We start from the raw sequence: 123,339 nt of genomic DNA on the forward strand, positions 1-123,339 counted from the left end.
GGCTCAGGAAGAACAAGTAAATCCTGGACCACCCTAGTTCAAACGATTCAGGAACATCTACTTCAGTCCAGACCAGTGACCTAGGAGAACAAGACCCTGCAGGTGCATGTTGGGAAACATTCCCAGGAATGCTGGGGCTACATGATCTATCTATCCATGAGACTTGTGAAAGGTCATATTCTACTCCTGGCACTGTACTCATCTCTCAGAACAGATGTTGCAGGCTGTATCCAGCCCCTGGCCAGATCGCCCTCCCCCCACCTAGCACCAGGACAACCAGAGTGTTTTTAGCACAGGGTAGGCAGAGGAGCTGTCCCCAAATAAGTCATATGGTTGCAGAATCCCTATTCTGGGACCCCCAATTCTAGCCACAGAGGCCCTGCAGGAGCTTTTGGAAAAGAATCAAAAGAAAGAGTTCAGCTAAAGCAGCTTCCTCCTTTGCCAGAGATCTAGTATTATTTGTTTTATTTTTGTCTTTTGTCATTTATCAAGAATGATTAATTTAGACTGCCACAACCATAGAACCCTGAATACCATCAACATCCAGGATTAATGAACCAGTTGGCAATAGGGGAGATATTCACCAAATTAGACCAGGGTGGAGGGGAGAGGCAGACATAGTCTGGCATAGTTCTAGCAGTACAGAGAATAGATATTAGCCTCTCTGACCTGGTATGACATGGGTGATGCCTTGCGGTTTGTACAACGCTGTTTGAGAGCTGACATTTTAGCAATAGGGGTAGTAGTCTATCTCATTGTTGACTGCAATCTCAATCAACTTCTTGAACCTGGCCAGAATGTCAAATTGGTCCAAAGCATCCCCCAGCACCAATGTCAGAATAAATTAAAGAAACATCCATTTGAGGAGAAGGAAATGGAATTCTTGGTGCACTTTAACAGGTCACCAGGGAATTTGGCTGGATACACAGAAAGTAGAGGTCAGGGAGGTCTGACTCAGCAAAGGACCTACTGAGATTCCTCACCACCATGAGGTACTATCACTTAATGATTTTGTAGTCTGTTACCAGGCATTTATTAAATACCTACTACATGCCCCTCACCATGCTAAGTGCTAGGTACGCAAAGAAAGGCAAAAATAATCCCTTCCCTCCAGCAACTCTATTAAGGGATGACAACATGAACTAGCCACATATAAGATGTACAGAGCAAATGCAACTAGGTGGTGCAGTGAATAGAGTGCTAGACCTGCCGTCAGGAGGACTTGAGTTCAAATCAGGCCTCAGACCCTGAGCAAGTCACTTAACTTCTGTCTTCCTCAGTTTCCTTAACTGTGAAATGAGGGTAATAATAGCACCTACCTCCTAGAGTTATTGTGAGGATCAAACGAGTTAATATTTGTAAAGCACTTTGCAAATTTTATTATAAATGCTTTTGTAGTTCGGCCATTTAAGTCATGCCGGACACTTTGGGATTTTGTTGGCAAAGATACTGGGGTGGTTTGCCATTTCCTTCTCCAGCTTGTTTTACAGATGAGGAAACTGAGGCAAACATGCTTAAGTGACTTGCTGAGGGTCACATTGGGGCCTCTGAGGTCCCTTCCACCTCTATGTTCGCTATAATGATTTTACCCCAGCCCTCAGTTTGTCTCTTAATGTACCCAGATCCTCCGGAACATTTCATCATGGAGAAGGATGTACCCAGAATAACCATGGAGGCTGCCCTCTAGTGAGTCAAACCTTCCTTCTCTACCTTGTGTCCTATATGTACTTCTCCCACAAGTTAACCTGTTGGGGTTGAGAAAAATGATTATTAATAACCAATGATTTGGGGAGATCCAGAGTCCTCCCCCTTTTTCTAAAGTTCTCATTTCAAAGCTCAGTCTCTGAAGGACATTGCTGATAATGAGACTGAATTAACTTTCTCCTCCATCTTGGTCAGACCCCAGCCAATGGGGAAGTCCATTGTGCTCTACACAGGTTTGGGTATATATAAATTCTTTGACTAGATTATCCAAGGCTGGGTAATTTAGAAGTAAATGACATAAAGTTATATTCCCCAACCCTTTATTAGAATAGGTTCACCACTCATTGTAATATTCATTCTCTCTCATTCATTGTTTACCAATCAGAGTTGATTGCCACCCTCAGGAACACCCACTTTTCCAAGGACTTCCACTGCCATGACTGGTCTTTGGTATTTGAGAGTGTCATTGACCCTCTTATTAATAAAATGCTAGCATTAGTAATAAAATAATTAATTACCCAGAAACTATGTCTCTCAAACTTTTCAAATATCACAGGGTGGGGGGGATGATGTATTTGGGCCTGGATATAGGCATCAGAAAATAATATCATATAGAAGGATTTCACCACCACCTACACTCCTGGATATCAGACATCCTGACAGTCCCCCTCCTCTGACTATCAACCTTGAATACACACCCTCAATCAGATCTACTAGCACTCACAAGCCCAGCAATCTGCTCCTTAAGCTGCACTCAGACAGTCAACCAATCAGTCCACAAGCATTTATTAATCGATTATTATGGGTGGGTCAGGCACTCTGCTAAGTACTGGGGATAAAAGCAAAAGCAAAATCAAGCACCTTCCCTCAAGGACCCATGATGGATGATTAATTAGAACCCTATTTTATTCCAATCACATCAATCAATTTAGTGTGATCCCCTAGGAGTAGTGATTATTGGTGTTATGCTTGTCTGTTAATGTATTTAGTCAATATAATCAACTAGTATTAATACATATCTCATGTATCTTATATTTAGGGATAATTAGATAAAGTAAATAGATTCTTTCTTATATTAGGCCCCTAAACTTTAAACTACAGTCTATAAAGGTCACTTGCGTAAACCATGAAGTGCTGGCTAGAGGACCTCCACCTTTTTGGCTTGATGAGTACATGACCAAAACCAAAGTAGGTGAGAGGAACCTCTGCCTTCTTTTACCTAATTATGTGACCAAGCCCAGTGGGGGTAGGATGGCCTAATGACTTGTAAAGTCCCCCAACTTATTTTTGTATTTCTGGACCACCCTCTCTTGCCCAGCATGAGGAGGTGCCCATCCTATGACCATTTAGCACAGATGACCCCTGCCATGCCCATCCTGTGACCACCTGTGTTGATGCATCATTTCTGGCCTTCCTGGAGGGTCAAAATCAAGGTCTATCAACCAGTGAGACTCTGTATTTTACTTTGCCTCTTCTGTATCATCTGGGCATCAAGCACTATAAAACTAAAGCCAAGGAGACAGGGGGGACCTCAGTGAGGAAGAACTGAAGTCCCTTTCATTAAAGTGGGCCATGTCCCTTTTGGCTCAGAGTTCTGCCTCAGTTTCTTTTATTGTAGATTGGGCATTTTTGCTGCCCACAAAGTTTATATTCTAATGGAAGGGACAATACATACATTCACATCTGTGTGTTATGTATGCATGCATATACATACATACATACACATATACATATATACAGAGTAGATGTGTGTGTGGGAGAGAGAGAGAGAGAGAGAGAGAGAGAGAGAGAGAGAGAGAGCACACAGAGTAGTTGGAGGGAAACTTTAGTGGGAAAGACAATAGTAGCTGTTGGGGGTGGGGGGCAGTGGAACTGGAAATGGGTTCCTGAAGGAAGAGGTGCTTGAGCAGACTCCTGAAGGAAGCAAGGGACTCTGAAAAGCAGAGGTCACAAAGAAGACCATGTACAATGGCAAGGAGTTGGGAAATGGACCTTCTTTTGTGAGGAACGAGTAGGCCAGCACAACTAAACCACAAGAATATGCAGAGGACAATAAGAAGACTGTTTTCAGCTAAGAAAGAATCAGTCCCAGATGGTCTCCTGCTTGTATATCCCTTCTGGAAAGGCTCAATTGGCCATGCTCCCATCTCTGCCACAGAAGCCCAGAAATAGGCCACAGGGACCTGCCAAGACCCTATACAGTAATCTAGGCCTTTGGAGACCTCAACTAGGACAGTGTCTGCTGGTATTGCCAGTCTTATGAAGTCTGTGAATGAAGCCAGGAGCCCATGTGGTAGTGGCCAGCAAATTTTTTTTGCAACCCTGGATTTTTTCATAGGCTTGTATCCATTTCAAGAAGATGATGGTATTTTGAAGGCAGGCACCCTGACCAAGATAGCTCACTTCCTCCTCTCTACCTTCTACTTTTAGTGAAGAAAATTTTCTGACTCTACAGTCTTCCTTCTTATATCATTTCCACTAAAGGCCTCTGTATCTGTAAGGCAAGTATCACAATATTGATGGTGACCATAAATATGCCTGTATAGCTCTGTATCACAGAATATAAGAGACTTTCCATATAGAAGGCAGAAAAAATAAAACATTTATTCAGACACCAGAGGAGCAAGTCTCAAAACCAATAACTCCAATTCAACATAGCAGCAATTGTATCTCAAAACCAGTAAGTCCACTTCATTATAACAGCAAGGAAGTTAAAACACAATATCACATCAGGGAGCCAAGCCATCCTGTAACCTTCCCCTCTGCTGGTGCTTTTCCCATGAACATTCACTCACAAATCCTAGTTGTCTGCTTGCCTTCAAGCACTCTTCCCACAGTTCTGAGAGCTTAAAGGCTACCCTCAGAGTATATACCACAAGGCCTTTACAACCCTTGTGACCTAATTAGCAAAAGGGTGTGGGCCCTCCTCCAAAGAAGCCTCTCCTAATCAAGCTTCCCTTAACTAGCTCTACCTGAGACCTGTTCATGGGATTAATGGGCGGGGAAGATCTTTAATCACATTAACACCACAGCCTCCAATCAATTTTATATTTCTAAACAGCACTATTCATGGCACTCCAGGTTAAGATTTACTTTTTTGATGACACATTATCTAATGGGAAGCCAGAGTGATCAACTTGGATCCAGGAACATTATCTCCCTATACCTCCAACCTGGTACTATAACAGGGTGACTGTCATGATGCTCTTTTTTCATGAACTATGTGGCTTTCACTGTCCCCTGGATTCAGCCTTCTACCATAGTTCCCATTTCAGTTAATAACATTTGGAAGCTTCCCTGGATGATGTGAAACATACACTACAAGCAGTCCATCACCATGCCACAGAGAAGTCCCTAAGCGTAGGAGGACAAGTCTGGCTACATGCCCATAACCTCCATTTCAAGAGACCTTCCTGGAAACTGGCAGATAGGACAATGGGGCTCCTTCCCAGGTGGTGACCCCTGTGGCCTACTGGCTAGGATTACCTGTGTCACTCTGAATCCACCTTATATTCCATCTGTCTTTACTACAGCTGGTTTACCTCAACACCAGACCACATCCCACCTCCAGCCCTTCCCCCAACAGGCTTTGCCAAATTGCTGCTGGTAGAATAGCAAGAGCTGGAGAAGGAAATGGCAAACCACTCCAGTATCTTTGCCAAGAAAATCCCAAATGGGGTCACAAAGAGTTGGACATGACTGAAAATGACTGAACAACAGAATAGCCAGAAGAAAAACTTTTATAAGAGATCCAAGACTCACAGAGATAACAGGCCTCCCCCAGTTCCCAGTGTACTAGAAGGAACATGGACCAGAGGAAAAGACATAGGAGTTAATACATGATGTATATGCCTTAGAGTTGGTAGCAGCCTTCCATGAATGCTTTCTCACTAAACCATGGCCTTGGGGTTCAGGGAGGCATTCTAGGGGAGGTTCTAATGGCATCCATTCCTAGAATTTCACCAACCATAAGCCAAGAAAGGAAGGGTCCTGGTATACCCAGCATGTACATGGGACTAAATGTCAGAACAAAGTAGATGGAAGAAAAAGCACAGGGGAGAAGGATGCTTACCACCATGATCAAAGGTCAGAGCTTTTAATAAGACAGATCATTAGGCAGTTTTTCGCCAATTTGTCAAGCACTATGCTTTCCAATCTCTATAGTTTGAAACTGTTGCTTTAGCTCCCCTTGGATCTGGCACTCCAGGAAACTGACTCCTGTGGTTTATGTTCCCACTTTATATCCCATTCTTCTCCCCAGGAGAACTATGGTTCTCCATAGCAGGATATTTTATATTTATATCCCTAACATTTAGCTCAGTGCTTGACACATTTTGTTGTTGCTGTTCAGTCATGTCTGACTCTTTGTGACCCCATTTGGGATTTTCTTGGTAAAGATACTGGAGTGATTTGCCATTTTACATATGAGGAAACTGAGGCAATGTTAATTGACTTGCCCAGGGTGACACAGCCAATAAGTATCCAAGGTCACATTTGAACTCAGATCTTTCTGACTCCAGGCCTGGCATTGTTATGTACCACCTAGCTACATAGTAAGTGCTTTTTAAAGTGCTTGCTTTTTAATTCTTTCATTCATAAGATTTAAAGCTGAAAAGGACCTTAAAGGTCATCTTCAGTGATTCTTAAGACTCCCAAAGTGTCTATAGATACATTTCAGGAAGCCTATGAACTTGGATAGGGAAAATAATTTTTATTTTACTAATCCTATGTGTTTAAGTTTATGCATTTAAAAACATTATCCTGAGAAGAGTTTGTAGACTTCACCAGACTTCCCAAGGGTCCATGATACAAAAAAAGGTTAAGAACTCCTGGCTTAATCCAACTCACTCATTTCATAGATGAGAAAATTTAGGATTAGAGAGTCAGTTGTGTGACTTGCCCAAGGTCGAACAAGTAGCACATAATAGAGCCAGGATTTGAATCGAGATCCTTTGAATCCAAACAGTAGCATCTTTTCTACTGTATCACACTGCCTCAGACAACCATTGGCACATTGTGTGGGTATAAAGGGAACGGGGTGCAAGTGGTCAGCAGTTCCTGCCACTCTAACTGAGGTCATCAGAGTAGTGTCATGTAAAATCCAGAATGCAAGTGGATGTGTATGGAGTAGCCATATGGATCATCTGAGACAGCCACGTTGACTTGAATAGAACAGTGCCATTGGAAATCTCTCCTGTAGAATTTATTGACATTAGTTTCCCACCTATACCTCCAGAAGACTCACCATTGGGCCATTGAATGAAAGAGGCAATAATCCTCTAGCCCATCCCTTTTCCTAAAATAGTCACCTAGTCTTTCTATCCCCTTTATTGGTGCTGTTCATTCTGAAGATCACCTGGCAGGAAAGATACCATACACTGAGGTCCTTTCTCAAACTAAACTGCCAAGCATTCAAACTCTACTGCAGAAAGTGCAACTCCAATGGACTGGCAATGTGGTTCAAATGCCAACCATACAGTTGCCAAAAAGACTGTTTTATAGAGAACTCACAGAGGGCAAGCGCTCACATAGTGGTCAGAAGAGGAGATATAAGGACATTCTAAAGGTCTCTCTTAAGAACTTTCGAATTGTTTGACATGGAAGACATTGGCACAAGACCACCCATCATGGCATGCCTTCATCAGAGAAGGTGCTATGTTCTATGAGCAAAGCAGAATTGAAGTAGCTCAAAAGAAATGTGAGATGTGCAAATTTAGAGAATCCATCCCAAATGTTCACATGGACTATTTGTGCCCGACCTGTGGTAGAACATTCCAAGCTCATACTGGTCTAACCAGCCACAGTTGGATACACTAGAACTTGACCCTAGTATAGTGATGTCATTTTGGTCCTCTTGGAGAATGAAGTACAACAATGAACCATCATTTGGTCATGTCTGACTCTTCAGGACCCCATGGATTTGTCCATGGGGTTTTCTTGGCAAAGATACTACTAGAGTGGTTTGCTATTTCTTTCTCCAGAGTGACCCCATGTTTACAGATGAGGGACTGAGGCAAATAGGGGTTAAGTGACTTGCCCAGGGTCACACAGTTAGTAAGTGTCTGAGGCCAGATTTGAACTCAGATATTCCTCACTTCCAGCCTGGCATTCTATCCACTTCGCCACCTAGTCACCCCTAGCATACCCTTTAGCATAATTTAAAGATAGCATTGCAAAAGGCTCACTGGTTAAAAGATTCTTCAGCTCAGGGGGACGGTATTGTGTATGTTGAGGGCACTAGAACACAAAATTGGTGAGGTTTTATTCCTTCGGATCTCGAAGTTTTGTTCTGAACTCAGGGCAAAGTTTGATCAGAGTTGTTTTTATAACAGTATGACTGTAGCAGAGAAGGCCTATTTGTCCCTTTTTTTGTTTTGTTTTTATTGATGGCTCCATAGTAGGCAAAGTGCTCCAACTTAATCCTCTCTCTTGACATTTCCACCCCAGCCCCAAAAGTGGAATGGCCAAGTATTCAGTCAAAACTCAGGGGTGTGCTGGTAAATATTTAACAACCAGGCCTTTTGTAGGCATTTAATAATAAATGCTTATTGGTTGATTAATTGAATGAATACCATGCTATTATGTTCAATTGCTTCTAGATCTTGTGATTTTCCACATATTGGACTAGAGGTAAACACCTGGGTTCTAGTCTTGATTCTGCCACTATACTTTAGCTTGGGTGACTTTGAGAAAGTCACTTGGCCTCAATTTTTCATCTGTTAAAAAAAAGGGCAGGAGATTGGATGAGAGGCAATGCGGTATTGGGAGGGGGAAGAGGGTGGAACAAACACTTTAGATTGGAATCAGAGGAATCTTGGTCTGTATCTGACCTTGGGCAAATTACTTAAGGCCTCAGTTTTCCCATCTGTAAAATGACAGGGTTAGACTAGATAACTTCTCAGGTCTCTTTGAGCTCTCAATCTGTGCTCTTAAGATCCTCCAGTGACACAATGCTAAACTCCCTTCCAGTTCTAATATTCTGTCTTTTGTAACCTCAATTTGAGGATCAAAAAGGGCAAAGATAGGAAGGGAAGCTTTTCTTCTCTCTGTGACTCTAAACAGGGCTTTTGTCAGGTGTTGATAACCACTGCTCACACCTGGGTTGCTGGTTGTGTTTTACTAGAAGGGGTGGGGTGGGGATGGGGGATGTAGGTTTTATTTTGTTTTGTTTTACTTTAATTTTTAAAAATTTTTATTTCCAGTTCCAATTTCTCTCCCTCACTTCTGCCCCTCCACCACCCAACGAAAAGGCAAGAAATTGCGATTATACCTTTAATATAGATGAAGTCAAACAAGACATATTTCCACATTAGCTGTGTTGAAAAAGAAAAAAAAAAAGGAAGAAAAAATTTAAAAATAAAGGAAAATATACTTCAATCTGTACTCAGAGTCTGTATTTCTCTCCAAAGGTGGATAGCATTTTTCATCATGAGTGCTTGGTGTTATCATGGATCCTTGTGTTGATCAGAGTGGCTAAGTCTTTCATAGTTGATTATCATTACAATATTGCTGTCACTGTGTACAGTGTTCTCCTGGTTCTGCTCACTTCCCTTTGCACCAGTTCATATAAGCCTTCTTAGGTTTTTCTGAAACCATGCCCTTTGTCATTTCTTATGGCATAATAGTATCCCATCACAGTCATATACCACAATTTGTTCAACTATTCCCCAATTGATGAGCATCCCCTCAGTTTCCAAATTTTTGCCAAGGGGTTGGGTCTTGGAAGGTCGATGGGAGAAGAAATGAAGGAAGCCAAAGATTCAGCCCTGGGCACAGGAAGAAGAAAAGTTTTGAGGATAAAGGGGCCTAAGGTTTAAAAGATGGTATCACCGTAAGTAGTGGTTTGGTTGAGTTTATTGGTGCTGGAACTTGTTAAAAAAAAATGAATAGGTGAGTAAAGGAATGAGCCACTGTGGGATAAAGCAAAGTATGACGAAGGACTCTGAGAGGAGGGATGGGGCAGAATTGAGAGAAGAGAGTTTGGGGGCAAGCCAAGAAATACACTAAGCCTGCTTTCCAGAAGGAGGGCAGAGGTTGAATGAAGGAATTATGCTTCTTCTTGTGTTCTCTGCCATTTTCTTTATAGCTCTCCTTCCCTTCCTCTTCACAGTAGAAATGGTTATATTAGCCATCACATTGTTGTCCTGTGATCACCACACGTTCCAAATTGTGAACTCCATTAAAATATGATTTTTTAAATCAATAAATGTTTATTAAGTATCTACAGCGTTCCAGTTACTGCATCAGACTTTAGGGTACAAGTCCTTAACCTGAGGTATATAAATTTGTCGGGGTTTTTTTTAATAAATATGTTGATAACTGTATTTCAGTCTTACCGATTTCCTTTGTAATATTATGTATTTTATTTCATGCACTTAAAAACATTACTCTAAAAAAAGCCAGCCTACCAAAGGGGTTCATGACACAAAGATTAAGAACCCTGGGTTTAGGGATTCCTAAGTAAGAAAAGAAAGAATCCCTGCCCTCAAGAAGCTTACATTCTATAAAGGAAGACAACCTGTGCTACAGGGGTATTCTGTAGCCAGCTCAAATTGGCTCCAGAGAGCCAATTGTTAAATTCTCAATGGGAGGATATACACCCCAAAAATCTGCAAACCATACAAAACAGAGTTTAATTTACTGTCTTGTTGGTTTTCTAGATTCAAGACAGTGAGGAAAAAAAATGTTAATAATGCAGATTAACCTTAAAAGTGTGCCATGCATGCACTCACCTTCCCCCATGCCAGAGCTGGTTGTTAAATATTTACTAGAACACCCCTGCCATAAAAATATGTACAAAATAAATACAAGATAAATTTGGGGGGAAGGAATCACCAGAATCTGGGGGAGGAATTAGATGGTGCTTGAGCATGTACTTAGAGTTGGGGGTTCTTTGTGGGGACATAAGGAGGGTCTACATTTCAGACATTGGCCAGAAGAAGGCAGGAGGGAGAAATGGGCCTATATAAAAGTATGATGACATTTGAAAATTTTCATCTTAAGGGTAATACTATTAGCAGCAAATGAAACGAAAATGAAATGTCTTTTCAACATTACCACTCACAGCAATTTGTTTGGCTTACTATATGTGTGCTGTGATTACCCAGGCAGAGATGTTGACTTCCTGAGAACAACCTTAAAGAGAGAACATATCGCTGATAAAATATATCTGGATCAGTCGTCTTGAAAGCTTTGGCATAAAATAATATTTATGAAATACTTAAGGCTTTTCTCAAGCAATACATGAGGGTCATAAGTATGTCATCTAACTCATTAGACTAGTCATGACTCTCTTGTCACATAAATGAGAACTACAGTGTAGAGTACCCTTCACTACATTATTTTACCATTTTCTCGAAATGAAAAATGAATACATTTTGTGGGAACTTGATTAAGGGTGGAACTGATAACTAGCAAATTAAAAGTCCATCTATACTTCTGGCCCTTGAGGAAATGTTGGGTGTGAAGATTTTTCAGAACTCTACTAGAAAATGAGAGAATATAGAAAAATGGAATCACAGGATTTAGGATGGGAGAACATCTTAGAGACATCTCTATTCCAGCCTCCTCAGTTGACCTCTAGATCAGAGTATGGATGAGGAAGTGGGAAGAGTTAGGTCTGCATCCACATATCCATAACTAAGGATATTTTGACCTGAGACAAAAAAAGGTTGATCAAGAGAAAGGGGTGGTAACTCACCCAGAGTCGTGTAGCTAATAAGTGGCAGAGCTAGGACTTTTTAACATACTACATAGATCTAACATACTACATGGTTCTAAAATGTTACAGGGATCTAACATGCTACGTGTCTAACATGCCATATTGATCTAACATGCTACGTAGTCTAATGTACTACATAGATGACTCCCAGATCAATCTATCCAACTCCAGTCTTTCTCCTTAGCTTCAGTCTTATATCTCCAGCTGCCTATTGGATATGGACAGATTGTCCTAGAAGTATCTCAACCTTAACAGATCCAGAGCAAAACTCATTATCATCTTCCCCCTTCACCCCCTACCAAACTCATCCCTGTTTCCACTGAGGTAAAGTTCAGGCTCATGTCACTTCTCACCTGTACTACTGAAAAAGATTCCTAATTGGGCTCCTTGCCTCAAATCTTTCCCCACACCAATCCATCTACCACAAAGTTGCCAAGGTGATATTCCTAAAGCACAGACTAACTATGTCACTTCCCTGCTCAATAAACTCCAGTGGCTCCCTCCTACCTTTGCAATCAAATTTAAGCTTCTCCCTTTGGCAGTTTAGCTTCTCACAATCTGGTTCCAACTTATCTTTTCCAACTTTATCGTACATTACTCCCTTTCGTTTGCTCTTTTGTCCAGGTGCTTTCTTATTGTTTTTCCCATGCAACATCTCCTGTGCTCATGCCTTTACACTGGATGTCACATTCCCTCCTTTGCCTGAGCCTTTTAGAATTCCTAGCTTCTTTCAAACCACAGACCAAAAGCCATCTCCCATATGGGCCATTTCCAGTTCCCACTACAACTACCACCAGTTTCTAGTGCCTTCCTTACAAAATTACTTTGTATTTATTTTGTACATCAATCAATCAGTAAACAGTTCCTGCCTTCAAGGAACTTAAAATCTAATGGGAGAGATGTGTAAAGATATGTATATATATATATGTGTGTGTGTGTGTGTGTGTGTGTGTGTGTGTGTATGTATATACACACACATGTATATATATACATATATACATAAAGAGAGGTATACATACATATGTCCACATATATACATATATTATATATAGCTATATACAGAGTAAATAGAAAGGATTAAAAGAGAGAAGGCACTGGAATTGAGAGGGGTTTGGAAAAGTTTCCTGTAGAAGGTGGGATTTTAGTTGGGACTTAAAGGAAGCCAGGAAGGTCAGTAGTCAGAGAGGAAGAGGGAAAGCGTTTCAGGCATGGGAGACAGCCAGAGAAAATGCCTGGATCATTGTGTATGTATATGTATACATGGCATCTCCCTTTGCAGAATAATCTGCTCAATCAGAGGGCAGGGATTTTGTCTCTGTATCTCCTTTGCCTTTGTATCTCCAATACCTAGCACAATGTGTGACACTTAGTAGGTATTTAATAATTCTTTATTTTTTGACTTATTTTGCAACTGTAGGAACTGAGGCTCAGTGAGTTTAAACGATCTGCCAAGGTTCATAGATTTAGAACTTCAAGGAACCTTAGCAGTAATCTAGTCATTTCCCTCATCTTACAGATGAGGAAACTGAGACCAAGAGATATTACATGACTTATGGAAAGTCATACAGGGAGGTAAGATGTGAGGACATCTTCTTCCAGGATAGGAAGGAAAGGAACAAGTATTTATTAAACCAGGTACTTGACTAAGCACTATTACCTCATTTGATCTTCATAACTACCCTGGGAGGTAGATGCTATTATTATCCCCCTTTTACAGTGGAGAAAACTGAGGCACACAGAGGTCAAGTGACTTGCCCACAGTTAGTAAGTGCCTGAGACCAGATTTGAACTCAGATCTTCCTAACTCCATGGCCAGCACTTTATTCACTGAACTACCTAACTTCCTTGGAAATACAACCGCTGGAGAAGAAGGTCCTCACCCCTCACCTCTAGATGTTGGTCCCCTGTTGACCTTCTTTAGCCCTGCGTTTAGCCTGCCCGTATGGTCATTGCCATTGAAAATAGGGTGGTCCTACTATCTTTTCAGTTATTCACCATAAGACTGAAGATTACAGGGCCATCAGGTTCAAAGTCAAGGACAAGACTACCCCATCTAAAGGAACTTTCAGTAGTCCACTCTGACACTTGCAAGCAGTACCAAGCTTACCCAATTTCCAAGGCAATGACTTTGTGGGTGGACATCTGAGAAGAACCAAGAGGGCAGTAGATAATTGGCTTAACCAGTTTCCATGGCAATGGCTCTGTGGATGGGGTAAGACTGGGTTAAACTAGAATGTATTCAGGCAGAGAATCTACCCAATCTGCCTATAACCTGAGGTATATTGTTGGTTACCTGGAGGAAATGCTCCCTTAAGCCTCAAGCACCTGGAAATCCAGGACCCAAAGGTAGAAATGGCTAACTGGGAGGTTATACTTCTCCCCACAATCCCAGCCTCTGCACCATATTTCCTAGTTTACCAACCCTGGGACCAAGAGAAACAAGCATAGAATGAACGTGGAAATAGGAGAACCATCCCCACCATGAGTCCCTAAATGAAGGCATTTAGACCACCTTCACTTTTGGTCTCAGTTGCCCTCACCCCATCACTCAGAAACATTCTTATCCCCTCAGCAGCTGAGTTGTTCTTGTAGTACAGCCGGGTATAAACCAAGACACTTCAGAGAAGCCAAAAGAGGGTGGCTTCTGCTCTGGGAACCAGTCTCACTTAGACGCATCCAGAATTTCAACACAACTTCACAAAATTTTGTTTTAAATGAATGAGTAAGAGGTAAAGCAACATCAGGCACTTGGTGAAAGTCTAAGGGAAAAAGTAAGACAGATTTTTTTCTTTTTTTAACAAACTGAACCAGATCTGGAACCCAAGGCTTGAAACAGCAGTTAAGAAGATTCACACCAACTCAAAAGCAGACATCGATTTCTTCCAAACTATAAAGTAATAAACTAAGGTCTGGGATTTTGGATTTTGAAATTATCACTCTGTGACTGGAAGAAAAAGCAATCAATTAGGTGAGAATAGCTGGATAAGAATTCAACTCAATTTTAAAGTCTTACATGCTACTCCTTTTTCTCTGGGTAATCCTAATTGAATATATCTTTGAAGTGTAAATTGCATTTTCAACAATGGAAGTGGGGTAAGAATAGTCTCCTCTAGAAGGAGGATTTCATTGATTAGACCTTTAGTTTGTAAGAACTGATAAAAAAATGATAGGGATGAAGATGGAGGACAGACTTTTCCTACCAATTTTTAGTTCTCAGACCTGGTGGGGGCAAGCTCATTTGACCATGACAACAGAGTTGTCTGCTTCCAATTATGCTGTCACTTATGAGTGACAGCCCTGTGGGACGCTCAGGAAAACACAATGAAGCCACTCCATATCAAGTCTTATTCAAGAATATAGTTCTTTTCTCAGGCACTCTGACAGGACAGAAATTGAAAAAATATGCCTTACTTCATTTACATGGCCCTTTTCATCTCCTATTTTTGTTTTTTTTGGTAAATAGGAGCTCATTCATTAAAGGTTTCAAGATCAGTATTTTATTAATGTCTAGCCTTGGGGCACCACTACTGGGTCACCACAGGGGCATTTGCCCCTCCCTGTCCTGTATCATTTTGTACCCAGGCATGTGGTTCAGTCCTGTGGAGCTTAGCCTCTAATTAGAAGGATTAAACTCAATTCTTTTATACACTTGGGCTCCTTAGACCCCTCCATCCCATCCCACTGGGACTGTTTTAGTATTGGCTTATTCTAGGGTCTTGCCAAAAAGTAGGAACTTAATGTACAAAATGAATCAGGTAAGGGAGAGGTAATTTTTTGTTTCTATTTACCTGAGAACTATTATACATAATAGACTCACAAACACACATTAACAGAACAGGATCCAGAAATTTAACTTAAAATCACTTACATAATCCGCTGAGAAGGTGATACTTAAATCCTATTAGTATATAAATCAGTTCATAAAACTGATCATTAAAAGCATTTTACATTTCATCTCTACTCTGCACTGTCCAACAATTCCCCATAATTCCTGTTAACGGTCTGCTAATAAATAAGCCAGTCCTCTCCAATGCCAACTTCCTCTGCTTCCAGCTACCTCTAACTACATGGGACCCAAAGTCTCCAGACCTCTTGAACTCAAAAGATCATTTCCAATCCCGAACATGTCTACCTTGGACATCTAAGAACAGAAAAGAACAAACACAAAAGAAATAAGGCAACCAGGGGCCTGGGTGTACCACATGGCTACAAATAGCCAGGAAATCTTTCATACCTGAAAGTCCAAGCAATGAATCACTATGTCTGTGGAAACTCTTGAAGTTTCCAGAGGAGATCTGGAAGCACACTCCTTGGAATGGCCCCTTTAGGACCATTGTAAGTATCTTAACCTTACTGAGCTTCACAAGAGCTATTTTGCCATTTGAAACAAAGATCTATTTCATCGTATTCCATAGATAAGGAATTGTCATAGATAAAGAAGCTGAGTTGTCCATGGAAATAATATGATAGTGCTAAAAGTTCCTCGAAAGCATCAAGATAAAACTGAGGCACAACTCCAACTATGCCCAAATAAATCAAGCAGCACTTTGATTATACTTCATCAGCATCAGTGTCCTTGAATGGATGTGAAACATTTACTCAGGACTTCTTCAGTAACTGCTAGTGAGGAAAAATGTTCCCATGATTGAAAAGCCTTGTTCCCAGAAAGAAACTCACCTAATACTATATATAATAATAGCATATATGACAGGTTCTTTAAGCCTGGAAGCATCAAACAGTCTCCTTATGAGATCCATAATCACTCAGAAGAGTTTAGGCTGACTATTCCCACAGCAAAAACCAAGTGAATGAAGAATCGCTTCTGTCCCTATTATTATGGGCAACTGGGGGGACAGCCTACAGAGATCACCTGTTAGCACATATATTGGATAAACAAATGCAAATAGGACAGACCTAAAATTGAATAGGAGGAAAATAGGCTAGCTTACCTTTGGGAAATTGTGCAGTGTTTTTGTGACTACAAGTTTCTTCCTAAAACAAAGACTTGTCTTTTTAATATCAGAGTTCTTCTGATCAGGTTGTATGTCTACAAAGCGTGAAATAACACGGTCTAGGACAAGGTGTGGGACTTGCAGCCTTGAGGTCACATGTGGCCCTCTAGGTCCTCAAGTGAGGCCCTTTAACTGAATCCAAATTTCACAGAACAATTTGTACTTGAGGACCTAGAGGGCCACATGTGGCCTTAAGGCTACAGGTTCCCCACCCCTGGCCTAGGAAAAATTAAAGTTGGTGGTCACTCAAAGAGCAATGGAAAGGTAAGTATAAACAGGCAGCAAAATATTTACAGTGAAGATTTTCACCAGATGAACAATTTAGTGCTTAGCACAGTGCCTGACATACAGTAGCTGCTATATAAATGCTTATTTCTTTCCCTTCCCTTATGGTTGGAGGTAATTGACAGCAGAAGCTGACCTTGGAAAGGTCAGCCACCAACAAATGGATTGATGCCTCCCCATAAAGGATATCATTTGGAGACCTGTGACCAAAAAGGAGGTGGGTTACTCATTTGGCAAGAATGAGAGAGAACCAAGCCCGCGAGCTCCATTAGTGTCCAAGGATTGTCAAGAGATCTGGAGAAAGGCACACTGGCTGGAGACCTGGGGTAGGGCAGTGGTCAGGAAGGGAGGATTTATGGGAAGCTATTGATAATAGTTGCAGCAGGATGGTAAGGTATAGATGGGTTGCTCTCTAAATCACTGGAGAAAGTATTTACATCAGTGAGATCAGAGAGCCATGAAAATATCGAGGTATTTTGTAGTCTAAACTATTTGGTCCTGGATTTATTCTAAATCTTCTAATCAGGTCAGTGTTTTTATAGTCACATGAACATACAGTGGCCATTTCCGCCATTGTGCCTCCATTCATGTTGCTCCATTCACTCAAAATTTCCTTAAACACTTTCTGTTCCCCTCTCCACCAATCTAAATCCCAATTAGACTCAAATTCTACCTCATCCATGAAGGCTTCTCTTCCTAGAAATAATATTTCATATTAATGTAGCAATTTACAGTTAATGAAGCATTTTCCTTGACTCGAACTGTTAGAGCTGGTTCCTCAAAATGACCACGGTAGATTGAATCATGAAAAGTATTATTCCCATTTTATGCATGAGGAAACTGAGGCTCAGAGTGGTCAAATGACTTGCTTATAGTCATAATTCTGGAGATGGAAGGGACATTAGACATCATCTAATCCAACCCCTTCATTTTATAAATGAGAAAACTCAGGCCCAGAGAGGCATGGTGACTTGCCCAAGGTTCATATAGGCAGCAAGTATCAGTGTCAGGATTTGAATCTCCCTCCTCTGTTTGGTGATGTCAGGATCCCCATGCCAAAAGTACTTCTCTCTTTTTACTATCAGAAGGCACTGTTTTCCAGAACTTAGACCCAGCAAGCAAGCTGTGCCCTGAGCTTGGCACAACAACAATCCTTTGCAGCCACAGCAAAATCCCGGAATTGTTTCACATCAGTACCAGGTGGTCCCTGAGCTTGGACAAGCACCCATAGGATCCATGTTCCAATCACGAAGCCCTGTTATGAGTCAAACTTGTCTCATTGTTGCTGTTACCCCTCACTGTCGGGGCTACAGCTCACTGCACAGCCATTGGTATAAGTATTGAGATTTCTCCACACTGAAGCGGATCTCCTACTAGACAAGGCCCTGGCACATGGGTCTAGTTTCCCTCCTCCAACAGAATAAAGAAAGCTTTTTGCTTATGACCACTGTTATCTCTTTGGTTTTATTTCGGAGTGGTGGGGCGCTATTTATTTTCTGAGTTAACTGTGGTTGTGATAACCTGTGTGAGCCCTTTGGTATTTTCAGAGTTAACAGCAGTTGCATAACGTCTTTGACTCTTTGGTCATTTGTTTTCAGAGTTGACAGTGAGTTCCTCCCATACTCTCCATTTTGAGGAAGTGCCCAAGCCAGTCATGCTCCCTCCATTATTCTTCTTCCAGTTCTGCCAGATCCTCTGATTCCAAGCTCAGTGCTCCCTTCCCTTCCCACAGCCATATAGCTAGCATACAGTGGCAGCAAGCCAGGACCTAAGTCCAGGTCTTCACACCTCAAGTCCAATGCTCTTTCTAACACCAGACAGCCTCTCCAATCTCAGTGGTCTCCTCCTCTTGATGCTACTTCTGACTCTCCAGATTTCTCCACTATAGCCCAACAGCTATAGTTTTTTACTCCTATAGCCCCCTCCTGTTTAATGGGTTCCTCCCAGATCCTCCATTCTGAGGAAGTACCCATGCCACCTACCCTCATTCTTTTATTCATCTTCCATTTCTGCTCCTGACACTTTAGGTTGCTTTCTTTGTCCATCCCCGCCCCTTTTTAACTTCCTTTTTGTGTGTTGTCTTTCCCCATTAAAATGTAAGGTCCTTGAGGTCATGAACTGTCCTTTTTGCTTATATTTGTATTCCCAGTGGTTAGCATATAGTAGGTGCTTAATAAATGCTTGTTGACTCCTCTAAAATGTTATAGTATTTATAGCAATCCAAAGCTCACAATTTAGCACTTAGTTGTATTATTCCATATTCTTCTTTTTTCTTTATTTTATTGCTAGTTTTGCTTCCCAAATTAAATTATATTCTAACATGTTATAGTGGAAAAAGAACTAGATGTGTAGTCAAATGATCTGAGTTCAAATCCTATCTCTGTTACTACCTGTATGACCATGGGCAAGTCATTCCACTTAGTTCTTTAATCTGCAAAACAAGGGGTTAACACTAGATGATCTGTAAGGACCTCTCCAATTCTAACTCTATGACCCTTTGGATCTTATACTTCTGTCTTATACTTCTCATATCCCATCATCCTTAGTGCTTACCATGGTAATTAATACATAGTAAGTAATCAATAGATAATCATTAGTAAAAAAAATGCAGACACCTAAGGTCCATGGGGAAGCTGGGGCTTTCTGCCCTATATCTTCCATTATCAATCAATGAACAAGCATTTGTCATGCACCTACTATGTGCCCAATTCTGGCAATAAAAAACAAGGGTGATAGTCTGTGACCTCAAGGAGCTTACATTCTATTGGGTGAAGACTAAATGTACATATAATTTTTACACCTCACCACACAGTGCCAGGGAACTCTAAGACATAGCCTACCTTGTCACTCTTGGGACTCTTCCTCTTGGGTCACTACCTCTCTTGGGACCACCTTCCCCTACCTCACCAAGAGGGGGACAGAAATAAAGAGAGAGACAGAGACAGAGAAACAGAGACAGAGAGAGAGAGAGAGGGTAGCCACAGTTGAATTATCATCTGCTCTGACCTCTCTTCAAATGAACTTGTCCCTAGTGCCCTGGTTCCTATTTATAGATCTGAGTATAAGATGATGTAAAATTAACTTCTAATAGAGGAAAGAAGAGAAAGGGTAGGAGTAGAGAGCTGGAGTAATGAGGGAAGGAGAATGAGAGACTATAACCAACTGGGCAACAACAACATACATTTGAGGTTTACAAAGCACTTTAGTGTCATTGAGCAGTATAAGAAATGAACCGATATAGTCAAGAGACCTGAGCACTCTTCTCTATATATTTAGAAAATTATGCTCTTATAAAATAAAAAGTTTATCAGGGAACACAAAAAAGGGCAATCTTGTTATTACCTTGTTAAATTTAACTTTTCAAAGACAAACTACATAATAGAAAATTATAGTTTCATGCATTATCTTTTTTGTTCTTTGTATGTTAAAATGTTTGTGTTTGTTGATGATTGTTTAGTTTATAATAAAAATGATCATTTTTTAATAGAAAAGAAAACTCCAATAATACATTTCCTCTGTGGTAAGAGGAACGAAATAGTGTAGCACAGCACTCACTCGAAGATTATCATTTGATCTGTGATTTCAGCTCCTTCTGACAAAGCCTGGTGCTACCAGTCACTACCTCTCTTGGAATCATTCTTTTGTCATTGCTTTTGTTCAAAAGGAGCCACCCTTTCCATTCAATTTTGCTGCTTCATTTGATTAATTTCATTCCAGTGATCAATAAACTCATGATTCCTTTTATGAAAGGGGGTCACTGGAAAGGTCTTGTGTTATTTTACCTGGCCTGCCTAATATTGATTTGCTAAATCGTCTCTTTTTCTTCATCCACGTCCAGTTAGAATGGCATAAATCTAGCAACCTGACATCAGTGGTGCCCAATATAATTTGCTGTTTTGTTTGTTGTTTTCCTTTATCTCATTTAACCCTGGTAACCTCCAATAGACAAATACTTCTTGCTTAAAGATTAGCTTTAAAGCTTCAAAACACTCTTTTAAAAAATAAAGGAAGATAAACATTTGGAGACATATGCATTCTTCATGGTTAGGCCATGACAATATCATTAAAATAATGACACTGACTGGATCAATTTACAAACAATGTTTATTTATAAAGCTATCCAAGAGTTACTCTGAGGACCTGGACAAAATAATAGCAAATTTCTTCTAGAAAAACAAAAGGTCAAGAATCTTAAGGAAAATAATGAGAAAGAGAAGGAATTGAAAGACTGGCAATGCCAGATTTCAAACTATGCTACAAAACAGTTATCATCAAAATTATTTGGTACTGATATAAAAATAGACAAGTAGCTCAGTGGAAGAGATAAGGTAAATGAAACCCAGCAATAATCAAACATAGTAACTTTGTCCAAGGATAAGTCCAAGGATACACATGACTGGGGTAAAGACAAAAACTGCTAGGAAGACTAGAAAGAAATCTGGCAGAAATGAGATTTAGGCCAATATTTACACCATACATGACAACAAATTCCAAATGGACACATGACCTCAGTGTAAAAGGTCATATCGTAAAAGATAGAGAAGGAAAGGAGATATATTCACAACTATGGTTAAGAGGAGAACTCCAACCTAAACAAAGCATAGAGGGAATCATAAAAGATAAAGTGGATAATTTCAATTACATAAAATAGAAAAGCTTTCGTTCAAGCAAAATGTATCAAAGGTGGGTCTTAAACTAGGTCTTCCTGACTCTAAAGTTGTCTTTCTATCCATTTCATCTACCTGTGGTAGAGACTTTTGAAGACACTGACTAACTGTGTCTCTCTTTCACCTTGTCAGACTCTAACACTGGTCATGAAAGTGAAAAGTACCATTCAAACCAAAATCCATTTTGATCTAATTGGCAATCATGACTCAAATATCTGAAATTTGAAATATATCCACAGTTTTAATCCAAAATCAGATTTTTAAAAATTTTGCTGCTAATATGATTTACCTTTTCCTGATCACCCTAATTGGAACACTACTAAAATTTTTCTGATTGAGGGGAAAGAGTACACATGGTTTCTATTTATTTCCAGCCCAGTTGACTTGTTTTCAATTCATATTTAATAGCATAGAGATAAATATTTCAGATCAAATATAAAATTTAGAACTTCCAGTTTTAAGCAATTACAAAACTATTTAAAATTTTAAGAACCATGGTTTTTAAAATGGAATTTATCTTGCATCTTCTAATTTCTGGAATTAGCTATTTATAAGAACTAAAATAGATGCACATAAGAAAATATTGTTTAAGCTTAATTTGCAATAAACTAGTTTGGAATTTATAATTCAGATAAAGGCTAAAGTTAACTTTTGTGCCATCTTTTTTTAATTAGGTTAATAACATTCTCAACAATTGCAAATAAATAATCTGAGAAAACATGGAATATCTCTAAATAAAACCTTAACAGGTAAATCTATTTACAAATTAGGGGGTGAGAGAGGAATATATTGGGAGAGGGAGAAAGAGAGACATAGAAAATTACCTCATATAACAGAGGCAAGAAAAAGCTGTTACAATGGAGGGGAAAGCGGGGGAGGTGAAAGTGAATGAGTCAACTTTACTCTCATCAGATTTGGCTTAAGAGGGGAATAACATACACTCAACTGGATATCTTACCCTACAGGAAAGTAGAAAGGAAGGGGATAAGGGGCGAGGGATGATAGAAGGGAGGGCAGAATGGGGGAGGGGGTAGTCAGACGCAAACACTTTTGAAAAGGGACAGGGTCAAAGGAGAAAATAGAATAAATGGGATGTGTGATAGGACAGAGGGAAATATAGTTAGTCTTTTACAATATGACTATGGTGGAAATGTTTTGCCTAGCTATGCATGTATATCCTATATTGAATTGCTTGCCTTCTCAGTGAGGGTGGCTGGGGAGGGAAGAAGGGAGAGAATCTGGAACTCAAAGTTTTAAAAAACAAATGTTAAAAAATTGTTTTTACATGCAACTGGGAAATAAGATATACAGGCAATGGGGCATAGAAATCTATCTTGCCCTACAAGAAAGTAAGGAGGAAGGGAAGCGGGGGGGGGGGTGGTAATAGAAGGGAGGGCAGACTGGGGGAAGGGGTAATCAGAATGCATGCCATCTTGGGGTGGGGAGGAGAGATGGGGAGAAAATTTGGAACTTAAAATCTTGTGGAAACGAATGTTGAAAACTAAAAATAAATTAATTAATTTTTTAAAAAAAAAACAAATAAACCTATTTACATTTTTACAAGGAAAATAATATATATTATTTTAGCCAAATAAGATACATTTTAGCTACATAAGAGCAATAACAATCTTTTTTATGTTTTATTTCCTAAATCTATTTACTTTAAATTTTTTTCAATTAACATTTATTTTCTTTCTCTCACCTCCCTAACTTAAAAGGAAAAGAAAGGAAGGAAGAAAGGAATGAAGGAAGGAAGGAAGGAAGGAAGGAAGGAAGGAAGGAAGGAAGGAAGGAAGGGAGGGAGGGAGGGAGGAAGGAAGGAAGGAAAGAAGGAAGAAAGAAAGGGAGGAAGGAAAGAAGGAAGGAAGGGAGGAAGGAAGGAAAAGAAAACCCTTATGATAAATGCAAAGATGAGCACGTCCAAAATTATGTCTCAGTCAGAATCCTGAATCCATCACCTCTATGTAGTATAGACTATCATCAGTCCTCTGGAATCATGGTTGGTCATTATATTGATCAGAGTTCTTACGTTTTTCAAAATTGTTTGTCTTTACAATGTTGTTATAGTATTCATTTTTCTCCTGGCTCTGTTCTCTTTACTATGCACCAGTTCATACAAGTCTTCTTAGGTTTCTTGTAATTCCTCCCTTTCATCCTTTCTTATGACACAATACTCTTCAATTACATTAATATGCTATATTATGTTCAGTCATTCTCTGTTTGATGGGCACCCCCTTAGTCCTTTGCTACTACAGAAAAGAGCTGCTATAAATATTTCTGTACATATGGTCCTTTTCCACTTTTCTTTTTAATATCTTTGAGGTATAGAACAGTACTGATATCTCCAGGTCAAGGGATATGTACAGTTCAGTGATTTTGAGGGCAAAGTCCTCAAATTGTTTTCCAGTATGATTGGGAAAAAGTCACAGTTCCATCCTCAGTCCTTCCAACATTTATCATTTTCCTTTTTTGTCAGCTTTGCTAATCTAATGGATATGAATCAAAATCTTAGTTTGCATTTCTTTAATTATAAGTGATTTGGAGCATTTTCCCCTACGGTTATTAATAGTTCAGATGCCTTCTCTTAAGAACTGCCTGTTCATATCCTTTGACCATTTATAAATAGGGAAATGGCTCCTATTTTTACAAATTTGAATCGATTTTTTATATCTTAGATATGAGACCTTGATCAGAGAAATATATTACAAAGACTCTTTCCCCAGCCAATAATTTCCCTTCTAATTTTATCTGTATTGGTTTTGTTTGTGAAAAAATTCCAGCTTTACATAATCAAAATTGCCTGTTTTAAGCTTCTATAATCCTCTTGAGAGCAGCTAGGTGGCATAGTGGATAGAGTGCTGGGCCTGGAATCAAGAAGATTTATCTTCCTGAGTTCAAATCTGGCCTTAGACACTTACTAGCTCTGTGACCCTGGGCAAGTCACTTAACCCTGTTTGCCTCAGTTTCCTCATCTGCAAAATGAGCTGGGGAAGAAAATGGCAAACCATTCTAGTACCTTTGCCAAGAAAGCCCCAAGTGGGGTCATGAAGAATTGGACCCAACTGAAATGACTGAACAACAACAAATTAATCCTCTTGATACCTGTATGGTCATGAACCCATCTCCTCTCCTAAAATATGAAAGGAAATCTCTTCCTCTAATTTGTTTTTATGTGATTTTTAAAAAATATCTAAGTCATGTATCTATTTGGACCCATGAGGTCAATTTGGAATTTGTCTTAGTATATAGTGTAAGATGCTGATCCAAACCTACTTTCTGCCATGCTTCTTTCCAGTTTTCCCAGCAGTTTTATCTAACAGTGATTCCTTCCAGCAGTAGCTAAAGTCTTTGGATTCATCCAACAATAGGCTACTAGGTTCATTGGCTCCTATAAGTTATCTTCTATTTACTTATAAAGCCATGTGGCCATTGCTTGTTGTCTCTGTCTTCTTAAGATCTACAATAGTAAGAGTAATAATAGCTGGCATTTATAGAGTGCTTTATGATTTGCAAAATGCTTTACAAATATTATCTTATTCGATCCTTACAACAACTCTTTGTGGCAGATAGTAGTATTATCATCACCATTTTATAAAAGAGTTAACTGAAGCAGGCAGAGGAAATAAATGGCTTTCCCAGGGTCACATGGCTAGTAAGTGTCTGAGGCTAGATTTGACCTCAAGTCTAAATGCCAATCTATGCTCTATCCACTGTACCACCCACCTTCCTTAGCAAGACAAAAAGCATCTTTTTTTTCACTATGTTGGGGTTGGAAGGGGAACAATTCCATTCAATTCAATAAATATTTATTAGGTGCCTACTATGTGTCAGGAACTGTGCTAAGGATGCAAAAAGAGGCAAAAGTAATAGTCCCCACCCTCAAGGAACTTACAATCTAGTCAGAGAGACAAGATGCAAGCTAATATATGCAAAGCAACTATATGCAGGATAAATAGGGAATAATTGAAAGAGATAGAAAGCATTGGAACTATGTGGGGTTAGGGAAGGCTTCTGAGAGAAGGTGAGATTTGGGTAGAGACATAAAGGAAGCCAGGGAGTTCAGCAGTCAGAACAGAGGAGAGTATTCCAGGCTTGGGAGATAGCCAGAGAAAATGGGTGAAGCTGAGGGATGGGGTGTCTTGTTTGTGAAACAGCCAGGAAGCCACTGTCACTGGATCAAAGAGGACAGGTTGGTGAGTCAGGTGTGTAAGACTGGAAAGGTAGAAGGGGGCTCAAGGAAGGGAGAATTCCAGGACTTTGAGTTGATGGGATAATAATTAATAATAATAATAGACTGAAGAGAGAAGAAAGAACTAAGTCATAGAACTACAGTGGAAAGAGACCTCAAAAGCCACCTAGTTCAACAGCCTCACTTTACAAGATGAGAAAAAAGACCTAGGGAGGTGAAATGACTTACCCAAAGTCTCACATGCAGAAACAATCACAGGTGAGATATGGACTCGGGTGTTCTCACTGCATTCTCTCTATTGTTTTGCTTAGAGGCAACATTCTTTCCCAGGGGAATACCTTTACCCAAAGTTTCTTCCTTTTACCAATGCCTTGTTTACCCACAGGCTTTGTAGTGACTCATCAAGCTCTCTAGAAGTCCAACCGGAAAAAAAAACAAGCCCAGTGTTTTGATTTCAAATATGGATAATGATTCTGCAAAGGTGATTATGAAGGACCAGTCAGACATGTCGTAGAGCATTATAGTGTCATACAACCTAGGGAGGAGAGAATGTACGAAGAAAGGAGTCATCAACAGTGTCAAACCTGCACAGAAATCAAGGATGGAGAAAAGGATTTTTGCTATACTTGTTAATTAGGCTCTGTTCCCTCAGAGAATGAGTTTGGACTGGGAAGGATAAATCAAAACTGGATCCTAGGGAGTTTAAATCCAACAAATGTGAGGAGGTGGGTAAGAGGTGACCTGACTATCCCAATGAGTTCAAATCACCAGGCCTAGACAAACTCTATCCCAGAATCTTGTGATTGCCAAACTTCTGTCCACGATCTTTGAAACATGTGGAAAATGGAGGTGTGGCACAGGACTAGAGAAAAGCAAATGCCCCAATTTTTTGAAAAAAAATGAAGAGTGTAGAGTCTTTAAATTATAGGCTAATGAGCTTGACTTCAATTCCTGGCAGAATTCTATAACAAATTATTCGAGAGATGGTTTGAGACCATTTAGAAAGGAAAACAATAATCACAATAAGCCAGTATGACTTTATCAAGAACAGGTCAAACAAAACTAACTTATTTTACTTTTTCGATAAGTTTAACAGTCTGGTAGATCAAAAGAATGTTACAGACGTAGGAAATAGGGACTTGATTTGTAATTTCATTGGCATACGGAATTCTTAAATAAGGAAACTCCTTCTACTAATGCAGGTTGGCACCTTCTTTGCAATCTATAGTTTTAGAGAGTTACCTAGAGCACTGAGAGTTTGTGATTTGTCCAGAGTCACACAGCCAGTAAATATCAGGAGTAGGCCTTGAACCCAGGTCTTCCTATCTTCAAGGCCAGCTCTCTACAGATTAGTCCATGCTGCCTCTCACTATCATACCTGAATTTCAACAAAGCATTCAATAGAGTATCTTATGCTATCCTACTAGGTAGATATGGCATAGATGATAATATAATCAAGTAGATCTGTAACTGATTGACTGGACTCAAAAAAATCATCATCAATGGGCCACTGTCACCATGGAGTGAAATGCCCCATCCATCCTTAGTCCTATGCTATTCAACTTAGTTCTATGCTATTCAACATTTTTATCAGTGACTTGGACAAAAGTATAGGTGGCATGCTCCCCAACTTCCAGAAGACATGAAATGAGGATAGGTAAAGACAAAAACACCATATAACAATGGGCCAACTCTACCATAGTACTTCAAAACTTTAAAGATCTATGATTGTATCAGTGTTGTCCACTGAAACAGTTTCATGACTTGATACAGTAGATGATCTTTGAAAATTACTGTGACTGACTAATTCATCCCCCGGGGATCAGGCTGGTGGTGAACCTTCTCAGACTTAGCTAGGCTGATCCTCAGGTAAAGGCACATAGTCAGTCAGTCCCCGGGGTCATACACAAAGTCTTTCCAGCCTGGTAGTGAGTAGAGGTAGGTAGTGTACAGTGGATAGAATGCTGGTCCTGGACCCGAGTTCAGATGTAGCCTGAGCAAGTCATTTAACCTCTGCATGCCTCAGTTTCCTCAACTGTAAAATGGGGATCATAGCACCTACTGCCCAGGGTTGTTGTGAGGATCAAATGAGATAATATTTATAAAGTGCTTATCACACTGCCTGGCACATAGTAGGAGCTTAATAAATGCTTGTTGCCCTCCCCAACATACTTGCCATCTTGAAGAGTGGTTCCATTGTCAGAGCTTTGAAGAAGCTGGAGGCATCTTGGTGCCACCATGGGGTATTAAAGGAGGACTTTGGTAGCAAGCAGCATATAGCTATTCCTTCCACACTGTGGGGGCTAAGGGCACGGCACCCTCACAATCTAGAAAATCCACATAAAATTTTTGGCCCTCCCTTCATACCAGAGAAGTCTGATTTTTTTCTTTTTCTTTGATGGTGTGTTTACAGTACCTTATTGTAAAATTTGGGTTAAATATTTGGTCATAGGTTCTGTGTTGTCTGCTGGTCTTCCCATGTCATCTGCAGCTTCCACAAAACTCCCCAAAAATTCCCACTTAATTTCTTATGCTAACCCACAATATATCAAAACTGTGATGAGGAAAGTCATGATGTGGAAGGGATAACTGTATAAGATGAAATTTAATAGTGATGAATGTTATAGCCTACATTTGGGTTCAAAAGATCAACTTCACAAATATAAGCCTAGGACAGGAGCAGTTTGTGCAAAAGAACTCTAGGGGTTTTAGTGGAGTAAGAGCTCTATACAAGTCAAGACATGACATGACATCCATAATTCTAAAACAATCATGGACTCCATCGAGGTGCACAGCATCCCAAACAAGAGATTGGCTAGCCACTTGTCTGCACTCTGCCCTGTTCAGATCCTATCTGCATTATTGAGTTCAGTTCTGGGTGCCAAACTTTACGAAGATTATTGACAAATTGGAATACATTCAGAGGCAACTAACCAGGATGGTGGAGAGATTGGAGACCAGAACTGGGTGTGTAGAGCCTGAAAAAGAGAAAATTCAGGCTGAAAGTGCTGGATGCTTTCAACTATTTGGAACATAGTTGTGTGCTGAGAGCCAGAGCACAGAGCCAGGAGCAATAGATGGAAAAGACAGACAGAAACAGACAGAGATGCAGAGGCCGAGACAGACAGAATGATAGAGCGACAGAGACTCGGGGACAGGCAGAGAAAGACAGAGACAGAGAGTGACCTAGGCTGGATGAAAACGTAATCCTTGTCTCAGAGGCTCTAATGGAACACAAAGGGCCTGGCTAGACTTTGAGGAACCCTTTTTTAACTTCTCTAGCCCCGTTCTCACCCAAACTAACTGGGAAGTCAAGGTAAAAAGCATTAATTAAGCACCACTATATGCCAGGTACTGTGCTGAGTCCCATGGATACAAAGAAAGGCAAAAACAGTCACTGAGCTAAAGAAGCTCATGTTCTAATGGGGAAGACAACATCCAAACAGCTACAGATATACAAGATAGGCACAGGGAAAACTGGATGCATTCTAAGGAAAGACTCTAGCATGGGAGGAGTTTTCATTATCAGGTGCTACCTATTATACTGTCACCAACTACCTTTTGCAAGCACATGGTTTATAAAGTTCAAAGAATTAATAGTTTTGGAGGGTTTTTTAACATAAGAAAATAAATAGGGCTCACATAGAGCTCATGGGAAACGAGTTCTGTCCAACTCAGTCCTATATACCCAGTCCTATAGAGAGCCCTCTCCCAGGGGTAGGTATAGACATAGTCACTTAGAGTTATGTGCTGGGTGGGTTTTGTAGTGGGTATGGCCTCTTATGTGACTGATTCCTCAGTATGTGTCTTTCTTTTCGAGGATATTTTCAGCCCTGGAGGACACTGGGACTACTCATTCATTGCTCCCGGTAGTGCAGGGGCTATAGCAATAGGCCTGGAATCAGGAAGAGTTCAAATCTGGTCTCAGATACTTACTAGCTGTGTGACCCTGAGCAAATTATTTAATCTTCAATTGCCTCAGTTTCCCCAAATGTAATACAGGAATAATCATAGCAGTTATCTCCCAAGGTTGTTGTGAGGATCAAATGAGATAATATTTGCACAAAGCACTTAGCACAGTGCCTGACACACAGTAGGTATTAGATAAAGGCGCATCCCTCGCCTCATCGGCAGCACTCCTATTCAGCATTGCTCTACTCGTAGCTCTCCAGTAGATGGAGGTGGTTCTCTTCTCCCATTTTGTAGATCCTCCATCTTCCTCTGCCTGCAGATTCCCAGCCTTCCAGCATGTGGTGGGGGTTGTTCTGTTTCGTTGGGACCCAGTTCTCCTTCATGGGCTCCAGAGGAGGAGATCCTGTTAGGGTCCCTGTCTCTGGTATTATTGCTCAGAATAAAGCTCCAGACAAGACTGCTTCCTCACTCACAGGATCTCAGATCGTCAGATCTGAAGGGTCTCAGTGGACCCTTGGAAGAGATCTCAGGGGTCATCTAGTCCAATCCTTACCTGACTAGGATTCCTTTCTGGAGATCCTCTCACGAATGGTCATCGAATTTTTCCTTGAAGGTTTCCAGTGAGGCTGAACTTACTCCCTGCTAAGGCAAGTGATTGCACTTCCCCGGGAGTGGGAGGACTAGCACCTTTGGCACCCTTTTCAGGTCTGCTTATCCCGCTTTGGTATCCATCTGTCGTCCAACTCTTACCTGCGGCTCCAAAAATCTGTAACATGCACAGCAGCCAGATCCAGAAAAAACCCTCCCCACAGACAAGCTAAACCAGGCTGAAGATAATTGATAGGCCTCAAACCCATCTGTCTACCCCAAGCAGGTAAAGACTTCCTCCAGGAGAATGGGCGGATGAGAATAATTTGTTCCGTATATAGCTGAGATAGGCATTGTGGAGTACTTAAATCTTGGTAAGATATCAAAGATGCCAAGGTCATCCATTGCATCCCAGGCCATCGCCAGTCATCTCGACTTTTGTCCTGCCATCTGACTTCGATGACTGGAAGAGAGAGTGAGGCTGATAACTTTGCACAGCTCTGCCTCACCTCAATTCAATTCACTTGCAAGTCAAGACATCACTGGTGATGTCATTGGTCTTCTTCAAAACTGAAGGGTGAATGACAATTATAAAGAACGTTTGCTTTATGTCAGCCCAAAAATCGTTTTCTTTGAAACTTCCATCCATTACTTCTAATTCTGTCTTCTGGGGTCAAGCAGAACAAGTCTAATACCTTTTCACCATGATTGCCCTAATCTGAAGGCAGTTGTGAGCCACTTCCTTAGGGGTTCTGAATCTTTTGTTGTATCATGGATCCCTTTGGCAGTCTGGTGAAGCCTAAGGACCTCTTCTCAGAATGATGTTTTTAACTGCATAAAATAAAATACATAGGATTACAAAGTCATGTCAACATGCATTTATTAAGTATCTATTAAGTATTTGGCACTAGAGAAACAGAGAATCTTCAAAGAAACTTCCCTGCTCTCAAGGAGCTACTGTCTAATGGCGGAAACAATTCAAATAACTATAGTCAATCAAGATGCATACAGGATAAGCTGGAGATAATCAAAGAGAAGAAAGATTGGGACAGGCTTCTTGCAGAAGGTGGGGTTTTAGCTGGGATTTGAAGGAAGCCAGGGAAGCAAGGAAGCAGAAATAATGAGGGAAGGAATTCTAGGCTTGAGGGGCAGTTAGTGAAAATTCACAGAGTTGGGGAGATGGAAAATCTTGTGCAAATAACAGAAAGGATACCAGTGTCACCAGATTGTAGGAAAGGAAAATAATTCATTTGAAATATAGTTATCAAAAATTTTAAAATAAAAGACCAAGTTAGTAAAACCCAAGTTAAGAAACTCTGGACTGGATAATATCTGAGGTTCCTTCCCACTCTGTAATTCTGGGGTATTGTTTTTATATGGTGGTAGTCACTATGCACGTTTCTCTTATTATATTGACGTTATTTTAGATTTGTGACTCACTCCTCAAAGCCCATTCACATGGGAATCTCATTGGTGGAGACCGATAATTCAATGATTCCTACTTTAGTGAGGAACAGCTCATGTATCTTTTCATATGTCTTTCTTTTGTATCTCTTTGTAGTCTTCATGTTTATCATTTTTATATTTGATTTTATAGCCATTACCTGACTCTATAATCCAATGGACATATTAACTCACCAATGTTGGCCTTCTCCCCATTGAAGAAGATTGAACTCTATCCATACTTGCTCATGGATGTCTCATCAGCAGAGCATACGCTCTAGTAGCTTCTACCATTTTGGAAAAGCTTTGTGTGTAGTTGTAGGAATCAACTCTGTATGCTTTTTGAGGATTAATGTAGCTCAATACAGAGAAATTATTGGTTATAAATCCTTTGACACTAACAACCCATAAAACAAAGAAAAATATGTGAGTAAACCAGAATTTATTCAGTTATTCCACAGTAGAAAGACAGGTATTTTTAATATTGAAATATTATTTTTTTTACTATTATGCACCTATGAATAGTTTTGTATTGTGAGGCCATAAAAATATGGCTTTTCCATTGTTATTAATATCCTTAGAGGAAGTATTGTGTAGTGGATAGAGGTCTGGTCTTGAGGAAGGAAAAAGGTTCAAGCTTTGCTTCTGACACATACTAGTTGTGTGAACTTGGGCAAGACACTTAACCTCTTAGAGCCTTAGCTAATTCTCTAAGACTATAAGTATTGAGTGAGTTACTGACCTGCATTTCCATACCAGGAGCTCCCTACATACATAAAGATGCTGTTCCATCCTTGGCCTATTGTCTTGGTAATGAGATCTTTAGACTAAAGGGTAAGAGCAGTTTTGTGAATCTGTTCTCTTTTACCACAATAGTATAAGCTTTTTGTGGAAAGCCATCCTACCAACAATGCAATAGTTGTGTATTTCCCTATAATACCTCTTTTATTCTCAGTTGGTCAATAGAGGATAGGCCTCTGACAGTGAGATTACACAGACATCATACAGGCCACATCCCTGACTTGGTGGGTGTACACCACACCTGATATTAAGGCTTCATCTGGCTACCACAAGGGCAGAGACCACTAGAGTGATAGCTATAGAGTAGCTGCAACTATAAGAAATGATTAGGGGAATAATGTAAAGAATGACACATGAACTTGGCAGCAGGGAACAAGCTCATGTTCATTAGATTCTCAGACCCTTCCTCTACCTGGATAATCCTGTACTTGCTGGGCACTAGAGCCCTAAATGATGGTCTTATCATCATCTCATTATTTTATTATCATCTCTCTCTGCTGATGATTCCCATATTCATATATCCAGCTCCAGTCTTTCCCCTGAGCTTCAATCCCCATCACCAATTGCCTAATGAACATTTCAGACTGAACATCTCAGAAACATTTCAACCTCTACACATACAAACAAGAGGTTATTATCTCTCCCCTGAGACCCTTCCCTCTTTGCAACTTCCCTATTTCTGTTAAAGACATAATCACTCTTTCAGTCTCCCAGGTTCATAATCCCAGCATCACCCTGTACTTCCCCTCTCCCTCCCCACCCCCGTATCCAATCTGCTGCCAAATCCTGCCATTTCTATCTCCACAAGATCTCTCTCACCCAATCCTTCCTCCCTACTCACACAGATACCACATTAATTTAGGCTCTCATCCATCAGCCCTAGCCTAGACCATTGTGAGGCTTCCTAATCGGTCTCCCTGCCTCTCTCCACTTTACTCCATTCTCCACACAGCTGCCAAAGTGATTTGTCTTAAGTGCAAATTTGACCACATCATTCCCCTACTCAGTTACCTCCAGGGGCTTCCTACTTCCTCTAGAATAAAATAGACTCCTCTGTTTAGCTTTTAAAGTCTTTTACAACTTGGCCCTGATTTATCTTTCTGTCCTCACTGTCTATTACTCTCCTTCCCACACTCTGATTCAATCCAAACTGACCTTCTCTCTGGTCCTCACACACTGTACTCTCTGTGCCTTTTTATAGGCTATGTCCTATACCTGGAATGCATTTTGTCCTCACCACTGTCTCCTAGAATCACTATATTCCTCTAACACGCAGATCAAGCACCATCTTCGGCATGAAGACTTCCCCAGTTTCCTCAATTCCTCACATTTCCCTTCTCACACTAACTTGTGTTATAATAATAATTAGCACTTATATAGTGCTTTAAGGTTTGCAAATGCTGTACGTACATACGTTATCTCATCTGATCCTCACAACAATCCTGTGAAGTAGGTGCTATTATTATGACATTTTACAGAAGAAACTGAAGCTGAAATAGGTTAAGTGACTTGCCCAGGGTCACATAACTAGGAAGTGTCTAAGACAGGATTTGAACTCAGATTTTCCTGACTCTAAGTTCAGTACTTTAATCTACTGAGCCCACCTAGCTATTACTTGTATTTTCCATGTGTATATGTATGTATGTATGTATGTATATATGTATGTTTATAAACATATACAAAATAAATATATATAAAGAGAATAAATAAAATAGCATGCAAATAAGTATATATAATAGGGATTTGTTCTGTCTCCACTCCCTGAGGGCTAGGTGTGTTACATTTTATCCCTTCCCTAGGATTTTCTGGTATCTTTAGAGAGTTCGGGAGTCTCTCTTCTCTGCAATTGTCTAGAGCCCATACCAGTTGTGTTCCTCCAATTTTAGAGACACAGTAACTAGCACCCTAGTTGGATTTAATCACTTAACTTTAGATCAGATTTCACAAAAATAAAATTATTTCAAAGATATAACAAGAATAAATATAGAAGCACTTCCCCCAGCACCTCTGGCCATAATCTCCCCATGCCACCTTAATATGTGAGGAGGAGAGAAGGATTAGTCTTATAGTTTAACTAAGCTCCTGCAGAGTATTAGTCCCAACAAATTCAAGTAGAAAGCACCCTTTAGCCCTGGCTTCTCAGAGCTTGTCTTCAGGGAATCCTAGGCTCTAAGATCCCCATGGCTCAAGTTCCCTCCCTGCACACAGCACTGAAAAGCATAAGTGAAACACACCAAAACCCCAAGCCCATTTCTTGAGTTCACATGGCCTAAGGAGCTGGGAGGAGGTGGCTCTCAGACTGTCCCATCCTTTATGGTGTTCCCTACTGTAAGAGAATGAGTCCTTTACTCCTGGGTTTGAATGCCAGAAAGAAAGCAGCTGTGTTTTGTTCTAGTTAGATTTAAAAAGGAAGAAAAGAAGGAGAGAGGGAAGGAAGGAAGGGAGGGAGGGAGGTGGGAAGGGAGGGAGGGAAGGAAGAAGCTGCTCCCAACCAGAGAGGCTGGCAGACCAATGCAGAGTATCCATCCTTGTGCACATCTGCACCAGTTCTCTTGTCTCTCATGAAGAGATCCCAAGCATCTCCCACATGGGTGACACCATTTTTTGTATTTTTAGTAGTTGGGAATATGTTAATCCCCTGTTACCTACACACATATGTATGCTAAACCTCTGTTACATACATACATACATACACATGTGTATAACCTTGTATATTCCCATTTAGAATATAAATTCTTTGAGACTAGGGATTGTTTCATTCATTGAATTCGTATGCCTACTTCCTAGCACACAGTAAGCACATAATAAATGCTTGTTGTTTGATAGCTATGACTATAGATGAAAGGAAGCTTCGTGTAGTGGAGAGAGGGACAGCTTTGGAGTAAGAAAAACATGGATTTAAGTCCTAGCTCTAATATATGGTTTCACCACCATAACTTGGCTGCCTTCTTTCTTTGTTCCCACAGCCCCCTTCTCCTATTTGTTGAGTTCCTCCCAGAACCTCCATTTTGAGGAAGGACCCTAATCAGCCATCCTTTATTCTTAGGACTTCATACCTGTGCTCCAGAGTGGCTACCTCCCCAGCCACCTTTTAGCTTCCTTTTATGTGTTGCTGCCCTCCAGGAGAATGTAAACTCCTTAAGGGCAGGGAGAGTCTTTTTTGGTTCATATTTGTATTCTAACACTTAGCACAGTGCCTGGCACATAGTAAATGTTTAATAAATGCCTGTTGACTTGTTTCCTTGACTTGTGCTACCCTGGTTAAGTCACTTAACCTCTTGGTGAGCCATACAACTCTCTGGGACTAGAAACTACTGTCTAGTCATTGGTGGAGACATGAGAAAGACCTTAGCTTAAAAAGGCCAAGGTCTCCCACTGCATCCTGGGCTATCTCCAGTTGTCCTGATCTATCTATATCTTGCCACTGGACCCGGATGGCTCTGGAGGAGAGAGTGAGGCTGGTCACCTTGCACAGCCCTGCCTCACTTAAATCAAATTTATTTGCAAATCATGACATCACTTCCCTGGTGTTATTGATCCCCTTCAAGAATGAAGGACAAACTACTCCTTCCTCCCCCACCCCCCAAAAAAGTCTGTTAATACTACTTTCAGATTCTATAGTGCTAATACATTAAAAATGGTTATTTCTAGTAATGGCCCTTTAAGGTAGGTGGGGCAACCATTATTTCCATTTTATAGATAAGCAAACTGTAGTTCGGTGGTATCCTAATTGTTCCAAAGACACACACACAGATAGTAGTAGAACCAAGACTCAAAATTTTGGCCCCAGTGTTCTTTGGAGTATGCTACACTGCCTTTCTAAGCTAGGAGCACCCTCCAGGATAGGTCTGGGCCAGGAAGCCAGGTGCTTAGTCTATTTATTTAGAAATAAAAAGCTGGGTCATGTAGGTGGGTGTTGACATTGAGAAATCAAGAGTGGAGGACTGGGCTAGGCAGGGCTTGGTCTGACAAGTAGGTGCAGAATCAGAGGAAGGCAGGCACTATTTTTTTAAAATATATTTCTTTTTAAGCAAGAACTCTGCATCAGGCATGCAAGGGAGGGAGAGGGTTCTGGGTGGCAAGCCAAGTTGATACAAATAACCAGAGAGGTGTGTAATTTATAGCCTGGGTCATAGCAGGAAACTCCAAAGAAGTAGGTGAGATGCTATCCAGGCTGAAATCAGAGATAACAACTTGGTTACTCCCAGAGGGTGTCTGGTCAGTCTGGTTCCTTTGGGGTGGTGGCTTCATCTCCTGATGTCTGGGAATCCTTCAACTCTATCTTAGGAAGAGGATATAGTAATATCCTCAGGGAGGTGAGCAGTCTCCCTTGGAAACTAGAAGGGCATGGGACCTCTAGAGTCCCCATGGTTGTCATTTTATGTTTCATCCCAGAGCCCAAATCTCCAGAATGAGACATTTCCCCATAGAACTAACAATATATTTATCACTGGATCAAGGTTTTGTTTGTTTTATTTGTTTTTCCCCCAAATTTTTTTCTTTTTCAGTTTTTTTCAGCTCTGAAAATATTCGTATCTTCTAAGAAAGAATATTAGGAGGCATATACCCCAAGGAGATCCCACAGACACCAATCATTCAGTCAATAAACATTTATTAAGTACCTATGGGAAGGCAACTAAGTGGCTCTTTAAGAGAGAGCTCTGTGCTTAGAATCTGGAATACTCATCTTCATGGGATCCAATCAAGCTTCACATACTTATTGATTGTGTGACCCTGGACAGGTCACTTGACCCTGTTTGTCTCAATTCCTTATCTGTAAAATGAGCTGGAGAAGAAAATGGCAAACCACTTGAGTATCTTTACCAAGAAAACCCCAAATGGGGTCACAGAGTGTTGGACAGATTGAAAAACCACAGAACTGAAAGTACCTACTATGTAACAAACACCATGCTAAGTGCTGGGGATACAAAAAGAGGTAAAAGACACTCCCTGCCCTCGAGGAGCCCACAGTCAAATGGAAGAGGCAACAAGCAAACAAAAGTGTACCAAAAAGGTACATACAGGATAAATAGGACGCAATTGAGAGACAGAAAGCATTAGAATTAAGAGAGGCTGGGAAGGGCTGTTAGTTCGCACTTGAAGAAAGCCAGGGAAGCCAGGAGGCAGAGATGAGGAAGAAAATCATTCCAGGCATAGGGAGCAGCCAGAGAGAATGCCCAGAGCCAAAATATTTATAGCAGTATTTTTTTTAATGACAGCAAGGAATTGAAAACAAAGTAGACGCCCATTCACTGGGGAACAGCTAAACAAACAGTGGTGCATGAACATAATGGAATATCATTCTTGCTGAAATGATACAGAGAAGCATGGAAAGACATAAGTTTATATAAATGGAATTATCAGAACCAGGAAAACAATATATATGACCACCACAATGTAAATGGAAAGAACAACAAATCAATTAAAAGAGAATATTGTAAAATGATAATGACCTACGTTGGTCCAAAAGCAGAGATGTGAGAAGGCACCTCCTTTCACTGTGCCTTCGAAATAAGAGTCTACCATTCCCCAATTGACAAATGGTCAAAGGATATAAGCAGGCAGTTTTCAGAAGAAGAAATCAAAGCTATCGATAGTCATATGAAGAAATGCTCTAAATCACTACTGATTAAAAGAAAGGCAGATTAAAATAACTCTGAGGTACCAACTCACACCTATCAAAAAATGACAAATGCTGGAGGAGATGGGGGAGGGGGGAATTGGGACAGTAATGAATGGAGGTCCAACCATTCTGGAGAACAATTTGGAACTAGGCTCAAAGGGCTATAAAACTGTGCATACCAGGGCGGGGGTCGGGGGGGCAGAGCCAAGATGGCAGCTAGAAAGCAGAGACCTGATTAAGCTCTCCCCCAAATCCCTCCAAACACCTGTAAAAAATGGCTCTGAATAAATTCTAGAGCTGCGGAACCCACGAAATAGCAGAGGGAAGCAGGGCTCCAGCCCGATGGCCTGGATGCTTGCTGAGAAGGGTCTATCTCACAGTGCTAGGAGTGAAGTGCAGCCCAGTGTGGGCCGTGCCAGGACATACCAGAACAGGAGTCAGCTGGAGCAGGCCTTAGGGCCATGAATCACTGAGCTGTAGTAGTTACCAGACTTCTCAACCCACAAATGCCAAAGACCATAGAGCATGTTAGTGGGAAAACTGTTGGACTGGGGTGAGAATGGTCCAGGCCCAGCCCTGGGGGCAGTGGAGGTGGCGCTGGTGGCGCAGCAGCAGGAAGCTCCTGTGGCTGCTTCCAGAACTCCAGTGTCAGCTACTTCCAGAGTTCCTGGCCCACACGGTAGGAGGAATTGAGCAGCAGATCAGAGCAGGAGTGCAGGGAGCACTTTGCTGGCACAGAGGCAGGGTTCTCTTGCTTTGCCCTGTTTGGATTTGGGTTGCTGTCCTGGTTGGCGGTTCTTGGAGGAGGAGGAGCACTGCTGTGGTAGAGTTTGCAGTGACCTTGGAGTAGAAGTAGCGCTGAAAACAGCAGCACAGCCCCTAAAGCTTAGGACAAAGTACTCTCTATTCTACAAGCAGTCATACCCTGATAAAAAGCTCAAAGGTCAAGTAGACCAGGAAGCACAGAAGGACTCAGACTCAGACTTCAGAATCTGTTTTTGGTGACAAAGAAGATCAAAATGCACAGCCAGAAGAAGTCAACAAAGTCATAATGCCTACATCAAAAGCCTCCAAGAAAAATGTGAATTGGTCTCAGGCCATGGAAGAGCTCAAAAAGGATTTGGAAAAGCAAGTAAGAGAAGTAGAGGAAAATTTGGGAAGAAAAATGAGAGTTATACAAGAAAATCATGAAAAACAAGCCAACAACTTGCTAAAGGAGACCCAAAAAATACTGAAGAAAATAACACCTTAAAAATAGACTAACCCAAATGGCAAAAGAGCTGCAAAAAGCTAATGAGGAGAAGGATGCCTTGAAAGGCAGAATTACCCAAATGGAAAAGGAGGTCCAAAAGACCACTGAAGAAAATACTACCTTAAAAATCAGATTGGAGCAAGTGGAGGATAGTGACTTTATGAGAAATCAAGATATTATAAAATAGAACCAAAGGAATGAAAAAATGGAAGACAATGTGAAATATCTCATTGGAAAAACCTGACCTGGAGAAAAACCATTCTCCTGGAGAATAGACTCAGGAGTGATGATTTAAAAATTATTGAACTACCTGAAAGTCATGATCAAAAAAAGAGCCTAGATATCATCTTTCAAGAAATTATCAAGGAAAACTTCCCTGATATTCTAGAACCAGAGGGTAAAATAGAAATTGAAAGAATCTACTGATCGCCTCCTGAAAAAGATCTCAAAAAGAAAACTCCTAGGAATATTGTCACCAAATTCCAGAGCTCCCAGGTCAAGGAGAAAATACTGCAAGCAGCCAGAAAGAAATGATTTGAGTATTATGAAAACACAATCAGGATAACACAAGATCTAGCAGCTTCTACATTAAGGGACCAAAGGGCTTGGAATATGATATTCCGGAGGTCAAAGGAGCTAGGATTAAAACCAAGAATCACCTACCCAGCAAAACTGGTATAATGCTCCAAGGCAAAATGTGGATTTTCAATAAAATAGAGAACTTTCAAGCTTTCTCGATGAAAAGACCAGAGGTGAATAGAAAATTTGATTTTCAAATACAAGAATCAAGAGAAGCATGAAAAGGTAAACAGGAAAGAGAAATCATAAGGAACTTACCAAAGTTGAACTGTTTTGTTTATATTCCTACAAGGAAAGATGATGTTTATAATTCATGAGACCTTTCTCAGTATTAAGGTAGTTGAAGAGAATATTTATATATAAAGACAGAGGGCACAGGGTGAGTTGAATATGAAGGGGTGATATCTAAAAAATTAAATTAAATTAAAGGTTGAGAGAAGAATATATTGAGAGAGGGAGAAAGGGAGAGATAGAATGGAGTAAATTGTCTCCCATAAAAGTGACAAGAAAAAGCAGTTCTGTTGGAAGAGAAGAGGGGACAGGTGAGGGGGAATGAATGAATCTTGATCTCATCGGATTTGACTTGAGGAGGGAATAACATACACACTCAATTGGGTATGGGGGAAGGGGATAAGACAAGGGGTATGATAGAAGGAAGGGCAGATCAGGGGAGGAGGTAATCAAAAGCAAACACTTTTGAAAAGGGACAGTGTCAAGGGAGAAAATTGAATAAAGGGGGACAGGGTAGGATGGAAGGAAATACAGTTAGTCTTTCACAACATGAATATTGTGGAAGTGTTTTGCATATTGAAACATGTGTGGCCTATGTTGAATTACTTGCCTTCTTAGGGTGGGTGGATGGGGAGGGAAGAAGGAAGAGAATTTGGAACTCAAAGTTCTAAAGGCAGATGCTCAAAAAAACAAGTTGCTTTTGCATGCAACTGGGAAATAAGACATACAGGCAATGGGGTATAGAAATCTATCTTGCCCTACAAGAAAGTAAGGGGAAAGGGGATTGGGGGGGGGGGTGACACAAGGGAAGACTGACTGGGGAACAGGGCAGTCAGAATATATGTCATCTTGGAGTGAGGGGGAGGGTAGAAATGGGGAGAAAATTTGTAACTCAAAATATTGTGGAAATCAATGTTGAAAACTAAAAATATTAAATAAATAAATAATTTCCTTTAAAAAGAAATACCATGCATACCCTTTGACCAAGCAATACCACTACTGAGGTCTATACCCAAAGAGATCAAAGGAAAAGGACCTGTATGTTAAAAAAATATTTATAGCAACTCTTTTTGGGGTGGCAAAAAATTGGAAATGAAGAGGATGTTCGTCAACTGCGCAATGGCTAAATTAGTTGTTGCATGTGACTGTGATGGAGTATCATTATGCTATGGGAAGTGACAAGGTGGATGGTTTCAGAAAAACATGGCAAGATGCAAAGTGAAGTAAGAAGAACCAGGAGATCATTATGTACAGTAATAGTAATGTAAGATGATCAATTAAAGATTTGGCTTCTCTCATCATACAATGATCCAAGACAATTCCAAAGGATTCATGATGAAAAAATGTATCCACCTCTAGAGAGAGAACTGATGAACTCTGAGTGAGGAAGGAAGGAAAGAAGGAAGGAAAGAAAAGAGAAAATAAAAGAAAAGAAATAGGGATCTACAATATGGAACACCACATATGACATATTTTTTGGATATAATGATTAGTTTTGCTGGATTTTTTTTCTCCTTTTTTATTCTTTATAAGAGATGGCTCTCTGGGAAATGTTAAGGGGAATGTTACAATGGGAAATGTAGTTGATACAAAAACAAAGATATTGATAAAAATCTTTGGGTTTTTTTTGAAGGACTATCATTGAGTCTGAGTCAAAGGAGATGGGTTCAAATCCTGACTCTGCCACTTACCACTGCACCCTTGAGCAATTCAATTAAATTCAACGAGCATTTTTTTAAAATGCCTGCTACATGCGGGAACTGTGCTAGGACTTGACGATTCCAAGAAAAAAGAACAGAGTGCTTCTCCTGACCTCGAGAAGCTTACATTCTACTGGAGATAGGATACAATAAACAGATCAATAAAAAGATAATTTGAGAAAGAAGAGAACACACACAATTGGGGAATTAGGAAATAATAATGTTGTTGTCTGACTCTGTGACCCCATTTGGGGTTTTCTTGGCAAAGATATTGGAGTGGTTTGCCATTTCCTTCTCCAGTTCATTTTACAGGTGAGGAAACTGAGGCAAACAGGATTAAGTGACTTGCCCAGGGTCGCACAGCTAGTAAGCGTCTGAGGCTCAATTTGACCTCAGGAAGATGAGTCTTCCTGACTCCAGGCCTGGCTCTCTATCTACAGCGCTGCCTAGCTGCCCTAGTCTTTCAGTTACCTTGATGTTAACCCTCCGGAAGGTTTGACTGTGAATGGAGCAGCTTGGGGTGGGGGGGATATTTACTAGCTTCTCATGGGAGTGGCTGAGGCTGAGGTTTAAATCTAAGCACTCAAATTTTGTATCTTTAAATTCTTAGGTTTAATTTGGTCTTTGCTTATGGACAAAAGGGAAGTCTGTCTCCAAATAGCTGAAATGTATTCTTGAATTCCTTGGTTTTCTTGCAAACCAAAAAGGGTCTGGAGTCCCAGGAGTGGGGAACCTGCGGCCTCAAGGCCATACATGGCCCTCTAGGTCCTCAAGTGCAGCCTTTTGACTGAATCCAAACTTCACAGAACCTGGCTCTGGACTGTATGGAACTAGAAGGAGCCATAGGCTACTGGCTCTTGCAATGGTTCTTTCAATACATTTGGTTTTTCTTCTTTTTTCCCTTTCTTTTTCTTCTTTCTATGGTGATGAGCATAGAACTATATGTAGTTATATCTTTTTTGTGGAATTTATATATAATATGTATTCTAAATTAATGAATGCCAAAAAAGACATTTCCTTATTAAAAATTAGAACAGAAAAAGAGGCTGGCATTGAACGCTGGGCCTGGAGTCAGGAAGACCTGAGTTCAAATCCGGCCTCAGACACTTACTAGTTGTGTGACAATGGGGAAGTCACTCGACTCTGTTTACCTTAGTCCCTCATCTGTAAAATGAGCTGGAGGAGGAAATGGCAAACCCCTCTAGGATCTCTGCCAAGAAAACCCCAAATGTGGTCACAAAGAATCAGATACAACTAAAAAAACTAAACAAAATTGAACAAATTGAGAGACTCTGGATTCTAGTCTTTTACAACATGAATATTGTGGAAGTGTTTTGCATATTGAAACATGTGTGGCCTATGTTGAATTACTTGCCTTCTTAGGGTGGGTGGATGGGGAGGGAAGAAGGAAGAGAATTTGGAACTCTAGGTATTTCTTTGCCTGCCACTTTTCCTCATACTTGTTACTGACAAGGACTTATGACCCTGCCCACTGAATGCCCCTGACTGCTTCCTGGCATGGCTGGCAAGTCCCTGTTTCTTTTTCAGACTCAAGGACAGGCCAAGGCAGAAAGGAGAAAGAGAGTGGGGGCAAGAAGCAGAAGGGGGAGAGAGAAGGTGGGGAAAGGGAGAGGGGGAGAGATTCCATATTCTATGCCTGTTCTTCCAAACTACCTTTGAGGAAGCTGTGAATGGATTGTGTTCTGGGTCACTTCTGCCCAGAGGCTCTTTGACTCTTTCCAAGATGGAGAGAAATTCACAAATAGTAATTATAATTTTGAATGTGAACAGGATGTTTGTAGAAGCTGTCTTTGTGGTAGCAAGGAACTGGAAATTGCAGGGATCCCTATCAATTGGAGGATGGCTAAATAAGTTGTGGTGTATGGTTGTGATGGAATGCTACTGTGCTGTAAGAAATGATGAGCTCACTGATCTTAGAAAGGCTTGGAAAGACACAAAATGGTCAAGAGTGAAGTGAGCAGAACCAAGAGAACATCATATACAGTAAAGGCAATATTGTTTTAAGAACAACTTTGAGTGACTAAGTCATTTTGACTAGTATAACTACCCAAATTAAAAATAAAATGCATATGAAGAAAGATGCTATCTGCATCCAGAGAAAGAACCGATAAATAGAAGTATACAGAGAATAATTTTACATGTATATACTTATTTGTGTCTAATGGTAGCCATCTCAAGAGTGGGGTGGGGAGAAAAGAGGGGAAAAAGAAATTTACGTAACTTTATTATATATTTAAAAGGAATAGCAAGTTGTACACAAAAGATTTGCAGTTTCACGTGCAAACATCTTTTTTATTGTCCTATGTTACGGAAATGCTTGTTTTATTCCATAAACTAAAGATAAAATAAATTTTTTTTAAAAAAACCTTTGTGGGCACATACTCCTTCAGAAGGGCCGACCCAGACACAGGGACAATGCCTTGTAAAGTATCCCCTACCATATCTATGTATCCAACTAAACTGTAAGTCCTCCAATGGCAAAAATTGTATCTTGTCTAAACTTTGAGTCTCTACTAGTACCTAGGAGAATGCTCTAAACCCAGCAGACACATAAGAAACATTGAACTGAATTTCTCTCATAATGTATTTTTATCCCTTGTATCAGAAGCTGAATTACATTTCTATATGTGTGCATTTATTTTTCTGGGGGAAGCAGTACTTGAAATTAAATGTTTAAAACTCAAGCTCACAGATGCACATTCCCAATTTAACTTTGCTACTGCAAATACTTGTACTGGTTAGTTCACAAATTATAATTTCACAGTATAAAACTTCCTCCCCTCCCCATCTTCATCTCCATAAACACACACTTTTATGTGGTATTTTCTACTGGGGAACTTTACTTTCCTCAGGGATTTCAATTCTTGTCTTTTAATTCTGTTCTTGTTCTATTCATGAATTGAAAAAAAAAGTCAAATCTGTAAATATTTGAGGAGAGTAAGATGCATTTCCTATTAACACAACCGTAACCCTACCACATGAATCTCACCTTGTATCGGTGTTTTACAAACCCCCAGTATAGCCTTTAAAGTTTTTGCTTTGTGATTCTCAATGTTTATAATGAAAAATATTGTTAGAGATTCCCCTCGTGAAACTTCTGCAGTGTGCTATGCTTCCATGGCAGACAAGTTCCATTTCAATCCACAAAGTAAATCCAGAATACTGAATAAAGACAAAAGTTGGCATTTTCTTCCCTGCTTCTGTTTGAGAAAGGAGATATAATGATTACTTGGCCTTTATTTGATTTGTATATTAGCTTTAATATAGTAGAATTGTTCCACATCTGAATGAACACGTAGAATATCTGAGCATAGTCCACAAACGCCACACTACTTCTGGGATTCCGGTTTCAAAAGGGCAGGTCCACACTGGCTTCATTCATTCTCATTTCTTCATTGGTATTCATTTATAAGGTGCACCTTTTTCTTCTCTCGCAAGCACTACACTAGTGCAGATAACTTGGAAACAATACTCTGTGTGGTGGCATTGAAGTTCCCGGGCAGCCGCTGGCTCCATAATCAATGAAAAGAAAAAACTAGTAGATAGATTGGGCCTCAGACACTTATTAGCTGTGTGACCCTGGGCAAGTCACTAATCTCTGTTTGCCTCAGTTTCTTCAACTGTAAAATGGAGGAGATAATAGCACCTACTTCTCAGGGGCATTGTGAGAATCAGATGGAATAATATCTGTAAAGGGCTTAGCACAATGTTTAACACATAGTAGGTGTCATGTAAATGCTAGTTATTACTATTAGCTGCTATAGGACAATTCAATAACAAATCCAACTCAACAAATATACTGAGCCCTTTATGTCCAAGGCACTGTGCTAGCATAACAAGGCTTCAGAATGCAACAAGGCTGCCTCAATTTATGGGGCTCAAAGGGAGGTAAGAATAGAAACAGATTCTCCCAATCCTTCTTCAAGGGCCCCAAGATACTCCAGAGCAGCGGGTCACTCTGCTTTCCTCAGGCAGAGGAGGTACCAAACTAAAATTATATTTATCTGCTTTCTTGATTATTATTGGTCTGGAGCAGGGGTGGCAGGAACATAGTTTTCAGGTTCAAGATAACCTTCTGATTACTGTTTCTTACCATGCAAAGAGGACCCCAAGCATTTAGATCCAAGGCTTGACTTCCTTCCCACCAAATGTTGGTTCCATGATGAACACACACATAGCAAGTAAAGCAAAAAACCAAACAAATATTTATCCAAGTCGATAGCAAAACAGGTGTCAGAGAAAGTATACAAAGGAGAATATATACCAGACAAAACAAAGTAAAGGAGCTCTCCCATTGGGAGTGAGGTAACTCAATTCAACCAAGAGAGTCTTGGATCTCACCCAACGGGAAAATTCCCCAAAGTCTCTCGTGTCTCACCTAAGGATAGAGATGATGAAGATTGCCAGCTTCTCTCATGTAGGCCTCTTCCCAGCATCCTTTTCTCTTTTCATGAAGTGAGGTTGGTATGGTCCAGCTTCTCTCTTGAAGCTAAAAGTCGGAAGTGCTAGAAGCTAGAAGATCCCAAAAAGACTCAACAACCCCCTAAGACTGAAGAGAACAGGTCTCTCCTCTTTTCTACTCTCCCTGACTCTGCCCTATTGTTGGACTCCTCACACAGGTGCAGGGCATTGATCTTCCACCAGTGAGGAGAAAGTCTCATACCACTGTCCTTTTGAGCCAAGGTTAGACTAGAAAAAACTTCTGCCCTCAAAGAGCTTGTGATCCAGTAAAGGAGAATTAGACTTACATGCAAATAAGTATTTGGAGACAAAATAGGGCTTCAAAAGATATGAGAGGTACTAGGGGCTAGGACAAAGAAGAGAAGGATTGTATCTGACTGAAAGAATTAAAGAAGAATCCTTGGAGGAGGGGGCTTCTGGGCTGGGCCTGGAAAGGTCTCAGCCTGGGGAGCTGTAGAATAGGACAGTGTGAGCAAAAAGGAATGAGGCACAGAACAGAGGCAGGACAAGGAATGTTCTGTAGGCCACAATACCCAGCTTAGAGGACAGGAGGAAGAATAGTGTGAGAAAAGACTAAAAATATAGGTCGGGGCCAGATTTCAAAAGGCACTGAATGAAAAACTAAGAGTTTTGACTTTATTCCTAAAGCAACAAGGAGCCATTGAAGATCTTTGAGCAGGGGAGTAATGCAACTAGATCAACAGATTAGGAACATTAAATAGGGAAGAGATCATTCTTTCTTAGCTCTAGCAGCTTTATGGATTAATCCAAGTAGGACAAAAGTCGTAGTTTGAGGAGTACGGCTTAATTTCCATGACCATGCAGAGATTCTTCCACAAAGCGCTACTTTAATAATAGCTAATAATAATAACAGCTAGCATTTATATAATCCATTAAAGTCTGCAAAAGGCTTTAGAAGTATTTTTCATTTGATCCTTACAAGAACCCTGGGAAGTAGGTGTAATTATTATCCCCATTTGACAGACAAGAAAAATGAGGCAAACAGAGGTTAAATGCCTTGCCCAGGGTCACATGGCTAGTAAATGTCTCAGACCAGATTTGAATTCCGGTCTTCCTCATTCCAGGTCCACTATACCACTATCCACCATACTACCTAGCTGCCTCATTTGATTTCTTATTATGATGTAGAAATGATAGGCTCTACCAAACTGGGAAAGCTTTGTCTATACTCCTGACAAAAGCCTATTTCTACTTTCTGAAGACCAACCTAGTTAAGTAAGCAGAGACATCAGTAAGGAGGCTGGTTACTTGGTGATAAAGTCCTTGGCCATGGGGAAGAAATAAACAAAGAAATAAAGAAAAATTTAAAAATGGCCCTGCGCCTTCAAAGGCTCCCTTATATTCCTGCGGTGACAAAGGCAGAGTAGTAGAAAGGAAGGAGAAGTAGCTAAGAACCTTATAGTTTATTTTTAAACTTTTTTTCAATTAACAAAAATCTATTTTCCCTTCCTCCCACCTACCATGTTAACAAATATTCATAGTCAAGCAAAACAAATTTCTACCTTGGCAAAATATGTTTCTTATTCTCTGTCAGAAGTCTACAGCATGGTTCATCATGAGTCCTCTGGAATCATGGCTGATCATTGCATTGATTAGAGTTCTTAAGTCTTTCAAAGTTTTTTTTTTCCCCAGATTTGTTTTTCTTTAGCATAAAACCATTTTCTCTTCCTCTCATAAATAGAATCCATAGTTTTAAAACCACCTATAAATATTAATTTAGCCAGTGGTATTCAAAATGTGAAATGTTTGTCCAGTGATCAAGGAGTAGACAGATTACTTATAGGAACTGAATCACATTCATTATGACAATCTCTCTACAAATGAAACCAGAAGACAAGAGGAAGTCACAATTAAATGAAGGAACAGTTCACAGGCTCTTTTTCTGGAGAGATGAATGAAGGAATAGGCAGAGTTGGTTTTTTCATGCCTCCAAGGGTAACAAGAAACACCATTTCACTGGACATTTGGTCCTCCCATATTTCAATGCTCCTAATACACATTTGCAAAAAATATCACCATAAAAATAATCATAGTTTATGCACCAACATCTGTTGCTGAAAATGAAACTATAAAAAAAATCTAGGGAGAACTCAACACAACTGCTCAAATAAAATCATCATATATGTCAAGGGGCAACATGGGATGTTTTGGTCAAATGCCCCATCAGTGAAAAAAAAATTAGCACACCCAAATAAGTATATATTTATTTATAAATTATATAGGTGAACTATTGTACTAATAATGATGTACATTATAAAACTTATATAAACAACAATTTCAAGGATGGAATATTTTGAAAATGTTTAATTTCTTAATGATACAAAAATTTTGCTTTTGCTATATTATGAATAATAATATTTTTAGTGAGATCTATGCAATTGCATATGCTTCACTATTTTTTAATATCTTGACTTAACACTTTGTGATACAGAAGGTCAGGTTCTAAGTTCTATTACTAAGTTCTGTTACTAACTATCATAGCTAAGTGAGAGACCTCACTAAGACTTGGAGATCCAAATGGAAGAAGTATATTGCTGGCTGCAGTTACTAAATCATGATACAAAGTTTTTTTCTTGAAATTCAACTAGTAAACCTCTATCATCCTGGTTGTCATTCACTGTTCTTACAAACTAATAGGCAGGTGCTATATTTTTATATTTTTTTTAAAAAATAGGTTGAAAAGCCATTGACAATTTCATTTGGAAGATTTTTAAATAGGTTAGAAAAGTCTGTTTCCAAGTTATTCAAGTTAATCCAACAGCAAGCATTTGTTAAGCACATTTATGATGTGCCAGGCACTGTGCTAAATGCTGAGGATACAAAGAAAAGGTAAAAACAGTCCTTGCCTTCTAGGGGCTTATATTCTTTTAAAGATCAACAGGAGGAGCACAGGATAGTCAGGCATGGATGGATTGCAATCTGTATCTTCAAAGGGAGTACCCACACATCAGTGAGGTCTTAGATCCATCTGAACACTGAAGCATGCAGATGACTTATTTTCACAAGTTCCATTTTAGACAGAAATCCACTTTTTTAAAATTTTATTTTTAATTTATGAAATAAAACAAGCTTTTCCATAACATAGTAGAATAATAAAAAAGATGATTGTGCATGAAACTGCAAATCTATCATATATAAGTTGCTATTCCTTTTGAATATATAATAAATCTATCATGTAAATTTCTTTTTTTCTTCCTTTACCCTCTCCCACCTTAGAGACAGCTACAAATATGTATATCCATGTAAAATCATTCTATGCATACTACTATTTGTCAGTTCTTTCTTTGGATGCAAATAGAATTTTCCTTCATATGTCCCTTGCAGTTAATTTGGGTATTTATAATAGTCAAGATGACTTAGTCACTCAAAGTTGTTTTTAAAACAGTATTGCTGTATACAATGTTCTACTCATTTTGCTCTTCATTAGAAATCTACTCTTAAAAGTGATTTGAATAAGTATGTTTGAAAGAAGCATCCTATTCACAGGAAAAGGAAGCTTTTAAACTAAAAAGTCAAATAAATCTTCCCCTTTACTATTTCTTTTTTCTTTCTTTTCTATTTTCCCTTTAAAGACAAGGGAAGGGAACAAATCTTTGGACTTAAAAATCCTGAAAGGAACACTGCTGTAAATTTCATTAGTTCAAATTCAAATCCCTAGGAACCAGAAAATGAACACTAAATCAAGAGGACTTAAAATGAAACAGATGGGGTTAAGAGGAAACAGAAACCAAGGCACTGCAGAGTTCGAAACTGGGTTAAAATGTTCAACAGGAGAAGCTATGGAGACACAATGCATCATACAGTATGCAAGGAAGATTTGTTCTTAAAGAATATTGGGCCTCTACTAGCAAAAAAGAGAAGAGGCATTAAACATTTATTGATACCGTCTACTTTCACTTTTAGGAAGCACTTGGCAAAGATCCACTTGGCCTGCCTCCTAGAACAGAGGCAAAGAACTCTGGCTGCCTAGAAAACTGGCGAAAGAGTAAAAGATGTTATCTAAATGGAACCTTTGTCAAATTGGCAAAAAGCTTTTAGCCCAGTATTGCAGGAATCTCCATTATAAACCAGATTCTTATTAAATCACATCAATATTGGAACTGAAAGAAAGAAAAAAAAACTTGAGTTCCAAGTTCTAAAAAAATACTAAAATATTTAGGCCTATCTTCAGTTAAATATGTGGATTTTTTGTGGTGTTCAGGGAAAGTGGGGAGAAGGAAAGCTTGAAAAAAAATGTATATAGCAACTTTAGAAAACTACAAAATTATAAATTATTTAAAATCTATTTTACTCTTCTTCATAGGACTAGTAATTATATTTATTCAATTTTAAGAATTAATATTCTTTAATCAACAAGCATTTATTCTGTATACACTTATTTGAAGGGATGAAAAAGCATTTACTGTATTTAGCACTTCCTCTGGGCCAGGCAAGAGGCAGCAGGGTATAATGGAGATATGAGCTTGAAGCCAAGAAGACCTGGGTTCAAGTCCTGCTGCTAACATACACTAACCTTGTGCTCTCTAGGCAACTAAATCTATAAAATACAGGGAAGTGATGACTTTCAGTGTAGAGGAATTTTCCTCACCCAGGAGTTCCCTATATTAATGAAATCAAAGGTCCAATACCTATTCCTATGTGATAGACATCAGGCTAAGTCCTGGAGATATAAAGACTAAAAGCAGCTCAAAAGGAGACAAGATGTCTGTGTGTTTTCTCTTTTGATATGGTGTCTCCCACCACCACCACCACCATCATTGGGCAGCTAGATGGTGCCATCGTGCATAGAGTGGTGGGCCTGGAGTCAGGAAGACTCATCTTCCCTAGTTCAAATTTGACCTCAGACACTTACTAGCTGTGTGACCCTGGGCAAGTCATGTAAGTGTTTGCCTCAGTTTCCTCATCTGTAAAATGAGCTGGAGAAGGAAATGGCAAACCACACCCAGTAGCTCTGCCAAGAAAACCCCAAATGGGGATAGGAAGAATCAGACCCAAGTGAACAACAACTCCCCCAATTAAGACTGTCAGCTCCTTCAGAGTAGTTGTCTCTCTTTTTCTATGTATATCATCCCTTAGAGTTTAGCACAGTACTTGGCACAGGGTAAGCAATTAACCATTGCTTTTGTATTCATTCATAGGTAGATACAGAATAAAATTAAATAAATACAAGGAAGTTTAGAGGTCACTAGCAATGGGGGAGGAGAAAGGCCAAATAGAAGGAGGTCAGGAAAGGTTTGGTGTAAAAGGCAATGTTTGATCAGGGTCTTGAAGGAAAGAAGGCCCTCCCTCTCTTAGTTCTGCCCTCTGGGGCTAACTAGAACAAATCTAACTCATTTCACCTGACAGTCTTTCATCTATTTCTTACTATTCTTCTAAACCCTAGTCTTCTAAAATCATCTTTAATTCTTTGAGATCCTGTAATTTTGTTAATGAAACTATGAGCGATGTCATGCAGGGTTACCAAAGATGGACAGGTCATAGTGGAGAGTTTTGACAAGAGGTGATCCACTGGAGAAGAAAATGACAAATCACTCCAATATCTCTGCCAAGAAAACCCCATGGACAGTACTAAAATGCTAAAAGATATTACATCAGAGATGAGTCCCTCAGGCTGGAAAGGGCATGGAGTGCTATGGTCCGTGGGGTCACAAAGAGTCAGACATGACTGAATGACAAATTTTTTTAAGCAGTAATTAATCTATAGATGAGCAAATAAGCTTCTCTCTTCTAGATATATCCTCAGGGTACAAAGAAATCTTGTCCTTTCTTGCTGTGACTTTTTTGGGAAAAAATTTATCCTGAACTTGGAGCACTACCACAAACATGAGTATAGAGAAATGAGTAGTAAAGGTCTAGGTTGTAGGCTAATGATAATTTTTGTAAAACAATATTGTGTTATGATGTTTGTGGTGCTGAAATAAGTTGAGTAACCATAAGGCTGACCCCATGAGGATCATGTTAATATTCATTCTTCTTTAGAGATCTTATTTCCATTAGATTATAAGCACCTTGGAGGATAAGGACTGTCTTTTGTACTTTTTATATACACAGAAACCGAAATGAAGCTTAGCTTGCGCCGTTTTGCATCTGCTGCTCTGCCTGGTTTTAACTACATGGGAACAAGATATTCGCATGCAGGGTACTCTGGTGTCCCATCTCTCACTGCCCCCACCCTCGCTTTCCTGCCTCTATTTGTGTTGTCTTTCCTCATTAGACTGTGAACTCCTTGAGGACAAGGATTTTCTTTATATTAATTATCCCCGACACTTAACACAGTGCCTGGCACATCATAGGAGCTTAATAAATGCTTACTGACTTGAATTGGAGATGGACAATGCAGGGGGAGGGTGGCCTGATTTGTCATTTGCTTGCTTCTTCCTGATCCACACCTACTGGAAAGCACACAAGGAGGCCAGAATGGAGCCTCCAATCCAGAGTACTTGTGCTCAAGAGGGACGATGAGTTTTTCTTGCATTTTGCTGGGAGCTAGGGCTGCAATCTACTTCTGCATTCTAATGACACTTGGATATATGATAGTGCCAGCAGACAGTATAGTATTGGCATACAGATTCTTATGTTACTTCATAACTGAGTTGAAGGCAGTTTCATAGTTGCTACAGGAGTCCATATCTAAAATAGCTAGTTGGAAGAGAGCTTACAGGCATATTAAGCTCTAGCTGCAAGTAGTGATAACCTGACTAGCTGCTCAAAGCCTAGGGTAACATTAATATGGCTTCTCCTTGCTGTCATGAGCTATTTCCCTCTAGATTATGGTAGTGGAGCTGTAGTTTATTAGTCAGGATCTTCATGTAGTCCGTATCAGAGCCAGCAAGATCCACGCAGAGGACAGAATGGGGAAGGGCCTAACTTTCGTGGATGAGCACAGTGGGGGTCACACCATTATTGGAGTGCATCATGATACCAGCTGTACAACCAGAGGCATACAAGGACAGCACAGTCTGGATATTCTGAAGGTCCCAAACAGGATGTCTTCTTTTCTCTGTTGGCTTTGTGGTTGGAGAAGAAGTTTCCATAAACAGCACACTGTGCTCCACAGGGACCAGATGGAGTTTATCGGTACCTAATCTTCATGTTGTCCTGGTTGTTGACAATGTCATGTTCAATGGAGGTACTTTATAGTCCAGAACACCTCTCTTAATCTGGGTCACATCCTCTACTTAGCTATATTTCTGGCCCATACCCACCACCACACCCTGATGTCTAGGGCACCCAACAACGGAGGTGATGACAGCCGGAGAACTTGTCTTCCATAAAACTACCTTTACATATTACAGAGCCATTTTATTTTCTCATTTAATTCAAATTTTCTATTTAGTTCTGAATTTTCTCCCTCCTCCTTGAGAAGGCAAGGAAAAAAAATCCATTACAAATATGTACAGTCATACAAAATAAATCAACAGGGTGGCAATAATATCATGGGACCAATTTGGGGGTGGTAAGTTTGGGGAGAGGGGGGTCTCCAGATGCATGGTGGAGCTCACAACTACCCTTAGATTCATCCTTAGCTCTTCCTTCTCCCTCACCTTCTTTATATCCAATCAGTTACCAAGTCTGATCAATTTCAATTCCATCAACATCTTCCATACCTGTCTCCTCTAGACAAACAGCCACCACCCAATCCTTCATTATTTTTTTTGCCTGGATTATTGCATTAACTCCTTAATGGACTCCTTGTTTCCAGTCTTCTCCCTTGCCAATACATCCTCACACAGTTGCCAAAGCAATTCTTAAAGCACAGATCCATCCATATCATTCCTCCACACTAGAAGCTTCAATGGCTCCCTATTGCCTGTAGGATAAATCCCATGCTCCTTTGTTTGACACTGTTAAAGCCTTTCCAAAGCTAGGTTCAGCCTGCCTTTCCAAACTTACTTCACATCACTTCCCTTCACATGCTGTGTTTCAATCAAATGAATCTACTTGCTGATCTCCCAGACTGACATGTCAACTTACTGCCCTACCCTTGCTAACTTTCCCTTATTTGTGGAATGCATACTCTCCTCACTTGTTTTTTGGAATCCCTAGCTTCAAGACTGAGCTCATGTGCCTGTCACCTTCAGCCTTTCCTGTTACCTCTAATTACTAGTACTCTCTCCTTCAAATTATATTGTATTTATATTTTTTTAATGAATACCCCACTGCCAAGTAAAATGAAAGCTCCTTGGGGACAGGGATTCCAACCCCCACCCCCTCCAATTTTGTCTGTATTGCCAGAACCTAGCATAGTGCTTTGAACATAAAAGGCAAGTTGAATTCAAAGATCTACTAAGTAATCACATCAAGTGAGGTATCTCTGTTCCCAGTGATAAGGTTCTCCAAATATTACTTGTCAATATTACTGGCATAAAGTCCTAGCACACTATAAAGCTTCTCCAGTAAAAGACAAACAATGCAAAAAGGGCTAACTAGCCACATTTAAAGAAAAAAAACTAAATGGATGAAAAATGTACAAATACGTTGTTAGGCAGCTAGCTGGCCAAAGTAATTTGTCTTTGTACGTGTACATATATACACCCACATATAATACATAATGAACGTAGCTGCAGGCAGTCAATGAGAAGGCAGAGGAGCTCTAATCATCTGGATGGAGTACCCACCCCAGTGAAATTGTAGATTCAGTGAAAAGTATGGTGATCCAATTTCAAGATGAAGCAATGTGCCTACAAATGAGATTCAAATGAACATGCCCCATAAAGATGATTGTATTTGAACAGATGGAGAAACAGGGGAATCAAATGAATGTGAACAAAATGAAAATGGCTTTAGTGTAGTCTGGTCCAGAGATCTGTCTGAAACAAAATCTATTTGAAGACCAGCAAACCTACATGGGGGCCCACATGCTATCTTGAAAGCAAGGAGCTGAGGTAGATTATAGTATGGCAGAAAACAAGACTTGACCAAAGGTAGTATGATCCTCTTTTGAGAAATCTTATAAGAAAGCCAAAGCCCTGGCTTTGACAGACTGATCCAGAAATCTCTAACTACTTGGGAATTTAACTTTATAGACACAGAAGCTTGTAGACAGGATATACTTATGTAAACAGAGAGAGACCTGGCGAGAAAGTACTTACTACTTTGGTTTGAATCTAGTGGTCTGAGAAATGGTGTCAAAGTGAGATTAAAAATTTTGAAGCACTAAAAGAAACCCCACTTTTTTTTCACAAATTCCCTTAATAGATGCCTCCTTGTCATCCTGAAGAAATCTTATAAGGCAACATAAAGGCAATATGAGTGGGTTTGGACAATTTGGGGGCAGGGGGAAGAGTGCTACATAAAAGCGTATTTATACAAAAACTACAGCTGAATCATATTAACTCTGTCCATAATATATAACAGCACTGAATGAAATCAAATCATTCAAGATATACTTATTTTTAAATGTCTATTAGAATATAAATTACAAACCAGCTCAGTATATAAACCAGCTCAGTATATAATACACAGCCCTGATTTATCAAGGATTATTCCAACCATTATAACAACCATTCAGTCACCTCAGGCAAGTTTAGAAATACACCGCTGAACAGAGAAGCCCTACTTGGTACATAATAATCTGCCTAAACTTCAGCAACTTCCTTTCAATCACCTCCCACTGAACTTCAGGGTTTAAGTTAGGAAGGTAGGGAGGAGAGAAGGGAAAACAAGACAAGGGAAAACTCAGTGTTTTGGTACCAAACATGCCATAGACTCCTGGGTTTTTTCCTTTCTTTCCCTTCCACCTTCCCCATCGTAAGTTTCTTAATAGCAGATATCTACCAATTATCTATTTTCCATCATCCTTTAGCCTCTACTTTGTCTATCCTCCTAGAGAACTGACCTTAACATCACTGATTATGATTCCCCACAATAATCCAATTACTATAAAATCCCCAGATTCCAAGCTTTGAGCTGCCCACATATAAGGGGCAATTTTAAATCTAAGACATGGTGAAAAAGGGACGTAAAAATTGTACCAGTATGAATGCTTTATTCAGGAAATGAATCGGCCAACTGTTTGAACTGAGAAATTTAGTGATCTCATCTCCACAGCTAAGGTGTTAGTAACCTGTATTACCTCAAATACTGCTATACTTTTATCTTATATTACTACCTTTATTACAGAATACTTTCACAGCTATTATTTTATTCTCATGCCCTACTTGTAAAGTTATTTCCTGTTGGGGAAACTGAGTACAAAAAAAGAGGTTAACTTGCCTGTCTTAGTGATTTAGTGGTGTTATCCAAACTTTAAGTTCTTTTCATTCTTTCTACTAACAGATAAATCCTCTCTCTTCATAACACATCTGATCTTGATGGTTTAGCTACAAACATGTAAAGGTAGAATTAAATAATTTCTTAAAAGTTGCTTCCAGCTACATATTATGGTCTTCAGAATGTCATTATCACAAATTTTGCAAGAACACGTGTAACTAGAAATAAGCAAGAGTAAAAGATGTCAGATGGGTATCCACAAATGTTTATGGGAAAAGATGGGTAAGAATCACATAGGATGGAGGGCAAGAAAAAATGTAGTCAGTACTACAGGGGGAGCACTCATGTCAACAAGCTCATAGGTGTATGTATGTAAAGTAGTTGACCAAAGGATAATTATTTACTTCCTTAAAAATATTTCTGAACTTGACCACAGTGACTCTGTACCAATGTAGAGGCCTGGTTGGGGATTTCTGATTTTCTTTTCCAAAGAAAAGGCAAATCTGAAGACAGTGATATAAGTCCCCTTCCACAAATATGCAGTTGGCATTTCGAATTACAGGTTGCCATCTACCTCAAGTAGATCACTAGCAACGTAATTTTCTATATGCACAGATTCTCTGTTTTATTTTATTTCACTAATCATGGTATATTAAAGCCAGCTGTCTTACAAAAGAGCAGAGTCAATTAAACAGCTAACAGAATGAGTAACAGAAAACCTGAATTTGGATGATCATTATCATTGATAAGAACCTGCCCTGCTTTACGCTACATGTATCTTGTTTAACCAGTAGGCTAAGAAGTCCTTTAGTTATCTGAAAGATTAAGCTACAAATCAACTTTATGGTCTATTTTCAGAACCTGTCAACTAAGAATGAACTCTTCATGTCCCCATGTCATTTCCTAAGCTACTGATATCTTCCCCATTTTGTATCCCCTCCCAAGATACCCCTCTTTAAATCTCCATAGACAAAGATGACAGATATTTTTCTCTACAGTTGATTCTCTTCTCATACATACTATCAGATCTCACACTGGATAAGAATAACTACATTCCTGGTTTCATGTAAACTTAATCTTCTCAAACTGAAAAGGATGAAGAATATAATGAAATTCTGTTTGCAACATCATAAAGTGACACGAACATCATGAAAAACAACCCAACAGCTTTTAGCAATTGTATCAGCCACAAACTACCTCCCTTCTTTTACCCAATATTTCTCTCCAATAAGGAATATTAATCTGCAGGCCTACTTTGGATATTTTTAAATGATTTTTTTTTGGTAACAAGTACATACTATTAAATGAAAAAATGAATAGTGTTAAAATCCATGTACACCATTACAATCAATAAAGGTGAAGAGAATTTAAACAGAGAACCAACTCTTCCTCATTCTTTAATTGGCTCCTTTTGTTTCTATGTTAACATACATGGGGAAAAGGGAATGGCGCAGACTGGCACTTTTATTAAAAAAGGAAAGATTTCAAAATAGAACTTATACATTTAATTAACTCTACATAATATATATGAAATAATATACATGTTATAATTTCCATACACATGGAATGCAAAGATAACTTTACAAGACATATACACAATCTCATTTTTACCAACATGTACTTTGTAGGACACTGTGAATGCTAAGTGATTTTTATGTATATACTGTCTCAGTTTAAAGATTAAAATAATGAACCAGCAAAATGAATACAAGAAATTTGCCATTAAAGATTTCAATATCCAAATCAGCAAGTAACAAGGCACCAAAGTTTCCCTTTGTTAACGGATACAAAAATGACTATGTTCCCTGACCTAATGTAACTTATAGTTGGAAGGGAGAGGAGACTGCTAACAAACTGAACATGCAGTATTTTTTGCTAGTGTTTATAAAGGAGTACTCTTTTTATTATGTAATGTTCTCTGGAAAGACATTTAGGGATTACATAATAAACTCTCCTATAAAATAAGGCTTTTTTTCCTTTTTAAAAACTTAGATGCTTCTGAAAGGTCAAAACTCATCAAACAGATTCAGGAACAGGAGAAAGCATGAGGTTTCCTATATAGCTTTCCCAACACCCTTCAATCTTAAATTATGCCACCCATGTAACTCCGATTTTGAGCATTTTAATTAGCTGAGATTGGCAATTGTATGTGACCGTGCTTCCTTGGAGGGGTGAAATAAATCTGTAATAATAGACAGATGATAATTCAAACTATTTTTTCCACATCCTGACAAGGTACACACTGTGAGAACCATAACCAGATCCCGATTTTTGTGCTTATACTACTATTCAAAATAAGGCATTCACCATTTGTTAGTAGTACAGTTTTGAAAACTGCTTTTCCCTTCTACTTGGGAAACATACAGTAATGATTATATGAAGCATGTAAAGGCTAGGAATAGGGGAGAATAAAGGAGAATTTTATTTTAGCTATGAATGAGCTCTTATAAAACTTACCAAAGAAACCTTTCAAAATTTGTTCTTATTAAAGTCTTTTCCTACTGTTTTCCCTCTTCTCATTAAAAAGAGAAGAAAATATATCCTATATACAAGTAAATTACTTTTTGAAAATCAAGCTTGTAAAGAAAAACCTAAGCTGCGTGTACCTCTTATTTTATTGTTAAAAGTTTTAGTTTTAACTTGAAGCTAGACAAACCAGCAAAACACTGAGGGATAAGGCCTTTCTTCAATGAAAGTCTATAATGTGCTTTTCATTATTTCTTTAAAGAAGAAAAATGTATTATAGGGCACACTTTTTATCATTTTGCTCTTTTTACCTCACACACTGTTACCAAAGGAAGAAAATTTACCACAGCAAGCTGATAATTCATGAAATGCAATAATTGATACATACAAGCCACAGTCTTAAATGTCCTGGCACATGCACTTGAAACCAATAATCTATAACATGTAAATGCTCTAAAGTGGTTATATATAAGAGAAATGGAAGAATTTTCAATTTTTACTAATTTTAGATTTAACACCTTTGTAATTCTTAAACTACTCAGACCATGAACTTATTACAATATTCTATGTTCACATGAAAGTTCTTAAGAACAAAACAAGGTTCCCATTGCCCCCCACTCCCCCAAAAAAGTAACATGTGTGTGTGTGTGTGTGTGTGTGTGTGTGTGTATGTTTTAGCTATAAAAATTAAAGGGGAAGACAAAGTTAAAAAATTGTATTAAGGCCCTGTTCAGAATATTTAACATGGTACTTCAGCATTAAACATTAGTAGTCGACAAATTCTGTACAAATCTATTTTTGTGAACAAGTACATGTGTCACTGTAGTTGCAGAGTAAATAAAAGATCATTTTGTTGATTTTTTTCCCCAATTAAAATTAAGGTTACTCATGTTCATGGGAACATAGGATCATCTAGCTATAATGAACATATACATCATAAACTAACATCAATTTTCAAGGCTACATTGCAAACTGCATCTTTATTAATATCCCCCAAATACTACTCGTTTTATCACAAACGTCATCCCTTCCTAAAAATAAAATCCACCTGACTTATTCCCCTCAAGAGAGTTATTTGCATGCTGTTCTACTCTAAAACCTAACATTAGATAAATTAGCTTTTGGTCATGCAGCACAGACCATCCTTACAATAATCCATCTCTTGTATTTCAGTCCGTCCAAAAAGAAATACTTTTCGCTGTGATAATTAACAGGTCATCCTAGCTACTCCATACTCCAAACTGACAACTGCAGGTTCAGTTTTGGAAAACTCTTCTGCATATTCACTATAGCGATTGTCTGCTGTGTTGCTGCCCTCTATAGTTCGAATAGCATCATTCACAGGTAACAGGGTCTGCTCCTTCTTAAAACACAGGGAAGGTTTGAGGGCTGAAGAGTCAGGATGGATAGAGAGCAAAGATTCCTTGGTGAGAACTGTATCAGGTTGCCTGTTTTTCTGGTGTTTGATTTTCTAAAACAAATACAAATTTTAAAAATTACTGTTACTGAGAGCCTTTTAGGTATTTGTATTTATTATTAAATTTAAAACCTTTGTTGACATTTTTAATAAAAACGAGTTCAAATAAATAAGATGTAGTTATAAATGCCAGTTGTTTAAACACATTTTCATCAAATTTTAAAGTTTTTTTTAATCAATTCAGCCGGACAGGAATGAAGGAAATCACTTAATTTTACCCTCACATATGATACAGATAGGCATCAATTACCCAGAAAAATGGGCCTCTCTACCTATACACTGTAGATTCTTGTATTTCTCGTACCTAATTTTTCATGGAAAAAAGTTTATAACAAAGAAATTAAGATACTTATTAAATAATAAAATATCCTCTATGAAATTTTTCCTGATTTCTTCAACTGCTAGTGCCCTCAACTACTTAAGTCTCTCTCTCCATATACGTGTATATGCATATACATATATACACACACATACATATATACACATACGCATACATAAGAGTGATTTAACTCAACAAACATGTACTAAGTGCCAAGCATTAGGAATACAAAGTCATAAAACAAAATAGTCCTTCCCCTCAAAGAGATTATGATCTACTGAGGAACATAACATATACACTGAGTAAGTCCATACAAACTAGTTTAAGAGCAAGAAAATAAGGATGAGAAAAAAGCCTAAGGTAGGAGCTGATATCCAAGCTGTACTTTGAAGGAAGTTGGACATGTTACAAGACAGAGGTGAGAATCTTCGTAAATATGCTTACCTAAATTATCCTTAATATACATTAAGATTCAATTATGGTCTTTCCTACTCCTGTTTGCTATGCTCATATGATGGACTTAAAAGTCTTCAAACTTGAGGCCAATGAACTTGACTGATTCCTGATAAAACTCTGACAGCAAGTCATTTGACAAAGAATATCATACTATTCTTATAAAAAACATGGAGAGAGATGGGCTAGACAATAATATAATTAGATAAATTTAGACTTGGCTGGATGTCTGGACTCAAAGAGTAGCCATTAAAGGTTCAATGTCACTTTGGGAAGAAGTCTCTAGTTGAGTCCACAAGACAGCAGAGCTCAACGTGTGCTGTACAACATTTTTATTTATAACTTAAAGAGATGACATGCTCATCAAATTTTCAGATGATATAAAGCTGTAAGGAAGAGTTAACACATTCTATTAGAGAGTCAGGATCTAAAAAGATCATGACAGGTTACAGCACTGGGCTGAATCTAATAAGATTAAATTCAATTGGAATAGACATAACTTCTTGTTCTCAGGTTAAAAAAAAATCACCTTCACAAATGCCAGGATGGGCAACATTAGACAGTAGTCTGTCTGAAAGAGACCTTAGGATTTTAATGCCCAAGTTCAATGATTCAACAGTGGAATGTGGCAGCCAAAAAAAGAAAAAAAAAAAGCTAACATGCTCCAGGGCTGCATTAAGAAAAGCCTAGTTTCCAGACATAAGGAGATAACGGCCCCTCTGAACTCTGCCATGGTCAGACCAAACTGGAACTATAGTCAGTGCTAGGTGATACAGTTTAAGAAGGAAATTGATAAGCTGAAGAATGTCCAGAGAAGAGAGGTCAGAATGGTAAAAAGCCTAGCATCTGTGTCATATAGGAAAAGGTGAAGGAACTAAGGATGTTTAGCCTGGAGAAAACTGATAGGGGACATAATAGTTACTTCCAAGTTATCTGCTGTCATGTGGACAAAGGCTTGGATTTTTTCTGTTTGGCACCACAAAGCAAAATGAGGAAAAATGAATGGAAGCTGCTGAAAGGCAAATTTTGGCTTGTTGTCATGAAAACGTTCCTGTAATACTTGCAACCAGTCAAAATTGGAATGACCTGGCTTTGGAGATAGTGGATTCTTCTTCATTAGAGGTCTTTAAACAGAGACAGTCTGAGTGGATGATTTCTTTAAGATATATATATATCTTCAGAGACACTAGAATAGTTGGCCAGTGGGATTCCTTCCAATTAAAATTCTATGATTCTATAAACTTTCCTTAGAGTGGAATGAGGGAAGAGAAAAAATATTTCTCAGACGATAAATTGTGCTTTTCAATGGCTTCAATTCCTCGCTAGACTCACCCTCTGTAATAATGATATCTTCCCTTCTGCTATCTTTTGATGCCCTCAGTCTGGGAATCATTAATTACCACTGTGGCATCATCCTCTAGGGAAAAATTTTAAAAGTGGTATACAGACTAATCTATGTGAGATGGTCTCCTAGGCAAACTGTCTGGGAAAAGTTCTCCTTCATGAGTGGTAGGTCAACCAGACTTTCTCCAAAAGTCCTATTTAGTTTTTTCTGATTTTAACTATCTACTTTTTCCTTTTGGATTACAGAAGGCACAAAAGACAAAATAACTATATAAATGACACAAACTACTTTCTTTAAAGAAAGGAAATGGAGGTTGGTTTGTAGTAATGTTACTGACTTAAAAGACTTATTGCAATGACTGATTTCAAGAATAAAGAACTGAACTTACTTAATAGTTCAAATAATATTATGTATTTCAGAATACTCACAGATTCTAGTTCTCGAATTTCTTTTTCTAGTTGTTTATTTTGATCATTCATGTTCATAATCAGCTTAAATACAGACTGCCTAGGATGCATTGTTCGATCAAACTGATGGTACATATTTCTCCAAAACCTCAAAGGAAAGAAAACACAACTATTTTAATAAATTATCCTCATAGGAGAAAAATATGTAAATGCTTAGGTATGTCTACTTACTTAAAGTTGAAAGGCACTGTATTAGGCTCTAGTACTGTAAATTTCTGAGAATTTGGACTGTAGAAAGGATTTAAGTACTTTTCTTGGTCATCTAAAAGAAAGGGCCACAAGGAGTAAGTCTTCTCTTTCAACCTTAACATAATCAGAATGAGAAAGAATGTAGATTTAAGATATACCATTCCAACTCTCATTTTAGTTCAACACTGTAATTTATGCCTTTTACTCTTCTTCTATGCTCATTACATATACAAAGCAAACCCTATATGTTTATGACTTAAAAGCACTGAGTGAAAATGAGAACCCTCTTAACTCTTGGCTGGGACTGAAATTTAACTAACTCGGTAGATTAGAAATCCTGGAGTTCAGATTCTGTCCTCTAGACCTCCATTATCCCATCTGTCATCAAGTAATATAAATTACCTCTTTTAAATATTTCAGTTTCTATTTAAACATTTAACTTTTGCCTTAATCTCCATTCCCACTGCCACAAACTTAAGAATAGACATTTGTCATTTCACACCTAGATTTACTGCAGGAGATTCCTTGCTAGCTAATGGCAACTCTCCTCTTTCCTTTCCTCCAATAATCCATTTAACAAATAATTACTCAACACTTTTTATATGTGAAGCACTGTGCTGAGCATAAAGGATGAGATGCTAGGATATTGCCGCCAGACTAATCTTCCTTAAACTCTGCTTTCATCACAGCACTTCTCCACTCAAGAACCTCTAATCATTCCCTGCTGCTTACATGGAGGTTAAAATGTTTCTGTATAATTTTCATGGTCCTCCATAGGCCCTATTTGTATAACTCAGGTTCTACCAACTTCATTAGTTAAGTTACTATACCTAAAGTATTGTTTAACAACAGGGGACTTACACTGGAGAAAAAACAAGTTCCCACAAGGCGACACATTAGTGTAGTGAGACAGAATTCCTCTAGGTTAGTGGAATAAGAAAAGTGAATTAAAAAAAAAGTTTCTAGTTCAAACTTCACCACTAAGTAGCAGTGCCAGTTTTCAAGTGAAAAATGTAGGAATCAAACTGGATCAACTGTGAGATCTAAAATTACCTATTTCTACACAGAGTGATCCTGAACCAATCTGTGACTATTATGTCTAAACATTCTCAAACACTTCTAATTTTATTTTTATTTTGCAAAATAATTTATTTGGAATTATGAGAATTGTACTTATTTCCTTATACTTCAAAATAACCAATAGTTCAATCTTGTATCACATTTTCTTTTTTTTCCCCCCAATCTAGTCCAGTGATTTCATCAATGTAGAGAACTTCCAGTAGAAAAACCCCATTGACTCATGAAGATCACCTACTCATCTGTATAAAGAAGATGCCTCAGGCAGGTGAGAAGTTAAGTCACTTGCCCTTGGTCACTCAGAGAAAGGATTTGGAACCAGATCTTCACACATCTAAATTCAGGGCTTGTTCTACTACCTCACAGTAAGTCTATAGCTATTAGTCTTCAGTTTATTAGAATTTTTCGTAAAAACCTATTTAAAATACATAATCTTACTTGAGATCTTCTCTTTCTTTTTGACAATTCCCAAGGAAGTTTCCAAACTGGCATGAATGGACATGCTCATGAATCTGAAGAAGAAATGCTTCATTGTATTCAAAAGCTTGTGGAAATTGTTCTGTCAAATGCCACACACATTCCAAGAACTGAGTAAACACTGGTGAAACTTCCTTCGGGTCACCATCCAAATGGCCACACCTATATATGCCCCCCCAGACGAAAAGTTTTTAAAATGTACATGAAAGAAATTCATCAATTAAGTTTGTATAAACTACATACATGAAAAATGTCCAAACATTTTTTGTTATATTGGCATATGAGAACTGGAATTAATTTACCTGTAATAAGGCTTATACATTTAATAGCCAGCCTTACAAATACATTTCAACCATAACAGACCAAATTGCTGCATTCAAATACTGAACACTAAAACTTGTATTTATTTACATATCATCCAACTAGCCATTAAAATAAATACATCTAGAGACCTGAGAGCAATTTATTCTAGTAGGAAAAATATTAGCTTTCAGGTAAATAATAATATAATTTATAATAGCACTGAAACTTTGAGATACTAGTGCTCTCTGCCATTAGACACAATTCAGTTCAAATAAACTGTACAATGCTATAAAAGACTAAGGTTGTCAATTATACAAAATTTACAACTATTCTGTACCTATCTGAAAATTTATGTCCAAAGGAGATCCAGTCCTTCTCTATCAAAACCTAGAAGAAAAATAAATTACCAAGTCATTTCAAAAAACTGCCTTTCAATCTACTTCTGAATGATCAAAACACAGCATCCAAAAGATAGCATTAAGCATTTATCCTTAACAGCTATAAAAAAATATCAAATTCTAGTATCTTCCTAACAGTGACATTATCTTTTCCCATATTATATTTTATAGATCTTGTTAGCCTTATCTGACACACAATAAAAAAGTACTGACATAGCTGTTTCCTGTTAATCTTTAATGATACAGCAGCTATCATTAGTACAACAAAAGCAGCTTAGAAAATAATGTTAAGAAATCATTTTAACAGTTAAACTGAAGTACAATTTGAAAATGAATCTAGATGTCACTGTCGACTAACTTACTGAGTTCCTATTATGTTGACTATAGACCTAAAAAGGCTATACAAAATAAAAATAAGTTGCAGTCTCTGCTCAAGGTATTTTTCAGGTTAAAAAATGAACACAAAGAAGCGCAAATCCAAGTTTATACTAAGTTGTATCAAAGTGGGTTTTTATAACTATTATGAGTAAGTGGTTTTTATCAGAGGATTCATTGAGCATGTGGGTTTGAAATAGCTTTAAAGGATATAAGGAATGAGGATAGTAAGAGGACAACTAGCTTCCCTTAAGGAATTTAACTCACTTGGCCAAGGTACACTACATCCTCTGGTTCTGAAAAAATTGGCTAAGGTCACTGATGAATTACTGTTAGTGATATCTAGAAGACCATGAAAAATGGGAGCAATACCACAAGACTGGCAACATGCACATATTATCCCAATTTTCAAAAAAGGTAAGAGAATAGAACCTGTACATTATAAACCAGTGAGCTTGACTTTTGACTTCCTGGGTGAGAGAAATGATTATTAATTACCAATATCTTGGGGAGATTTAGAGCTCTTCCTGCCTTCTTCCAAAGTCCTGACTTTAAGTTCGGTTTTCTTGAAGGACTTTACTGGTAATGTGATTGCATAGACTCTCTGATCTTGGTCAGACCGCACCCAACCTCAGAAATGAATTTAATCTAGGGTGGAGAAGTCCACTGTGTTCTATTCAAGCTTGAGTGGACTTAGTTCCTTTTGTCTAGCCCAAGGCTGCAGGTGATCCGAGTAGAGAAAATTTCTCTGTCCAAGCATCACTCCCAGCCCCTCACTGAACACCTAAGGACATATAAACTGTGAGCCCCACCACTATGGTCATCTTTGGCCTACTAGAAGCAGCCAATTGACCATCCTTTTATTAAAAATATGCCAGCCTTATTAATAAAATGATTAAATTACCCAGAAACTATGTCTCTATAACCTTTTTAATCTTCACATGGGAAAATTCTGGAACAGATTATTAAAGACACGGATAATTACAAAGAACCAATATGGCTTTATCAATAATAAACTCTGCCAGACTCAACACATCTCTTTTTTGGACAATATTACTGAATTGATAGATGAAGATAATGGTGTGGATACAGTTTATATAAATTTTAGCAAAGTTTTTGATAAAGTATGGCATATTTATGGAGAAGATGGAAAGATAATGATTAGATGATAACACAATCAGATTCAGAACTGTTTGTATGGCAGGGCTGTAAGAGTAAGTGGTAATGGTTCAATGTCAACATGGCAGGTCTTTAAGGAGTACCTTAGGCATCTGGGCTTGGCCCTGGGCTGTTCACCATTTTTATCAGTGACTTGGATAAAGGCATAGATAGCATGCTCATCTGATTTGTGGACAACAAGAAGTTTGGAGGGTGGAGGAAGAGATGGAATATGACAGGTGACAGAGTTAGGATTCAAAAGGATTTCAAAAGGCTAGCATTGGGCTGAATCTAGTAAGATGAAATTCAACAGGCTTTTATCCTTGGGTAGAAAAAAATCAACTTCCCAATGAATGGAAGAGAAATCATTAGAGAGTAATTGTTCTGAAAAATATCTGGGGGTTTTAGTGGACTGAAAACTCAGTATGCTAGCAGTGTGATGTATCAGTCAAAGAAGCTAATAAGATCTTGGCTACATTAAGAGTGGCAAGGCTTAAAATAATAGAGTCAATACTATCATTCTATTCTTCCCTCAGGAGACCACATCTGGACTTTCTGTGCTCAGATCTGGCCTCCGCACTTTAAGGACACCAATAAGCTGACAATACACAGAAAGGGTAACCATGACAGTGAAGGGCCTTGAACCTATGCCATATGAGGATCAGTTGATGGAAGGTGGGGTGTTGAGCCTAGATTAAAAAAAAAAGACTTGGGGGATATGGATATTGTTTTCAAGAATTTAAAGTGCTTTGGTCAAAGGACATGAACAGGCAGTTTTCAGACAAAGAAATCAAAGCTACCTACAGCCATATGAGAAGGTGCTCTAAATCCCTATTGATTGGAGGAATGCAAATTAAAACAGCTCTGAGGTACTGCATCATACCTATTTAGATTGACTTAAGAGGAAAGAAAAGGAGAATGACAAATGTTGGAGAGGATGTGGGAAAAATGAGACATTATCGCACTCTTGGTGCAGTTGTGAACTGATTCAACTATTCTGGTGAGCAATTTGGAACTATGTCCAAAAGACTATAAAACTGTGCACACCCAACAATACCACTGCTAGGTCTGTATCCCAAAGAGATTTTTAAAGGGGGGGGGGAGTGACAACGATGACAGGGATGGTGTGTGTGTGTGTGTGTGTGTGAAGGACCTGTAAAAATATTTATAGCAGCTCTTTCTGTTGTGGCGAAGAACTGGACATGAGGGGATGCCCATCAACTGGGGAATGGTTGAATAAATTATGGAATATGGTCATGCTATAAGAAATGATGAGTAGGATGCTTTCAGAAAAACCTGGAAAGGTTTACTTGACCTCATGCAAAGTGAACTGAGCAGAACCAGGAGAATACACTAACAGCAATATTGTATGATGATTGACTGAATGACTTAGCTATTCTTAGCAATACAATGATCTAAGAAGTTTCCAAAGGACTTGTGATGAAAAATACTATCCACCTCCAGATGGAATCTGAATGCAGATTGAAACATACCATTTTTTATTTTCAGGTTTGGTTTTTTTTGTTTGTGTTTTCTTTCACAACATGACTAATATGGAAATATGTTTTGCATGACTGCACATGTAAAACCTCTATCAAATTACTTGCCATCTCAGGGAGGGGGAAAGAAGAAAGAGAAGGAGAGAATTTAGAATTGAAAATTTAAAAAAAAAACAAATGTTAAAAAATTGTTTTTATATGTAATTGGAAAAAACAATTAAAAAAAATAATTTAAAGTGCTGTCATGTCAAGGAGGTATTTATTTGTTCTTTTTAGCCCCAGAAAACAGAAGCACAAGTAAATAGGTGGAAATTGCAAAGAGACTAATTTATCCTCAATGTCAAGAAAGAGTTCCTTAAAATTAGAATTCCTCTAAAGTGAAATAGGCTGCCTTGGGAATTGGTGAATTTCCCTCCTTGAAGGTCTTCAAGTAAACACTGTATCCCTTGTCAGATATGCCATAGTGGGGCTTGCTTTTGTTTGCCATATTGGTTCTTTGTAATTATCCGTGTCTTTAATAATCTGTTCCACACACATATTGGTTGGATTAGATTAGCTGCTGATGACTGGGCAGTGGGGTGGTACAGCGGATAAAATGCTGGGTAGGGAGCTAGAAAAGACACTGATAATCAGGGAAGTATCTAGAAAGTTGTTCTCAGACACTTCCTAGCTGTTAATCTCTGTCTGCCTCAGTATCCTCACCTGTAAAATGGGGATAATAATAGCACCCCTCTCACAGAGCTGCTGTTTATAAAGAATTTAGCACACTGTTTTGCACGTAGTAGGCACTTAATTAATGCTTATTCCCTTCCCTGCTGAGGTCCCCCTCCAACTCTCAGATTCTGTAATTCTATAATTATTTGTACAAGACAGACTGGCTAACTTTGAAAAATATAACTGTTGCAAATTGTGAGGCTGAGACATTAAGAGACTTATTCAACATTGCAAAGGAGGCAAGTAGCACAGCCAAGACTCAAACCCAAGTTCTCTACTACACAACTTTCTAAATAGAAGAACTTTCAGGTTAACCAGGCACAATCTCATCATGACAAGAAACTGGCTTCTGGAATTCTCAAGTACAAATGAGATCGGAAGGCTCACTCTGTATTTTAGAGAGAAATCTTTCAATGTCACATAATAATAACAGTTTGTATGTAAATAATTCAAGATCACAATCATATCTACAGAAGCACAAAATCTCAGAGATGTGAAAGACCCCATAAGCCTTCCACTCCATTTATACTTGAACAGGAATTGCCCTATGCCATACCCAACAGTTGGTCATATAGGTTCCCAACAAACTCCTCAAAAGAAAAGGAGTTCACTACCTCCTAGAGCAGCCCATTTTACTTTTGGATAGCTCTAATAATTAGGAAGCACCCCAAATCTACTTCTTTCCAGCTTCCACAATTTGCTCTAGTACTGCTCTCTAGGCCAACCACAAAGTCCAACCCCTCTTCCACAGGACAGTCCTTCCAATACAGTTTTCATCTCATCCCCTTCTAAGTCTTTTGTTTTTCTCCAGGATAAATATCCCCAGTTCCTTCAACCGATTTTCATATGGCATGATCTCAAGGTCCTTAACTATCCTATTGTCCTATGGATGTCTTCTAGCTTGTCAAATTTAAGTACTAAAATGTAGAACCTAAAATGGAACACAATACTTATGGTGTGATCTGACTGAGGCAAAGCATAGCAGGACTATTTCAATCTTATCTCACCTTCCTGACAGGAAGCAAAGTAAAGAAGATCGCTAGACAGAATAGTTTTCTTAATTCAGGTCAGTTATTGTCAGGTTTAATCATTTTTATTTGTTAAAAGATGGTAATGTGTAATCTTTTATAAGCAATTCTAACCTAGCCTGATATAATAAAAATAATTTTCAAAATACAGTACTTTTAAAAGATTCAAAAAGAAAATTACAGTACACTTTCGATTAATTTTACAAAGTCACCAAATAGCATTTTGTATAGATTACACTAACAATGGAAAACCTTCAAACTTAATGTCAAATAAATCCTCACCATGAATCCTTTGATTGTTCTGTAATAGGAATCCAATAAGAGAGCACCAAGGGAACAAACTTGAGAGGTCCTGTCCCAACCATCAGAGCAATGGACCAGCACACTTGCACTTTCAACCACTATTGCCTAAAAATAGAAAACACTTATGTATACAGGAGAAAACATTTTAGTTGAATCAGTAAGCTCTACTAATTATAAACCTACATAATCTCATATAACAAGGTCAACTGAAAAGGTAGTATTTGTCACAGTGTTCTATGTTGAATTCATTTAGAAAATATCACTTGCTGGGAAAATATAAATTAAAGTCCTAAGAAAAGGCAATCTCTAGGTAACATACTACAAATATAACCCGTGTTTCTAAAAATGGAATAAAAGTGAATTTCCCTTTAAAGATGGTGCTTATTAAAAGCTATGTTAGAAAGAAAAGGAAGTGCTGAAAAAGATTCAAAAATTATAGCAAAATTCAGAAGTAACAGAATAACCCCAGCTTCTAAAAATTTAAGTAATTTTGAAAACAAATATCTTCACTTTTTTTGTTTATGACTCTACCCCCACCAAAAGGCCAAAAGTATTCAGGAGGGCTGATGAGTCATTCAATCAATGAGTACTGATTAAATTGCTTATTATGTGGCATGAAATATGCTACATGCTAGAAATACAAAGACAAAAGTGAAACAGTTGCCTGACCTCAAGCAGCTTATAATCTAGCCAAGGAAGACAGTGTATACAGATATAGAGTGGTGGGGAAGGTAAAAGGATTCATGTGGAAGGTGGTACTTGAGCTATTCCCTGAAAGAAGTTAGAGATACTAAGAGTTGGAGATGAGTGCATTCTAGGTATGGAAGACAGCCACAACAGAGGCATGGAGATGGGAGGTGGAATACTTTGTATGAGGAAAAGTAAGTAAGCCCAACAGGAAGGCTGGGCGATAACATGCATGAAATAAGGCTGGAAAGGTACACTGAAAGCCAGACTATGATGAGTTTTAAATGCCAAAAAGGAGTTTTTATTTGATCCTACAGATATTAGGGAGCCAATGGACTTTATTAAAGTAGGGAATGATAAGGTCTTATCTCTTCTTGTTCAGTTGTTTCAGTCATGTCCAATTCTTCTTGACCCCAGTTAGGGTTTTCTCAGCAAAGATGCTGGAGTGGTTTGCCTTTTCCTTCTCCAGCTCATTTTACAGCTGAGGAAACCGAGGGTGAAGTGACTTGCCCAGGTACACATAGCTAGTAAGCGTCTGAGGTTAGATTTGAACTTGGGAAGATGAGTCTTCCTGATTCCAAGCCCAGTGTTCTTTCCACTGCACTACCTAAGCTGCCTAGGTCATATCTCTACTTAAGGAAACGCATTCACAGCTGTGTGGAAGATGGATTAGAATGGGGAGAAATGGGAGGCAGGGAGACCAATTAGGAGGCTATTAAAATAATCCAGAGAAGAGGTGATGAGGGCCTGAATGAGAGGAGCGGCTACATGAGTAAAGTTTTAGATACAAGCAATACTGCAGAAACAGAAACAAGATTGGAAACTGACTGGAAATAGGGGGTGAATAAAAATGAAGAATCAAGGTTGGCATTGAGGTTGGGAACCTGGGTAACTAGAAAGACAATACGATCAACAGAAATATGGAGTTTGGAAGAGGAGTGGGATTAAGATGGAAAATAATGAGTTACATTTTGCTTGAGATGTCTATGGGACATGCAGTTCAGAATTTCCAAAAGGTAATGCAGGACTAGAGCTCAGAAAGAGAGTAAGTCTGAATATATAGTGATCTCAGACTCATCAGCCTAGAGTTGATGATGAAACACTTGCCGGATGATGAGGTTATCAAGAAACTGTGGAGAGAGAAGAGGAGAGGACTCAGGACAATGCCTTGGGATATACCCATATATGGCTTTTATTGTTCGGGTGTTCCAGTTGTTTCTGATCCTTTGTGACCCAATTTGAGGTTTTCTTGGCAAAGATACTGGAGTGGTTTGCCATTTTCTTCTCCAGCTCACTTTACAGATGACAAAACTGAGGCAAATAGGGTTAAGTGACTTGCGCAGGGTCACAGAGTAGGAAGTGTCTGAGGCTACATTTGAACTCAGGTCTTCCTTACTCTAGGCCCAGTGCTCTGTCCAATGCACCACCCAGCTGCCCTTATATATGGTTAAAAGAGCATAAAATGGATGTTAATCCAGTAAAGGAAACTGAGACAGAATAGTAAAACCATGAAAGGGCAGTGTCACAAAAACGCAGAGAGAAGAGAGCATGCAGCAAAGGAAAAAAGCGGTCAACATATGCTACACAGAGGTCAAGAAGTATAATGATTAAGAAAAAGCCATCAGTTATGTTATTTAAGAGATTCTGGGGAACCATACAAAGAACAGTTTAGGTTGAATGACGGTGGACTTTGCTAAGGGACATTTCATGATAAGTGGGCTGTTCTAGGGTGAGGAGGCCCCAGGCACTGAGGGAAGTTCCAGGATGAGCCAGCCAATTGTAGAAGGGGAATAACTTCTAAAAGAAGTTATGATTAGGGCCAGGAGGAGAATGATTATATGTTAAACTAGTATTTGTACTACAGAGAGGAAAACAAGAAAGCCTGTGCTCAAAATTTATGTGCCCAAAAACATTTATTAGAGGATGTTTCCTACAGTAGCCTAGGCCTGGATGGAGACATAGGGTGCAGCAACCTTCCAAACTCGTGTTCATAATGGGGTGATGTGGTATGATAACTCTTCAAAGATGAATTTCTGACTTTTCTTTTTTGTACAGGAAAACTCCTAACTGGCGTGGTAGACTGGCTTTCTACTTTTTGAGAGGTAGCATGGTGGTAGGACATTGGACTTGGAGTCAAGAAGACTTAAGTTCAAATTCTGCCTCCGGAGCTGTGTGTTCCTGAGTTTAACTTTGTTGAGTCTCAGTTTTCTCCCATATAAAATTAGGGGGTTAGACGTCATGACTTCTAAGGTCCCTTCCAGGTTCTCCATTTTTTGTCATTTTAAGAACTGTAAAGAACATTGTACATATGGTAGGTAGCAAATGCACTTAAATATTGGCGATAATATTTCTAAAGCCTTTTCTTCCTAGGAGTCGACAATGTTAAACAGACCATTCTACATTCATTATCAAAATGTCAGGTAGGAAGGGAGAAGGTAAATAGTCATAGTTTCTCTATAGCCTGTAATGGTATGTCTGTCTGCCTTTCATTCCCACTGCAATAACTATGCCCAAGTACTAACGCATCAGTAAAACTTTTATTTAAAAAAAATAGCTGTAACTCTCAGAATCCTAAATCATCTTATCTACATGAAATGTTATTCAAAAGCAACTAGACTGATTTTCAAGCATGATTATGAAAAGAGAGGAAAAACTGTCACAGTAAGGTCAGAGACATGCTGCAAGGGATACTTTTACAACAGGCAACTCAGTCTGTCTTGCACAAATAATTATTTCAGGCCAGTATAAAAGCAATGAATTACTTTGAGGGAATAACATCAAATTCTGTGTGATAGAGAAAAAAAAACAATTAAATGTTAAACTTGGTATATTAAAAGGAAGCTTTCACACACAAATTAACTAGAAGACTGGAGGGTTTTTTTTTAACATGGAATACATAAAGCAGTTAAGGAGGATATCCATGATAACTACACAAACGGTTACCTAAATGGTTACTAGATTTACACAAATAGGTTAAAAGGGTCAGAGATTACTGTAGTGCTTGACAGTAGTAGGTGCTTAATAAATACATGATAGACTTATTCATTCATCTAACAGAATTACAGTGATAAAATTCTTTAGTTTCTGATTAAGTCCACACATCATATAAGGAGTGAACTTTAGTCCAATGAATCTTTTCTTTGAAATGCCAGTATTTAAGGTCACTGAACATTTACATTAGCTAGTCTCATAAACCATCTTACTGAGCAAACTTTGTTCTCTGGTCACTTTCAGCTATTCTAAAAGTGAAATTCACCCTCGTAACACAAAGATTTGATACCATCAAGGATATTTTTTTTAAAAGTGCCATCAGTTCTGAAGGCAATTAGCCATTATTGGAATAAGCAAATAACTTTACAAGGTAAATACTTTCTTAAGGACAACATTCATTTGGACATATAAATTCTGACATTTATTTTTAAAAATCAATCTCATTCTTTTAGAATAGTATCTCAGTCTTAATGAAGTTGGAAGGCAACTAAACTATCTATAGTTTGAAGTGTTTAGTACAATTTTGCTCCAAGCAAACTAAATGGTAATTAGATTATAAAAGGAAATTAGGTAGATATTGCAGTACCTTATTTTGTACCCACAAAAACACAAAGTAAGGTAACAGTTCTCCTCCTTGCTTTAACTACAAAAGTAAAAAGTTACTTTGGCTAAGAAGACAGCAGCATCCAAGACAGCTTTGATGTGGCGAAGCCATCCAGAGCTCTCCAAACCCGAAAAGAAATCGTTCACAGAAAGACCTTTTGTCCCATTGACTGGAAAAGATAAAACGTACTTTTATTAGAAAAATGATAGCATTTCCACTTCTCTTATTCAAGCCTGGTAAGAAAGCGAAACTACTGCTTTTATTTGTGCAGTGGAAAATGCAAGATTATAGAGGCACAACTACAATACCATACCATAGCAAATAAATAGATATGATTTTCTGTGGAAAAAAAATTGTCATTCCATTTTGCAGTTTTAAAAACAAGCAGAATCATTGAATCACAGGACTTGAAGCTAAAAGGCACCTAGAAATCATTGGATCTAATCCCTCAAGATATAGGTAAGGAAACTACTTTTAACTTTTTAAAAGTTTCTAACATTCTTTATTAACTGAAACATGCCTGACTTGATTTTCCTACCAATACATAATACCTATAAAAGTAGCCTTCAAAAAGAATAAATCATAATCACAGGTTTTTATGTCGTACTGATTATTTTTAGCATAACTTTATAGAAAAAACTGTAATAGAACATTACTGTAGAGCAGTAACGAATCATACCTTCTAACAATTTCTGCAAACTAGATCTCATTACGTGAATATTTTCAATTCCAACAAATTGGAATCTAATGTTGGAATAGTTGTCTTCATTTTCATAACCTTTTCCAGCTGCTCTGTTGGCCATAGCATTCAGCTAAAATATAAAAGAAAACAAAAAATTTTTGAACCAAACTTTATTTTTTAAAAGTTATTCTTGTCTGCTTTCTTTTTAAAATTTTCTTATTACAAATTTTCATGAAAAGATGTAAGCATAACATTTTAGCTAGCAGATACTTAAACTGTTCTATTGCTAAACTTAATTAATAAAATTGATCAACTAAAAAACATAACTATTTTAAACAAATGGAAATGTTACTAGTTTTTTTCTTAATAATGAAGAAAAATGCTAGAAAAACATAAATCTTTTTAACAGGAAATCCCAGATAAAAATCCCACATTAAGTAAATAGAGAGTAAACACCTCATGACTGAGGATGGAAGAGTTCAGATTTGAGTTGCCCTATTGCTTAATATACCAGTCAAGCTTTTACAATGTGTAATTTTCATATATAGAACAATTTTCATTTATCAGAGTCACAGTATTTAAATTGCTATACCTAAACATAAGGGCATAAGTATATTTTTAATTCTTCCAAGCCTTTTGGATATTCCTTGATACAATAGAAAAAAATACTATTAAATTTACTTATAATGTTCCTAGGATGCAGTTTAATGGGCCAAAAAAGAAGGTAGCCTAATCAATTATTGGATCTGGTCCACAGGCTAACAATCACTATTGTTATGTATGGCAGAGCTACTCATGCACTGATTCACTGCATGTCATAGCTAAGTTATTTTTTAAATGGAACCACATACAAAAAATGCTTCCAAAATTATCACTACCTGACTTCAAGCCTGGCTAGTACTACATTCAAAGGAAAGTGTACTTTCTCTCTAAAAACAAGTACACAAAGAAGAGAGCGTTGATAAAGAAATTTACATACATAGAGTAAATTATCCTCAAACCTGCTTTTCTAAATGTCTTACTTTATAATCAATTGCTATATCTACTAACTAAATGAGAACTAGTTCTAACCAATGACTCCACCCATTAAACTAAGCCAAAAATATAACACTAAAGACTTTCTTACTGGAAATGTCACCAATACTTTTGGTTCTAAAACAATAATTTTTTAAAAATCATTTTCACAAATTAGAAGCTTTATAAGTTTGTGTATTTTCTTCCCTTTGATACTTCACAATATTAAGTCATTAAGTTCAACTCATCTTCCTTTTCGCCACTTCTTTTTCATTTGCGACTACGAGATGAGGTAAATTATATCTACAACAACTATCATTCCTTTCAAAAGCTGCCTAAGAATAAATAGTCTTGGGCTCTAGATAGCTCACTCGCGCTTTCTCATCGCTTTCTCTTATTTTCTCATCTCTCCAGATTTTTGAAGAAATCCTCACTACAATTCTGCCAATGTCCTTTTTTGAAGCCCACCAGCTCTGCATGCGATGCTATAATAAAAATTAAAAGTAACGTTAGGTATAACAATCTAATTGGAAAGTTAAAATTAGTTCAATGTTCAGCACCCTATGTGAACTGATTGTAATTTTGCTTATTATAACCAAGAAAAAAGTTACTCAGGTGCCAAGTCTATGTATCAAAATTTAACCTTATAAGTCAGCCAAATGAGAATTTATTGTACAAAATTTTTATTCCACTGTCTCAGTGTTTCCTAAAATAACTCTCCATCTATTTTCCTAAATCTTTTATGCACACTTATTTCTCTCTAATTAAAGTTCACTATTTCATTAGTTATGGAACTTCTCCAATTAGCACTACCAAAAAGGAAGATATCTAGATGACCCCATCTTCTAAAATGTGCTTTATTCTCCTGTATAGCAATACATTGAAATTACAAATGCACATGTGGTTACTGTACCATTTTATAAGAATTACAAGTTAACCTAATCAAGCAACCAGACAGTACACTAAACTGACACTTTTGACTGAATTTTCAAAACTTTTATTTTGTCATGCAAACAATTTTATCTTAGCCCTCCATGTAAGTAAGACCTGAATCATAAAACCTTATGGTAAGCTCCATCGAAAGCATACTCTAATTTATGATGGATATATGTAAGTAATGTAGTATGTAACATAGTAAATGTAAGGTAGGTTTTACAAATTTTTTTAAACAAATAGAAAAATGGCTTTTATAGGTTTGGACACTCTATTTTTTTCAATATATGTCATAGTTTAGTAACCCTAAATTCATACTCTCTAGTGAGTTACTTAAGAAAGAGTTGGAAGTATTGAAAACTCCTGGAAATTTAAACAAGAATGCCTAATGGCAATTTTATTTCACAGAGAATCCCCAAAAGAAGAAAACAAGTTATCTTTGCCCACTATAATAAATCTTATCTAGCACTATGACAAACTACAATTAACATATTATCTAAATGATATTCCTTAAATATTATACTGTACTGTGTTTCTTATTTCAATTCCATAAAAAGCTTTCTCAAGACTGGTCTATTTATATTTTATCCCCTCCCCCCAATTATTTATATTTTAATCTGTCACCTGAAACTTAAGAAACTTTGAAGGTTATAGCCAATTTTGAATTTGATAAGGCTTCTTTCTCGGTTTAACATAGGTCTCCACATCAGAGACATATGCAATAAAGGAAGTGGCTTTGAATATTTCCCCACTAGGCCTGCTTCTATATTTTTTCCCATTTTCAGAAAAAAAAATCTTTAAAATAAGAGAAGGTAAATGTTCCCTATATATGTTAACTATGTAGTCCTGTCCTTTTGTAGCTAGTATCCACTCAAATGCCAAATATGGGACCATAACTAGTAACAAGGCCAAAAAGCAGGAACTCACATTCAAGTTAGATTAAAATACTTTATAACAACTTTACTCAAAGTTATACTAACTTTACTCAAGTTTGAGTTTTAAATTGAGATCTGAAGATAAAAATGTGTATCCTTTTCACAATTCATACTTAGCAGTTAGGAATATTTTATTTAAAAGATAAATACCACTCCACACTATTAGACATACATACTTTAGGTCTGGTATCCATGACATACATATACGGATTGCTTGGGTTGGCTCTACTGATGACTTGCAACATGTGTTCATCCTCCAGACACCTGGCACTGAAACCTGAGAGAGGTTGACTGCATCTGCAAATGGCAGCCTAATTTTTTTTAAAAAAGAAAGGAAGGGGGAAAAATACAAATTATCTAAATATCACCAAAATGTTTTAGAAATGCTAAAAAGGAAAAAGAAAAAAATATTTACTTAATTTAAAAATGAGTTTGTGATACCAACTGAAAGACAGTTTTATGATACTGTCTCTTTTTTTTTTTGGAGGGGGAACACAAGGCATTTGGGGTTAAGTGACTTGCCCAAGGTCACACAGCTAGTAAGTGTGTCAAGTGTCTGAGGCCGAATATGAACTCAGGTCCTCCTGACTGCAGGGCTGGTGCTCTACTCACTGTGCTACTTAGCTGCCCCTAAGATACTGTCTCAAAGATAATTTCCAATATTTTGGCTTTCCCAGAGTCACTTTCTTGGGTGACCAAAATATCCACTTCTCTATTTTTTATAAGACTATCTTAAGTCTGAAGAATATATAAAAATAATGTGTGCCCCAACCTAATGGACCTCTCTCATTTTAGAGATAATTCTAGGTTATACCATTTAACCAAATAAAATAATGCACATAAAGTACCATTATGAATCTTCAAGTCCTGTATAAATGTGAGCTGGTATCACTGTTCTTGTCATCACTGTTGTTATTACTATTATTCTCTAAGTGAAGTCTGCCATTTCAAGTATGAGTAAAGGGTTAACCAACTAATCCACAAACATTTATTAAGATTCTACTATGTATACTGACTACCACTCCTAGTGGATATCAATGCAAAAATTTTAAATAAAATATCAACAAGGAGACCACAGCAACATATCACAAAGATTATATGCTAGGAACAGCCTGGATTTGTACCAGGAACACATTTATACTAGGACTGGTCCAATATTAGGAAATTATAAGCATAAATGACAATATTAATAACAACAAAAATTATATGATCAATGGATGCATAAAAAACTTTTGACAAGATACAATACCCATTCCTGTTACAAACATAAGAAAGCATAGGAATAAGCAGATCTTCCCTTAATATGATTAGAAGTATCTATCTAAAACCAAGTACCAACATTAAGATCAGGGATTAAAAAAAGCAAGGCTGTCCATTTTCACCATTATGATTCAATAGCATATACTATATATAGATATGCTAGCTATAGCAATAAGACAAGAAAAAGAAATTGAAGCATAGAGAAAGAGGAAATGAAGATGATAGTTTTGCAGATGACAGTTTATTTAGAGAACCCTAGATAATTAACTAAAAAAACTAAATAAAACAATTAACTTCAGCAAAGTCACAGAATTTAAAATAAATCCACAAAAATCATAAGCATTTCTGTATATTACCAAAGAAATCCAGCAGGAAGAGATAGAAAGATAAGACCTATTTAAAATAATTACAGACAACATAAAATATTTGGTAGTCTACCTGCCAAGATTATACACAGTAACTATATGAACATGATAACAAAGCACTCTTTATTCAAATAGAGACAACTCTAAACAATTAGAGAAGTATTAAGTGCTCATGGATAGGCCAAACCAACATAATAAAAATGACAATTCTACCTAAATTAATATACTTATTCAGTGTCATACCAATCAAACTACCAAAAAATTATTTTACAGAGTTAGGAAAAAATCTGAACAAAATTCATCTGTTAGAACAAAAAGTCAAGAATATCAAGGGAATTAATGAAAAAAAAAGGGAAGAAAGGTCCTCTACCCATACTAGATCTCAAACTGTATTATAAAGTGTTAATCATCAAAACAATCTGGTACTGGCTAAGAAATAGAGTGGCTGGTCAATGGAATAGATTAGGTACACAAGACACAGTAGTAAATGACCACAGAAAGATAGTGTTTGATAAACCCAAAGACACAAACTTTTGGGATAAGAACTCACTACCTGACAAAAAATGCTGGAAAACTAGAACACAGTATGGCAAAAACTAGGTATAGACCAACATCTCATGTGGTATACCAAGATAAGGTCAAAATGTGTATATGATTTAAAGATGAAAGGGGATACGATAAGCAAATTAGGAGAGCAAGGAATAGTTTACCTGTCAGATCTATGGAGAAGGAAAGAATTTCTGACAAAGAAGAAATAGACAGCACTACCAGATGTATGGATAATTTTTATTATGTTAAATTAAAAAGGTTTTGCACAAGTAAAACCAATGCAACCAAGATTAGAAGGAAAGCAAAAAGCTAGGAAATAATTTTTACAGGAAGTGTCTCTGATAAAGGCTTCATTTCTCAAATAAAAAGAACCAGGTCAAATTTATATTGTTTTGCATGATTGTACCTGTATAACATATCAAAATGCCTACCACCTTAGGTAGGGGAAGTGGGGAAAAACACACACACACACACGTAATGTACACACACACACACATGCATATACACATACATGTATATGTATATATACACACACATGTATATGTATATACACACACGTATATGTATATATACACACACATAAATATGTGCATATGGATGTGTGCATGTATATATACACATACATATTTATATATAATGATGAGGATATCAGAGAAACACAAAGACTTGTATGAACTGATGGCAAGTGAAGTAAACAGAACCAGTAGAAAAACCTATAGTAACAATACTGTGAAGACAAATAACTATAAAAAATTTTGGAACTCTGATCAACACAATTCCAGAGGATTCATGAAGAAACATGTTACTCACTTTCTGATAAAGAGGTAACAGATTCAGAGCAGTATGAGATATATATATGTAAAATTTTTCTGTACATAGCCAATGCTAGAAATGTTTTGCCTGACTAGATGTATTTGTGAAAGGGGTTTGTCTTTCTTACTCTCTCAAGGAGGAAGAGAGAGGGAGAAAAAGTAAATGTTTGTGGAAAGGAAAAAACCTATTATATGTGTCACGCATTGTGCTAGGAGCTCGTGATAAAAGACAAAAATAAAAGTCCCTGTTCTCAAGGAGCTTACATTATATTAGGGGAGATAAATATGTATAAATGTAAGTAAATACAAAATAAACATAAAATAAACAGAAGACAGTTTAGAAAGAGATTACATTAGCAGCTGGGAAGAATAAGAAAGGCTTTTTGTAGGAGAAGTGCTTGAACAGGGAAAGCATTCCAGACGTGGAGAGTGGCCAGTATAAAGGTCTGGAGAGAGCAGATGAGAGTGCTGTGTTTCAGGAACAGCAAGAGGGACAGTTTGTGTGTACTGCAGAGTGGGATGAGTGGTAGTATAAAATTAGGCTGAAAAGGTAAGTTGGGGCCAAGTTGTGAAGGACTTTAGAAGCCAAGAAGAGGAGTTTATTTTTAATAGGAGTCATTGGAGCGTAGTGAGTTGGGGCATAGCCAGATCTACACTTAAGGAAAATCACTTTGGCAGCACTGAAAAGAACGAATTGAACTAGAGGAGAGACTTGAAGCAGAAAGCCCAGTTAAGAAGCCATTACAATATTCCAGGCAAGAAATGATTAAGGGCCTGAACTAATGTGGTAGCTTGTCTGAGTAGTGAGAAAAGATGAGAGATGTTGCAGGGGTAACAAGATTTAGCAACTGAAGAGATATCTGGGATGAGGGAGAGTGAGGAGTTAAATATGACAATGAGGATGTATATCTCAGTGTTTCCTACTTTGCCTCTTACCTATTTGACCTTGCCTGTTTGACCACTCCTCAGTCTCCTTTGCTGGATCATTATCAATATCATGATATGACTCCTAACTAACCATTGGTCCTCCTCAAGACTGAGCATTAGAGTTCTCCACTTTGCATCTGCTGCCCTACCTGGTTTCAACCCCAAGAAAAAAACTGCCCCTCTCAGAACAACCTCATCACTTCTAAACTCACCACCATGTTGCTAATGCAAACCCTGACACCCAATTCCCTGTCTCCTCTCCCTTCTATTTGGAGGGCAGAGTACCAAACTCCTCCCCAAGCCTTCCTTTATAGAAGCCAGAAACTGGACTCTCAGATCACTCCACTTTGCATCTGCTGACCTGCCTGGTTTCAATTCCAAGAACAAGATGCTCATGCACTGGGTACCCCCTGGTGTTCCACCCCATCTGCCCTTCCCTCAGCCCCCTTTCCTTCTCTCTTTTTGTGTGCTGTCTCCCCTCTTAGATTGTAAACTTGTTGAGGGCAAGGACTGTCTTTCTTTTTATTAACTGCATTCCCAATGCTTAGCACAGTGTCTCAAATGCCACAGGCACTTAATGTTTATTGGATTAAATGTATTTGTTGGAAAACCTCTTCTCCCTCTACAATCTCATTAACCTCATCAGTTCCCATGGATTTAACTATTATCTCTATGCAGATGACCCCTAGATCTATATATATATATATATATATATATATATATATATATATACATATATATATATATCCAGACTTTGTCTCCCCCTTGAGCTCCAGTCCTGCATTATCAATCATCTCCTGGACATTTTAAACTGCATGTCCCAGAGACATTAAACATTCAACATGTCCAAAGCTGAATTCATCATCTTTCCCCCTCTTATAAATTTCCCCTATTTCTGAAGAAGACATCATCACTTTCTAGTTATGGTCCCTAATCCCAACCCTTCTCTGTACTCACATAGCTACCATCTTAATTCAGGCTCTCATCACCTCTTACCTAGGTTATTGTAACAGCGTCCAAATTGGTCTCCCTCTTCTGTTTAGCTTCTATAACCCTATACAACCAGTACCTAACCTATCTTTTCAGGTTTGCTGGACATTATTTTCCCCTCTCATACTCCTCAATACAGCCAAATTGGCTTTCTCTCTGTTCCTCACTCACAACACTCTGTCTCTCATCTCTATTCCTTTACCATGGCCATCCTACATGCACTGTCTCCTTACCTTCCCTTCACCTCAGTTAAGTCCTCTTATTTTAAGAAGCAGCTCAAGCAACATCTTCTTCATAAAATAAGCCTGTCCTGAGCCCCCACAAAAGCTAGTGCCTTTCTTCCAAAACTGCCTTGCATTTACTACTTTGTATATGCTGTGTATATATTTTTATAAGTACCTATTATCTCCTATATTAAAATATAACTTCCTTGAGAGTGGGAATTTGTTGATTAACTGACTAACAGAAACAGAAAAGTCTGGAAGAGATGTAAGTTTGAGAGGAAAGATAATGAGTTCTAATGAGATGTCCCTGGGATAGTCAGTTAGAAATAAGCAACAGGCAGGTGGTATTGCAAAAGCATATGGATATTTCAAAATCTACAACTACTCAAAAGGGTATGTGAGCTCACTGCTCTGGAAGTCCCTCCAACGACGCAGATCAAAACCCAGAAAGTCCTGCCTATCCTGGACAGCTCTTGTCCATGTCCCCTCAGAAGTTTACCTGAGGGGGTCCTTAAATCTCCTCTGGAAGCCTAAATTTCCTCACCTGTAAAATAATAGGGTTAAACCACATGATCTCTGAGGTAACTCCCAGTTCTAAATTTATGATCTTAGACACTACAAATTACTAGGTATCTAATTTGTCTGTTTTACTTAAAAGTTTTAAAAATTTAATAAGGAAAATGAAACATGGTCTCTCTTGTCAGCAAAAGCATTAGAATACTAAGTTTTTAGACCTGGTTTCTGTCACTTTGGGTCACTGAAGTTTGAATACAGACTGTAATACAACCAAAAGAAAAGCAAAGAGTTTGTACCTCTTTATCCTGGTGATAATATGACAGTACTGGGAATCTTCCTTTGCTCCGGAACTTGGAACTACCAACAATTACTGGTTTACTTGCTATCGTAGGAACATAAAGGTCTCTGGGATAGGTTTCGCAAATCTGTAACAGAGCAACTAAATTTAAACATTTGATTCATGTTCCAAAAATAATCTACATAAAAGCTACCAAAAGAAAACTCTGCACATAGATTTTACTTTTAAAAGTTATCTGATCCCCACCCCAAAATGTCCCAAAACACTAATGATCAGGAAAAAAAAAACCACATCAAAATACCCCCAAGGCACCACTTCATATTTAAACTAGGAAAGTTCCTTAAAAGTAGAAAAACTTTTGGAGAAGCTGTGGAAAGAAAGGTGTGCTAATTTACTGCCAGCAGAGGTATAAATTGGTTCAACTTTTCTGAAAGACAATTTGGAATTATGTAAGACGTTACTAAATTGTCCACTCCTCTTATCCCAGAGATTCTACTATTGGAACTATACCACAAGAAGGTCATTCATGGAAAAAAAGACCCATCTGCACAAAAAAGTTCCCAGCATTACATATGCCCAAACAAAATATGTGCCCCACAACTAAGGGAAGGCTGAACAAATGATAAATATGAAGAATTCAGAGAGGCAAGGGAAAATTTCTATGAACTTATGAGAAGAGCCCAAAAAAATCTCAATTCATGTGAATACAGAAACATAAATAAATAAATTAATAATAAATAAATAAATGATACTCCAAACAAACAAAATGATTCATCTCTTACCATACTGTCAAAATCGGAGAATACTTTTCTCCTCTTCTATTACTTACTGATAAATTAATTTGGGGAGAGGGGGTAGGAGGGTGCCCTAGGAATGTACAATATTTTTAATTTTAAAAACAAAAGATGTTAGGTGAAATATTTTAAGAAGCAGTTAGTTCCATGATGATAATGTCAGGCTATAAATGGGTAACCAGCCAGACAACCTTACAGCAAGGCTTCTTGACTTTACAGTGGGGTTTTGGTTATAATACATTAAATAATATATTGCAAAATGTGACTAGTTGAAACAATTTTACATAGTGGATGGCAATACTTAAAACATAAATCTTATTGTACCATTATCTGATCCTTTCTCCTCTTCCTCCCTAATCTCTGTCCTTCTCTCCCAAACACAAGTGACTTTGGACTCTCTCAGGGTAAGTGCCAAACCCAGATTTACCTTGTAGTCTCGATTTGCATCAGATAACTGCCAGTTTACATTGGGAACTCCCATTCTTCCATATTCCTCAGCCAAGTCAATGAGTTGCCAACCCTGCACCCGTTCAGCCTCATTTTGCTTGGGATTATAAGAAAATGCATAGAGGTCTTCATATTTTGCTATTTAAAAAAAATAATATGTAAATGTTTACTAAAACAATCTTCAGAAAAATAAATAAATTTTACAATGAGTAAGAAGGTTTTGAGGAGGTTCTCATAGTTTAAAAAAATCTCCAAAGGGAGATCCATTGCCTGAAAACATTTAAACACAACCTTATTTTTTGGTTTGTTTTTTTTTGATTCAACTATATTGATATAGTTGACTAAGATATATGACAACTTATAAATTGTTTTAAAATATCATCTAACAATCCAGGATAAAATTTAGCAAGCTAAAATACTTTAGATAGATGAATAATGTAGTATACCATAAGTTCAATTTCTCTACTAAAACATTTTAAAATTAAAAAATATTTTAAGCAACTAAGAGTACTGGCAGCAACTTATCTGCCCATCCACCATCTCTCCCAAATGTGGTAAAATGTATTCATGCAACAGGGACAGTAGTATTGTAACCAAAACAAACAAACAAATGAACAAAAAAAGACTGAGAATAGCAGGTGGTCAAGAATGTATGTACCCTAAAGGAAGTGGGAGGAAAAAGGAAGAAAGATGCAGTGATGAGTCAGGGGCTCACAAACTAAGAACAGCAAAAGTTGCAGGAAGCTCAAAAGAGCCTACATACCCAGTTAGCAGCCACTCAGTGCCACCAGAACCAGATTTAATATGAAATAAGTGAGGTAATGTCATGGGTCCCATGACTTAAAGGGGAGAGGGAAAGGAAGGAAACAGAATCAGAGAAGAATACAGGCATATAAAACTGTTCCCAGTGCATCCTAAAAAGTTAGATCTGATCAGTTTAAGAAGAAAAAAAGTACCTAAATATCAAGTATTCAACTTTGGCTCTCAGAGATGTGTGTGTGTGTGTGTGTGTGTATGCACGCGTGCATATATGTGTGTGTATATACATACACACACACACACACATATATATATATATATATGATGAAACTCTCAGATCCAGTTAGAAGAGAAAGTCATTCAGATTCCCAAAGCTAAAACAGTGATTAAAGATCACTCCCCGCGCTCTGTGTTACTATAGACTATGGGACATCTTTCTCTGTTAAGTATATTATTACTTATAATAAGATTCCTCCTTTTCTCAATGTTCATCACATTTCAAAGAACCACTCCTTCTCTCTTTCCCCACACCGCTCCCCACACACACACATATATACACAGCTAGAACAGTCCATGCCCTTTGCCATCAGGAACTGTCCACAAAGCATGCTAACTAACCTATCTTGCCTTAAGTTTCATGCCTTCTAATGCCAATCATAATGCTATTCACCTTAGTCATATAATGCAAATTTAAAATTTGTTATTGCTCTACTAGGTCCCCATATCCTCCCAAAGCATTCAACTGAATCTGCAAAAAGGGTTATTTGTCTCTGTCTTGGTTATTTAGGTCATCTCTCTGGGCTTTATTCTAACAATTCAGATTAGTACTTATCTGACCATCCCTACATTATAATGATTTTCTAAGGCAGAATATTCAGTAACCTGCACTTCAAGTTTTTCATAAAGTCAAACTAATAATAAATATTGAGACGTTAAACACCCTATTCCAAAAGTGACTCAGTGATGTCTTGGATCTAAGTAAGAATCATACCTTGTCTTGAGAGTTGTAGCAAAGAGTTATAAATATCATGGCAATCTCTTTCTCGTGGAACAATGAAGTGCACCGTCCTGAAGTTCTTACACTGAATCACAAGGGGACATCCAGAAGTGGTCAAAGCAAGTTTCTCTACTGCAGCAATGTGATGATGCAATATCTACAGCATAAAAGAAACATTTAGATCACCAGTGTGAAAAGGTCCAAGCAATCTATCTTTACAGTCATGCATAAATTAATACTGCTAAAAATGTTATCTTAAAATAAAAGGGTAAAAATATAATATGATATACCAGAATTCAAAATTTTAAAAAATGAGTAATATTTTAATCATTCAAATGCCATTAAAAGTCAGTAACCATCAGAAGATGGTTAGTCCTCACATAGAAAAAAAGCCTTATAGACAAAAGATAAAAGATACAAATATGCATTAGACATATTCTGACTCATACTCAGCTCATTTTTAATAGTAATTTCAGAAGACTAAGTTTATTCATGCAGATCTATATATGGGACTTCACTCCTTAAAGGTAATTTTATTAATGTTATTCTCAATTACTATTAATAAGATACTGCTTTCTAATAATACCTTCCATCTGTACAGTAGGTCATATTTTGTAAAATACTTTCCCACAGATTATCTTATTTGGCTTTCACAATAACCTTGTGAAGCAGTCAGCATTAAAGAAACAAAAGCTCATGGAGATTCTGATTTGTCTGAAGTCGACAGCAAATTGGTATTGACTGGGATTAGAACCATGATTCCTAGGTTACAATGTTAAGTTTCCCTCTATTTATCAATTCTCATTTTCTTTTATTTGCATAATGCCTACTAAAATTACAACAAAATGACAGAAAATGTCCACCTTAATGCAATATGATCAAAATAGTAGTAATCATACAGATAAAAGGTTTTTGTATTTTTTTAATTTTAAGAATAATCTAGCCTTTCAATTAGAGTTACAAAAGATTACAGATTTAGAGCTAGAAAGACCTTGGAGGTCATCTAGTTAAATTCCCTCATTTTATAGATGAGGAAACGGACAGAGATTAAGTGATTTCTCAAGGTCACATAGATAGTTAATGGCAGAGTGAGGATTTGAACCCAAATCCACTGACTTTAAATTGAGCACTTTCCACTGTACCACACTGCCTCAATAGTTAGTTCACAAAGTTATACACTGAAACACCACACAGCACCCTAAAGTAATTCCTTAGACTTAATTTCCTACTTTCCAAACGGAAAAAGCAGGGTATACGTAATGGGGACAATTAATTCTATTATGCTCAATTAAATAAAAATTAAGAATTTACTATATGCAAGATACTACCCCAGTTAGACTGGGGTAAAAAAAAAAAGAAAAATATATTTTAAACATTTCACGAGGGAAAAAAGTCACAGAATCACAGCAATGAAAGGGAGTTTAGTAGCTATCTAGTCCCATCCAGCAACGAACAAGAATTCACTCTATCTACAATCTACATAGCATGTGGTCATCCAAACTTTATTTGAAAACTTCCAAGGAGGGGAAATCCTCTACCTGAGACAGGCTATTTTACTTTTGGATAGCTCTAATTATTAAGAAGTTTTTTTAGCCATCAAGTCTAAATTTGTTCCTTTGCAATTTTCACGTATTGCTTCTAGTTTGGATTTCTAGAACCAACCAGGACAGGTCTAATTCCTTTGACACATGAGAGCTGTTCTACTTGAACACAACTATCATGCTCTTCCTTTAGCCTTGTCTTCAAAAGGCTAAATATCCCCATTTATTTCAACCAGTGCCCATGACATACTCTCAAGACCTTTCCCCATGCTAGCTGCCTTTAGAGGCTATTCAGTTTCACAATGTCCTTCCCAAGATGTAGTACTCAGAACTCAACACAATATTCTAAATGTGGCCTGACTGGGGCAGAGTATATTGGTCTTGCACACCTCATCTCTCTTAATGCAACCTACAATTAGCATTTTATATAAGTTATATTGAGACTAAATTATGAACAGGAAAAAAGGAAATAATGATCACTTTAGAGAAGAGATAAATTTATTATACTTAAGTATCAGTTCAAAAAAGGCAGTATTAGAAATTCATCCATTACCAGGAGATTTTTCAAATTAGAATACTTAAATGAAATATGTTTAGTCACCTGTACATATATTGTTATATGGTTAGATCATAACTAAAAAGGAGCATTGTATAATGGTCAGTGTTTCTAACTTTGAGTCAAAAAAAAAAAAAAGAGTTCAAATCAAACCTCTGACATTAGCTAAATGGTGGTAGACAGGTCACTTATACTCTCAGTAACTCAAACATATCTATAAAATTATAAGTTATAGATGAGTTCTGACCCAGAGTTCTTCACAATCGCACATTCCTTCAACAATGAAATCATAGGCCCAGATATACCCCAATTCCCTAAAAAATGACCAGAAGCATCTAAGGGTTGAACAAAGTCAGTCATAATGATAAAAGCAAACAAACATCATGCACTTTATAGTTCACAAAGTCCTCTTCTCACAATAACCTTATTAAATGGAAATAATTTTCTAAAGCTCGATTTTTGCCCTATTTAGCACTTTACGTTTACCAAGAACAATCCTCAAAACAACCCAGTGAAGTTTTAACTTATACTTATAGAGACTTCAGATTTACAAAGCACTTCCTTCATAACAACCCTCGGAGGTAAGCAGGTTGTACAAATATTACTATCTTCAATTTACACAGGAGGAATCTGAGATTAAGTGACTTGCCTGTGTTCCCACAATTATTACTGGAGCCAGGATTTGAACCCAGATCTCCTAACTTCAAGTCTAACCCTTCTTCTACAATACACCTCTCTGTCTCCCACATGTTTCTCAAAATCCTGTAAGACAGGTAGCAAAATGTATTAATATCCCTATTTTAGAGCTTAATGAAACCGAGTTTCAGGGGTGCTAAAGTGACTTCTCCACTGTCACAATGCTGGTCAGAATCAGAGTTGAGAATGATATTTAAGTCTCCGGACTCCAAATATAGTTCTTTTTCCACTACAAATAATCAACAAGCATTTATTAAGTTACTAACAAGCCCAGGTATGGTTCCAAGGAATAGAAATACAAAGACAAAAAAGCAAAGCAATTTGTGTCCTTAAGGAGCTTATATTCTTATACATATATAAATAATAATTGTATACATATAAGCAGATATAAAATATATAGAAAATAATGATAGTGAGCATTTATACAACTAGATTTGCTTAGGTTTGCAAAGTGCTACACATTTTACCTCATTTGACCCTCACAACAACCCTGCAAGGTAGATGCCATTAGTATCCCCACTTTACAGATAAGGAAACTGAGGCACCCAGAGGTTAAGTGACATGCCAGAGCCACACTGCTAGAAGTGTCTGAGGCCAGATTTGAACTCAGGTCTTCCTGACTCTCTAAGTCCAACACTCTTCTGACCACAGTGCCTAGCTAGGCAATAAGAGCAAAGGAACATAAATCTGGGAGGAAATAGGAAAATTTTCATGTAAAAGATGGTCCTTGAGCTAATAATAATATTAGCTAACATTTAATAGTGTTTATTATATACCAGGCACTACCCTAAGTACTTTAGAATTATCACTGCATTTGATCCTCACAACAAGCCTAGGAAGAAGGTGCTATTATTATCCCCATTTTACAGATGAAGAAAATTAGGCAGCCAGAGGTTAAGTGACCTGCCAGGGTCACACAGCTAGAAGTGTCTGAGGCCAAATTTAAACTCAAGTCTTCCTGATTCTAGTTCTGGTATACTATCTACAGAATCACCTAGCTGCCCCCCCCCAAAAAACAAAAATTAGCTGGCAATAACTTGAAGCCCAGCTTTCTTCCCACCATGCCACAAGGCAGCAGCTCTGGCTTTCACACTGATGTTGTTCAAGCAACAAGCTCCTGCTCTTAATTGTTTTATGCTGTGATCACCAACTTCTCCTTGAAGATGAGATTCTGCATTGATAATACACTTTAGGAAAAAAATATAGTAAAAGAACTACATACAGAGTGAGAAATTCTGATTCTAAGGAGACCCTAACATCACTAGATTTGAAGTCAGTAGATGAGAGTTCAGATTCCTACATCTACTACTTACTAGCAGAAAAAAAAAAGTCATCCAATTACAAAGGCCTCATGATGGAAAATGTTGTTCACACCCAGAGAGAACTGATGGACTCTGAATGCAGATCGAAGCATACTATTTTACTTTATTTTTTTTCATTTTATTCCCTTTTGGTTTGTTTCTTCTTTTACAACTATGACTAATATGGAAATATGTTTTACATGATTTCCCATATATAACCTATATCACATTGCTTACTGTTTTAGGAAAAAAGGGGGAGAGAGAAGGGAGAAAGGAGAAAAATGTGGAATTCAAAATTTTGTAAAAATGAATGCTAAAAATTGCCTTCACATATAATTTGGGAAAAAATACTATTAGAAATGGGTAAGTCAAGACTGATTATCAAGATGTAAAGGAATTTAAATCATTTAAACCATAAACTATCTCAGCCATCAATTATAAATTCATTTATAAAACATTACAGAAGATAGTGAAATGAATTCATGTCAATTAAGCTTATGAAACAGTTTAGCAGTAGTTTTTATAATACATCTTAAAGACCTTAAACATTTGATCTTTTTTTCATATTGTTGAAAAATTATAAATGAAATATCACAGCATGCGCACTTTTAAGCATGTACTTTGCTCATACAATTCATTTTTAAACATCATTTTGTTAAAAAGGACCTTTATAAAATCCATCTAAAAAAAGTAATTTTCAATTCAATAAATTTAATTTAATAAACATTTATTAAGTACCTACTATGTTCCAGGCACTGGGCTAAGCACTGGAGATACAATAAAGAGGCAAAAGAAAGTCCCTGCCCTAAAGGAGTTCCTAATCTAATGGACTGTTATTTCACCTCTGTGGGTCTCTTTGCTCACAGTAAAATAAAAGGGCTGGACTGGATGATCATTAAAACCCCTTCTACCTCTAAATATGTGATAAGTAACAGAGAAGAACATTTTTCAAAAGATTGCTTCCATATTCATGACATAAAATTTCCTGCTGCAAAAAGACCCACATTTATCAGGAAATAAGCTAGAAGTCTATGTGCTGTTAGTACACTTTTTATTATAAAAAGAAAAGTTTGTTTAAAGGAAAAATGACAATCATTAAAATTTTCAAAGACATAGTCAAAGAACAAAATAATGTTAGGGCATGATGGTTGTTATTATGCAGCTAAACAGTACAACTAGAATTCTTACCCAAGTTTCTTTCTGAAGAGAATCTATAAATAATAGATGTGTTGCTGTAAGGTAGAGTGTTCCTGTCAATGACTTGATGCTTGTGCTGAACCGGTCAAGTAATTTCACCTGTTCAACCTAAAAAGAAAAAGCATATAATTTTAATTTCACAAATTGTACAAATGCTTTCCATTATTCAATTTAACAAACATTTATTCACTTCAGTCAAGTGTTCATTATAAGTACAGCATAGCACAAAGCTCAAAGAATATAAAAATGACAACAATCCTCAATCTTCATAGGAAAAATGACATGTACATGCAAAAGTTTGATAAAATACAAAGTGTCTCCAAAATCTTAAAAGCATTAAGCTATTAACACTTAAAACTGCTCTAAGACTCTGGGGGAAACACTGTATTAAAATGTGACAGGGCAAAGAAGAAACATGGACAAAAGGTTCCAAGAAAACTTGTGGAAAAAAGTTTCAGCTGAATTGATCAGGAAGGCTTTATTCAGGAGGAAGAAGATGATCTGGGCCCCAAAGAAAAGGATTTCAACAAGTGAAAAAGAGTAGAGTGTGTGGATCACAGGCATGCAGAATGCAAAATACAAGCTGAGACAGAAATAATTAGTGCAGTTTGGCTGACATGTAAAGTGATTAAAATAAAGTTGGGAAGGAAGATTTAAAACTAGATTGCTGAGGTCCTTAAGTGCCTGGCTAAGTAGTTTGGAATTTGCCCTATAATCAATTAATAAAGAACTAATAAAGGTTTTTCGAGGAAGAGAATGTTAATGTCTTACACACTAGAAAGATTATTTTGGCAACTGTGTAACCAAAAACAGGAGAGGATGGAGCCAGGGAAACTTTTTAGAAGGCTATTATAATAGTCCCTGCAAGAGAAGATGAAGGCTTGAATTATAGTGGCGGCACTATAAGTGGATAGGAGAGAGCAGGATGGGTTCTGTACAAGTAGAGTCAACAAAATTTGGCAAGTAATTGAACTTAGTGGAAAAAGAAGAGGGAGGAGTCAAGAATGACTCCAAGGCTTTGAATCCAGAAAGCTCAGAAGACAGTGTTGCTTGCCATCAACAGAAACAGGCAATTAGGGTGAACAGTTTGTGAGGAAGTAGAAGCACCAAGTGCAGACCACTCTTTCTAGAGGTTATGTAAAGTAAGAAACACATACAAACATTAAATGATTCCTGCTGTGAGGTACTGGGAGAGATACACAGTTTAGATAACACCCAATCCCTACCTCATGGGACTTGTAGTAGGAACTTAATAAGACATCAATAAAAATAACTTTAATACATAATGTTACGAGATAAACATATTACAGAATTACCAAAAAAAGTACATTGTATAACCTGAGAGGTAAAGTCTTTATCAATTAGGGGAGCAGAGGAAAGCTTCCTCAAAGAAATGACATTTGAATTGAGTTGAGACAGGTAGAAATCCAAGCAAAGAATAAGAGGGAGGTCATTTCAGACACAGTCAGGTGACATTCAGCCACCTGAACAAATAATAATAATAATAATCCATATTTAGATAGCACCTCAGGGTTTGCAAAGGAAACTTTACATATATTACCTAATTTTGGTCTTCTTAACAATCCTAAGAGGTATTAAAGTTGTCATTCCCATTTTACAGAGGAGAAAGCTGAGGCAGAGAAAGGTTAACTGACTTGCACAAGTCCACAAAAGTAGATATCTATGCAGGATTAAAAACCTGGTCTTTCTGACTCCAACTTCTGTATGTACTCTACCCACTGTGCCATAATGCCTCTCCAAAGGCATAGGCGTACCACCAATTCAGGTCAAAAAGCCACCCAGATTAGGTGAAGCCAAAATGGAGGAGAAAAGGCAGGAACTCCAAGACCTCCCTCCAAACACCTTTAAATAATGCCATAGGACAATTCCTAAAGCAGCAGAACCCACAAAAGGATGGGGTAAAATAATTTTCCATCCAAAGACAAATTAGAAATTCGGCAGGAAAGGTCTGTTGCACCTGTGTGAGGGTGGAGCACAGTCCAGCACAGGTCCTGCCAGCACAGGCTGGGCCCCAGCAGACCTTGGGAGCCACCAAATCAGTATCAGCAGCAGCCGCTTCCAGAGCTCTCAGCCCACAGATGATAAGGGGGTTCATCTACCGATCAGAAGGATATTACAGGGGTCTCTTTGCTGGCATTAGGGGCAAGATTCTGTTGCTTTGCCCATACTCAGATCTGAGTCACAGTCCTGGGTGGCAGTCCCAGGGAAATGAGGAGCACTAGCATATTAGAGCTTGCAGCAGTGGAATGAGGACGCTCCTCACAGTTCCAGGGCAGAAAAGAGAGCCTGTGGTCGCTCACAGAACAAATCACAGGCCAGGAGAGTAGAAAACACCTCTCCTTACATCATACCACCTTGGAAGAGCTAAAAACTTACAGGTCCCTAGAAGTATCTCTGAAAACAGTTGCATAAAATCCCTGAAACTTGGGACTGTCCACCCTCCACCCTAGAAGTAGAACCCCACTTTAACAAAGAGCCTAGAAGTCAAAAAATAGACTAGAGAAATGAGCAAACAACAGAAAAAAAATTCTGACCACAGGAAGTTGCTATGGTGACAAGAAAGACCAAAACACACACTCAGAAGAAGGTAACAAAGTCAGAGCTCCAACATCTAAAGCCTCCAAGGAAAATATGAATTGGTCTCAGGCCATGGAAGAACACAAAAAGGATTTTGAAAATCAAGCAAGAGAGGTAGAAGAAAAATTGAGAAGAGAAATGAGAGTGATGCAAGAAAATCACGAAGAAAGAGGCAACAGCTTGGTAAAGGAGACACACACACAGAGAGAGAGAGAGACACACACACACACACACACACCCACCCACCACCAAGGAAAATAACACCTGAAAAAGAAGAATAGGCAAAATGGTAAAAGAGGCACAAAAATTCACTCAAAAAAAAAAAACTCCCTAAAAAGCAGAATTGGCAAAATGGAAATGGAGGTACAAAAGCTCACTGAAGAAAATAATTCTTTAAAAATTACAGTTGAGCAAATGGAAACTAACAACTTTAAGAAACAATAAAACAAAACTAAAAAAATGAAAAAAAATAGAAGAAAATATTAAATATCTCATTGGAGAAACAACTGACCTGGAAAAATCGATCCAGGAGAGAGAATTTTAAAGCCATGATCAAAAAAAGAGCCTAGACATCATCTTTCAAGAAAACTGCCCTGATATTCTAGAACTCAAAGAATGCACCAATAACCTTCCGAAAGAGATTCCAAAATGAAAACTCCCCGGGGAATATTATAGCCAAATTTCAGAGCTCCCAGGTCAAGAACAGAATATTGCAAGCAGCCAGAAAGAAACATTTCAAGTCTTGTGGAGCCACAGACAGGATAACACAAGATTTAGCAGCTGCTATATTAAAGGATTAGAGGCTTGGAATACGATATTCTAGAGGGCAAAAGAGCTATGATTACAACCAAGAATCACCTACCCAGCAAAAATGAGTATAATCTTTTGGAGGTGAGGCAGGAATGGACATTCAATGAAAGAGGACATTCAAACATTCTTGATGAAAAGACCAAAGCTGAATAGAAAATTTGACTTGCAAATACAAGAGTCAAAAGAAGCATAAAATGGTAAACAGGAAAGAGATATCATGAGGGACTTAAATAAAGTTAAACTGCTTACGTTCCTACATGGGAAGCTGATACTTGTAACTCATAAAAACTTTCTCATTATTAGGGCAATTAGGAGTATATATAGACAGAGGGCACAGGTATGAATTGAATATGAAGGGATGATATCTAAAAAAAAAATTAAGAGGTGAGAAAGAGGAATGCACTGGGAGAAAAGGAAAGGGAGGGGGTAGAATGGGGTAAATTATCTCACATAAAAGAGGCAAGAAAAAGCTTTTACAGTGATGAGGAAGATGGGGTGGGGGAATGAGTTAACCTTATTCTCATCAGAATTAGCTCAAAAAGGTAATAACATACACACCCAATTGGGTATAGAAATCTATCTCACCCTATAGGAAAGTAGGAGGGGAAGAGTATAAGAAAAGGGGGGAGTGATAGAAGTGAGGGCAGATTGGGAAAAGTGGTAGTCAGAAGCAAAACACTTTTGAGAAGGAACAGGGTGAAAGGAGAGAGAATAGAATAAATAGGGTGGGGGGGGCATGGATAGGATAAAGGAAAAATAGATTTAGCAATCATAACAGTGGAAAAAATATTTTGAAGCAAGTTTCTTTGATAAAAGGCCTCATTCCTATTTATAAAAATAGAAGCCATTCCTCAATTGATAAATGATTAAGAGATATGAACAGTTTTCAAATGAATTAAAGCTATCTACAGCCATATGAGAAAATGCTCTAAATCACTATTGATTGGAGAAATGCAAATTGAAATAATTCTAAAGTACTACCTCATACCTATTTTGATTGACCTAAGAGGTCAGAAAAGGAGAATGACAAATCTTGGAGGGGATGTGGGAAAAATGAGACATTAATGCATTGTTGATGGAGTTGTGAACTGATTCAACCATTCTTTAGAGCAATTTGGAACTATGCCCAAAGGGCTATAAAACCGTACACACACCATTTGCCCTAGCAGTGCCACTACTAAGGTCTGCATTTGAAAAGAGATTTTTTAAAAAGGGAGGAGGGGAAACAACTTATACATACAAAAATATTTATAGCAGCTCTTTTCTGGTGGCAGGGGGGTAGAAATTGGGAGCATGTCCATCAATTGGGCAATGACTGAACAAATTGTGCTATGTGATTGTGAAGGAATACTAATGTCCTATAAGAAATGACGAGTAGGATGCTCTCAGAAAAACCTGGAAAGACTTACATGAGCATAACAGCAATATTGTAAGATGATCAGCAGAGCAATTCTCAGCAGTACAAAGATCCAAGACAACTCTGAAGGACTTATGATGAAAAATGCTATCCAACCCCAGATAAAGAACTGACAGTGTCTGAATACAGACTGAAGCATACTTTTTATTTTCTTTATTTTTCTTGAGGTTTTTTTGGTCTGCTTTCTTTCACAACATGACTAATATGGAAATGTGTTTTGCATGACTACATATGTATAACCTATATCGAATTGCTTGCCTTATCAATGAGGGGGCTGGGGAGGGAGGAAAGAAGCAAATTGGAAACTCAAAGTTTTAAAAAGTAATGTTAAAGTTATTTTTAATTGTAATTGGGGAAAAATAAAATAGTAAATAAATTTTTAAAAAAATGGAAAAAAGCCACACCCAGTTGAAGAGCATAGAATGCATGGCAAGGAATGAGATTAGATTAGAAACATAGCAAGGTTGTAGAGAGACTTGAGATGAAGAGGGAGATAACTGAAGCCATTGAAGATTTTTTAAAAGGCATGAAACAACCAAAACTATGGTTCAAAAAATTGTTCTAGCCACAGACTTTGCTAGAAAAACTACAGTGGGAAAGAACCTATTGTTTCCCAAAAGCAGATCATTTCATTTTAATATAGTTTTAGTTGTTAGGAAATGTTTCCTTATATTAAGCCTAACTCTTCATCTCTAAAACTTTTACCCATTGACTCTTTGTTTTGTTATCTCAGTCAAGCCAAACAAATTGCATTCCCCCTTCTAGTACTCTAAGACAGAGGTCACTTCCCCACGAAGTTTTCTCTTCTCCAGATTAAACACACCCAATTCCTTCGACTCATCTTCATGTGGCATGATTATGAGGCCCTTCATCTTCTTAGTCACCTTCCTTTGGATGCTCTCCACCATATCCATGTATGTCTTTCCCAAAACTTGATTCCCAGAACTGAATACAACAAACCAGGCTTAGTCTGATCAGGGTAAAGCACCACAGGACTTATATCATCTTCCTCAACTTGAACACGATGCCTCTCTTAATGAGGCCTAAGATTACACTCCTGATTTTGATTGTCATATCATATTAATGACTCATATTGAACTTGTAGTCTATTTAAAAAAAAAATAAACTCAGATCTTTTTTACACAAACTGTTATCTGACTTCCCTAACCTATACTTGTAAAGTTGATTTTTTTTAACCAAAGTATAAAACTTTACATTTATTCCCTATTTAAATTTCATCTGATTAGATTTGGCCCAACTTTCTAACCTGTTGAGATCTTTCTCAATCCTATCATCCAAAATGAAACCTGTTCCTCCTAATTTTGTGTGATCTACAAATCTGATAGGCATGCTATCTATGCTTTCATCAAGACATGAATAAAAACGTTAAATGGCTCAGGATCAAGAAAAGTTCCCTGAGGGGGCGCTCTACTAGATTTCCTTACTATGACATTCAATCAACAAGCATTTATTATGTACTTATTATGTGCCAGGGGAATGTGCTAGGTGTTGGGAGATGCAAAGACAAAAAATAAAACAGTCCCTGCTCTCAAGGAGCTTACTTTCTATCAGAAAGACTATCTGTAAAAATACATATGAAACAAAAATGAGGTAGTTTAGGAAGGACACTAGTATTTGGGGGTATGAAAAAAGTCTTCATGGTTTTTGAATGAAAAGAAACCATGAGGTAGAGGTGAAGAAAAAGAGCTTTTCAAGCATGAGGTACAGGCAGCGCAAATGCACAGAGATGGAAAATGTGGTGTCATGCGTGAGAAACAACAAGGAAGATAGTTTGACTGGACTACAGCATATACAAAGGCGAGTGATATATAATCACCTTGGACAAATGGGAGGGTGGGGGCCAGGTTGTGAAAAGCTCTAAAAGCCAAAGAGAAGAGTTTATATTTGATCTAATGGCAACCAGAAGCTGTTGGGGTTTATTGAGAAGAGGATTAACATGATCAACCTGTGCTTTAGGAAGATCTCTTTGACAGCTGTGTGGAGGATGAGCTGGCCTACGTATATTTACTCATAAATTATATACATCTACTATCATATATACTATATCATTATTACATAACACCTATATTAAAAATAGACATTAAAAAGAGTGAGGGAAAAAGATGAAATAATATTTAATCCTACAACCAATAAGAAGCCACTAAAGTTTGTTAGGTAGGACAGTGACAGGGTCGGTTGTGTGCTTTACCGAAACAAGCAAGATATGTGAAGAACTTGAACTACTAGAGTAGTGACTATGTGAATTAAGAAAAGACAGATGTGAGATGCAGTGGTAGAAACAAGATTTAACTGACTGGATGTGTGTCAGAAGCATAAAGGAGTCGAGGTTTACACCTAGGCTGTGAATCTGGGTGACAGGAAGGATGGTGGTGCTCTCTGAAGGAAACCATATAGTCAAGACTTTTTTATGGCATTTTCAACGAACAGCAACCTTTTCTTAAATTTCTTCATTTAAACTGTTAAAAGCTGACACGAGCTATTTGTTGAATTTTACTATCCTTGAAAGACTAAAAAATGAATAGTATCATCTAACATATTAATATCCTTAGTGAATATTTTAAAAAAATTATTCTCAACTCAGAATCAGATGATTATTAAAGCTGGAAGGAAACTAAAAGACCATCTTATCCAACCTCTTCATTTTGTGGATAAGGAAATTGTGGCCTACTGAGTAATGTGATTTGCCCAAGGTTACACACCTAGAAAATGACAAAACTAAGATTTGAACTGCAGTCATCTGACTCTCAGTCCACTGCTCTCTGTACTACACTGAGCTACTCCCACAGTAGCCAAGATGAGTTTATTACTACAGGTCTATTCAGAAGTTCTGAAATGACATTCTTTTTTCTTTTCGTTTTTTGGCAGGGCAATTGGGGTTAAATGACTTGCCCAAGGTCACACAGCTAGTATATGTGTCAAGTGTCTGAGGCCAAATTTGAACTCAGGTCCTCCTGACTCCAGGTCCGGTGCTCTACTCACTGTGCCACCTAGCTGCCCCTGAAATAACATTCTTGAAAACCAGACACAGCATACATATTTATTGAATTAGAGATAAATATGGACAAAGTCATGGTACTAAAATTTAAATCACAAGTGCTGTGGCTACTTTGTATAAAAATTAGTTTTAAGGGGCGAGGGGGGGAAAGCACCTATTAAATGCCAGGTACTGTGTTAAGTAAGTGCTTTACAAATATCATCTGATTTGATCCTCCCAACAACCCTGAGAAGATGATGCTATTATTATTCCCATTTTACAGTTAAGAAAACCGAGTCAGACAGAAGTTAAATGACTTGTTCAGGGACACATAGACAGTATCCTCAAATTATATCTGAACTCAGGTTTTCCTGACCTGTATTTACAGTGCCACTTAGCTCCCACTGTTATTGTTTGTCCTTCATTCTCAAAGAAGACTAATGATAGCAGGAGGGTGATGTCTTAACTTGCAAGTGAGTTGGATTTAAGTGAGACAAAGCTGTGCAAAGTCACCAGCCTAAGTCACTCCTCCAGAGTCATCAGTGTCCAGTGGCAAGACGTAGGTCAGAATGACTGACAATGGCCCTGGACACAGAGAGACCATGGGAGACCTTGGTCTTTTTAAGCTAAGGTCTTTCCTAGGTCTCAGTTTATCCAAGGCTATGCCTATTCAGTGATTAAAGGCTAGGTAAGATTTGAGGCAAAAGATGGCCTGGTAGACTTCACAAAAGAATCAGTCTAGAAGGGGAAGAGCCTCAGAGTTATCAGTTACCACTGTACCACATAGCTAGCTGAACAGTCTTTTTTTTCATTTTGTACAATACAATTTATTAGAGAAATCAAGGATGGGGGGGGGAACAAAGTAAAAAAGTGCACAGCAGAGAACAAAAGAAAACTCACAAGGAAGCAAAGAACAGATGAACAATTCTCAACACATGTATTATTTATCATATAGGCTTTCTTGAAATGAAAATCTATTGTTATACATTTTGAAACCTCTCTGCTATGCACATTACATGTTTTTTTTTCTTTCTTACTTTGTATTTAAGTTCCATTATTTAAGTTTATGATACATTTTGTTCCTTTTCTCTATTCTGTATTTGTGTTCTGGCCCTTGAGTCTAAAATTAAATTAAATTTAAAAAAAATAATAAAAGGAAATCAAGGATAAGTAAAGCATGGAAGTAAACATGTAAAACCTCTTGGCTTCAAGAGCTTTGCAAAGTACTCAGAATTGAAAAAAAATTATTCTTCCCACAGATATCTTATTGTATTAAAAAATAATAAAATCACATTTAGATTCATCATATATAACTGTTTAATTGACTCTAAGTAGCTATAAAGTGTTGCAAAGTTTCTTTGGGTATCCATTTCAGACCAAGGATAAAATGTACTTTTCTGACAGTTTACTGTAACCTTGTCACATTGAGATTAATTTCTCCCTTTACTTCAAAATCTATTTTTAAAAGATACTTTAGTGTTAAAAGAAGAAAAAAGGAAACATATCTATTCATCCTAATTGCCTCCATGACACTGGTAACCAATAGCAAACCCTTGCAAATGCTGAGTCTCCAGAGTTTGAAGATGAAAAGGTCTGAACAAGAGTTAACCATCAGAATTATTAAAAAGGTTTTTAAAGATAGATTGTAGACATGGGTTGGTGGGGTACCGCCACAAAGAATCAGTGTGACAAAACTAGCATTTTATATGGAGGCATAAAGTTTCAGAAAAAAAAATTTTAAATGCCGGTATCAAATATAACCCTTAGATATTTTGCCAGGAAGCTGCTTTTTCAGTGAACAAGATAAAATAGTTTGACAGCCTTTCCATTTAAAAGGAATGGTCTGGCTATAGAGCATACAGTTCTTGCTTTACATAAATCTGTTTTACACAAATTTGACTTTATGCAAAGAATTCTGAAAGAAATAAGAAGGATGATCAGATAGAGTTACTAATTGCAAAGATTGCAGAAAAAGAAAGAAAGCTTTGGAACTTGAGGTCAAACCAAAAAGGTTCACAACAAAACAGGTGGCAGACGGATTTCATCAAGTGAGTGAATTTTTTTCTTGTATTGAAAAGATGGATCCAAATACTTCATGATTTTTAAAAGTTCAAAGACTAGTTGAGAATAATATTGCTTGCTATTGTCAGATAAATGAGGGGAAAAGAGAGCCACAGTCCAAACATATCCCAATAGCTTCATAAACAAAGTTGCTCCAATCAATCACCAGTGATAAAGACTAGGTATGGCGAGGGATAACGTACTGCTATGCACCTACATTAACTTTACAATGAGGTGCATACTTTATCATTAATTTTACCTTTCATTTCATAATTCCATTTATTATCATGGTATAGTATTTATTATGTCTGCATTTTAGAACATTTTATGACTTGCCTAAGGCATTATTTTGTGTATGCCTTTGTTATATAAGCTAAGTGAAGTGGGTGGGTAGAAGCAAATTTGCATTACATAAAAACTGATTTAAGTAGAGGAACTGTCCACTTAAGTACAAAAAAAACTGTCCATATATTGATGGGTGCATTTAAGATCTCAAAGTAACAATTTTAAAACCTAAATCATTCTCTCACATTTATACAAAAACTTAAGAATTGCTTGGGAAAACAAAAGGTTCACTCAACCAATTTCCACAAATATTTATCAAGCACCTACTCAGTGCAAAGCACAGTGCTAGGGAGGCAAAGTAACTCTCAAGTATTATCGGAGGGAGGGGTGGGGAGGACAGGGAAGGATAAAATTTATACAGGGATAAAGTAGGAAAATTGCTGGACTTAAGAGGCACAAAACCTGTGTCAAATCTCAAGGCTTGTGACTCTGGGCAGGTTACTTAAAATCTTAGCGTTCAGGTTCCTCATCTATAGATTAGATCAGGACTGTCCAACCTTAGGTTTTTATTGAAACAATAGACAATATATTTTGATTTGCCATTTTAGTGAGAGCTCTACAGAAGTTGCTTCCTTTACTAAAGCATTTACGTAAATTTCTATGTTTGTAGGCAGGCGCATTTTGGACAGCCTTGGATTAGATTACCACTAAAATTCTTTTTGATTCCTAAATCTACAATACTATGAATAAGTATAAGGAAAATGACTACTATACATTTCTGATGATCCCCATGGGCACAAATGATACTGTCAAAAGAAATATAAAATGCATTATTAAGAATTATTAACTCTTGTGCAAAAAAAAAAAAACCTGAATACTTTAGGAGCAAAAGCTATCCTTTTATCACTATGGCCAATCAAAGCAAAGATTTCATAAGAAAAAAAAGCAGCTGTAGGAAGTAAATCACTTAACAAGATAGATGTCAGAGAAAGATGTCTGTAATGGCTTAAAACGGAGAAACAATAGGACATTGGTCAGTAATGAAGTACACCTAATAAGGCTTGGCAAAAACATAAAAATCAAAGTTCATCATGAGTAGAAATTGTTTCATTCTTTTTACTTGTATCCACCAGTACATAGCATAGAGTCTAACACAGGCCTGCACAACCAGAGGCCTACAGGTACACCAAAGGATTTCAAGTGACCCTCAAAAAATGTAGAGGAAAACATCCTTTGTATATAGAGGAAATCCTTTGGCATGCCACAGCTGCAGGTTGTACAGGCCTAGTCTTGCACATAGTAGGTACTTTGTCTATACTTGATGTTTGGTTGAGTCTTAGAAATCTATTCAAAAGGCTAAACTGAAAAGGAATGGCAATGGAGAAAACTGCTTCTGAATAAGTTTAAGGGGTGGGAAACCTGAGGCCTCAAGGCTACAGGTAGCCCTCCAGATCCTCAAGTGTGACCCTCTGACTGAACCCAAACTTCACAGAACAAATCTCCATGTGGCCTTGAGGCTGCAGGTCCCACTCCATCAGAGCAGTCATAAGAAAGAAAAAAAAAAAACCTCAGTAAAGATACCAAGGAAATTCTGAGAAGACAAAAATCTTGAAAGAAGATAGCAACAGAACCTCAGATATCTACACACAAATGAACAAAGGATTGGCAGGAAGTGAGGTGAAACTAGCACAGGGAGACAAATTTAACCAGACAATTTATCTTGGGAGAATGGGCCTAGAAAATGGTTCTCAAAGGTAATGTCTATTGTAAAGGATTGGTATTGATAAAAGAAGGGATAGATTAGCTGGCTCTTTATCTGCCATAGGAAGACTAAGGAATCAATAAAACTTGATTTGTTAGTCCCAGCACATACTGGTGTGTGACCTAAGTCAAAGTTATTTGACCTTCAGTGTCCAAGGAATCCTCCAAGACTATAATTTGAAGAGCAAGTGCCAAGCTGCATCCATATACAGTTATCCCTTCCACACTAAGGAGGTTAGAGACATGGTACCTCCCCCTCGAGATCTGGAAAATCCATGTAAAATTTCTTGCCCCTCCCTTTATACCAGAGAAGTCTGAATGATTACAGAATTAAAAGATAAAATTATGACATTATGCAATACTACACATATATTTCATGCATTTCTGAGTTTCTAAACCTTTTCTGTGTCATCTGCAGCTTCCACAAAATTCCCCCCAAATTCCCATTTAATTTCTTATGCCAACCTGACATATATCAAAACCTCAAAGGGGAAAGGTACGATGTAGAAGGGATAATGGTATATGGAAATCCAAGAACCGGAAAGAGACGGCATGGTAGAAAATATTTTGAAGAAAGACTGAGACAGAAAGAAAAAATAAATGAGTTCACAAAACAGATCACAAGCCCAACACAGTAGTATAGTAGAGTATAGGAGGCAAATGCTCCTTGAGGTGAATTGAAGGGACTAAAAACTCTTTAAGTAAGAAATCTGGGAAACAGATAGAATTTTGTTGAGAAGATTCTCTAAAGAGACACATTTGTCTAAAGAGATGAATGTATATGAAGACCAACTTATATTTTTAAAAAGAAACATACAGAAGCTAGGAGGAAGAATAACAGGATGAATACAAAAAAAATGGCAGAATACCATAAGAATAGCTAAGAGTCCTAAAACTCATTATGAACCAGGGCTGGCAAGGAAAGCTAAAGACAACAATTAAGTTTTTAAAAGCTATTGGGGGGAAGCAGGGTAATGCTTGCTGAGAGAGAAAAACTCAAAAAGGAGAATGGGACAAAGATTACAAGTGCATTTGGCATAGGCTTTCATGCCATTCTTAAGGAAAAAGAGAGATTTAGTTCAGGAACTGGTAGAATAGTTCAATGTCAACTTTGAAGGAAATTTCTAAGTATCTAACCTTGGTTCTATGTTAAAGAGCATTTATCAGTGACTCAGATAAAGGAATAGATGGCATGTTTATCACATTTGCTGATGACTGTAACAACAATGTTCCTTGTTGTTATTGTGTCAGTGTAAGGCCAATAACAAGACCAACAGCACCAACACACAGGAGGGCTGCTAGCACAGATTCTTTGATCTGCCTTTCTAAGCAAAGAAACTTTAAGGGATCTTCAATCTCACTTTAAACATACATACATCCTTCACTTAGTTCAGAGGGAAAAGTCATCACCCTGAACTTCAGAGAAAACACAAACAGAAATTACAAACAGAAATTATATAAACAGAGCAAAATAACACAAATCAACAGACAGGCTTCTAGCTGTCTGACCAAGACATTACATACATAATTACCACAGAGAGAAGCATCGATATCTGGGTTTTTCAAAGCTGGGAGGGTTCCTTAATGGCTACCCAGAGTCTCTACACCAACAACCTTCCAATGAGTGATCCCCCAAAGCAAAACCTCACCTCCCACAGTTCTCAATTCTCCTTCTCCATTCTGCTGCTCTTACACTCTGGGTTCTCTTTATATACAGTCCTAGCCAGCAGCTGACTGACTAAAACACAGTGCACATACAATAGCTCTGGTCTTAGCATCTCTCCTTAGGGCCCTGAGGGTTTCATACCTCTCCTTACCTAATGAGCAAAAGGGAGTGGGGCCTTCCTACAAACAAAGGCAAGACTCAATCAAAGGCACTTGATTGCCTCAGTGCTGAGAAGTACTCCAAAAGAAAAAAGAGTAAAAAGTCCCACTTTGCTTGCCCTTACAATGACAAAAAACTAGGATACAGCACAGTATAGTAAGGAATGCCAAATATGGTTAGAAAGGAAGATCTGGGTTCAAATATACTTCTATAGGCAGAATCCACATAAAAACAGAGGGAAACAAGTCTCCAGCCCAAGACGGCCTGGATGGTTGCTGGGAAGGGTCTATTGCACCGTGCTGGGCGCAAAGCACAACCCAACACAGACCACACCAGGACAGACCAGGCCAGGAGTAGACTGGGCAGAGCAGGCCTCAGGGCCCTGAATCACTGAGCTGTGACAGTTACCAGACTTCTCAACCCACCAACGCCAAAGACAACACAGCAGGTCAGTGGGAAAACTTCTGGATCTGGGTGAGGGAAGTACGCAGTCCAGTCCCAGCTCTGGGATGACAGAGGTGCTGCAGCAGGAGCAGCAGCAGCAGTAACAGCAGTAGCTTCTGGTTCCAGGCCCACACACTGGGGGGAATCAAGTGGCTGATCAGAGAGGGAATGCAGAGATCCCTTTGCTGGCGCTGAGGCAAGGTTCTCTTGCTTTGCCCTGCTTCGATCTGGGTTGCAGTCCTGGTTGGCAGTTCTTGGGGGAGGAGAAGCACTGGTGTGGCAGAGCTTTCTGGTAGCTACGGAGAGGGAGTTTTCCTGGTGGTTACATGGCAGAAAGGAGTGCCTGTACTCACAGACCAGAGCACAGGCCAGGAGAGGAGCACCATACCACCTCAGAATAGAAGTAGCTCTTGTTCATACCCTTTGACCTAGCGATACCACTTCTAGGGTTGTATCCCAAAGAGATCACACAAGTGGGAAAAGGACCCATATGTACAAAAATATTTATAGCTGCTCTTTTTGTAGTAGCAAAGAATTGGAAATCAAGGGGATACCCATCAATTGGGGAATGACTGAACAAGTTGTGGTATATGAAGGTAATGGAATACTACTGTGCTATAAGAAATGGGGATGATACGGACTTCATAATAACCTGGAAAAACCTACACGATATAATGCTAAGTAAGCGGAGCAGAACCAAGAGAACATTATACACAACCACAGATGTATGGATTCTGTGATGACTAACCATGATAGACTTTGCTCTTCTCAGCAATACAAGGTACAAGCACAACTCCAAAGGTCTCATGTTAGAGAATGCTATCTACATCCAGAGAAAGAACTATGGAGTCTGAATGCAGATTGAGGCACACTTTATGCTTGCCTCTTTTTTTTCCCCTTTTTTTTCTCTTTTGTTTTTGGAGGGTTTTTTTTGGTTCTGTTTCTTCTTTCTCATAATTCATTCTCTACAATTTGACTATTGTGTAAATGAGTTCAATGCGAGGTTATATGTAGAAGATATATCAGATTCCATGCCATCTGGGGGTGGGGGAGGAGAAGGAGAAAATCTGGAACTCAAAATTATGTAGAACCGAGTGTTGTAAACTAAAAATAAAAAATCTCAAAACATAAAAAATTTAAAAATTTTAAAAAAAAGAATAGAAGTAGAAGTAACTCTGAAAACAGCAGCACAAAGTTTGGGACAAAGCACTCTCCTCTCTGGAAGTAGTCCTATCCTGACAAAAAGCTCAAAAGTCAAGTAACTGGCTGGGAAAAGTCAAGTAACTGACTGGGAAAATGACTAAGCAGTATAAAAGGACTCAGACTATAGAATCTTTCTTTGGTGACAAAGAAGATCAAAACATACAGCCAGAAGAAGTCAACAAAGTCAAAGATCCTACATCAAAAGTCTCTAAGAAAAATATGAATTGGTCTCAGGCCATGGAAGAGCTCAAAAAGGATTTGGAAAATCAAGTAAGAGAAGTAGAGGAAAAATTGGGAAGAGAAATGAGAGTGATGCAAGAAAATAATGAAAAACAAGTCAACAACTTGCTAAAGGGGACCCAAAAACACTTCTATCACTTACCAGCTGGATAACTGGGAACAAACCAACACCCACTCTGACCTGTCTGCTGATCTCTAAAACTGGAATACTTGTATAAAACTGGAATACTTGTAGTATCTCATATGGTTCTTGAGAGAAGAAAAATAAATGTCTACTAAGACCTTTGAAAGCCTTAAAGCTTTCAAACAAACATCTGCAAATGCTGCTAATAATAATAAGACTACTGCCATCATTGAGGGCATAGTTGACAGTGAATAAAGTGCCAACATGTTAAACATCTGGTTAAATCTTTTAAGGGCAACAAGGTGGTGCAATGGATAGAGTGCCAGGCCTGGAGTAAAGAAGACTCATTTTCCCGAGTTCAAATCGGGCCTCAGACACTTACTGACGGCGTGACACTGGGCAAGTCACTCAATCCTGTTTGTCTCAGTTTCCTCATCTGTAAAATGATCTAGAGAAGGAAATAACATGCTTTCCAGCACCTTTTGCCAAAAAAAAAAAAAAAACCCAAATGGGATGACAGAGTGAGATATGACTGAAAGACTGAACAACAAATAAATCCAAGATGAAATTTGTCAGGAATAAATGTAAAGTTTTATCCTGGAGTTAATAAATCAATTTCACCTGATTAACAAATAGAAAAGTGAATCAATGGAACAGACTAGCCAAGGGAGAAGCAAAAATAATGGAAGTTGATAATCAAATGTTGAATAAACCTGAAAACAAATTATTTAGGAAAAAACACTTGACAAGAACTCATGGGAAAACCAGAAAAAAGTCTGGTAGAAATTGAGCTAAAACCAGCACTAAATGCTGTATACCACAATAAATTCAAAATGGATACATGAACTGAATATTAAAAATAATATCATAAAAAAATTAGAAGAGAAGGAGGTCATTTACCTTTCACATTAGATATGTGTAAAAGAAGAATTCCTAACTACACAAGATAAAGAGGCAATTACAAAGGATAAAACTGATTGCATGAAATTGAAAAGCTTTTGAACAAACAAAATTTATGTATCTAGAATAAAAAAAGAAACAGAAGAATGGGAAAAATATAATATCACTGATAAGGGCTTGGTATCATATGTAGACAACTAACAGAAATACATAAAACCAAAAGCCTTTCCTCGATAGATATGTGAATAGTCAAAAGATGTGAAAAAAAGAGTTCTCCAAAAAGAATCACAAAATATTAATAACCATATAAAAATGCTGTAAATCATTAATAATAAAAGAAATGAAAATCAAAACAACAGTGAGGGTTCACCTCACACCTAGCAAATTGGTGACAAAAGATGGGAAGAGTCAATGTTGGAGAATGTTTTGAGAGACAAGAATTCTAATGCACTGTTGGGGAAGCTATGAATTGATATAAGCATCCTGGAAAAAATTTGGAATTATGTGAATCAAAATATCTGTATCTTTTGATCTAGAGATTCCACAGCTAGGCATATAAGAGAAAGTTTCCATATACACCACAGCATCATATTTTATGATACTAAAGAATTGGGAGGGAATGCATGCCAATTGACTGGAAAATGGCTCAACAAACTCTAGTACATGAATGTAATAGAGTATCACTGAGCTATAATAAATACAGAGAACCATGATAAGACTTAAATGAACTGATGCAAAGTAAAGTAAGCAGAGGTAGGAAAACAATATACACAATGTTAGCAATATAAATGGAAAGAATCACAAAGTAATTGAAACTAACTGTTGCAAAACTGTAAACAAGCTTGCCTCCAAAGAAGTAGTATGAGAAGAAACTTCCCCCCAACTCCTTATTGAGACTGGGGAGGAAAGGAGTCATCCACAGGTGTGGCACACAGGATAAGATATAAGATTTTTTGATGTACTGATCAGTTTTACCAAATTTGCTCCCTCCCCATCACTGCCTCAAAGAATCCCTCTCTTCCTTGAAGATGGAATTTCAAAAACCATATGCTACATGAAGCATCCCCTACCCCCAACTGCTAATGCTCTTCACTCCTAACTACTATATTAACAAACTATAGTAACTTTGTCCTTATTAGAATTTTAAAATTTATTCTGTATATAAAATTATAAATGTACTTGTCTCCCCAACAAAATGTAAATCCCTTTCTAGCCTTCCTTCTCCTCTCATCTCCATTTCTTTCTCCTTTTTCCTTTTTCTTCAACCTCTTTCTCTGTTTTTTCTCTCCTCATTTGCCTTAGATCTGCTAGTGGCACCTTTGCGCAACTTTAGACCTGTTTATGTATAAACTAACGCACTCAATCACTAATTTAATGAATCATTTCTGTAATGCCTTGTTGTACTGTAGGGACTTGAAAGAATTCGTAAATGTCTTTTGGCATGCAGTTTACTATAGTATCAAAAAAATTACTATAGTATTCAAAAAATTTTACTATAGTGTCCCAAATCCTCCTTTAGCTTGCAGTTTATTATGCTATCCAAAAAGTAGCATTACAATTGCTCTGGATTAGCATGTGTAATACACATTTAATCAAATCAATTGCCAACATTTATTAACCCTACTATATGTTGGATACAAAAATAAAAAGAATGGAACAACTCCCCACTCATAAGGGATTTACATTATATTGGAGAGGAGAAAATGCAAGTACCACTTCATGATATCACTGTCATATGAGACAGGTTACATTATGTAATAACATAACAGTCAAAGATATAAAATAATATAACAATACCAAGATTCAAAGATCAAAATTTGCTCCTCCAAACAATCAGATATGGGGATAGGCTGACATGAGGAACAATCATCCAATGCCTTTCCTCGGAAACATTCTCCTAGAAGCTGAGGGGTAGCATTTCAAGCTTCTCATCTCTCCAACTCATTTGATCTCAGTTTTCTTGTCAACCTTTCCTCTCACTGAGATGTAGATGTTGTTGGCAATGAGTAAGAAACTGTACTGTGGCAGTGACCATGGCTGGCGGCACTCCCCACAACTAGTCTCTGTATATTCAAGGCTGCTGGAATCGCTACTCTGCACATGCCATCATAGTAGCATCCTTCCTGAACAGGATAGAAAAAGTAATACTTATGACAATCACCCACAAAAGACTATCAGCAACCTTCTAGTCATATTCTTTTTTTCCTACACAGTAAAAATAATAGCCCTCTTCAAAGAAGAATAACTGCAAAGGACAGAAGCAAAAGACTGACTTAAGGGCCTGTTAATAACTATCACCAAGTCACAGTAGTTGCTAGTGCCCTGGCCTTTACTTTTCTAGGCCCCTTCCTTTAAAATCCCTTATTACTACAGGCCTCTCAAATTGCTGAACTATTAGGAAGGTATTTTAAAACAATACCATTTAAAATTATTTGTATAGTATCTTACATGACACAAAACACTTTTAACATGTTTTTCTCATTTGATCCTTATGGCAACCCTGAAAGGAAGGTAGAGTAAGAGCTATTATTTCCATTTCACAGACTAGGAAATTGGGTCTTAGGGAGGTTAATTTGCTCCAAATTCACAAAGCTGTTAAAAAGAAGAACCAGAAGTAGCACTAAGACCTTTTCACTGCAGTTCCAATGCTCTCTCTACTAGCCTTAATCACTGAACAGGCACTGCCTTAGTCAAACTGAGACTTGTTAAAAACCTTAGCTTAAAAAGGCCAAGGTCTCCCACTGCATCTAAGGCTATCTCCAGCCATCCTGATCTATATCTAGCCACTGGACCCAAATGGCTACAGAGGAGAAAGTGAAGCTGCTGACTTTCCACAGCCCTCCCTCGCTTAAATCCAATTCACTTGCATGTCATGGCATCACCTCCCTGATGTCACAGTCCTCTTCAAGAAGGAAGAACAATAAACAATACTGTGTTCTCCATCCATATTTAACTTAGCACTGGGGAATGAGTCAGGAAATATAAAGCCTTTTTATAATTTAAGTGACATCTCAGCAAAAATGTATCAAAGTCATGCTACCAGTTAATAGCTGTGATAGGAAGGAGGGCTCTCATCTATAATTTAGTGCCCTGGGCAAATCAATGTTTTTTCATGGTAATGCTTTTTTTGACCTACTACAATGATCTCCAAAATGGGATGTGTATACCCGGAAGACAGAGTAAAACTATCCGCCAGGGTGTAAGAAGAAATGACCAGAACTATTTATATTTATCTTGTATCTAAAAGATATATTAGGCTCTACTAATACTTAATATACAGCATCCTAGGTCTGTATATCAGCTGGTCATGTATCCTGAGCCAAGTGCTGAATTCCATGGTGCTGAAGGGTTGACACTGGCACCTCACTCATTTGTTTGCTTTCAGTGTACTTAGATGTACTGCAGTTTAACAGTGCCCAGTTGGGTGAATTATATATGTTATTTAGGTTTAACTAAAACTAATCCTCACAAATTGAACAAGTGGCTTAGAAAGACTCTTGCAAAGAAACATTAGATTCACGAGAGCAGTAACAGGAGCACAACAAACAACAAGAAAATGGAGGAGCTAACACTTCTCTACTCCTAATACAACCTCTTCATCAGTCGCATTATAATATAAAGATAATGACAATCTAATCAAATCTGACAAGAAGCCAACCATATTGTTAGGCTTAGTTGCAGGGATCCATTAGCATTAATGATGAACCCCATCCTAAAGTATTTATTGTTCTTTGAAATATCTTAATTAGCAAAGCATTTAAAAACTAAGCTTTTGTTACTAAAAATTGTCACCTAAAAAAACCTCACATCTTCACACCTGAAAAACTTGTTCAAAGAATTTTCTGTATAAAAATCTTCCAAATGAAGGGTTTCAGTAGGTCTCAAACACATTCTTCAAAAATACAAAAATGTAACACTTTCTGAATTGCTTGCAAGAATAACTGATTAACATCAGGGAGATTAAAAAAACAAAAATCTATTAAGTAGCAGATGAGATTGAAAAATAAGTATCAGGATTCAGTAAGCAAAGATAAAGATAAGATTGTTTCCACTTCCATCTATGTATCTTTGTCAGGTATCTTTTTCAACCAAGACAGCCAACAAAAATCAAGTATCAAAATGAACAACTTAGAACAAGACTTTCAAAAGGCTGTATCTGGAAGTGTTATACCAAGATTTTCCAAAATAATGAAGCACGTAATGAATTATATTGCTCTAAGAAAATATTAGTAGTAAAGATTTTAGAGAGTAAAAAGGTTTCTTTACTATTGCAACAAAAAACTATTTTAAAAAATTTTATTTCACCTTCATCTTATCATAAATTTCTATTTTCTATGTTATGATATAAGTATATTATACTAGTACAGGAAATAAGAGGCAAAAAATTAGAAAGTTAGAGGGGGAAACAAGAAGTAGTGGCTGGCAAAAGGAAGAACAACTAAAAGTAGGAGAGAATACTAAATGAGAGACGAGTCAGAACTATAAAACCAGACACAGTAATTCAAGAGGTATTTTTATTGTGTGGGCCTATTTTAGTATAGGAACAATAGGTCAATAGCCCCTTAAGGCAGTATTATACAATATCTGCATAGCATAATAATTGAAAATAAATATATAGTCCCTAGTCCCTAAATTATATGATGCATATTCTTTAAGGCCATTATGTGCTCAATAGGTTTTTAAAAGATTTCCATGGATTAAAAAAATCAAATTTTTAAAAAGTTTTGACCTTTAAAGAATAAGCTTCAATAGAAAATTCACTTTTGTGGAAGCCCTCCTGAAGATTCTAAATGTGGTGTTATTTTAGTACTTCAAATTTGTGAAGTGTTTACAGAAAATGACATAATAACCCAAATAAATCAATGGATCCATTTTCAAAAAAAAAAAAAAAAAAGAGGAGAATATTTTCACCATATCCAAAGTCCATAGCTACACTATCCTTTACAACTAAATGACCATATATAAAAATGAGGTTGTTTTATTACCTTTTTTAGTTAGGCTTTGTTTTCCAATGTTATTAGTAGTTGGCTGTCTATTAAAAAAAATAGAATAAGGGAAAAACTACAATTTAAAATTAATAAAACCTCAAGAAATGCCAAAAATAATAAATTATGCTCTAAATTACCAGCTAATGTTAGCATCTCCTTACTCTTAAGGAGGTCTACGTTTCTTAACTTCATATTCTCATTTATTTGTCTCATTAATAAAATGTGGTCTTACATTCTACTGGCAGAAAGAGAAAAAAAGCTAAAGGACAAGCACTGCTTTTGGAATATGTAAGTCTAATAATTGACAGTTCAGATTTCAAAGGGAGAGAGAACATTCCCTAATGAGTCCTAGCAAGCCATTTTTCACAAGGTTCACAAAATTATATGATTCTGTCTAGAAGGAAACTTAGAGAAGCTCTTACTCTCTTCCAACACTACCACCACTATTTCTTCTATTAAATTCTATATAGACACCAGTTTAATTTGAAAATAGTATGGCATGATCAGTGTGTTAAAGGAAGAAGAACTGTCTTTGTGTATTTCTCGTTGTTTCTTAGCAGGATTACCTAATGAAGAACTGTCTTTGTGTATTTCTCATTGTTTCTTAGCAGGATTACCTCATTAGGGCTAAATTAGAATGTAGTAAACAGAGAGGGCTCTGAAAAGCATGTGTGTCTAGTTAAGCAATGCTCTTTCAGAGATCCAATCAAGCATTTACAGATTTCTAGATCTTGCAGAGTTACCAGAAATCAAACCTGAAATAAGTTAGCATATTTATTCTTAAATGTAAATTTTTAAAGTCTTTTATGATTAATTCTTTTATAAAACAATTCAGCCTAAATATATTTATGGTACCATCAATAAATAAAATAAACTAACAGTAAAAGTACATAGGTATGCCAGGAGATTTGAGAAATAGAAACAGCTTTTAAAAACAAGTATAAGCTTTGTTGCTGAATAAGCAAACCAAGCTAGAAGTAATGAAAACCATGCTGACTGCTCAGCCAACACTAGAAGGAAAGGGGAAATTTTGTGTGTGTGTGTGTGTGTGTGTATATGTGTGTGTGTGTGTATATGTATGTATATGTATATATGTGTATGTGTGTATGTACACACATACACATACCACATCCATTGTTGGGGTCCATGAGAATTTATTTCCTATATTTGTATTACTGGATCAAGTCTCTTAATAATAATTTTTATTTGCTTGGAAAATAAATTTGACTAGTAAAATGATCACATCACAGAATTTGAAATCCTGACATCAGGAGCCATCTAGTTCAACTCATACACAAAAAAAATTCCGATGAGAAAAACCTGAGATAAAGTCAGCTAATGGAGGCGAGAAACCTTGTGAAATACCAAAGAAATAATCTGAGAGACAGAACAAGAAATGAGATTAGACTCCAGAAGTAACCAGGTTCAAATGCTAGGGATTTGACCACAAATCTCTTTCAGTTTCTTCATCTATAAAATGGGGACAATACTACCTGTTGTAAGGAAAGAGCACTTAGATAATTCATATTCTTGTAGTACTTTTAAAAGATTTAAAAACTAAAATTGTTAGGGATATTGAACTTTCCTAAAGTAGTTTTGCATATTTGACAATATTCCTTCACAGATGCCAAAGTGAATTTTCCTAAGGTAAATCTGACCATTTCATGCCCCCTCTTTAAGAGAAAGTTCCAGAAATTCCCTGATAACCTCTAGGATAAATGCCTCTGTTTTAGCATTTAAAACTCCAGGCTGCATTTTCAGACTTACTGAACATTACTCCCATCACACACAATCAAACGAGAGCTTACTTACAAGTTAACTCACACACCACCTTATCTCCTAAAACTGCACTCCCAGTTCCTAGAATGCACTTCCACTTCACCTATTTGCCCTAGGAATCACAATCTTCCTTTAAGATATAATGAAAGTGCCACTTCCTACACAATGTCTTTTCCAATCCTATTCACTCCTTTCTCCCCTCCCCCTCGTCCTGGAAATGTCCTTTTATTTACTCTGTACATATTCTGTATCAAATTACATGTATACATGTTGTGTGCCAAGATACTAAATGGATTATTAGCTGTGACCCTTAGCCAGTCACTCAACCTTGTTTGCTTCAGACATAATACCCTACCTTGCAGGGTTATTGTGAGAATTAAATGAGGTATCTGTAAAACACTTTCAATATTTAAATACTAGCTATTATCATTATTTACAGAATGCAAGTTTCTTAAGGCCCAATTCTACCATAGCAATCAATGATTATTTCATTATCTTAATAGTTCAGTTGTTTACTTAGCCACCAAACACTTTCAAACCTTAAATGCAAACTCCTAGATTCATTTAAAAACAGGAATTCCAGACAAAATCTGGGCAACAAGTTATGTAAAAAGGAGTTGTTATTATTGGTTTCATTTTGTATTTTATACACAAAGACAAACATGAATCTTTTTGAAACCTAAACATACTTTAAATAAAAAGATTTGCAAACTGGTTTGAAACATAGTTTTGCTAAACGAATGCTACTTTTTAAATGAAGGTTGGACTGAAGATTTCAGCAAAACGCAGGAAGTTAGGAATCATGGGTGGATTGTGCATTCTATAATTTTGAGCCCGAACCTTAAAAAAAAAAAAGTGGACTCTCCCCACCGCTTCCTGTCTCCCCCGTCTTCCCCCCTCCCCGCACCGCCGCCAAATTTACAAGCATAAAAGAGAAAAACAACACACGCTTGCACTGCGGTATATCAAGCATCCCTGGATGTTTCCCGACAAGGAAGGAGCAGGTGGCTAGCGGCTTCAGGTGCACAGACTGCCCAGCCCCTGACCTGCCGCCTCGTTCAGTACAGGAAAGGATGTCTGGGCTGCGAAGTCTGCAACTGTGAATTTCCCCAGTCCTAAAACTCCCCAAATCATCCCGGTCTCATGGGCGGAAAGGAGGGTGTACACAGAAGGCCTCCCTCCTTGACCAAGGCCGGCTGTGCCCCACCCCGGAACCCCAATGGTAAGGCAGTCAAGATACTTCTGTCGCAGAAGCAGATGTCAGGACGACCCCCGCCCCCTTCAAGCCAGAGATCCCGAGCGGCCGCCGGCCTGGCCCCTCCTCCCGGGGCCAGGAGGTCGGCGGAGGCTCCCCGAGTCCCGTCCGCCATCTACCTTGGTCGTGCGAATATGCTCCATCCCGAGGCCGCTTAGGATGGAAGGCCCCAGAGCCTGCCTCACGGGCGAACCATGAACCTAAGAGAAAAGCGACGGCGGCAGCGACAGACGTGCAAGTCACAGCCACCGAAGTTACTGCACCCGGCACGGCGCGACCCCGCCCACCAGTCGGCCCCCAACCTAGCGGACGCGCGCAGCCGCATGCGCCGGTCTCCTAGAAACACTTTATGAAACCGAGGCGCGGAGGAGCGAACTGGGCTCAGAGAGTGCCAAACAAAAGAGAGGAGTGCCTGCTACGTTCTCTTCGCTGGTGGCGTTCTTCACAGCGTCCCCTATAGGAAGGAGGAAAGACAAGCTCACTTAGTATTGACTAGAAACCTGATGGGACTTTTTAAAGAAGGGGGGGCGGGGGTAAAGGCGGAGCTGAATGCCTTGATCTAAGAGAACGTCCCTGAGTTCCGGAAGCCTTTTCACTAAAACCTATTTTTAAGAAATAAATCGTAAAAACTGGAATCATGCGGAAAAAAAAACATTGCAACACCTTTCCAAAAATGTAAATCAGAATTTTAAGAAATTTATATCTTTATTTCAATATTGTTTTAATGTTTTAACTTACATTTTTGGTTGAAATACAGAAAAACTGCATCTATGGTTTGATTTTAACCGAGGTCTTGTGAATTTGTTTTTTATTCATTTTTAACATTCTTTTATATTTTCTGATTTTTAGTTCCAAATTCTCTTCCTCTCTCCAACTCTCCCCCACCCACTGGGAAGGCAAGGAATATGATATCAATAATACATGTGAAATCATGCAAAACATATTTCCATATTAGTCATAACACAAAAAGCAAGAAAAGTAAAGTAAGAAAATTATACTTCAATTTTCATCAGTTCTCTCTCTGGAGATGGATAAGCATTTTTTTCATCATGAATTCTTTGGAATTGTCTTGGATCATAGCATTAGTCAAAGCAGCTAAATCTTTCACAGTTGATCATCCTCAAAATATTGCTGTTACTGTGTATAATGATCTCTGGGTTCTACTCATTTCACTTTATATCAGTTCTTATATGTCTTCCCATGCTTTTCTGAAACCATCCCCCTCATCATTTCTTATAGCACAATAGTACCTCATTACAATCATATGCTATAACTTGATCAGTTATTCCCCAATTGATGAGCATCCCCTCAATTTCCCATTTTTTGTCCCAACAAAAAGACCTGATATAAACATTTTTGTACAGATAGATCCTTTTTCTTTTCCTCTGCTCTCTTTGGGATAATAGTGGTATTACTGGATCAAAGGGTGTGTACAGTTTTGTAGCCCTTTGGACACAGTTCCCTCTGATAGGTGTTAAGAGGTACCTCAGGGTTGCTTTAATTTACATTTCTCTAATCAATTGTGATTTAAAGTCTTTTTCACATGATTATAGAAAGCTTTGATATCTTCTGAAAACTATCTATCCATATCCTCTGACCATTTGTCAATTGGGGAATCTTGTGAATAGCAAGTTGAATAAAATTGTAATAAATATAAAATGAAAGAAAATAGGCTAAAGCACTGAGCAGTTTCTCAATGGCAGTACTAATGACTCTCCTTTACATTTCTGGGTCCACCTCAATGCCCATTTTCAATGTCAGTCCAAGATATATGTACTCAAAGACCACTCCTATGAGTGGGCCATCCAAATGTACATTATGGGGGTAGAGATTAAACCTATGACTTCATTAACATAGTATACTCTCAGATCAAGTAGCTCCCCCTTCTCTGCCTATTGAAAAGGCAAGAAAAACAAAACCCATTACAAATATATATACTCATGCAAAACAAATTCCCACATTATCTATGTCCAAAAATAATATATGCTTCAATCTATACACTGAGTTCATCAGTTCTCTTTCTGGAGGTGGACAGCATCTTTCATCATGAGTCTTTTGGTTGGTCAATATGTTCATTAGAGTTGCTAAATGTTTGAAAATTTATCTTCTATATTGCTGTTAATGTAAAAATTATTCTCCTGGTTCTGCTCACTTAATTTTGTATCAGTTCATACAAATCTTCCCATGTTTTTTGAAACTATCATTTTCATAAGCACAAAAGTATTCCATCACATTTATAACTTGACCAACCATTCCTCAATTTATTGGGCACACTTTCAGTTTCCAGTTCTTTGCCACACAAAAAGAGCAGCTACAAATATTTTTGTATGATATGGGTCCTTTTTCTCTTGATCTCTTTGGGGATACGGGTGTAGCAGTGGTATTTCTGAGACAAAGAGTTTTGAGCAGCTTAATAACTTTGGGGGCATAATTCCAAATTGCTTTCCAGAATGGCTGGACTTGTTCACAACATGGGAACATTTATTGGATTGTTTGAACCTAGCCCTTCAAGGAAGAGAGACCAAACCTATTGCTTAGAGATAGGATTTATTTAATGCTTAACTCAGGACTTCAGTTATGCTGAAGAAACCTTACACGGGGTCCAAACATTGATGCAAGGAATGTGAGTTTTCTCCTGATGTACCTCTCAAGAAACCCACATGTCTCATGTGCTTTCATACTGACCAATCAGCTATTTCCTTGTTCCTTTGTTTGAACTCCATATAATATAAAACTTACAGAGACGCAAAGGTGGGCCTGCTTCAGCCTTCCCTTCTGACAGATGACATCATAAACTTCTTAATAAATGTGCAGTTCAGGGTTTTGTTTGCTACTGAAAATTAAGGGATAATAGGTCCACCAAGAGTTCATTAATATACCTGTTTCCCCACAACCCCTCCAGAATTTATCAATTTCCTTTTTTTTTTAGTGAATTTTGCCAATCTTATCAATGTGAGGAAGTACTTCAGAGTTGTTATAATAAGCATTTCATTAATTATTAGTAATTTAGAGCATTTAAAAATATGGTTATTGACAACTTGGACTTCTTCCTCTGAAAATTGCATACCTAGATCATTTGACTATTAACTGCAGAATGGCTCCTATTCTTATAAATCTGAAGTGAGACCTTTATCAGAAAAACTTATTCCAAAGATTTTTTCCCTGTTTGCCTGCTTCCTTTCTAATTTTAAGTTGCCTTAGTTTTGCTTTTAAAAACTTTTTAATTTTATGTAATCAAATTTATCCATTTTAACTTTGTGAACCTCTGTATCTTTTGTTTGATCATGAACTCTTTCCTTATCTATAGACTTGACAGCTAATTCCTTCCATGTTCCACTAATTTAATTACGATGTCCATCCTTATGTCTGAATCATGTACTTACCTTATTTGATACTAACAAAAACCCTGTGAGGTGGGTACTATTATTACATTTTACAGATGAGGAATCTGAGACACAGAGAAATTAAGTGACTTGCCCAGGGTCAAGCAGCTAGCGTCTGAGCCGAGCTTCACACTCAGGTCCTCCCAATTCCAAATCCAGGTTACTACCTACTATGCCATCTAGTGCAGCAGGTAGGTGGTACAGTGGATAAAGTGCTAAGTCTGGGAGTGTGGAAGGTTTATCTTGTGTGTTCAAATCTGGCCTCAGACTTCCTAGCTGTGTGACCCTGAGCAAGTCACTTAACCCTGTTTACCTCAGTTTCATCATCTGTAAAATGAGCTGGAGCAGGAAATGACAAACCTCTCCAGTACTTTGTCAAAAAAAAAACAAACCAAAAAGGGTCACGATGAGTTGGATGCAATTTAAAGCAACGCACAACGATGCCATCTAGCTGCTTGTATAGGTCAATATTTATGAATGTTCTCTTGGCAATTTGTTTTTTTGTGTAAAGATGGGGTCAACAGTTACCAGACTTCTCAACCCACAAACACCAAAGACAACAGAGAAGGTTAGTGGGAAAAGCTGCGGGAGTGGAAGGAGTTTGGGGTTCAGCTACCGCCCCAGGGGCAGCGGAGGTGGGGCAGCTACAGAACTACAGCTGCAGTTGCTTCCAGCCCCCCGCCCACCTGGTGGGAGGAATTAAGTGGCAGATCAGAGCAGGAGTGAAGAGCCTGCTGAAGATCTAAGTCCAGTCCAGGTTGGGGGTTCTTGGGGAAGGAGGAGTGCTGGTGTGGCAGAGCTGGTGCATCCCCACCAAGCTTGGAACATAGTTTTCTAAACTCTACAAGCAGTCATACCCCACTGAAAAACTCAAGGGTCAAGTTAGTTGGCTGGGAATATAGCCAGGCAGCGAAAACGCACCCAGATTCAGTCTCAGACTTTGGATTCTTTCTTTGGTGACAAAGAAGACCAAAACATACAGACAGAAGAGGTTAACAAAGTCAAAGAGCCTACAACAAAAGCCTCCAAGAAAAACATGAACTGGTCCCAGGCCATGGAAGAGCTCAAAAAGGATTTGGAAAAGCAAGTTAGAGAAGTAGAGGAAAAATTGGGAAGAGAAATGAGAAGGATGCGAGAAAATCATGAAAAACAAGTCAGTGACTTGCTAAAGGAGGCCCAAAAAATACTGAAAAATATACTGAAGAAAACAACACTTTAAAAAATAGACTAACTCAAATGGCAAAAGAGTTCCAAAAAGCCAATGAGGAGAAGAATGCCTTGAAAGGCAGAATTAGCCACATGGAAAAGGAGGTCCAAAAGACCACTGATGAAAATACTACCTTCAAAATTAGATTGGAGCAAGTGGAAGCTAGTGACTTTATGAGAAGTCAAGATATTATGAAACAGAACCAAAGGAATGAAAAAATGGAAGACAAAGTGAAATATCTCATTGGAAAAACCACTGACCTGGAAAATAGATCCAGGAGAGAGAATTTAAAAATTATTGGACTACCTGAAAGCCATGATCAAAAAAAAGAGCCTAGATATTATCTTTCAAGAAATTATCAAGGAGAACTGCCCTGATATTCTAGAGCCAGAGGGTAAAATAGAAATTGAAAGAATCTACCGATCACCTCCTCAAATAGATCCCAAAAAGAAATCTCCTAGGAATATTGTCACCAAATTCCAGAGCTCCCAGATCAAGGAGAAGGCAAGCAGCCAGAAAGAAACAATTTGAATATTGTGGAAACACAATTAGAATAACCCAAGATCTAGCAGCTTCTACATTAAGAGATCAAAGGGCTTGGAATACAATATTCTGGAGGTCAATGGAGCTAGGATTAAAACCAAGAATCACCTACCCAGCAAAACTGAGTATCATGCTCCAAGGCAAAATATGGATTTTCAATAAAACAGAGGACTTTCAAGCTTTCTCAGTGAAAAGGCCAGAGCTGAATAGAAAATTTGACTTTCAAACACTAGAATCAAGAGAAGCATGAAAAGGTAATCAAGATAAAGAACAAGAAAAAGAAATTGCAAGGGACTTACTAAAGTCGAACTGTTTTGTTTACATTCCTACACAGAAAGATGATATGTATGATTCATGAGACCTCAGTATTAGGGTAGCTGAAGGGAATATGCATATATATATATATATATATGTTTATGTATATATATGTATAAGTGAATGTGTTTGTATGTATATATATATATATAGAGAGAGAGAGAGAGAGTGGGCACAGGGTGAGTTGAAGATGAAGGGAAGATATCTGAAAGAAATAAAATCAAATTAAGGGATGAGAGGGGAATATATTGAGAGAGGGAGACAGGGAGAGATAGAATGGGGTAAATTATCTCACATAAAAGTGGCAAGAAAAAGCAGTTCTGTAGGAAGAGAAGAGAAGGCAGGTGAGTGGGGAATGAATGAATCTTGCTCTCATTAGATTTGGCCTGAGGAGGGAATACCATACATACTCAATTGGGTATCTTACCCCACAGGAAAGAGGAAGGAAGAAGATAAATAAAAAGGGAGGATGAAAGAAGGGAGGGCAGATGGGGGTGGAGGTAATCAAAACAAACACTTTCAAAAGGGGACAGAGTCAAGGGAGAAAATTCAATAAAGGGGGATAGGTTAGGAAGGAGCAAAATATAGTTAGTCTTTCACAACATGAGTATTGTGGAAGGGTTATACATAATGATACGCATGTGGCCTATGTTGAATTGCT

General features: G+C 37.8%; 1 protein-coding gene across 1 annotated transcript; it reads right to left on the reverse strand.

Annotated features, from left to right (window-relative positions):
* Positions 1-57,806: 57,806 nt before the first annotated feature.
* On the reverse strand, positions 57,807-117,638 carry MTMR6 (myotubularin related protein 6). Its single transcript, XM_036744890.1, has 14 exons — positions 117,350-117,638; positions 92,537-92,653; positions 87,249-87,411; positions 85,479-85,636; positions 84,256-84,384; positions 78,493-78,627; positions 75,432-75,564; positions 74,812-74,921; positions 70,450-70,575; positions 65,333-65,382; positions 64,654-64,854; positions 63,121-63,252; positions 62,911-63,037; positions 57,807-60,359 (listed from the first exon to the last, which is right to left on the reverse strand). Exons 1-14 carry the CDS (start codon positions 117,371-117,373, stop codon positions 60,096-60,098), a joined length of 1,869 nt encoding a protein of 622 aa, XP_036600785.1. The 5' UTR covers positions 117,374-117,638; the 3' UTR covers positions 57,807-60,095.
* Between the last annotated feature and the right edge of the window lie 5,701 nt (positions 117,639-123,339).

Source organism: Trichosurus vulpecula, chromosome 2, assembly GCF_011100635.1.
Source record: "Trichosurus vulpecula isolate mTriVul1 chromosome 2, mTriVul1.pri, whole genome shotgun sequence".
NCBI classification, from domain to species: Eukaryota; Metazoa; Chordata; class Mammalia; order Diprotodontia; family Phalangeridae; genus Trichosurus; species Trichosurus vulpecula.

Coding starts and splice junctions, on each gene's coding strand:
- MTMR6 (XM_036744890.1), bottom strand. CDS start 117,373: ATGGAGCATATTCGCACGACCAAG. Junction 70,576..74,811: donor CTGCTGTCTTCTTAGCCAAA/GTAACTTTTTAC, acceptor TTCTATTTTTAG/GCAATAGTGGTTGAAAGTGC. Junction 63,253..64,653: donor AAAGAAAGAGAAGATCTCAA/GTAAGATTATGT, acceptor GATTATGTTAAG/GTTGAAAGAGAAGACTTACT.